We start from the raw sequence: 136,998 nt of genomic DNA, 5'->3' as shown, positions 1-136,998 counted from the left end.
CGTGGGCTTTCTCTAGTTGTGGCGAGTGGGGGCTACTCTTGGTTGCGGTGCACGGGCTTCTCATTGTGGTGGCTTCTCTTATTGTGGAGCACAGCCTCTAGAGCGCAGGCTCAGTAGTTGTGGCGCACAGGCTTAGATGCTCCGCAGCATGTGGGATCTCCCCGGACCAGGGCTCGAACCCGTGTCCCCTGCACTGGCAGGAGGATTCTTAACCACTCCGGCCACCAGGGAAGTCCCCCCACCAAGGGATTCTTATTCAGAACCGAGACCTGGGTCCTCATCAACTCACTGTGTGACTTAAGGCAAGTTCCTTACCCTCTTTAAGCCTTTGTTTTCTTACTTGTAAAGGAGCACCATTACTACCACCTCACAGGTTGTCATGAGGCTATGGGCTTTGAGAGTGCTTTTTATCCTAAAACAAAACAAAACAAAAACAAACAAAACAAACAAAAAAACCTGTACAAATGTATAGCACCCTGCACACAGTAAGAGCTCAATAAATGCTTAGAGCATATAGCATGAATTGTGGGTGCCATTATGCTTGAGTCTCCTCTGCCCCTCCCAGTACCAGACTTCTTTGAACCTTCCTCCTCCCACAGTACCCCTCCAACTTTTCCTTCCTGTCCCTTCCTCCCTGAGTACCATACCCACCTAGCCTCCTCTGGGAAGGCTTTCTAGACTAAACCCGGGCAATGAACAACATCTCTCCAGCCCAACCCCTCATTGACCTCCCCCCACTGTACCATTACTTATAAGGAAACTCTTCTCTTTACCCCCCAGCATCCTCCACCCCCTCATCCTTGGCTGCCTTCTCCCTCCTTCCTCCCAGCCTTTCCTTTCTGCCTGGCACGGGCTTTCCCACAGGATCTCCTGGCTCAGAAACCAGCTGGGACAAAGCCCCTGTCTCTGCCAGTCTGGCCTCCATCCAGCCTCTCCCTTCCTCCACCCCAGCCCCAGGCTGGGGGGTGGGCTAAGGGGTGTGTGTGAGAATAAATGAAAGGGACCATTTCCCTCCTGCCCTTGCCTATCAGAAGCTCTGAGAGCTTGAACTATTCTTCTGAAGATCTCAAAGCTCTTACACTCTCATAATGGAGGGATGGGGGTGGGACATTGAGAAATGGGCCCAGAGAGGGATTGAACCTGAGTCCCCAGTGAAACCAAGTCAGGCACCAGGCCAGTGTGCCCCCAGGAAGGAAGGCTGCAGAGCCAACGTCATCTTTAATGGTTGGCTTAGACTCAAAAGAGCATGGAGAGCCAAGGCTGCCATGGAATAGGCCAATGATACAGCAAGAGAGATGAAGGTTAGACTGCAGGCAAGGCTTCCTAGACATCAGGCTTATTCCTACTGTCTCCTCATTCCCACTTCAGGCCCATTGTTCCACTTCTATCTGCCCCGACCACTCAGGCTCTGCCTTCATACATGTCCGCCCTTTTCTGAGCCTGAGCTGATGGGAAATTTCCCTCTTCTCCCAGATCCTCTGAAGGATCCCAGATCCTCCTAAGGATGCCTCCCCACCACGGTAACATCCATTTCCCCCATTGTGGCTGGGCATCAAGGGCTCTGTGGCTCTGTGGCTCTGACCTTAAGGTCAGAGGTGGGGGAGGAATGGCAGAAGCCAGATGCCCAGGGCCTCTCTTCGACCTTTGAGAGGGAGGAGGTTCTTGATGGGACCCAATCAGAGGGTGTGAGACCAACTCTGGGCATGGGGGCACTTGAGAGGACTGCTTTCTGGGGTTGGAGTGGGGACCATTTGGTATGAACAGCCAGTGCCTGCCGGGTGCTTGGGAGACTGTTTGCCATGCATTTGAACTGTGCCAGGTCCTAAGCCGGACTCCTTTCTGGCGCCTTCCCTCCCCTCACCCTGGGCTGGAGCTGGAGCTACTCACAGCTCTCTGATGGGCGGCCCAGAAACCCATATAGTTGGAGCCACTCTGGGACCAACACCCTAGACCCCGCCTTTCACCTCTGTTATGTAAGTGGGGGAATGAAGGGAGAAAGTCTGAGTCTGATGAGGACCTGGATGCCCTGAATCACAGAGGGTATCCCACCCTCACCTCCAAGATTTGGAGTCACTGACCAGAGGGGCCAAGAGAGTGGCCCTGATTGTGTGGTTCTCAGTCAGAGAGTTCTGCGCACCTCCCAACCCCACACCAGTCACGCCAAGCTTGGGCCTTCCTGGTATAGCTAGGAGTCCTGAGAAAACTTAGGCATCCCCTCCTCTGGTACCAGAGTCAGACTCAAGGATCCAAGGCTTGGTCTCCATAGCACACACCTACCCACCTCCACTACATCTTCTCGTCCTCCAGAGCAGGACACACCACCACTTCATCTCTATCCTCAAGAGCTCAGCAGTCTTCCTGTCCCTTTCCCTGATGCCACACCATCCCTCTGCTACAGCCTCTGGATTTCTCCCCTTGTCTTGAGTTTTCCCAGCTGTTCAGGAAACTTCCCTCTTGTTACATTAACATTCCTGTCTGACCATGGATGTCTATCCCCTCACAGCCTTCAAAAACCCAGTGCACAGAGAATCAAGACCAAGCTGTGTGTGTGTGTGCGTGTGTGTGCGCGCACGCATGCATGTGCGTGCACTTATGCACACATACCCAATGCCCACCATCTCTCTGCTGAATGCCCACCAGCTGGCGGTTCAAGGTCTGCCCCATGGGAACTGAGCTCCAGCACTCAGCAGGGTGAGCAGGGATGCACAAGAGGCCAGAGCTTCAGTCACAGCAGGAGGGAAGCTTTCAGCTACCCCCTTACTGGCTGTGTGAGGGGCAACAGGAACCTACACAATATCAGTGAGGCCTTAGCAGGGCCTGCAGGAGTACTTGCGGTAACCATATAAATAGTCCTATTTATTGGAAGCACAACTAACAATATGACTAGCAACATCATCAGCTGATCTATTGTAACTCCTCCTAGTATAAAATCTGAAATGTGGATGATGCTGTTATCAACAGCAAAGTTAGCATGACAACACAGGCACTGGTAATACTGGGAGTGGGTCTACGGGTTAGGTCATTGTCCCTTGATCTCACTGGTATTATCTGGAATAGAAGTAATGCAGATATGAATAGTGCTAACAAAACTAATGGCAAATCTTGGTCCTGTTAGAACCAAGTGGGCAGAGCTATTCTGATAGGAAGGGGATATGGAAGTACCTGGGGGGAGAGGGGTTCCCGGCCCAACAGCAGTGCTAGGAAGGAAAGCAGGAGTGGTAACTGGAATTCCAGCTGACAGTTCCTGACCGTCTACTTGAGCCAGGCCTCTTACTAAATGCTTCCCATGTATAACCTCAACTTTGAGAAAAATACAGATTAGGCATTACATCGATGAGGAATCCGAGGTTCAGGGAGGAGAACTAACTTGCCCAAGGTCACACAGCAAGTAAGCGGCAGAGTTGGGATTCCAGCTCCAGTCGGCGCCGGCACCACCCACAACAGCGGCTCCTGTTTGCTGTCCTGCGGGCTCCGGGAAGGTACCCTAGGGTGGCCGGCCGCGGCTCTTCCCGCGGTGCTGCCTGCACCGTGGGTACAGAGTCGGGGGCTGACTCGAACCGCTGCCGCCCTGACCAGGACAAGGTCGCAAATCTCGGGCGGTGGTGCTGGGACTGGAGCCCGCAGCAGGGAAGACGCAAGGACCCAGAGGGGCGTTTCCATTAGCCCGCGGACTCAAGGGGGCTGCGGGTCAGGCTGCAAACAGCAATGGGGGTGCCAGCGGCAGAGCTGGGAGGCAGAGCTGGAGATGGCAGGACGGCAGCAGGGGCCGTAGGCGCTCCGGGCTGGCCGACAGCGGACCTCGCCGAGGTGTCAGGGGTCGGCGGGTTGGGTGTGCCGGAGCCACGCGAGGCAAGGCCTGAGGGGTCGGGGACGCGGACCACAGGGCAGCCGGGGGTCGCTCCTTTCTCTCTCCCTCCCAGGTCTGGGCGGCTGGGATGCGGTCGCACTCACCTACCGGCGGGAGGCGGAGGACAGGGGTGGGGGTGCGGCACCGCGAAGTTTGCTGCTTCCTCCGGGGGTCTCCTCCGCGTCCACGGCTCGGTCCCGCAGCTGCAGCCGAGACTGCGGCGGGGACTGCGCGGGCGCGAGCAGAGGCTGGGCCCGCAGGACGCTCGAAAGAGGGCGCCGGGCGGCCGGGCGCCGCACAAAACCCCCTTTCTTTCCCCCCCGCCCCCGCCCCGCCCTTCCTCGAGTCTGCCCCCGCCCTCGGGCTGGGAACGCGGGGGGCTCGGGAAGATCACGGGACCCGCTGCCTTCTCTGCGTCGGTTCCCGGCGGCGGCAGCCGCGAGAGCAAGGACGAGAGAAGTAGGACAGCGTCCTGGGGATAAGAAGCCGACGACTTGGAGTAGGGAGGGAGGGAGGGCAGAAGGGGCGGGCAGGGAGCGCTCGCCGAGCTAGAGGATGATGTTGCAGCCGGAGGGATGGAAGTTAGACAGTCGGAAGGACTTCCCGTTGGTCAAGAGGAGAGGAGGAGGGACTCAGACAGTAGGGAAAAGGATGAAGGGAGAATGGGAGGGAGGCTTTGCTCCTGGAGAGACATCACACGCACGTATAAATGGGGGAGGGAGTCTCTTTTTTGGAGGCAGGATCAGGTGCAAATGACCTTAGCCACCTCCCTGGAGGAAGCTCTGATTGGGTTTTGTCTTCTGTGGTGCTCCCACTCCCTGCACAGAGGAGGAGCTGACTTTGCAGCTGGAGGGATGGAGGTTAGGCAGCAGATTCATGGGTTAAGCAAAGCAAGGAACTCTCTAGACATGGAGGGGGGAATGTGGCACTGTGAACGGTCATTACTGGTCATGCAAACCAATGTGCAAAATGCAGGCGTTGCTGGGAGCCCAGAGGGCCCACTGGCCAGAGCTGTCGCTGATGAATGCACAACCTGGTGCCAGGGGGTGGGCCTTGAGCGCTGCCCAGCCGCTGGGGACTCCTCAGAGCCCAGAATACCAATGACACCCTCCTCCACAGCTCCAGGGCCTCTGCTTGCCTCTTCTTTCCCAGGCTCTCTTTCCCTCTCCCTCCTCCCTCCTGGGATTTCAGGCAAAGGCCATGGCAGACTGTGGGCAGGACAGCCAGACGCCTGGATTCTCTCCCCTGGATACCAGTGATAGCATCAAGGATAGCTTGTCAGGGGCTTTGATCTACACAATCTCTAACAGCACCTCCAAAATATCCCAAGTAAAGTGGGGTGCCTGCAATGCAAATGCAGCCTCAAGGCAGGTCCACGTCCATCCATCTAGACTTACCCAAGTCCGTCTTGTAAGGAAATTCTGGACTACCCTCCAGTGGATGTCCCAACTGCCCCACTCACCACTGCCTAGGCTTCCACCGCCTGGGCTTCCACCGCCTGGGCTTCCACTCACAGTGCTGTGAACTTGGTTCCGAAGGACTGGAGAAGTTCACACACACAAAAAATACAAACCAACCCTCTCCCCCAAACAAAAACCCTCCTCCCCAAATTCTTGAGGACCTAAAGGTAGAATTCTCCACACAGACCCATCTATTGGAGAGACGGGACAAGAAGACCTGGGGGAAGTGGGTGGTAAGGTCCCTCAGTAAGAGACATGCCCCAGGCAGGGATGCAAGACTGAAGGGGACAGGACAAGATGTCTGGGGAGTTTGGGGAGAAAGAGACCTTAGTTTATTCATTTCATTAAACAAATACTAACTGAATGTCCGCTATGGATCAGGCACTATTTTAGGCCTTGGGAATGCTGTCCCACGTTCCTTAGTGGGGGTGAGGGATCTGAGAATGCCTCTGGGGACAGATCTAGGCAACGCCTGGGCAGACCTAGGACCTCCCTTTGCTTTCCTCAGACCTTGCATCCCCAAGCTGAGAGACAGTCTCAGCATCGGTGCCTGAATCCATCCTAACCCCCACTTAGGCTTGTCTCGACATGGGCTCGATGGGGCTTGAGCCCAGCCAGGCAGAGCCATGCAACTGAGCGGCTGAAATTCAGTCCCAGCGGTGGCTCACATGTAACGACAATTCTTGCCTTGGGGAAACCTGGCTGTGACCAGAAAAGACAAGAGAAAGTGACTTTCCTTGCCACCTACCCATGTGACTAGAAATGTGGGCACACATTTTGGTGCCCTGGAGGAATCCATCCTCCAGCAGCACTTGCGTCTGGTCAAGGGCTGGTACCAGACAGTCTGTTCCAAGAGGCAGACCCCCGGTGGGAAACCAGACCTGGTGACAGAACAGTGAGCTGCTGCTGTGAAGATCTTGATGAGAACAGGACTCTGGAGTCATGCGCACTGAGGTCAAACTCCCGTTCTGCCATTTGTAGTGGCAAAACCTTGGGAAGGTCTTTGTTTCTCTGGAACGGTTTCTTCTGTACAACAGGCTGAAGAGTATCTGCTGCACTGGGTAACATGTACCGCACTTGGGCTGGGTAGGGGAGGCACGTGGCCCATGGCTTAGGCTCAGTCAAATCTAATTTTTTTTTTTTTTTTGCGATACACGGGCCTCTCACTGCTGCGGCCTCTCCCGTCGCGGAGCACAGGCTCCGGACGCGCAGGCTCAGTGGCCATGGCTCACGCGCCCAGCCGCTCCGCAGCACGTGGGACTCTCCCAGACCGGGGCACGAACCCGCGTCCCCTGCATCAGCAGGCGGACTCTCAACCACTGCGCCACCAGGGAAGCCCTAATTATTTTTTATTTTCTTTTTTTTAAAAATTGAAGTAAAGTTGATTTACAATATTGTGTTAGTTTCAGGTGTACAGCAACAAAATCTAATTCTTTTCCTTTAGTAGTCGTACACACACACCCTAACCTGCGCCAGATCTCTTGGCCAGGAGGTCAGTGGGCCACTCCCCTGTGAATGGGATAGAGTGCTCATTATTTGAGAGAAGAGTCCTTTCCCAAGGATTTCCCAGGGGAGGAAATGAGCACCTCCCCAAGACTTTCCAGTATTTCCAGCTGTGAAAATTCATACTGAAGTCTAACCTGCACTTGATCTGCCAATTTCTGATCAGGGACTTTCGTTACTTGCATCTTGACCCATGGCCATGTGACAATCTCCCCCACTCCCCATTTCTATCCTCTTTTTGAGAAGAGATGAGATCTAAGGCCTTCCCCTCTAGGATTCAGAAAGAGATCCTCAGGGACTGGCTGAAAGCAAACAGGATCAATGGAAGCAGGAAGAATGAAAGTCAGATTTTAAGTAGAACTTCCTGCCCCAGTAACAGGAGGAGAATGTCTCAGGTAACCTTAGGTATCTTCTGGACGAGGAAACTGAGACCCAAGTGGTGAAGTGACCATCTAGGGTCACCTGGCATGTAACTGACATGACCAAAACCCAGGTCTCCCAACTCCCAGGCCCGGGTTCTTGCCGGGGCCCACAGCTGTCTCTCTCAGGGGAGAGAAAATGGGAGAGGTGGAAAGAAGAGAGAAGGAAGGAGGTGGGTCCAGCTCTCCTCCCCCTTCCATGTGCAACCCAGCTGGCTGTCTCCCAGCCTCCTGGGCCCTGGAGAATTTTCCAGTCTCTCCAGATGAGAACAATCTCCAACCCACTGCCCACCCCCAATATCCTCCAACCAAGACAAAGCTGAGGTCATGACCTAAGTTCAGGAAACAGGATCAACCCTCCAAGTTCTAGCATCCCAACCCACCCTCCCACTGGACTCCCAATCGCAGTGGCCACTGGGAGAGCCTGTCTTTCCAGCTTCTTGAACACCTGTCTCCACTTTCCCAGACTTGGGGGTGGGCGCCCAAGCAGCTTGATTGCTCTCTGAGGCCATGCACATCACACAGGCACCTGGATCCTATGCCACGGGGACGTGAGAGTGGGACTGAAGAGGGGGGATGGACATGGCGCTGAAGGCTGGCCCAGCTGTGTTTGGAGAATAGGGGCTTTGATAGCTTCTGAAAGGGGCCAGGAAGCTTGGGACCCCAGCCCAGGGGAGGGAGGGCCCAGGAATTGCTGGGTGTAGCTCTGAGGGCTCCTGCAGCTGACCATGGGCTGGGGGTGGGAGGGGCGTAGGGTGGTGGAGGGACAGTGGGGGGACCTACAGACTGACCAACATTGTGGGAGAGCCTCTGCTGCATGAGGAGGAGCCAACTGTCCCCCCTGACCTGACAGACCCTCGCTTTGAGGGCTGCAAACTCATGTGTTCAGAGAAGACCACCAGCCTGTTCCACAAAGAACAGCTGAAGGGACTGCTTCTAGTCGCATCAGTACTCAACCCTGAGTACATCCAAGTCTACTTCTTGAGAAAAAGTCTGTCCCATCTGCAGACTCCCTGCAGCCCTTCTCCCGCCCCCTGATGGGGAAAGACCGCTCACTTTTCTGTGATGCTGGGGCAGGTGCTCTCTGAGTCCCAGTTTCTTCACCAGTAAAATGGTAATAACACTTTATTTTATGGTTTTGATGTTGGAATCATATAATTAAAACAAAAAATTAAACTGGAAGGAATTAATTTTAGATGAATTTAAACAGAGGAAAAGTGATGCAATCCCTAAAATTTTAAAACAAAATGAAACTCCTGCACCTAATTATATATAAAGTTGGAGGCAAAGCCACATAGAAGAATTTTCTTTCAAGTGATTATAAAACTCAGCATTTTGACTATAGAACCCTAAGAACAAAGAGAACCATGGAGATATGTTACTGCTGGCATTATTATTTTGGAAAGGGCTATTTATGGTGATAAAGCAAATAAGTAATTATAGTAATGGTGTTAGGAACTAAGATTTTCAGTGTAAGAAAACGAAAGTTAAGCAAAAGCTGCTAATCTTAAATCTGCATTGGAATTAGCAGCGTGAACTCAAGATTTGCATATTTATCTTCTGTCTCCTGAAAAGGCTTAGAAGCAATGACAAACCAATAACAGTGAATACCCCTTGTATCCAGATTGAGGTCTCTAAATAGTACTTTTCACTAAATGGAACTCTTTGGAGAGATTCCAGGTCTGGGGCAGGATAGTTTGTCATACTTGAGAATAAGGAAGTTATGAGACTTAGGTCAGGTTCATGTCAGAAGGACCCAGTAGCCAACTTGAGAAGACTCCCACTGGCCAAAGATGAGACATCAGCATTAAGATGAATAATGACTGGAAGAGATTGAAACACGTCAAATGGATAAAACGTCCATGGTTTCATAATGATACTAAAAAATAAGATCAATGGTCACCTCTGGACGTTGACAGGACATCAACTCACAATTTTGAAAATGAATGGCGTATATAGCAGATCGTGTTGGTGTCCCTGTCCCTTGATAAGGATTCATTTCTGATGTGGAGGTACACTTGGCCTAAGTGCATGGCAAGTCAGAATGCCCCTGGAAACGGCCCTCAATCAGTGGCAGAATGGGACTTGATAGCCTAAAACCCCAGCCCCTCGCCTCTCAGGAGGGAACACTGAGGCAAGCTCCGCTCAGAGGTCCCAGCAGCTTTGAGCTCCAGCTGCCCAGAGCCATCACCTGCCCAATTATTTGGATTATTTACTTAATTACTTATTGGATTCCTTTCCTTCCCTGTTTCCCTTTCCTATCAAGATCCGGGAATTTTCAGACCTGCTAAGTCATGAGCACACGTGGGTGAGCACAGTGGCAATCCACAGTGGTATATTTGTGACTGGGTGTGAACACATACAGAGGCATGAGCAAACCACGTGAGCAGTGGGCCCAGATTCCCGCATTACCTATCTCTGCTGCACCCTTGCCTCTCTCCCAGCTCACCCTGTAGCCTTGTGGGGCTTGTCTGTGATTAGGATTCGGAGGAGGACAAAGCCCACACCTGGTCCATAGATGAATCACCGCGACATGTTGATGTGAGCTAAACATGGGCTGTTACCACACTGCAGCCCCCAAAGGGGTGGCCCTGAAAGTCAGTGGTGAGGGAAGGTCCTCCCAGGAGGATGTTTCAAGCAGTACACAGCTCATCTACTTTGCAGTGAGAGAGGTGACTTGAAGGAAGTATGTACGTGGACTCTTGAGCAGTGACAAGTGGCTTGGTTGGTCAGGCCAGAAAGGGCACAACTGGAAGGCTGGAGATAAGAAGTCTAGGGAAGAGCTATATGGATGGACTTACAGGAGTGGACATTGTGTCTGATGGCAGTACCGTTTGAGAGCATTCACTGCAGAGGAGACATTGAACAGCTAGGGGAACAGAAGGACTCCAGTGGATAACAGCCAGCCTTTGTCCTCCGCGATGCCAGGGCTTGCACAATGTGCCCATGAATGGAGTAGTTGTGGCAGTGAATATGGAGACTATATAAGGGCTCACCAGCATGGGCTCCCTCTCACCAAGGCTGATGGAGCTACTGCCAATGCTGGATGTTCAGCCTGTCAACAGCAGAGACAGATGCTAAAGCCTCAACATGGTACCCTCCCTCAAAGAGATCAACCAGCCACTGGGAAGCCTGTTGATTACAATGTACCTCTTTCAGTTTGGAGGGGGGAGCAGTAACTCCTTACTGGGATTAATGCATATTCTGGATATAGATTTCCCTTTCCTGCCCAAGTGCTTTGGCCATCACCAATATCTATATCCAAGGACATAACGGAAATGGTTTATCCTTATGAGATCCCATATAGTATCACCTCTAACCAAGGAGGTCAACTTTATAGTGAAGGAAATGTGACAGTGGGCACAGGACCACAGGATCCATTGGCCCTACAATGCACCATATCTCCTTGAAACTGCCAACCTGATAGTACGTTAGTATGGCCTCTTTACACCACATCTAAATACCAGCTTGGGGAAAACATCCTCTAGGATTGAGGTACTGGCCTTCAAAACACAGTATATATATATATATTTGAACCAATGGCCATTCCATGGTGCTGTATCCCACGGGTAAAAATCATGGGTACAGGAACCAGGATATGGAAGAAGCAATACCCCTCTCACCAGTGACCCACTTCGGGAATTTGTGCTTCCTGTACCTATAAATTTAGGCTCTGCAGGATTAGAAGCCATAGTTCCTGGAGTGGGAGATGCATCTACCAGGTGTCACAGTAAGGGTATCACTAAACCTAAGGCTATAGCAACTTCTGGGTCATTTGGGCACCTCATGCCAACTGACCAGTAAACAAAGAAGAGAATTATACTGGCCAAGATGTTTGATCTTGATTATCCCATGTCCAGTGGTAATCATGAACAGGCAGATACAGCAATGTTGGCCTGTTAAGGGCATGGTAATGAAAGGCTGAGGCCTTCAGGGATGAAGGTCAGCGTTTTTCCATTGTGAAAGACTCATAGGCCAACAGAGTGAATTGTAGAGGAGGGAGATGTTGAATATTGATTACGGCCTTGGAACCAACTGCAGCAACTGCTTGTTCCACTAACCTTCTTGTTATAAGATGCTTTGTTTTGGCTGCACCATGGAGCTTGTGGGATCTTAGTTCCCTGACCAGGAATTGAACCCGGGCCCTAGGCAGTGAAATCACGGAGTCCTAACCACTGGACAGCCAGGGAATTCCCAAGACTTTCTTTTTGTTTGTTTGTTTGTTTTTGTTTTTGTTTTTTTCAGTACGCGGGCCTCTCACCGCTGTGGCCTCTCCCGTCGTTGTCGCGGAGCACAGGCTCCGGACGTGCAGGCTCAGCGGCCATGGCTCACGGGCCTAGCCGCTCCGCGGCATGGGGGATCTTCCCGGACCGGGGCACTAACCTGTGTCCCCTGCATCGGCAGGCAGACTCTCAACCACTGCGCCACCAGGGAAGCCTCCCAAGACTTTCTTTTTAATGAATTAGAAATTGCGACCAGCCATGACCTTGAAGAATCGGCGAGGGGACAAAGTGATCTTATCATGGAGACACAAATGGATGAGCAGTGCAAAGGGTTTAGCATAGCTGCGACCCCTATCCTTTGCATTCACCTCTGCAAGGGGAAGGCCTCTGGGAGAACATCTGTGACTCTGCCTGGGGACATTTTTTTCTGGCTGTGGGAGCATATTTGTGCTCAGGACTAGCCAGGAATGATGGTAGAGGGTTAATGCTTCCAGATGCAGCCCTCAACTTTCAGACAGGAACTTGACCAATAATACTTTAGTTTCTTTGCCCCTCAGGTGGGATTTCCTGAGACAGGTTCTACATTGCCTTCTAGAATTCCCCAGCAGGATTGAGCCCCAGTTGCTCCACCTCCTCTATCACAACGTTTCATTAGCTTCCTCCCCTTTCCTGTCTCACTTCTCCACTTCTATACCAGTGCTCCTTAGCATGACCTCCCAGATAAACTCCTTGCACTCAAAGTCTCGACTCACATCTGCTTTTAGGGAACCCTGTTGTCTTAGTCAGTTTAGGCTGCTATAACAAATTACCATAGTCAGGGTGACTTAAACAACTTTTATTTCTCACAGTACTGGAGGCCAGCAGATCTGGTGTCTGGTGAGGGCCCACTTCCTGGTTCTCAGATGTCTTCTCGTTGTATTCTCACATGGTGGAGGGCAGAGAGAGAAAGTACGCTCTCTGAAGTCTCTTCTTATAAGGGCACTAATCTCATCATGAGGGCTCCACCCTTGTGACCTCATTACCTCCCAAAGACCCCATCTCCAAATACCAGCACATTAGGGATTAAGGTTTTAACATATGAATTTCGAGGAGTGGGGGGACACAAACATTCACTCCATAGCACCTATCTAAGACAAACGGAAGAGAATCAAACATTAATCCTACCTTCCCGAATGGGTTATATGTCAGGGTAACAAAATAGTGGATAAAGAGAAATTTTTCCTCATAGACAATTCACAGCTAATAAATGAAGGAGAAATGACAAAATTAGAACATCTCCATTTTGCACTTCTAATGAAATAATGGGTCTAGACAGTGATCATCAGTAGCCATTAGATTAAAAAGTTGATGCGTGTAGTGAGTTGAGAGTTGGCCACAGATATATCCACGTCCTAATCCCTAAAATCTGCAAGTGTTAACTTGCTTGGAAAAGGGTCTTTGTGGATGTCATTTATTACATGAATTCATTCCTGGAATTCAGTTAATGATTTTGAGATGAGATCATCCTGGATTAGCCAGGTGAGGCAAACCCAGTGACAAGTGTCCTTATGAGAGACGGAAGAAAAGACACAGGCACATGAAAAGGAGGAGGTGGAGATTGCAGTGATGCAGCCAAAGGAGCCCAAGAACACCACCAGACACCAGAAGTTATAAGAGGCAAGAAACAATTCTCCTCAGAGTCTCCAGAGGGAGTGTGACACTGCCGACACCTTGAGTTTGGACTTCTGGCCTCCAGAGCTGTAAGAGAATAAATTTCTGTTGTCTTAAGCCACCAAGTTTGTGGCAGTTTGTTACAGCAGCCATAGGAAACTAATACAGTGAAGAACTTTATAACGAGTGGATCAGACTTACACTACCTGAATGTACTGTTCAACCTTAGCATCACTACTTTAGCCCAATATTCAGACACCATGTGCCTTCTGATGTGATGAAGGAGGAAGTATGCAGCATCACTTACTAAATACTCCTGGGGGAAAGAGAAGTGAATGTTAATTTAATCAAACTTGTAAATATAATTACAGGGGTTGGAGGAATATATTAAATGATGCTTTGAGGATACACTCAGCCAAATCAAGACTGTGGGAAACCTGACAGGAAAAAGACCGAGTTACATAAACAAACAAGATGGCATAGATAAAATGAAGGAGGAAGTATTATGGCTTAAAAGATACTTAAAGGGGCTTCCCTGGTGGCACAGTGGTTAAGAGTCTGCCTGCCAATGCGGGGGACACGGGTTCGAGCCCTGGTCTGGGAAGATCCCACATGCCGCAGAGCAGCTAAGCCCGTGCACCACGACTACTGAGCGTGGGCTCTAGAGTCCGCAAGCCACAACTACCGAGCCCACGCGCTGCAACTACTGAAGCCCATGCACCTAGAGCCCGTGCTCCACAACAAGAGAAGCCACCACAATGAGACGCCATGCGCCACAATGAAGAGCAGCCCCTGCTCGCCGCAACTCGAAGAAAGCCTGTGCGCAGCAACAAAGACCCAATGCAGCCAAAAAAAAAAAAAAAACTTAGATTAACCCAAAACAACTAATCAAATGCAATGTGTAGACCTTAGCTGGATCCTGATTTGAGCAAATAAACTTATTATAAACTTATATTTTTAGACATTCAGGAGAAATTGATCATGAACTAAATGTTAGATAACATTAATTTTGTTGGAGGAGTGTGATAGTAAATTATGCTTGTTTGTTTAAAAAAAATTTTTTTTTTGCCACACTGGGTGGCTTGTTACCACAAATTCCCCAACTAGGGATTGAACCTGGGCCCTTGGCAGAGAGAGCGTGGAGTCCTAACCACTGAACGGCCAGGGAATTCCCAGAATTATGGTTATTTTTAAGTCACTATATATTAGAAATACATACTGAGTATTTACAGGTGAAATGATAGGCTATTTGAGATTTGTTTTAAAATATTCCAGCAAAAAACAAACACAAATGAGAGGATTCAAGAAACAAGGATAATTTTGAAATCGTCAAGCTGGAGGATGGAGTGATTTGTTATTCTGTTCCCTCTATTTTTTGTGTACCTTTTAAATTCTCTATAATGAAAAAATAATAGTAATAGCAATATGAAGAGTAGTTGTAAGAATTTGTGGTCATATGTTTCTATGGGCAAAGAAACAAAGCTTTGCAGCAAATGAAAAGCTCCTCCCATGACCGTTTCTCATATGGTCTCTTGACAAATGCAGAAGGCATTATACTGAAGACATGCCATCTTCCTACGGGCTGAGCTGCAAGGCCTTAGACCTTGGCTTCCTGGGGTTCTGACTCCATAACAGGAGTTGGGGGACACAAACATTCACTCCATAGCACCTGTCTAAGACAAATGGAAGAGAATCGAACATTAATCAAACATTAAGAGAATCAAACATTAGAAAACCCAGAAGATTGGGGGAGTGGGTGACTACCAATATGTCCAACGTGTCCCAGAATTTAGACTGCCCTCCTTGCTGTTGGTGGTCAACATTTGTGCTGGTGCTGTTCACCAAATAGTTCCAATTCTACTTCTAGGTCAAAGTAAGATTGCTCTTTGCTGCCCCCTTCTGGTTCAGTGGGGTCATGTAATTAGTTTTGGAGAATTGAGTTGTGGACAAGACAGGTGTCCCTGGGGGCTGTAGCTATTAACTGCTTGTATAAGACCCTCCAGAGCTCTTTTTATTTTTTCCTTCTGGCGTGGTGATTGATGGCATATGAGATGGTGGCTGCTCTGTCACCCGGGGTCCCTGAATAACTAAAATGAGAAGAGCCCCATTATTGACCACAATACATGTAGCTAGAGTGAGAAATAAACCTTTATGTTTTAAGCCACTGAGATTTGGGGGGTTTTTGTTATCACAGCATAATTTAGCTTATCCTGACTAATCAGTGCCATACAACAACGGATACTACAGGCTACCTAGTAAGAACCTGAATAGGAATGATTATTTTTGTTCTGTTACTATCATTATTACTCATTAATTATTATAGGTACCGCTTACTGAGTGCCTCTTATGTGTACCAGGCATGTACTATGCAGTCGATGCATTGTCTCAATTACTGTTCACAGCAAACTTGGGAGGCAGATCTTATTATCCCATGACCGAGATGAAAAAAACCAAAGCTTAAGCACTGGAACAAATATTTCATTTGCTATATGAGGATTATTGAAGATGATGTTCATTCAGTCATCCTCTGTCCCTTATATAAAGTCCCATGGGATGAATTCATTTGACAATGATTGCAAGAATCCTCTTGGAAGGCAATTTTACAACATGTATGAAGTGCTATTAGGAAGTTCATACCCTTTGCTCCAGTCATGACTATTCTCTAGCCCAGGCTTTCTGTGGTGTAGTTAGATTGCTTGAACAGTAATAAACAAACAAACATACAAATAAAATGTATAGAATATAATATATATTAAGGAAAATGAATTAATGACATTGGAGTTTGTCTCTTGAGTTACTGGTATGTTTCTTTTAGCCAGTTGTTAAGAATGCCCCTGGCCCAGTTGCCCCTTTTGCCCTGGCAGTCGTGATGGTGGTGAACGCTAAACCCAATGCACATAACCACCCTGCGGTATCAGCCCTGCGAGAACCTTATTGTGTCCGTTAACCTCCTCCTCCTTCTGAGGGCTTAATTTCCCATCAGCTGTTAACAGCGGAATGACTTTCCTTCCTTTAATAGCAATCGTGTAAACCCTTCGGGGAGACTGGCAGGATACAAACACATTTTGAAATATGTTCAGGTCCACCTTGTATTTGTTCTGTGGTGCCCAGGGGCTAGGCCTCGGGGGTTGGAGCGCTCCTGGCAGATTTGAACTAGAGTAATCTTAAGTGAGTGTGTGGCGCCCCCTCGTGGTGCCTGGTACAACACCACCCTGGATTCATTTGCTCCTATCCGTGACCAGGCCGTCCACGGTGAATCCAACTCTCTTTCGGCCTTTTGGTGCCCTCTCCTCGCAATCCCTACTCTCTTGCAGGTTCACCCCTCAGGGGCAGTAGCCTCTGCTCTTACTCTGTCTTCCTAGGCGCGCTGTCAGCACGCTGGGTCCGAGGCCATCCCCCTCATCCCCCCACGCCTCGCCGCCGCGCTTACAGCTTCACCCAACACAAAAAGTCCTCGAGTTATTTTATTGCTGTATATAGAAGTCAGTTAATGCCCCTGGACTCCCCTTCCGTCACCTAGCAGTGGCTGCCTCGTCTGCCGGGGCGCGTGAACCACCGCGGGTCCGAGGGTCGTAGCCGCGCACCGCCACCGGGTGCGCCACCACTTCCCCTCCCCGACGCCGGGACAGCCGGGATCCTCGGCCTGCAGCCCTCGGCCGAGAAGGCGGGTCAGGAGGGACTGCTCCTCGTCTGATGGAAGGGGAGGCTCGCGGGAAAGGGGCGGCGAGAGACCCCTGACACGACTCCCAGGCTTTGTCGCGAGCGCTGGAGGGGGCGCTGTGGGCCCCTATTCGGAGTAGCAGTAGGTCCCGTAGGCCGCCTGCTGGGGTCTGGGGAAGCCGAAGCTGCGCACTCCGGGATCCGGGAGGCCCCCGCAGCGCGGCCGAGGCGTGGTGATGGGGAAGCGCACGCTGCCATCCGCCAGCCAGCCGCCGTCGCATTGGTCCAGCCCGGAGAACTTCCAGGCTGCATAGAGGTGCCCGACCTTGGCCACCACGGCCCCGCGCCGCCGGCACGCCGCGTGGGCTTCAGACAGCGTCAGCCGCCCCGGCACGAAGAACACTTGGCCTGGGGACCGAAGCGGGTCACCGACTGATCCAGAGAAGGGCCAGCCGGGGCGCAGCGGGATTCAGACTCCCAGGGAGCAGAGTCGGGGGGTCAGGTGTGGTCGGGTGGGTCCGAGCTTGGGTAGGAGGAGTGGGAGTAACGAGACTCGGGGTGCGGGTGAGGTTGCGGGAGACAGGCTGGAGCCTGGGTGGGCGGAGTGACGGAGGGGCGAGGCCTTCAAGAGACCACGGAGCTGGCCCGGGATCTCAAGCCACTTGCCTTCTACCTTCCCGGCCCCATCCTTCAGGTCCGGGTCCTGGCCCCGCTCGCCCCGCCCCGCCTCGCCTCCTTCACAGGCTGAATCCTCCTCCTTCGCAGCCGGTCAGGCCACGCCCCCTCCGGTGCTGAGGCTGGCTAGCCCCGCCCCCTTACCTGACAGCTCAGAGGTAAAGCAGAAGGCGTCATAGCGGTCGCGCTTCCGGTCGCGGGGCCCGTAGCTGCGGATCCCGGGCCGACCTGGGCCACCGCACGGAGCGCGCGCCGTGAGCACCGGGTAGCGCACGTAACCCTCGAGCAGCCAGCCCGCGTTACACCAGTCCAGACCCTCGGTCCACGCTGGGGGGAGATGGCGGGGGGTGGGGGTTGTGTAGGCCGATTAGAGGCGTCACAAGCGGAGCATACCCGGAGTTCGCCTCCACTGGGGTCCACGTGACAGCCCGGAGGGTGCCTGGGCGGTGCCGGGGTTCGGCCGCTCACCCTGGTACAGCTGGGCGTAGGTGGCCAGGCGTCCGTCTTGCTCCTCGCACGCCTGCTTCGCCTCGTAGTAATTGAACTGGTACCTACCCCGGCTGGGCTGGTACGGAAACACCACACCTGGGGGGTGGCAGACAGCCTGGGGAGGGCAGGCAGAAGGAGAGGGGGAAGGAAGGGCGGTGCAGCCTAGGAAAAAGGGCTAGGGGGACCCCGGGGGCAGGCGGGGGAGAGGCTGGGGAGGAGCCCTGGGAGGCCTGAGATGAGACAGCCGAGCCACCCCTGGAGAGGAGCGGGGCAGTAACCGAAGGGCCTCACCCTCCAGGCGAAGGGTCAGCGCCACACTCTCGTCCTCGATGCCATTGATGAGCTCACAGCGGTACCGGCCCTCGTCCTCCAGGCGCACGCCCGCGATGACCAGGGAGGCGTCTAGCCGATGCCCCCTTCGCATCCTGGCACGCCCCCCCAGGGGCCCGTAGCCCCGGGCGTGCAGTCCGTTGGTGATGAGAATGGGCGTTTCCTGGAGTTCCCCCGGCTCCACTTTGCTCCAGCGCACCTTGTAGCTGGGAGGCGGGGCGCCCAGGACGCAGGGCAGCGTGGTCGTGGCCCCACGACGAGAGTGAATGACCTCGTGGATGGGGGGCAGGAGGTAGTGGGGGCCAGGGTGGGGCGCTGAGCAGAGGGGGCCACAGTGGCAGGAACCCCCGACCCTCAATGCCCCAAGTGCCTACCCAGATCCCCTTACCCCAGGCTCCCCCAACCCCCTCCTCCATTGCGCACTCAGCAATGACTGTCAGCCCCAGAGTATCCCCAACAGCTGCCCTTTCCACTTTCCCCACCACTGTTCCCCAGATTCTGGGCAGAGCTAAGGTCTTACCTGAGTCCCCCAGGGCTCTGTGGAAGGTGGTGAAGGCCCAAGGGAGAAGGAAGTGGCAGAGAGTGGGGAGACTGATCCTGCCTTGCATGATGGGGAGTCAGCCCAGCACAGTCTGCAGGGCACAAAGGGTGAGCGTTCCTTAGGACTAAGGGCATGGGGTGGAGGGAACAGGGTAGATCTCCCATCAGGGATTCCTGAGAGGGGACTGTCCAGCTGGAAGCCATGAGGGCAGAAAAAGGGGCTGAAGTTGTTCGCAAAAGGAAGGTAATGGGGGAGGGGCAGTAACTAACTCCACTCCCTGCCAGGCCTCCTGAGCCCATCCCTCCTCCTCTCTCACATCCCTGCAGTCAGCAAGTCCTAATTTAGCACCTCCTCTACCTATCCATTCTCAGCACCAGTTGTACTTCCCAAGTCTCGCCTTCTGGATGGCCAGCTGTGGTCTCTGTCCTCTCCCAATACCCATTCTTCATCTGAAGCCAGAGTAAATATGGTCTTGTCACTCTCCTGCTGAAAACAGTGACTCCCCATTGCCGTGAGGATCAAATCCAATGTCCAAACCCAACTTCCAAGGCTCTCTGTGATCCAGCTTCTCCCAGCACCTCCAGCGTTGCCCCCCCACCCCCACCCCTCACTACCTGTGCCCTCTGTGCTGTGCTCCAGACATGTTCTGGCTCCAACACAGTCCAAGTTCACCCTCACCTTCTTCTTACAGACAATCAGTTTGGGCCTCACCTTCTTCTTACAGACAATCAGTTTGGGCCTCACCTCCTCTGGGAAACCTTTCCCCTCCCCTCCACTTCATCACGCTGTAGTGCACTGTGATCTACTCCTCTGGTTCCCCTACTGCCTTGGACTGGGGACTTTTTTTTCTTAGAAGTAGTTCTATTAACAGCTAAATTAGCAGTGTGGATCTGAAACTAATACATATGCATATGTAGACTATGTCAGTGAGCTTTCCAGTAATTATCAAGTATAAAATTATAAGGCTATTAAAAATGATTTCAGGGCTTCCCTGGTGGCACAGTGGTTGAGAGTCCGCCTGCTGATGCAGGGGACACAGGGTCGTGCCCCGGGCCGGGAAGATCCCACATGCCGCGGAGCGGCTGGGCCCGTGAGCCATGGCCGCTGAGCCTGCGCGTCCGGAGCCTGTGCTCCGCAGCGGGAGAGGCCACAACAGTGAGAGGCCCGCGTACCGCAAAAAAAAAAAAAAAAAAGATTTCAAACACAATTGTCTATTTCAGTAGTTGATTTTCCCCCCTTCTTTATTCTATTCTTTATTCTTTATCACCTTGGCCATTTTTTTAAAATTAGACTAAAGACCCCTTAACCTAGTTTTATTCCTTTTTGAGATCTGATTCCTCCACTTCCTAATCGCATGACTTTGACATGCTTAACCTCTCTCTGCCTCAATGTCCTCATCAGTAAAATGTGGTGAATAGTAGCACACCTACCTCACTGAGCAGTTGTGGGGATTAGAAGAATGTATGTAAAATGCTTCAGTAGGTCCTGATATCTAATAAGGGCTATGTATATGTTAGCTGTTATCTGCAGCTCCCGGCATAGTTTCTGGCACACAGTAGGTGCTAGATAAATATGTGTGTTAATGAATGAGCTCACATTAAGGACTTCTGGGAAGGAGAGCAGAGACACGGCAAGAGGAAGGCAAGACTGAGGAGGAGTCGGAAAGCTAAGGAGCTGGACTCCATCTTCTTGCAGATGAAGGCCAGAGCTGAGCATGCAGCAGAAGAGACAGGGTTTAGGTGCAGAAAGGACTTCCCAGTGGTTAAAAAGGAAAGCACCTGGGACAGGGACCTGAGCGAGAGAACACATCTCCTGTACAGGAGAACCTGGTAAGCACAGTGATAGTGGGAACTGAGACCGATTGAGGGACCCATAGTAATGACAGCCAGCACCAACATGTTTAAAGTTTAACGTGCCTGAAACTGCTCTAGGCGCTTTACATGTACACTTTTATATCTACTCCCCTTAGCAATCCTATGAGGTAGGAACAACTATGGATCCCATTTTTATATGCTCAAAGGTGCTCACATATCAGGATACTTGAGTGAGGTCACACAGCTAGTAAGAGGAGGGTTTTGCTGGGACTTGAATCCAGACTTGACATGAGGTTCAAGCTCTTAGTCACTGATCTTTCTGTTTCTCAAAGCAGGCGCACACATATCTTCTTCATACCCTTTACAGAGAATGAGAGCGCAGCTAACAGCTCCAGTGCCTCCCCCCACCTTTTTCTTTTCCACTTATAAAGTTTTATTTAAGCTAAATATTCATAATTTTTATGAGACACTTTTAGGTATAGAATAAAATTATTTCACTGATAATTATTTTATGAACATTCTGATCAACAGTACTGTGTAAGATATTTTGACACTGACCTGTTAGAAGTGGGCCTCTTCACAGAGATGGAGGGAGCAGTGACTGGAAGCTTTTTGTCCTGCTGGAGGAAGAGACTCCAGGTGAAGGAGTTGCCTGGGCCCCTGGGAGGTCCAAGCATCTAAGAGCCCCAGGACTTGGACCCCTGATCATCGTACTCTCTCCTTTCACACCTTTGAGGAAAGGCTTCTGCCCTGAGTTCAGAGAAATCAAGGTACCAAAAACTCCCCCACTCATCACTCCAACTAAGCCAGGCTAAGTGACTAGGGTCCAGCTCTGTGGCCGGGCACTGTGTCTGTGGCACTCACTGTCCTGGGCTCAGGGGAAGACACGGCTTAGGAAGAGGCATGGGAACCCATGAAGAGGGATGGAGTAAAGGAGGCAACCCAGGAATAATTACCTGGAATATTGTGGAGAATGAGATGCCTCATTTCTTCTAGATGCTCTTAGACCAGAGAAAGGATGGATTAATGGGTGGGTATAAGGATGTTGGACTGATGGGCATGGAGTGAACTACAAATGAGGCTCAAAGATCCATAGGTGTCAAGTTCCAGCTGCCTCCGCTTTTCCATACGGGCCTACTCTGCGTAGCACCACTCCACCTCCCCCAACAAAGCCCTCACCTCTGCCCTCCGGTGCCTGGGTGCGCATTGCCTATGGGAAGAGGCTCTCAAGGTGGGAATCAGACTTCCAGGACCTCCAGTTGCTTCAAAAAACCTGACCCCTTCTGTCCAGCTCCCCTGTCTGTCATCTGTCTGTCCTTTCCTTCTCTGTCTCCACCCCATCGGAAGCACAATTTCCCATTGTCTCCTTCTTTTCCCCTATTGTTGAATAACAGGGGCCCTTTCTTTATCCTGTGGGTAATGGCAACGAAATGTCAACAGCTGGGGATGTGGGATGCAGGACCGGCTGGCACATGCCACCGGAAAAAGGGCCTGGGTGGAGGCGGGCTCAGAACAGGAACTGACATCCCCAAGGAGGAGAAACTGGGGAGAGGGAGAGAGAAGTTTTGTGAGAAGGTTGAAATGAGGTCTCCCTCAATATTCAAGCTTCACGGCTCTAAAGAGATTTTGTGTAAGGCCGGGGAAATGGCTGAACTCCACGGGGAGCAGAGTGAGAAGTCAGCATTGCACGGGGAGAGATGGAAATAAGATAGCACAGAGGATTTTGCTGTCTCTGGGAAGGACATGGGAATTTCTGAGGATGGAAGGATTTTGGAAAGTTCTCCGAGAGAAGGCATCATATTTGTTCCCTAGTTCCCCATCGCCTCCTTCAGCAGATGGATAATCTTAAAGTTCTCAAGAGAAAGGAGATCCTTAACCTCCCCGAGTGAAGCTTCACTTCTCTAAAATCCCTCTTATTAGGAAGTTCTTTTGGAAGTCTAAACTCCTAGTGGAGTTTAAGCTCATTTTTTATTTATTTTTTAAAATTTTATTTATTTATAAGAGGTATGTGGGCCTCTCACTGTTGTGGCCTCTCCCGTTGCGGAGCACAGGCTCCGGACGCGCAAGTTCAGCGGCCATGGCTCACAGGCCCAGCCGCCCCGCGGCATGTGGGATCTTTCCGGACTGGGGCACGAACCCGTATCCCCTGCATCGGCAGGCGGACTCCCAACCACTGCGCCACCAGGGAAGTCCTAAGCTCATTCTTTAAACCTTTCTATTGAGGTATAATTTACATACAACAAAGCGCAGATCGTAAGGGTACAGCTCAATAAATTTTGACATGTGTACACACCCTGTAACTACCCAGCCCCAGATTAAGATATAGAGGGTTTCCAACACCCAGAATAAGTGCATTTCTTTTTTGTTTGCTGTCAATGCAAAGGGAGCACTCCCTCCATAAATAGCCATTTAGAAATGTTTTGAGCTTCAAATCGCCTCTTGCCCTTCTTTTCTCTCTGCAACCCAACATCAGTGGCTTCACCTTACTAAATCCTACACTTTCAGGATCCTTAGCTTCCTCATTTACCAGAGGGAAGGGAAAGTGACTTGTCCAAGACCACACAGAATGCAGTTGTTGAGTCAAGCCTAGAACGTTCTGCTTTTCCGGCTAATCCCTCTTCCACTCCTCTCCTCGACCCTCCGAGTCAGCCCCGGAGCTGCAGGGTCTTCACTGGGGCCATATTTGACAGCATGCAGCCCACCCCGACGGTGCTCTTTAAGGATTGGATTGATTTTTTCCTGTCTGCTCCATCCTTTCCTAAACCCTTCCCTCTTCCTCCCAGAGAGAAGGACAAACGAGAACAGACAAATAGCCGCCTGTCTCCTCTGCCAGGACACCCTGATCCCGCGCATCTGATTGGCTTCCGCCCAATACAAACAAACAGCCTTACGCGGAGGGGGAGGTATAAAGCCTCCATGGCCTGACCGGTCGCACCCTGATTCCCAGGCTCACCCCTCGCTGCTCCTTTCTCCCCAGACCACTTCTGAGTTGCGGTTTGGAAGTCTCTGGTGTATAAATCCGTAAAAGGCTGAGTTTGGCAGGGAGGAAGGCCTAGAACTATGCGATAGATGCAAAGAGAACCCCTTGAGGATGGAATGAGAAAGGAACAGACCAAGAATAAATACAGCGTGAATAACCAAACTGTTCAGTCTGCTCAGGTCACGTTCATTCTCAGTTCTTCCCGAAGACACTACGAGACAGGAATGAGGTAAGACTGCTCAAGCTTGAGTTGGCATCTTTTCTGGCACCTTCTGAGGAGAGGCCTTTGCCACTCCTGCTGCCTACCAACCAGGGTGAGGTGGAATCATCTAAGAGGAGCATGGAGTCCTGACACCTCTTTCCCTGACACCCCAGACTCAGCCTCCACCCTCCAGGCACATTCAGCAGACTAATTTTCTGGATCTTTGGTGACGGCAAGCATGGGCCCAGTTCACTACGGGATTGTTGCATGAAGGACTGGAAAAGTCAGCAAAATGGTACTTTAGGGCGCATAGCAGGGAAGGGACAGGTGTGCCGGGGTTGGGGGGGTGGAGGGGGCTTCCCTCTCCTTCCAGTGAAATTTGCGTTCACCCCCACCTGCCTCGGCCGGCCGCCGCAGAGTCTCCAGCAGACGCTGCAGGGCCCTCTCTCGCTCCTCCTCTGCTGGGTCTCACCTTTCTCCTCCTCCCTGGGAGCCCCCAGGTTTCCTCTTGCTTCTAACCCAGGCTCAGGCCTTTTGTGGGGCTGCATCCTGGCTGCACTGCAGGACCACGTGTGGGGTGAGCCTGGGGGAGTCAGCCTTATGGAAAGACATGTTTTCCGCTCAGGAAGCCTCACTACCCTGAACAGCCTTTGTCCTGTAGACAGAGTCAAGGGTGGGAAGGAAGGGGAAGATGTGGCCCATGCCCTTGGGTGGGGGGTGGGCTGCCAGTCTGGAGGGGGCATGAGGCCACATGGGCTAATGGGAAGAACACTGGACCATGAATCAGGAATCCCGTTCCAGCCAGATGCTGACTTCCTATGAGACTATACCAACCTCCTGGAGCTTCAGTCTCTCTAATTATCGAATGGGCACCACACCTGCCCAATGGGACTGGCTGGTGTGAGGGTGATGGAGCAGCCTTCTACCCAGTGAAAAGCACGCTGTGAATGAGGTTCATTGTTATAATGGTTGGTTCCAATTGGAAAACTGCTAAAGAAGGGGAGAATGAGGTGGGAAAGAGCTGAGATCCGTTAGACCCCCTCATCCTTGAACATCCTTGAACTAGCCATACCCTCCAAGAACAGTGGGGGCCCTTCATGGGGCTGGGGTCTCTTTCTAAACAGTGAGGGTGTCCCTCTCTGTGTTTCCATCTCTGTGGAGAACAGGGGGATGTCACCACCCATGCCTAAGATGCCACGTGGAGCCCTGACCATGCCCCATCTCAAGCTGCCCCGCCCAGCCCAGGAGTCCTGACAGAACTCAGTTCCCTGGTCGTCACTCCAGCCCCTTGATCTGGGGCTCTTGAGAAGTGGGACCCACAGTGCCCACTTCAGTACTGATCAGAACCTAGAAATTAGAAGCAAAGACGTCCAGAGGCATCCTCTATGGGCAGCCTCTTCCTGGCTCTGAAAGGTCTTGAAAGACAACAGTGGGGATATCTGGTTGTCCTCATCTCAACCTGGCAAATGTTCAGGTTCCTCAACCACCTCTATCCTGAGGGCATGGTGGCTGAGGGGTGCGGCCAGGGTAGTGCTTTTTCTGAATTCCCCCTTTTCTGAAGGGCCTCAGGGTGTAGAGAACTGTGTGAGCAAACGCAGTAAATGAACTTAGGAAGGTCTTGACCTTATGAAGTGCTCAGGCTAGTGGGATAACACCTGTCCTATCGCAGAGGTAGATGAGGGTAAAATAAAATGTTGGAAAGTGCAGAGAACAGTAAAAGACAAATGTCTAGAAGTTGTTTTCATGGTTACTAAGATTTAACAATTATATCTTACATATTACTAATCATGCCTCTGTTTGTCACAGTCAGTTCATGGCTATATTCAAGTGGGCCATTTAAATTGCACTTTTGGGGTGCAGCTACTGTGGAAAACAGGATGGACGTTCCTCAAAAAACTAAAAATAGAGTTGCCATATGATCCAGCAATCCCACTTCTGGGCACATATCTGGAGGAAACTATAATTCGAAAAGATACCTGCACTCCTATGTTCATAACAGCACCATTCACAATAGCCAAGACAAAGAAGCAACCTAAATGTCCATTTACAGATGAATGGATAAATAACATGTGGTACATGTATACAATGGAATACTACTCAGCCATAAAAAAGAATGAAATAATGCCATTTGCAGCAACATGGATGGACCTAGAGATTATCATACTAAGTGAAGTAAGTCAGACAGAGAAAGACAAATACCATATGATATCACTTATATGTGGAATCTAAAACATGACACAAATGAACTTATCTATGAAACAGAAACAGACTCACAGACATAGAAAACAGACTTGTGATTGCCAAGGTGGAGGACGGTTGGGGAGAGAAGGATTGGGAGTTTAGGATTAGCAGATGCAAACTATTATATATAGGATGGATAAACAGCAAGGTCCTACTGTATAGCACAGGGAACTATATTCAATATCCTGTGATAAACCATATAAAAATATGAAAAAGAATGCATATATATGTATAACTGAATCACTTTGCTGTACAGCAGAAACTAACACAGCACAGCAAATCAACTATACTTCAATAAAATCAATTTTAAAAGATAAAATTGTGTTTTTGTTCATCTACCTCTGCAAATACCTTGAGATTCCCGAGTCCTCATTTTATCAGCCTTTCTCACACTCCCAGGCCTCAAGGCTTGCTCTCTCAAATCCCTGCTTCTGTTCTCGTTCAAGGCAGTCTAAGTTGGATCTGACTTTACTTCGTACAGACTCTCACTCCCAGTGTCACGTTAGTCAAACTTAAGCCCAGAAATAAGAAGATTTGCAAGTATTAATCAACCATTCTCAGGCCAGAATGTGAATAATTTTAAAAAGTGAGCCCTAACTTATAGCTCTACATTCTCTCACATGGGAAACATAAATACTCTCACAGTATTAGCATTCCCATTTTATGGACAAAGAAACTGATGTCTAGAGAAAGTTAATTGTTAGTGAGTAACCCAGGGAGCTCATCTCCGAAGCTAGATGAGTTCTTCCCTTCTGTGGAAGAATAATTCCTCCAAACTTAGAAAAGGTAAAATGAGAATTGCTTTTTTTTGTTGGTTGTTGGGCGTTTTGTTTTGGTGGGGGTTGGTTTGGTTTGGTTTGGTGTCGCTCTAGAGCATTGTCTAAAAGCTTGCTTGACACTCAACTGACTCTCCTGGAGAATGTAACTTTGTTGTTATAGTATATTTGATAAATAATCTACAACCAAAAAAAGATGAAACATTTACAGTCTGTATGGTTAGTGGTTAACTTGGAGAAGTTGATAAAATGATAGGGTTTTATTGCCCAACAGAGAAGTTAACCACAAAGGTGTTTTGGTTTTATTGTCCTGGAAACTTGACCAGTCATATCTAAATTAGCAATCTTATTTCGGCATTCCTTTTTTTACTGACTATATAAATCCCTGTTTCTCAAATGCTCTTCAAAGCAGCTCCTTTGTCTTTCTCCTAGTTCTGCCATTAATGAGTTAAATAAATCTTTGACGTGAGTTAAAAAATAACTTTGAGAATTGTTTTTCCACTTCTCAACTTCCCTATATTGAAAGCAACATCCTAGTGCTTTCTGCTTCCCTGGAATAGCAGATCCACTTGTGGAACTAACACATGAGTGCCCTGAGAGACTGAACCTCCTTGAGGGGAGGATACTTTGTATCTCCAGCCCGCAGAGGACCAGCAATGGCACTAGGAGGAAGTGGCCATTCTCAGCAAGAGTCCTCTACAGTGCCTTCTTGTAGTTAAGGCTACCAAGGCTGCTGCTCCAATGGGCCACCACTGTTACAGCAACTCAATTTCATTAGCTACATCAGAGACTTTAAATTGCATCCATTGTTCTTCCTCAAGGAAGCCTCCCAAGAAACAATTTAACAGTTTTCTCACCTGGCATATACTAGCATTCAGAAAATGTCTACTGAAAAAATAAATAAATAAATTTGACGTTTTCTTTCTTTCTTTAATTTCTGCAAGCTTAACCAAAGGGCAGGGCATAATGGCTAAGTTCCACAGGCTCTGGAATTTGAGCGTCTGGAGATAAATCTCAGGCAACCTACTAACTGGATAACATTAGCCTTCTCTTTACTTCATTGTTTTCCTCTGAAAATGAGGATAATGACATCAGTAATTAGAACTGTGCCTGACTCATAGAATGCACTCAATATATTTTAGCCCTTACTGTTGGTGAGGGGAAGAAGTGTCAAAGGGAACAGAATCAATCAAAACACAGATACTGACTGATTGATCCTAAGGGATCACGTGATTTTTAAAAACGATAAACACATACAAATCAATGTCCCACTTATTTTTATTTATCACAAAACATAACAAAATTAATACATGAACATAATGAAAAAGAATTAAACCACTAATAAAGGGATAAAATGAAAAGTAAAATCCTTCCTTTCTTTCTTCCTTCCTTCTTCTTACTTCCTCCTGGAACAATTAAACCATTGTTAAGCTTCTTCTGTACGTGCCCACAGAGGTTTTAAGAATCTACAAGAATTCACATAAATAGAAACATACATCATGCATATATTCTATTTTTTAATCTAATTAGGATCATATACAAACTGCTCCCTACTTTTTAATTTAACCTAATAATATGTTGTGAACATCAGTCCTATCAGCACATGACATAAAGTTTCTTCATTCTTTTCCATGTCTGCATAGTATTCCAGTGGGTGGCTGTAGCATAATTTATTTAACGAGATGTCTACTGTTGGAGACTGCTAGAGGTTGGACAACCAGTTAGCCATCTTGGGAAAAAAATATGATCCATAATTCATTCCTTAAACTAAATAAATTCCTGGAAGCTCAAACATTTAAATGTAAAAATGAAGCCAGAATGAGTCATAGAATAATAATTTTTAAATTGGAGGGCAACTTTTATTGCTTTCTTAAAAACTGATTCCACAATGATGCATTTAATTGTAGACAGTTTAACAAACATAAAAACATTAAAAAATGAAAATCGCAGGACTTCCCTGGTGGCTCAGTGGTTAAGACTCCACGCTCTCAATGAACGGAGCCCGGGTTTGATCCCTGGTCAGGGAACGAGATCCCACATGCATGCCGCAACTAAGAGTTTACCTGCCGCAACTAAGGAGCCCAAGAGCCGCAGCTAAAGACCCAGCGCAACCAAATAAATAAGCAAGTATTTTTTTAAAATGAAACTTAATCCTGCCACACAGAGAAAATAACTTTTAACATTTTGTTGTCTGTCCTTCCAAACTTTCAAGGCATTTATGTATTTATTATGTGTATGAATTTTTTCATGATTTAATATGCAATACATCTGATAGCCAGCAGGTGGCTCAAGAAGGCGGCGTTACCGGCGCTGACGGGCCCTGCAGAGTGCTGGGCTCCGCATACAGCTCGAGTCCTGGGCACTGCTGGAGGATCACCGCTTGTTTACTGAGGACGATGTTCAGAGATGGGAATGCTATAGCAGAGACCTGAAAGTTTTGGGGGCGTCCTCCAGACTCAGAGCGCCCTTCAGACTCGCTTTGACAAGGCTGAGCTAAGCTTCAGTTCAGAGGGAGAGAGTCCCAATATCTCAAAGCGTTTTCCTTCGTATTTGTGGCAGCAGTGCCAAGAGAAAGAATGAGGTGGGATACCCTGCTGCTTTTCTTTCCAGCAGGGTCCTTTTTCCCACCTCTACTTCCACTCATATTGGTGTCTTTCATACTGCCCCCGTTCAGAAATTTTTCCATGGCATTTTTACTGATGTATCTGGAAATATTTCATTAAAAAAATATTGATTGATCGATTGGCTGCACGAGGTCTTATTTGCGGCACGCGGGATTTTTGTTGTCAGCATACCGACTTCTTTTTTTTTTTTTTTTTTTAATTAAACTTTTAAAAAATGTTTGAGGTAATTTTTGTTTGTTTGTTTTGTTTTTTTTAAACATACCAACTTCTTAGTTGCGGCGTACATGTGGGATCTAGTTCCCTGACCAGGGCTCGAACTCGGGCCCCCTGCATTGGGAGTACGGAGTCTTAGCCATTGGACCACCAGGGAACTCCCCCAAACCCACTATTTTTAAATAGCAAAGCACTCTGCACAAGGGATTGTAATATTTTTGTTGTTATGAACTTAAATAGTTAATGAAGTAGGAAAATTACAAACTGCCCAGGCCTGAGGATTAAGAAATAATATCAGTCTAAGAAAAAACCCTAAGACACATAGGCGCACCTTTTTTTTTTTTTCCCAACAGAAAGAAAAATAACGTTATATTAGGTAAACATTGCCAATATTTGTGATATAAGCTTTCAAAAATCCCAACATTTGGTACTTCCCTGGTGGTCCAGTGGTTAAGATTCCATGCTTCCACTGCAGGGGACATGGGATGGATCCCTGGTCAGGGAACTAAGATCCCGCATGCCACATGGTGTGGCAAAAAAAAAAAAAAAAGTTGCAGCCACAAGCTCTTTTCTCTTCCCTCATTCTCAGATTTCAGTAATAGAATAAATACATGAACAAACAACTGAGAAGAGGTGGAGGAAAATGTTACACAAGTTTATGCACCAGAGGGATTTGTTAGCGTAGTATGATTTTTATGATACTGTGTGTGGACTTAGAGTAGATAGAAAGATAACCCAGTACCTAATTTTTAGGATTTCGTTCTGCTCCAGAAATTTAGAAAGGAATTCAAGAGTTGGTCATCTCGGACTTCCCTGGTGGTGCAGTGGTTAAGAATCCGCCTGCCAATGCAGGGGACATGGGTTTGAGCCTTGGTGTGGGAAGATCCCACATGCTGCAGAGCAAATAAGCCCGTGTGCCACAAGTACAGAGCCTGAGATCTAGAGCCCACAAGCCACAACTACTGAGCCCCTATGCCACAACTACTGAAGCCAGCGCGCCTAGAGCCCGTGCTCCACAACAAGAGAAGCCACCACAATGAGAAGACCGAGCACTGCAACGAACAGTAGCCCCCACTTGCCGCAACTAGAGAAAGCCCGTGCAGAGCAACAAAGACCCAACGCAGCCAAAAATAAATAACAAATAAATGTATTAAAAACAAAGTTAAAAAAAAAAAGAGTTGGTCATCTTAGTGCCACATTCACCTCCTCCTGAAGGTCTCCCTGTTGCCAATCATATTTCTCCTCATTTTTGCACCAAGTTCCTCAGCACTGAGGAACTCTGATTTGTATTCATTTGCTGTTTTAAAGTTATTTTTCCTGACAAAGTATGTTAATTGTAGAAAAAACTAAAATTCAGAGAAAATATATAAAGAAGGGTATGCACTTACTCATAATTCCTTCATCTCGGAATGACTGCCTGTAACATGTTAGTGTTCTCTTGTTCTTTTACTGTGCCTGTGGTTTTTTGTTCTTTTGGTTTTTTTGAGATATAATTCACCTACCATAAAATTCACCCTTTTAAAGTGTACAATTCAGTGGGTATTAGTATGTTCACAAGTTTAATCAACACCACTGATTCCAGAACATGTCATCAACTCAAAAAGAAACCCTCCACCCACCCATTAGTAGCCACTCTCCATTTTCCTTTTCCCAACTGAACTATGTCAATGGATTTGCCTTCTCTGGACATTGCACGTAAATAGAATCATACAGTATGTGGCCTTTTGTGTCTGGTTTCTTTCATTTAACATATTTTCAAAGTTTATCCATGTTGTAGAATGTATCAATACCACATTTCCTCTGATGACCTAATCATATTCCATTGTGGATCTACCATGTTTTGTTTATCCATTCATTAGCTGATGGACACTTGGATTGTTTCCACTTTTTAGCTATTACTATACATAGTGCTTCTATGAAATTTTGTGTACAAGTTTTTGTATAGACATATATTTTCAATTCTCTTGGGTATATACCTAGGAGTGGAATTGTTGGTTCATATAGTAATTCTATGCTTAACTTTCTGAGGAATTTTTCATACTGTTTTCCAAGGCAGCCGCACTATTTTACCTTCCCACCAGCAATGTATGAGGGTTCTCATTTCTCCACATCCTCACCAACACTTGTTATTGCTCATTTTTTAAATCATAGTTATCCTAGAAGGTGTGAAATGATATTGTATTGTGGTTTTCACTTGCATTTCCCTGATGACTAATGACGTTGGGCATCTTTTCACGTGCTTATTAGCCATTTGTATATCTTCTTTGGAGAAATGTCAATCCAAATCTTTTACCCATTTTAAAATTGTGTTGTCTTTTTTTTTTTTTTTTTTTTTGCGGTACGCGGGCCTATCACTGTTGTGGCCTCTCCCGTTGCGGAGCACAGGCTCGGGTCGCGCAGGCTCAGCGGCCATGGCCCACGGGCCCAGCCGCTCCACGGCATGTGGGATCTTCCCGGACCGGGGCACGAACCCGTGTCCCCTGCATCGGCAGGCGGACTCCCAACCACTGCGCCACCAGGGAAGCCCTGTGTTGTCTTTTTATTATTGAGTTGTAAGTGTTCTTTTTTTAAATTTTATTTATTTATTTATATTTGGCTGCATTGGGTCTTTGTTGCTGCGCAAGGGCTTTCTCTAGCTGCGGTGAACGGGGGCTACTCTTCGTTGCGGTGCGTGGGCTTCTCATTGTGGTGGCTTTTGCTGTGGAGCACGGGCTCTAGGTGCGCAGGCTTCAGTAGTTGTGGCACGCGGGTTCAGTAGTTGTGGCTCACGGGCTCTAGAGCGCAGGTTCAGCAGGTGTGGCACATGGGCTTAGTTGCTCGGTGGATTCTTTTTTTTTTTTTTTTTTTGCAGTATGCGGGCCTCTCACTGTTGTGGCCTCTCCCGTTGCTCCGCAGTCATGGCTCATGGGCCCAGCCGCTGCGCGGCATGTGGGATCTTCCCGGACCGGGGCACGAACCCGTGTCCCCTGCATCGGCAGGCGGACTCTCAACCACTGCGCCACCAAGGAAGCCCTGGCAGGCGGATTCTTAACCACTGCACCACCAGGGAAGTCCCTGTAAGAGTTCTTCATGTATTTTTTGGATATTAGAACCTTACCAGAAATATGATTGCAAATATTTTCTTCCATTCTGTAATTGTCTTTTTACTTCTTTTTTTTTTAAAATAAATTTATTTATCTTTGGCTGCGTTGAGTCTTTGTTGCTGCACACAGGCTTTCTCTAGTTGCGGCGAGCGGGGGCTACTCTTCGTTGCGGTGCGCGAGCTTCTCATTGCAGTGGCTTTTCTTTGTTTCGGTGCACGGGCTCTAGGCACGCGGGCTTCAGTAGTTGTGGCGCTTGGGCTCTAGAGCGCAGGCTCAGTAGTTGTGGCGCACAGTCTTAGTTGCTCTGTGTCATGTGGGATCCTCCCAGACCAGGGCTCGAACCCATGTCTTCTGCATTGGCAGGCAGACTCTTAAGCACTGTGCCACCGGAGAAGTCCCTCTTTTTACTTCTTGATGGTGTCCTTTGGAGCACAAACGTTTTAATTTTGATGAAGCCCAATTTATGTTTTTTTCCTTTGGTTGCTTGTACATTTGGACTCATAGCTAATAAACTATTGTTTAATCCAAGGTTATGAAAGTTTACATCTGTTTTCTTTAAAAAGCTTTAGCTCTTACATTTAGGTTTTTGATTCATCTTGAGTTAATTTTTGCATATGATGCGAGGTAGGGGTCCAACTTCATTTTTTTTTTTTTTTTTTTTGGCATGTGGCTATCCAGTTGTCTTAGCATAATGTGTTGAAAAGACTATTCTCTCCTCACTGCATTGTCTTGGCATTCTTGTTGAAAATTAATTGCCCATAAATGTCTGGGTTTATTTCTGGACTCTCATTTCTATTCTATTGATTTTATATCTAGCCTATGCCAGAACCACAGTCTTGATTACTATAGCTTTGTGGTAAGTTTGGAAATTGAGAAGTGTTAGTCGTTCAACTTTGTTCTTTTTCGAGAAAAAGGACTCCTTGCATTACCATTTGAATTTCCAAATCAGCTTGTCAACTTATGCAAAAAAAGCCAGCTAGAATTTTGATAGAGATTGCGTTGAATCTGTAGACCAATTTGGAGATTATTGTGATCTTCTTAAGTCTTCCAACCCATGAACACATGTATCTTTCCATTTATGTAGCTCTTCTTTGGTTTCTTTCAATGACATTTTGTAATTTTCAGTGTACAACTCTTGCTCTTCTTCTGTTATATTGTGTTAAATTCCTAAGAGCTTTATTCCTTTTGAGGAATTCCATTGCCTATGAATTTTTTTTTTTTTTTTTTTTTGCGGTATGCAGGCCTCTCACTGTTGTGGCCTCTCCCGCCGCGGAGCACAGGCCCCGGACGCGCAGGCTCAGCGGCCATGGCTCACGGGCCCAGCCGCTCCACGGCATGTGGGATCTTCCCGGACCGGGGCACGAACCCGTGTCCTCTGCATCGGCAGGTGGACTCTCAACCACTGCGCCACCAGGGAAGCCCTGCCTGTGTATTTTTAACATAGATGGGCTCTTACTATGCAGGAACCAGTTTGTACCTGCTTTTTTCATTTCAATCATATCCTAGACATTTCCCCCAAGTTATTAAGACTCCTTTTAAAGCTACATATTAGTGCATTGTACGGTTACACTATAATTTATTTAGCAATTCTCCTGTTGTGGGATATTTAGGTCCTTTACAATTTTTCCATTTTATAAATATTCCTGTAATAAATATTTCTATTGATCTTGCTATGTCTGCATTTGAGATTATTTCCTTATAAGTAGTCATGGCCCCTTCCCCCACGAGAGAACACAGTAGGAAAGTGCCGGATATGAATCAGGAAGAGGGACCTCACCAGAAGGTGATCGTCCCAGTCCCTTGATCTTGGACTTCCCAGCATGCAGAACTGAGAGCAGCCAAGATGGCGGCGTAGAAAGACCCTCAGCTCACTTTATAATAGCCACGTATTCTTGTTCTTACAATGGATTTTATTTCTCACAACTCTTGTGAGGAGTGTGAGACCCCATGAAACTTGGAACTCCTGGAGGCCCATTTCTTCTTTTGCAGTCCCACATAGCCCCCAGGGACAGGCTTACAGGCTGGGAGAGACTCCTTCAGGAAGCCCTCAGGGACCCTGGCTTCTCCTCTTACCCCTGTGGCACTGTGTCCTGACCTTGCCACAGCTCTCATCACTCACTCATATAAATGCCTGGTAACTTGTTACACTCCCACAAGATGGTGAGGTCCAACAGGACAAGGGCGGGACCCCTAGCCCTTGGCCTACAGAATACCCTTAATAAATGTTTATCAAATGAGTGAGTCAGGCAGAACAGGAGTTCAAGATCCTAGGCCAGAGGAAGAATCTTGAGTCAAGGAATTATGGCCATTAGGTTTTTGGAGTGGCTGGCAAAGTATGCCACACAGAAGTTGTAGGCTGGAAAGGGCCCTTGAGGTTGCCCTATTCAGGAGTTTTCAAACCTCTTTTATGCCCACAGTATAATATATTAGATAGATAGGTAGATAGATAGGGGAGATGGAGTGGGAAAATGGTGGAAACTGAAGACCTATCTATGGAATTTTCTCTCTCTCTCTTTTTTTTTTTTTTTTTTTTTTGTGTGTTACGGGGGCCTCTCACTGCCGTGGCCTCTCCCGTTGCGGAGCACAGGCTCCGGACGCGCAGGTTCAGCGGCCATGGCTCACGGGCCCAGCCGCTCCGTGGCATGTGGGATCTTCCCAGACGGGGGCACGAACCCGCGTCCTCTGCATCGGCAGGCGGACTCCCAACCACTGCGCCACCAGGGAAGCCCTCTCTCTCTTTTTTTTTTTTGCCACACTGCTCTGGCTTGCTGCATCTTAGTTCCCCGATCAGGGATCGAACCGGATCCCTGGCAATGAAAGCGCGGAGTCCTAACCACTGGACCGCCAGGGAATTCCCCCTTTATTTTTCCTTCCCAGGTAGCATATTGTAAAAGTAAAATTAATTTTATGTAAAAAAAGAAATCATATGGGGATGAGGGAGTATGACATACTGAGCAATTATGACAAAACTTTACTATGAAACAGCAGTTTTTCTTTTTGAAGTTCCTTGGGGGTGGGGGTGGGGGTGGGTTGGCCTCTAAGTTACCGTAAATCCTGATACAGGGACGCAAACAAGGGATTTTTTTTTTTTTTCAGGTTTTAGTTCTTGGGTGGCTCAGTGAAGCCTAGGAACAGTTTGTGGGGATGAGAGCACGTGCAACCTCTCTTGTTGATTTGTTTGCAATATGTTCTTTCCCTCCCCTGCTCAATGGACCTAATACTTAAAAGGCAAGTCCAAACTCCTCAACCTGGCATGGATTGTGGGATCCTCCCTCTCTCTCCAGTCCCACTCGAGGTCCCGATTTTCCCTGGGGTAGACTAGGTGCACCCCGAAGTCAGGGCTCTCTCTTATGCATCTTTGTATCACTAGTACCAGAAGGGGCAGGTCTTGGCACAGCGTGATGAGTCAAAAATGTTTGATGGGCTTCCCTGGTGGCGCAGTGGTTGAGAGTCCGCCTGCCGATGCAGGGGACACGGGTTCGTGCCCCGGTCCGGGAGGATCCCACATGCCGCGGAGCGGCTGGGCCCGTGAGCCATGGCCGCTGAGCCTGCGCGTCCGGGGCCTGTTCTCCGCGGCGGGAGAGGCCACAACAGTGAGAGGCCCGCGTACCGCAAAAAAAAGAAAAAAAGAAAAAGTGATGAACCTACTGAAACCTCTCATCTCTAGGATTTTATAAATAACTGTCCCTGCAGGCTGAGTATTCATCCCCGCAAATCACCTCAGAGGTGCTACCTCCTTCTCTGCCTCCACGAATCTCTCAGGCCACTCTCGATGGTTTCCCCTAAAGTTTTCCTTCCTCATATTTGTGCCTGGAACTAGTCAGTGTCGGACCCTAAGCTGTTCTCGGCATCCCAATAGAGCCGGATAGGACTGAAGTCCCACGGCCGTTCAGATCGGCACGGAGGAAGAAAATAGAACACTTTCCGGATCTTCTGAAACGTGCACAACACAGTTCCTCCGGGGACGACCGAGAGTTCGGTTCCGGCGTGCCTCTCTATGGTTTCGACAGCCTAGAACGACCTAAACGGCACTTCCGGGAAGATGGCGGCGCACAGATCATGTCTGGCACATGTTTCTGCGGAGAGGACCTTACACTAACGGTAAGAGCCTACAGTCCCCCGAACGGTGGCTGTCAGAGCCCGGGCTCAGGAGCAAATGTGAGAGCAGGAGAGTAGTTTTACCCAAGTGAAACTGCGGGAGGAGGGCTGGAGTTTAGACCTCAAGAGGAAGGAGGCCTAGGGAAAGGGTTGCCGGTTCTTTGGAATCGCTGTAAGAAAGGTGGCCCAGGGCCCCTTCTCCAGAAAACTCAGGTTGACTGGAAAGAAAACAGTTCCTGAAAGTGTGCTATAAGTTTACAAAGACTGCGGCGCACAGCCTGGGATCTAGTTGCTTCTGTCCAGTTATCCATTCTAGGTCGGTTAAAGCAATTACCATCTATGTCACTCAGTTCAACGAATGACGACTGAACGCATTCTCGATTCTTGGAGTTGCATTAAGTACACCGGGGTTGGGTAATAAAACCAGGGCGTATAGTTTCGAATTACTGCGACAAGGGACAGGCAGTGGTAGGTTTTACAGCGTAAAGTACAAACGTCTATGAGATTGAGCAATGTAGTGATTAAGAACAGCAGTTCTGGAATGCCTGAGATCCTGGATCCGCTACTTGCCAGCTGTTTGATTTGGACAAGTAACTAAACTTTTCAGGGCCATTTGTCAATTACCAAAAAAAAAAAACAAAAAACCCAACAACTCCTAATAGGGTTGTTGGGAGGATTAAATGAGATAATGTGTGTGCAGCAATTAGCAGCAGGCTGGCATTGAGTAAATGCATGTGTTGGTTGTTGTTGTTATAGAAATCTGGGGGCTAGTAGATTAGAAATAACTTGTGAGAAGAAGCAGAGGTTTGAGGTGGCCTCAAAGGCCTCAGTGTTTGAATTTTACTTCTGTTGCATTATCAAGAAGCAAGATAGGGCCATTTCTTCACTCAGTGCTTTTCTGTTGGGACTCTCAAGGTGTCAGTTAGGTTTTCAAATAATCATCCTTCACAGTAGAAATGTGAACAGAAGTGTGATTCATCCTAAATTTGCTACTCTTCATACCTAACCAGACTGGTCATCATTGTTAAACCTAATATGTAATGTTTAGGAGGGGTGACTTGATGTGTCTGACTTTTTTTTTTTTATTAGCATACTCACTAGACATTCTTAAACACAACTGAAAGTTATAGCCTTTGGAGTTGTCACTTGGGGAGGCCAGAGGATCACTCCAGGAGTGCCATTAATCAGCTTTTAAAATGGTCTGCAATGCCTGTAATAAATGATCTTAGTACAAGTTAACTTTAGTGACTCAAGTCAGCAGTGATAGTCTTAGCTTTGAATGTCTTGTGTAATAAGCCATCTTAACCGTTTCAGAGGCAAATTTGGTATATACGTTGGACAGTGCCATTGTGGAGTCCAAAATGAGGAACACCTGAACAACTCTAAACAAATGCAACTACAGCTGTGACAAACAACACAGATTTGAACTGCATGGGTCCACTTCCATGTGGATTTTTTTCAATAAATATTACAGTACTACATAATCAGTGGTTAGTTGAATCCTGGGATGCAGAAGGCTAAGTATGGGACTTGAGCATCCATGGGTTTTGCTATCCACAGCAGGTCCTGGAACAAATCCCCCGCTGATACTGAGGGACGACTGTAGTTGGGAATGTGATAGAAAGTGGGCCACTGTGGAGTCAGGCAACCTGAGCTCATATTCCAGCTCCATCTCTTAACAGCTGTGTAACCCCAGGCAAGAAACCCTTTGTAAAATAAGGATAAGGTGTATCTCACAGGACTGTCAGGATTAAATGAGACAGTATAGCAATATGTGTAACCCCTCTGTTACGCTTTAAATGCTCAATAAGAGCGCCCTTCCTAAGCTGGACAGTTTCAAAAGGGGTGCTCCAACAAGACTGAAAGACAGTGGGGAAGAGGCATTGTAGCCTTCACATTGAGAGGACAGTGTAAATGCTGGGGCACAGGTATAGGATATGGGCTCTGTTAAGTACTGTTGTCTTATAACTCAGGTTAACAAGCACCTCCTTGCTTTGTTTTTACGTGGTAATAAATCGTGGGAGATGTTATCAGGTAGTGGTAAAGAGTGGGGACTCTGCAGACAAGCTGCCTGGGTTTGAGTTCAACATGTATCAGCTGTGTGACCTTGAGCAAGTCACCTAACCTCTTTAGGCTTTAGTTTCCTCATTTGTAAAACAGGGATATAATACTTTCCTGAATGTAAAGTTCAGGAAATCTTCCCGGGCTGGGAAGAGTACGCAAAATGATCCATGTAAAATCTTAGCACAGCCTGGCATGTAGGGAGTTCTCCATACATTTGTTATTATTAATACCAGGTTTCCTTGGCCTTCAACATGTTGACATTGACCTCTCAGTGGTCGGACAGGGAGCTCCCCAAGCACCAGGCCTCTTTCCTCTGTCTCTGCTCCAGCTTCAGGAAAGAATTCTTACAAGAGCAGTCAGGATGGATTTGATGGATGATTTGGGCACTTCCTTTTTTTTCCTCTTAAAGGGAAGATAGTGACCCCTTCTCTTCTCTGGTGAGGGCCTGAGGACAGTGACTCTTCTCACCATGAGCATCACCCCAGAGGTCAAGAGTCGTGGGATGAAGTTTGCTGAGGAGCAGCTGCTAAAGCATGGATGGACTCGAGGTGATTCCCATGGGGCCCTTTTCACATCCCCCCAACTCCCTCACTACCCTCTGCCCAGGGAAGAGGCATCATCCTGGATTAACCTCTATGTAGTCCATTCAACTGAAGGAGGAAAGTTAGTTTAAAGGGAAATTTGCAGAAGAAAATTGCTGACATTTCCAGAAAAGGGAAGAAATATGATGGTGGATAGTGAGAAAGAAGTGGTTCGGAGGACTGGGAGGGGGAGGAAGAGACACGACTTCTGTCCTGAGAGAATTATGAAGGAAAGATAGTTTGGGCTCAAAGATGGGAGGACTGCATGGAGAGGTGCTAGAAAGAGTGCAACTGGGAGGGCTTCCAAGATGGACGGAGCATGCCCAAAGTTAGGTATGTGGAATGGCAAGGAGTGGCATGTGCTGGGTGTGCCTTGTGAGGGCTTGGGGCAGGAGTGGAATAAGCCAAATCATTCACTGTGTTTGCAGGCAAAGGCCTGGGCCGGAAGGAGAATGGCATCACCCAGGCCCTCAGGGTAACGCTGAAGCAGGACACTCATGGGGTAAGACTGGGCAGGCTGAGGGAGGTCAGTGTGGATGGGAAAGGGGGGCCTTGAGGATAGGGGGAGGAAGGGGAATGATGGGTCCCGAGTTCACACTTCTTCCTCTGGCAGGTGGGACACGACCCTGCCAAAGAGTTCACAAACTACTGGTGGAATGATCTCTTCAACAAGACTGCGGCCAGCTTGGTAGTGAAAACTGGGCAGGTATAAGCTCTAATAGTAGGCACATGAACCATGAGGGCCTGGGACATGTGGGGGTGAGGGAGACATGGCATGTCACCCACTCACGGATACTCCCCCACAGGATGGCGTACAGATAAGGTGCCTGTCTAAGGAGACCACCCGTCATGATCCTCCCAAGCCCAACTTGCTGTATCAGAAGTTTGTGAAGGTATTAGAGGCTGGGGGTGAGAGGGCCCATCCTTTTTTCCTTCCCTGGTCTCCCCTGGGGCCTGAACGATTGCCTTGTATGCCCTACCTATTCTCAGGACTGTCCTAACAGTGGGATCCTGTGACCAACCTCGCTGTTGCTTACCTAGACTGCCCAGACCCTCAGCAAGAATTGAAATCTTCAGGTTGAATGGATTCCTGCCATCTGCTGAGGGGGCAGCAAGGGGGAGTGGGGGGTGGGACACAGTCAGGAGCTGTCAGAGCAGGGCAGGGAGGGGATGTCTAATTCAGAGGACTTAAAAGTCAGAGGAGACCTGCGGGATCATCTGACCCATTATCCTTATTTTGCAGATGTGGCCAAAAGGGGGGAAAGTGGCTCGCTGAAGAGCCCACAGTTGGCTAGTAACGGCAGACAGGACTAGAACCCAGGTGTTCAGACTCCCCTTTTCTAGCCCGCCAATAGAAGGGAGCTAACATTTAACGATCCTCTATTATGTCCTTAAGGGCTCTATGTATTATCTAACAAATCCTTCCCATTCATCTCTGTGGCCATCTTCTGCCCCAGTTCAGACCGTCATCCTCTCCTGCCTCATTTCTTTCACAGCCTCATAACTAGACTCCTCACTCTAGTCTCAATCCCCACCACGATTAGTTCATCCTCCACAAAGGATCCAGTGTTCTCTGAAAAACACAGATTTCATTCTGTCACTGGCTCCTCCTTGACCTCGGATGACACAGTCCAGATGTGTCAGACTGGCTCACATGGCCCTTCATGCCTTGTCCCTGCCTTCTTTCTTAGCCTGTCTCTCACCACCTCTCAGGACCTCTACACTTTAGCCAGATGGAATCTGAATCTTTTCAAGGTACCATGTTTTTTCACTTTCAAGTTTGTGCACATGCTATTCCCTCTGCCTGGGACATTCTGCTTCCTTTGCCCCTTTACCTGCAGACCTTTTTCTTGTCTTCCAGGGCTCAGCTCCTTGTAGAAACTATTCCCCAAACCCTGAAGCCTGAGTAGGGTACCCTTCCTCTAGCACAGACAACACTTTCATCATCATTTTCTATGTTCTGCCATACTCCTTTACCCCTCAACCATGTAGATTCCATCTGGGCTGGAACCATCTCGTCCTTATTCCACTCTATCCCCAACCTCTTAGCCCAAAGTAGGTTCTTAACCTGGTTAAAATACTGTGCATAGGTATAGGGGGAGGGGGCATGAAAAGTAGCATCTTTATTGTACATTACTGGCACCATGGGATGACCGCCAGGGAGCACTTGTCCCACTGTGAAGACCTGATGACCCAGAGCACTTCTTCCTCCCTTCCTGTTCTGCCCACTAGTTGGCTGTGAGCCAGGGAGGCCAGGACTGCCCCCACCCCACCCGCCCCCAACTGCAGCCCACCTCCTGCCCAAGTTGATGTATGCAGTTTGGCACATCTCGTGTGGGGCTGCAAGGAGCGATGTTGGGGGCTGACAGATTTGTGCCAGTGGCTGTTCAGGGTGGCAGTGGCACCACTGCTCTTCCCTTTCCAGGAGGGAAGAGCAATGGTGGTGGTGCTGAGTGGGCCTTATCCACCCCCATGATTCCTCCTTCTAGACGGCCACACTGACTTCAAGTGGGGAGAAGCCAGACAAGGACTTGGAAAGCTGCAGTGATGACAACAGCCAGGGGTCCAAGCCTCCAAAGATGTGAGACTTCTTTTTAGTGCCAGGGGCATGTGGGAGGAGATGCCTTCCAATCTCAGAAGAAAGGACCAAGTGTAATGCTTGACTGTGGGCTTCATCAGGGTGGAAATGTGTTGTACTCATCTTTGTATCCCCTACACCTAGAAAAGTGCCAGGTCCTGAATAGGAACTCAGTGCTGAAGGAATGTTTTAGAGGGGAGGAGAGGTCAAGCCTTTCCACCAGATCTGTTTGTAACTCCTGATTCCTGCCCTTCCCCAACAGTCTGACTGATGAGATGATGCTCCAAGCCTGTGAGGGGCGAACAGCACATAAGTAAGTAGCGGTTAGCTTCTTGGGCTCCCTTCTTTTCTCCCCATCACAAGCCCACCCCTGTGCCACTCTTTTCACCCCAGAGAAAGTGATTCCTATTCTCTGCCCATTTCTGAAGCTGCCTGAAGACAAGCAGCTCCTCCCTTATGAACTTTCCCTGCAGTCTCAGAGATTAGGCCTATTTTCCCCAATACCCTCCCTCTGACTTGGGCCCCATCTATTTCAGGGCTGCCCGTCTTGGGATCACGATGAAGGCTAAGCTTGCTCGGTTAGAGGCCCAGGAGCAGGCCTTCCTGGCTTGTCTCAAAGGCCAGGACCCTGGGGTCCCTCAACTGCAGTCTGAGAGCAAGCCCCCACAAAAAAAGAAAAAGAAAAGGAAGCGGAAAGAGGAGGAAGAGGCCACGGCAACTGAAAGGAATGCAGAAGAGTACCCAGAACACACTGACCAGAGTGTCAGGAAAAGCAAGAAGAAGAAAAGGCGGCATCAAGAAGAAAGTGTCACAGATGAGAGAGAGGGAACAGCTGTAAGGCATGAGGAAGAAGAGACCACAGGAACAAGTGGGCTTGGGGAATTGAAAAACAGAGAACAAACTGATCAGTCCCTCAGGAAAAGGAAGAAGAAGAGGAGGCAGCGTGAGGAAGAAGACTTGAACATGGAGGAGGCTGTTGTAGATGGTGGGACCAGAGAAGCAGAAAGCAGATCATGCAGTGATCGGAAAAGTAGGAGAAGCAAGAAGAAAAGACAGCGGCATCAGGAGGAGGAGGACGTCTTGCATGTAGGGGATGAAGGAGAGGAGGAAGGTGGCAGGGCTAGGATAGCAGAGAGCAAGGCATACACGGGCTCAAGTGGCAAAGGTAAGAAGAGGCAGAAGCAACCAGAGGAGGAAAGACCTGGAGTCCACACTGACCAGAGAGCAAAAAAGAAGAAACAGAAGAAGAGAAACTGAAGGCCAGGTCAAGATGCAGCCCGATCGATTCCTCTTCAGGAGTTGAAGCCTCAGGGACCTGAGTTGGTGCAGGTCTTGTGTACCCTCTCAGTGAGGAGTCCCTCCCAAGGAGGAAACAGCTCTGGAACAGTAGTCCGCTGAGAGGAGAGCGGTAGTGCCGTGTCTGACTTGAGGGAGCAGGCACATTCCCCCTTACAGCATCTAACCCAGAGATGCTGAACCTGCACCTGCAAGGCCCGGGCAGCTAAGGGACAAGGATGCTGGGGGCTGTGGGAACGGGAATGCAGACAGCCTCTGAAGGGCCATCTTGGCTAAAAGAAGTTGAAAGTGTAGACTTATGGGAAATGTACTGGTTTTTTAATTTTGTGAAGGCGAAGAAAGACATGCAAATTCAGCCCATAGGTTGCCAGTTTCTAACTATACCAAATTGAATAAACATCAGCTTGGTCTCCAAGCCTATATATAAGTCCTGACCATCATCTCCATTCTCAGCCTGAGAAGGTCCTGAATACAAGTTAGTTTCCTTGGAGGCCTCTGAAGAAATTCCTTCTGTTAACTTCCTGTAGTCTTGCTGTGCTGTTAAGTGGAAGGAGAAAGTTCAGAGAACCTCACCCAGCTCCCTGTCTGCATCCCCGATAAGAATTGTGTGTGTGTAAAGGACAGCACACCTCACTTGGGAGCCTTTTTTAGCATCTGAAAGTGAATTGTCATTGCCCCCAAATGTCATAGCAACCCCTCTTGCATACTGTTCCCCCAGAGAGAGGGCACCACATCTCCAGTGTTGCTCTCTGGCTCCTGCCATCTCTTAACCTTTATTGCCAGAAGAGCTCCCAGGACTCCACAGTTCTGGGAGAGAGGAACTAAATCTATTGGGAAGAATGCCCGCCCGCCTTCCCTCACTGCAGACGATAGACACACTCGGTGTCAGGGTAGGGTGGTAGGTTCAGCTGGTACTTCTTTTCCAGAGCAGGAGGCACGAAACGACCCCCCAGGTAGTGGTAGCGACCAGTAAACTGGCTTGCAGACTTTTTGGGTGCCGTCAGGGAGATAAGCAAGTCTGGCTGGATCCCTCCAGAGTTTCCCTTCTCCACATCCCATCCTGAAAAGAAGGTGGTATTCAGAAAGAGCGGAAAAGACCAGATGTCCAGTCCCCTTCCACACCTTGCTCTACTCTAGTCCTAAAAGAGTGGGAAGCCCCCTGGGTCCCCACCTGAGGAAATCGTGTCCATGTACTCCTGGGCTGTGGCCTCTGACAGTCACTGTAAAGGGCATTCCTGAACTTTGCTCCCCAGCCCTACTCTGGCTGTGGTATGCGCCTCTACACTTGGTCTGAACCTTGAGTCAAGAACCAGGACTCCTAGTACCTACCTCAAGGCAGGGCAGGGCCCCAATCCCCCCCAACCTCCTTGGACCCAGCACCTGAGGGAATGTCGATGCTGGCAATGGGCACAGTGAGTCCATTCAGGACACTCAGGATGCTGCGGAATGGCTCCCGAACATCACCCTTGAAGCTGAAGCCAAAGATGGCATCCACCACCAGCTCGTATAGTTCATCAATCAGCGTGGGCTGTGGTAGAGCAGAAAAAGGAAAGGATGTCAGAGCCAGCAGCTGCACAAAGAACCCTTAACAGGAGAGGGCTGTCCTTTGTACCCACAGACCATTCACATAGGCACAAATATAATTTTATCTCGTTCAGATGGCATTCTGAAGCCTAGAGTTAAGTGCAAGTGGGTCACTGATTGAGGCCAAGCTGAGTCCAGTCACATTTTCTGTTCTGAGTGCCTGCCAACCATTGGGGAGGCTACAGTGTAGGACAGCCTGAGACTTGGAGTATGGAGGGACAGGTTCTGGTCTTGGCTCTGCCATGATCTGGTTCTGTGACTTTGCACAAATCACTTCCCTTCTCTTGCATCTCGGTCTCTTCATCTGTAAAATGTGTTAAGGAATTTTAAAAAGTTCTCAAGTCTTCCACTCCTAAATCCAAGATCTGAAGCGTCTGAAGAAAGGGTTTAGGATGAGGCAGTCACCTCAGCTCCCAAGAGACGCAGATGATGTGTTTACTGCAAGCTAGGCGAAGAGGAACTGGCTGCAGAGTTAAAGGAGTGGGGCTTCCCTGGTGGCGCAGTGGTTAAGAATCCGCTTGCCAATGCAGGGGACACGGGTTCGAGCCCTGGTCCGGGAAGATCCCACATGCCGTGGAGCATCTAAGCCCGTGCCCCACAACTACTGAGCCTGCGCTCTAGAGTCCACGAGCCACAACTACTGAAGCCCGCGCGCCTAGAACCCGTGCTCTGCAACGAGAAGCCCGCGCACTGCAACACAGAGTAGCCCCCGCTCGCCGCAACTAGAGAAAGCCTGCGCACAGCAACGAAGACCCAACGCAGCCAAAAATAAATGAATGAATTAATTAATTTAAAAAAAAAGGTGACAAGGGGAAATTAAGGGGAAATGAAGCTGAAGAGAAGGTAGTGTTGGGAACTCATGGAGCACGCCTTATGGAGAAGGCTCTTACACCACTTCCATTCAGATAGCATGCTTTAGGCGTCTTCTGTGTCAGGCACTATCCCTGCCCTCTAAGAGTTAATCCTCTAGAGAGGAAGATAAGCAAATGAGCTCAGTCTGGAAAGGTGAGGGAAGAGCAGAACACAGGCAGCAGTACTGAGGAGGGCAGTGAACCGGAACCACCTACCTCTGGGGGCATTTCACCAAGGAAAGGGATGTCCATTTTCTGGCACTGGGTCACCAGTGCAGTGAAGAGTGGCTTGTTAGGCCTTTTAGGATAATAGATGGTTGGCTGGTAGCCCTATGAGGAAAGGAAAGGGGTGATTCAAGCCCAGGTCCTGGAAACCTCATACTCTCCCCGACAGCCCTTCCCCACATACTCACAAAGAGTTTGAGGTGTCGAGCACAGACCAGGCCATCTCCTCCATTATTCCCGGGGCCACAGATGACCAGGACAGTAGGGGGGCTCCTGGACAAGGACGTGGGAGGATATGCCTGAAGGCAGAGTCAAAGGGGATTCAGAAGGGCTTCGGGCAGTGACAGCCCAGTCTCGGCCTGGCCGTCCCTCCCACTTCATCGTGCCTAGGCCAGGTGGCTTGCGCAGTGACTGCCCCTTAGGTGGAGAGTTGTGCCACTGACCTTGGCAATGGCTGTGGCACAGCTCAGCCCGGCCAGCTCCATAAGTTGGTCCACGCTGAACTGGTACTCGTTAAACAGCTCCTGGTCCACGGCCTGGGCCTCCTCCTGGCTGAGGAAACCCACAGCCTGAGTCCCCTTCCCTCAGGTGTTCCGTCGCGCAGGCGGCGCGGCCCAGGTCCCGCCCCTGGGTGGGGGGGGTGGGCTTCCACCCAAGTCCCGCTCCCAGCGTGCCCGCCCAGAGAGCACGTGCCCGTCCAACCTCAGGTACTTCACCGCTGAGCTCGCCATGACCTCTGAGTCCCCGCGGCCACCCGAGATCAGCCGCTGCGGCCCCCACCAGGTGGCTCCCGCGCGACAGGCGCCTGCCTGGACTCTGAGGAGCGATAGGCGCGGGCCCGCAACCAGCAGCCCGAGCCCCAGGAGCGCCCGCAGCCCGGACATTCAGCTCTCAGAGCGCGCGGCCCCGGTCCGCCGCGCCCGGCGCATGCGCGGCCCCTCGTCCCGCCCCCGAGAGGCCGGGGCCGCGCGCGCCCCTGAAGGAGGTGGTCCTGGGGCTGGCGGGACCGGTAGTGGGACTCCACCGCTCCTCCGTGTGTTGGTATGCGCGACAGCGCCCTCCCGCCCCGGCCCCACCTCGTCCGGGCGCCTTGTCTAGATGCCAGCCCTTCGCGGGAGCATTTTCATATTGCCTCACAGATGACCCGAAGTGCTTTGCTTCCAACCGCCCTTTGATAATAATTCTTGTTTTTCGTAGCTCTTTCAGGAAGCTGTATAGCATAGCAGTTAGCCCGGGTTCCTCCCCGACCACTTAGTGCCTGAGTGAACTTGGCTCTCCAGGTTTCAGTCTCCTATCTATAAAATGGGGATACGAGTACATACTTCATCTGGTGGTAATCCAGGCAAAGTCGTCGACAGCGCCTGGTACTTAGGGCTGAATAAATTAATGTTCTTATTCACACTGCTAAGCATTTCATATAACTTAGTACCCCTCTCCCCACCAAATTAGCTTCCCCTATCTCTGTTTACCAGGAGAGCACGCTGTACTTCCCTGATCATACATAATACTTATCCCTCTTCATCGGGTAATAGCTGTGGAAATAGAAAATTATAAACCTTAAATAGGTTGAGTATGCCAAGATTGAAAATGTAGTTGAAACCCTAGACTCCAGGTCACGGTAATATTTCAAGAAAAACCTGGAGAGGAAGACTAAACTTGTAACCCAAGAGCTTTTAAGAATGCAGGCACACTCCTGCCGGGTTAAGAGAGAAGTATGGGAAATAACAGACCAGTTACATTAAGGCATTAAGATAAAGATAATTATCCAGGTGGAATGAAGGTCTTGGGTTTTTGTGTTTGTTTGTTTTTTCCGTTTTCCTTTATGGTTTATTACAGGATTGAAGGTCTTGTTTTTATGCTAGTATATTCTTTTCCTGTATCGTGAATTCCATTCCCGGCTAGTTCACTGAGAAAACAAGAACCCCTCCTGCTTTTAACTACTCCTCTGATAGTCTCCTTTTTAATTATAAGAGGTTTAACATCTCCTATGGGTTGTACCCTTGGCCTTCATCTATGTTTGTTTTACATGTTTGTTGTGGGAAATTGAATGTATCAGACTGTGATTGCGGTGGAAAATTGTTTTTGTCAGACTTTGTTTGTGGTTTACTCATAGAGTTTACTCATCTAAATTGAAATGTAGGGTTTACATTACAATTGGATAATCTTATTCAAGACCTCATTAACTTTGTTTTATAACTTCACTGGTATATAAGTAGTTTCACTTTTATATACTAGTCAAGACTCCCTACAGGCCTACTTGAGAAAATTAATTTGGTAATTCTGAAGATTCGTTTCTAAAACACAATGTGAAGCATGCTTCTTTGACATAGATAACATTTTGAGTTTATGTGCCCAGTGCTGACATGAATCATCTCATTTCATCCTCACAACTCTGTTATTATCCCGATTTTACAGATGAGAAAACTGAGGCTCAAAGATGTTGAATGACATGTCCAATGATACAGTGATAGCTGTCAGTGGAGCTAGGATCCAAGCAGCTTGACCTAGAGTATGTCGTCTTTTTTTTTTAAAGGGCTGCTGTGTATGCAGTGCTTTTCAGTGTTTTTATTTTTATTTATTTTTTAAGTTAATGAACTTATTTATTTTTGGCTGTGTTGGGTCTTCGTTGCTGTGCATGGGCTTTCTCTAGTTGCGGCGCGCGGGGACTACTCTTCGTTGCGGTGCACGGGCTTCTCATTGCATTGGCTTCTCTTGTTGCAGAGCATGGGCTCTAGGTGCACAGGCTTCAGTAGTTGTGGCGCCTGGGCTCAGTAGTTGTGGCTCGTGGGCTCTAGAGCACAGGCTCAGTAGTTGTGACGTACAGGCTTAGTTGTTCCGCGGCAGGCATGTGGGATCTTCCCGGACCAGGGCTCGAACCCGTGTCCCCTGCATTGGCAGGCGGATTCTTAACCACTGCACCACCAGGGAAGCCCCTAGGGTATGTAGTCTTAAGCATTATTCTATGCTGAAATGCCTCTCCAAATGCAGAACTATGTAACTAAAGGGTTGTCAATTGCTGACTTCATTCTGATGAGACATAACTATAAAATTATGACACACACACTCACAATTTATGAAACAGCCAAATGAGAGCTATCCTCAGGAAGGCAGTGCCCAAGTTCCCTAGTCCACCTTGCTGCCTTTCAGATTCTGGAGTTTGCTTTGGGAAATACCTTCAAAACCAGTTCAAGAAGGGCATGTGGATTGAGCACCTACTGAGTTCCAGATGCTTTACACATATTATCTAATTTAATCCTGTCCATCCTATGATGTATTTTTATCCTCATGTTAGAGATGAGAAATTGAGTAGCAGAGAGGAGTCAAGTAATTTTCCTAAGATAATATAGCTATGAAATGGTAGAACCAATGATGGTTGATATTGGGTTGGCCTGACCCAGTAGCAATACTCTCGTGTGACAGATGCTGCTACTTGTCCCTCAAAATCCATTCTTCTCTATTTAAAGGCAATGTTATATTGGTTTTTGTTACAGTCAGTGAATCTGCATCCCAGTCAAGACATCTTGAATGCCTGACAAGATAATAAGCTCCATTTAGATAAGGAAGATTAACAGCTGTGTCCCCTGCACCTAGTTCTGTGCCTGGAACATAGTAGGTCCTCTACAAATATTTTAATGCATCCTCAAAATTTCATTGTGAAGTAATTCACAGTACAGTACATGCTCTTATCTGACATGACTGGGAGTAGATGATCTTATTTCAACTTAAAACAAAAAATACAGGGAATTCACCAGCGGTCCAGTGGTTAGGACTCCACGCTTTCCCTGCCGAAGGCCAGGGTTCAATCCCTGGTGGGGGAACTAAGATCCCACAAGCCGCATGGCACGGCCAAAAAAACCCATTCATTTGCCATCTGTCAAAGTGTGACCAGGGTCTTGTCTCTGAGGATAGGGCCAAAGATTGTAGTTCTCCATCTTCTTTATCTCATAAACTTCACCACTTACATATCACCTGCAATTTGCAGTCTGTGTCCTTAAGGTGGAAAAAAATTTATTGTATATTTGAAGCAAACTGAGTGCAAAATTCATCTAGATTTTTATGATTTTTATGATTTTCCCCCAATTTGTAATAGTCTCTCTGCTTATATCTAATTCAACAGCAGTTTTTAAGGTGAGTCACCTGAATCACGTCTTCTAAGGATTCAATTTAGTTTTCATAGAAACTGCTTGTTTTCACACTCTTAGTTTATCAATTTAATTAAATTACATATTACAATAACACAACTGGAATAAACACATTTGGTATCAAACACAACCAACTCGGTAAGCAATGGCTTAACTGGGGGAGTAGAACTGACTGCACAGCATTCTAGAAGCTTCTCACTGCCTAGGTTTGAATCGCAGCTTCACTTACTAGTTGTGTGACCTGGGTGGCAAACCAGTTAACTTTTGTGCCTTGTTTTCCTCATCTGTGACAGGGGATTCATCTGCTGTGAGGATTAAAGGAGAAGACACCTGTGAAGCACTTAGAACAGTGTGTGGCATGTGCTAAGTGATCAGTGTTACATAATACTGTTGTTGCAGCTGCTGGTAGCAGTTTTGCTACAGGCCTGAGGGGCCTGTATCCAGGATCTGCTATGTTTCTTGGAGGAAGAGGAATGCATCCATTGGTTGGTTAAGGCGTATCTTCTGTAGCATTAGATCGCCATTTCTCATGTGAGAAAATGGAGTCAGTGACTCCAAGGCCTCTTAACCAAGATGTCATGGTTTTAAGAACTGGCAGGGGCCTTAGCAGTTGTGAGGTTTGAATCCAGAAGGAAAGGGGGGAAATTCACCAACCGTTTTCCATTTTTCTTTTGCTTATTGAGTCCAAAACTCCCAACGAGGAGCACACAGACTGCCTCAGTGCTGAGACTGCAAAGCCTTTGTCCAGCCTGCTCCGGATCCCACTTTCTGACATTGTATTCTGTGTCCATACAGTGCTCACTGGGAATGACTGGGAAGGGGCTCAGCCCCAGAAGCCCCTGAAGTGTGTATGTTGAGGAGATACTGCAGGGGCCATGCTGTGGCCAGCAGGGGAGGGTCACATGATCATGCAGAAGCCAGACTCAGTGGATCTCCTCTGAGGGTTCCTGCTGGGGGGTTCCCTGGGCTGTTTGGATGACCTGAAGGAGGCAGAGAGGGGCTTGCCAATGGGAGTGACTAGGGAGCAAACAGAAGGCAGCTTGCCCTGGCTCCCGTTTCTGTTACGCTCTCTGACCCTTACCTCTGCTCGCAGGCTCCAGGGCAGGAGGGAGTAGGCTTAAGCCGCCTGTCCCCCAGTTCAGCAGAACTCTCCCTTTCGCTGAGGGCTACACTCAGGCTGTGCAGGAGGCAGGGGACACCCTGGGCCTCCAGAGCCGGGTGAGGGTTCTTCAGATTGCTAAAGGGCAAAGACAAAGAGGCTCAAAGCACCATATCCCTAAGCACCAGACCACATCTTCCCCCAACTTCATGTTCCATTAAAGTCATCCAAAGCCACACCCTCTCCTACTTCTTTTATCCATTCTCCAGGCCTCTTCCCTTCCCGCAGGGACCCACCTCTTGCTGTGGGGGCCGTTGGTGACCGGAAGGCCAGGATTCTCCATTCTGAGGGGGCCTTGGCCTCCAAGTGAGAGATTGGCCCTGGGTCTTGGACCTGAATGGAGAGGACCAAACACATTCATCACAGGCCTCTCTGTACCAAGAACCATCATGGTGGGAACGAGACATCTTTGGGAGAAGAACAAGGAGGGTGGGTATCAGGGGATGTACTGGTCACTGTACACAGAGGAGACACCTGTACAGGGCAGGTGCTTGGCAAACCTGGGCCGACTAAAGTTGGGGATGATTCACCAGTGTCACTGATGCCTGGAAGAAAACACGCTGAAAAGAAGACATCAGTGAATTCAAGTCACCAAGTAGCAAGGAACTCTGTCCTCAGAGTGCCAAGCCCTTGGGGAAGAGATTAGTAAACAGCAAGTTAAGGTAAGAAAAGCATCCAGTGCCTGACATGTAGTAGGTGTGAAAGCCTTGGTGCCCTAAGATACAAAGTTCTAGATGTTAGGAAAGCCTCGGAAGCAGGGAGGAAGAGGCGATTCAGGAGAGGGTTTAGGGGAAATGGGCCAGTGCCTTGAGAGACAAGCAGAAAGTGGGGAGGGCTGGTCCTGGGGTTGGGAATATAATGTGTGTGGGGTGCAGCCTCAGTATCAGACCTGAGGCAGGGAAGTGACAGAGTGGGGCGTGGGGATAAAGGAAATGAGAGTCTCCCATTTGGGGGAAGGCGATGCACAGCTGGAAACAGCCTACTTAGACTCACGCTCCAGTCTTGGTGTCCAAGACGTCGTGAGAACATTCGCCGACTCTTCCTCTTTCCCCTCGCGGCCCTCCTCTAACTCATCTTCCCACCTATCGGAAGATCTGTAGGGGCAGGGAACAGGGGGCAGAGTGGCACTCCGGCCAGATCCCCCCCTCCCCAGATCCCACCGGCCACTGCCAGGCTATGACACCTCCCAACACCCTCCAGAGGCCATACCCACACCTGAAGCTCTGTTCCTGCCTGCCCTACTCACTCACCTGTACCGCACTCCTGCTGTACCTTTTCCCACCCTGGCTGGGGTCCCCACCACGGGGCAGGCCCCACCTGGAGCCTGGGGCCCCCCTGGAGCTGAGGTCTGGGAATGAAGGGGAGTAAAGGGAATCAGTTTGAGAAAAATGGCCACCCCAGCAGTGGTTGTGGTGTGCATGTATGTTCTCTCCACACACAATGGCCCCAGAGGGACAGAGAAGTGCTAGAGACAGCTGGGCTGTGCCTTGTGTCTGAGGATGAAATTACAGAGCAAGGCCCTTTGTTGTGTTAAGGTCCCTGCTAGTAACTCTCAAGTTAGAACTCGGGGCTCATGGACTGTCAGAACTGGCCAGAGCTTAATGACCACCTCATCCTGCCTGGGGCCTCCGGGACAAAGTCACACAAAGTCGGTGGCCAACTTCAGATGGAACCCAGGTCTTCTGACCCCCAATCCAGTCCTCTGCTTATACCAGGCTCATTTAATTTTACTTGCAAATTATAAATATGGTGTCCTAGTCTTTCAAATAAGACAGAACATAAAACCTAGTAAATAAATATAACAAATAGTAAAGTATAATTTCAATTCCTGGCGTAGGAGGTTGCCTGAGAAATCTCAGAGTGTGAGGGAGGAGGCAGCTGGAGAGACGCTGACCTGTTGAGAGAGGCTGGGAGGTAGCGAGAGGGGGAGGAGGGGTCAGAGAAGGAGGGGCACGGCTAGAAACCCACAGAGAAATGCCCCCCAGCGAAGGAGGGAGGGGAGAGAGGAACGTCCTTGGAGCACTACTGCCATCCTGTGGCCCTTTGGGGAACTGCAGCCAAGGACAAACCTTTCCACCTGCTCACAGATTTTTTGCTCAGTATCTTTGAAGACACCCCTTGGCTTTCACCCGCTGAGCTACTTACCACTCAGCCAAGGCCCTGGCACAGCGCTAGTGTTGGAGACGTGCCACAATCCCCCACCCACCTCCCCATCCCCAGGTGGCCTCTGGAAAGTGATATATGTCCCATATGCAGGCCCCAGGGCCGATGAACACAGGTGAGCAGTCAAGGGCAGCAGCAGCCCTGAGGACATCAGCTCTGCTCACCACCACCCCTTTCTCTGGGTAACCTCTCCCCACCCCCCGCTCCTTGTCTCAGGTGTCATCTCACCAGGGTGTGGGTTGGGAGCAGCCCACCCCGGGCCAAGTGGGTCCTTATGGCATCTGTCAGCTTGGCCACCAGCCGCTCTCGCACAGAATCTGGCTCCTTCTGGGGAGAGAGTGGATAATGGAGTAATGGAGGAAGCCTGGGCTTTGTGGTCCTCTGGGGATTGGGGAAGAAAGAAACAGGGAAGGGGGAGGAAAGGGGGAGGGAAGGGGACTTTGTCTCCCCTCTTTTCTAGCCCATCCCCATGCCTTTGCCAGGGTCCTGCCACCACCTGCCCAGAATTGTGGACAGAGATGGACTCTTCCTCTCAAGAGTGTCCCAGGACCTAGCACACAATGTGCTCAATGCACGTTGGACGAGGGAATGAATATCAGCCAGAGAAAGGATAGCAGGAGAGCAGCTGGAGGGATACTGGGGAAGAGTTAGATTCTGGGATGGAGGGTCTCACCTGACACCGGGCCAGCGCTTCCTTATAGTACTTCAAAGCCTGGTCATGCTGCCCCAGTCTGGCTGCAGCAGCCCCCAGACCCTCACAGGCCTGCCATTGCCCCTTCACGTCCCCTGGGGAAGACAGCCTGAGAGGTCCTCCCACAGCTCCCTACCCCTCCAGAGGTACTCCCCACCCCCAGTCCCCCTATCTGCCTCCCCACCAGCCCCAAGGATTCTCAGCCTTTGTCCCACCCCAAGCCACCTGCAAACCCCCCTCACCCTCACCAGTGTCCCGGGCAGCCTGCAGAGCATGTAGATAGTTGTCTCTGGCAGCCTTGTGGTCTCCCAGCTGGCTCAGTGCAAATGCCAGGCTTCCAAAGCTCCGGCCCTGCTCCCACCGCTGCCCCACAGAGCCTGGTGATAGAGCCCGCCCCATATTAAGAGAGGACTTTGGCTGCTGGGGCATCAGGACCCTACCCCCAAAGACAAAGGGAGGGTTGCCAGGAGTCCTTGTTCTCAACCCTGGCACACCTCCAGATGCACCACAAAGGCCTGAACGCTTGAAACCCAGCCTTTCCTCAGTCCTGAGCTTTGGCCTGAATGCCTCCCCTATGCTAGTTTGAGCCACGTATAAATCCAGGGCGTCAGGCAAGGCACGTATTAATAGCTCCATTTTTATACATGTAGAAGCTGAAGCTCAGAAAGCAAAAATGACTCGCTAAATGTCACACAATCATTTAGAGCAAGCACTGGCTCCACTTCAGGCCTCCTCTACCAGCCAGGGCTCTTCCCTCTGCCCATTGTTGCCTTCCCAACCCCAGGCCTCAGCCTCTGGGCCCATAACCCTCTGTCCTGTCTGGCTATCCCATCTCCTGCATCCCCTGCACCCCCTCACTCCCCTGTCCTGGACTTCCCAGTCCCATAATTAGTTCTAAACGTCCATCTACTCTTCAGCCTCCGGGCCCCAGCTGGAACCCCTTCTTAGTCCCTTGGCCCCAATCCCATTCCCCAGCCCCTGGTACCCACCGTGTGTGTCGGCAGCCTTCTGGTGAAACTCCCGGGCTTCCTGATAGTTGCCGAGGGCATTGTGGGCCATCCCAAGGTTTCTTAGCACCGTGGCCTCCTCTCCTGGCCCCCGGCACAGGGGCAGGGCTTGCTGGAAGGCCTCTGCTGCTAGCGGGAACAGCTGGAGCTGGGAATAGCCCACGCCTAGGTCGTTATAGAGTTGCCCTAGAGGGCATGGCCAAGGTCAGTGGTAGCCAGGTCAGATGCAGCTGAAGCTGTACTGCTGCAGCCTCTGCCCCACTCTCCCAGGGTTCCCCCAGTCCTCAGAATTGCCTCTGCTTCCACCCCACTTCTCAGAGTATCACCAAGCCTTAATCTCCCCAGATCCCGCACCTTCTCTGCCCAAAGGCCTCACCCAGCAGTCCTCGCTCAGTGCTCCTCTCAGCAAGCCTCCGGCTCTCCTCCAGCACCTGCACCACATCACCCACCCCATGCTGCCCACTCTTCAGCATACAGCCCGCTGCAGCCCCCAGGGTCAGGGCTGCAGCCCTGGGTTGCCCTGCTTGGGCGTAGGCCCGGCTCGCTTCCTGCAGGCAGTGGGCTGCTAGCTCAGGCTGTCCCAGAGCCTGGTAGCAGGCTCCCATTTTTGCCTGGGCTTGCCCCTGGTCACCTAGTGGCTGGTAGTGGCCCAGGGCCTTGTGATACCAGGCCAAAGCCTGAGGCAGGTCGCCCAGGGCGTGGTAAGCCAAAGCCACGTTGAAACACTGGTCGCCATGACACCCGCCCTGGGCTGTCTCTTGAGGTTGAGCTCGTAGGAGCAGCTCAAGCCCTCTGGCTGGGTCCCCAGTCTCCACGTAGGCAGCCCCCAGATTGAAGGCACAGGCCCGGAGAACAGGGGTGTCCCTGGTTTGTGGTGACTTGGAAGCCAGGAGGAAGGCCCTCTGGAAGCTGGTCAAGGCCTCATAATTCTGACCAGCCAATAGGGCCCTGTGGCCAGCCCCGGTGAGGGCTTGGATTCTGGCCTCTTGCCGTGGCCACTTTCTTTTCTTCTTTTTCTTCTTGGAGCTTGAAGGCGAGGGCGAGGACTCTTGCACGGTATCCTCAGTGTTGAGGGAAGACATAGTGCTGACGATAGGGAGCAGAGGGGTCAGTATGTCATCCTTGGCTTCCTCTGAAACACTATCCCTCTAGGCAATTCAGCTCTGCCTCTGCCCTGGTGTGACCCTCAGGGTGTCAAGGATTTCTCTCTGACATCTCACTTTGCTTCATCTAACCCGTTGAATACCATATTAACTCTCACTCTAATGTCCAGACTAGTTTTTCGTCCTCCAAGACTCACTTCAAGCTTCCTTCAGAAAGCCCCTCCCCTCAACCAGCTGGGTCCCTCTTCTGTACCCCCATAGCACCTTATGTCCTTTACGGCATTTATCACACCGGGTTTAGGGTTATTGACTTTCTTGTCTATCTCCCCTACTAGATTTGGAGCAACTTGAAGGGTCTGGCACATAGATTCTCAATATATGCTTATTGAATGAGATGAAAAAGTTTTATAGATCATTACATTATTATTACATATATAGATTTTACCACAATAAAAAAGGTTTATTGAATGAATAAATGAATGGATGAACAAACAGAGCACATACATGGCCTCTTTTCCACCATCTCCTTCACCCTGTGCCTCCAAAGACACCCACTCATATCTAGGTTCTCCTGCTGTCTAATCTCAAGGTATAGTTCAAGTCAGCTCACCAAACAGTGAGCTCCTGCTGCGTGCTGGGAGGGAGCCACACAAGGCCCTGGTGGCACAAAGCTGCATAGGCCATGGGATTGGCAAGGAGCCAACTTCCAGGGGCAGGGCTACTGTCTCTCCATTTACTGCTTACTCCCTATCTCCAGGGGAACCTCTTTCTCCCCTACCTCCTTGGCTTTCTGTCTGCTTGCTAGTTTCAGTCCCCCAACATCCTGCTCTGGTCTCCAGGGCACTCTTAAACCCAAATACATTTCTCTCATCAGCATGTGTTTCCCATTAGTATCTCTCCCCCAGAAAGGCAAAGCCTTTTCATGAACTCTCCTCCCAAGAGACAGGAAAAGGAGTGGAAAAGATCCAGTAGCTGAGCTCTCAGCCCCTCCCATTTGCTTCTTCTTCTCCCCTTTTTTTTTCTTTAGGAGAAGCAGGCAGAGGTGATACATTTTCCTTTTAAAGAAACTCCCCCTGCTCCTAAGAACAGCCAGGAATCCTGTCTCTTTGAGACCCGCATTCCCGAGGCATTCCCGGCTGCCCCCACAAGGTCTTGGGGCCCCAGACACAAAACGCCTTACCTCCCTCGATCTCCTCTGTAGCTGGCTTTCTGGAATGGTCCCTCAGGCTAGGGTTACCTCCCTTATCTCTTAGCTCAGAGCCCCTGGGGTTCCTAGACAACCAGGTACCTCCCTCCACTCCTAGGGAATTCTTTGATTGACAGCTCAAATGCCCTATCTTAGTGCTGAACCCTGCTGGTGCTTGGGCACAGATACCTGGATTCCATTGCCCTTCCTGCCCCACCTCTCCCCACCCTTGCAGACACACGCATCAATCCTTCACTTCAGGCAAGAATCAAAGCATCAAGGGCTTGTTACTAGTCACAGCTTCAAAGATCGTCTATCCCATTCCCTCATTTCACAGAGGAAGGGACCTCAGAAGAGCAGATGTAACTTGCCTGAGGTCACAGAGCACTCATGCAGCTAGGATTAGAGCCCAGGTTTTCTGATTCTGGGCTAATTAGCCTAAGGTCCCTTCCACTACCGTAATTGCGAGCTTTAATGAGGCTTGGGTTGTCCCAGAAGTGAACCCTTTCACACATACACACATGAACACACACACTTATACACTGTGCTTCTGTGTGGTAGTTTCACATTTGGAAACAGGGTGAAAGGTTGATGGTCAGGAAGGGCCTGGAGATCAGAAGAGCCTCTCTGGCCCCGGAACTCCTTTTTCCAGCTCCACTGATCTGCAACCTCCAGGTTCTGCTTAATGAGAGGACAGCAGGCCCCAGGACAACAGGCACCTACTGCCCTAACTCACCAAGGGTGGCCTGCATCAGAAAGCAAATGTCCTCATTTATCTGGGAGAAAGGCCTCTTTTAAGTAGAGGCCATGGCCAGAAACAAAATTATAAGGAAGTACTTGGGCTCACCTGCATTTGCCAGGTAGCCTCTGCTGAGTGCCTGCTGCGTGCAGGCCTGGTGCTGTGTGCCACAGATGGTGCCCATGCCCGAGGCTGGCTCTCCTAGCAGCCTGCGGCTTCTGCCCATGGGCTGGGCCTTCAGGATGCTACCACAGCATAGCCAGAGCCAAATATGCAGCTCAGTCTGTTGTTCACTGAGTAGCCTCTCTTAAGGGGAGAGGAGGATTTGGGGAGAGAGCAGGGACTGAAACCGTTCTCACCAAGGTTCCAATGACCTCTCAATGATCTAGTGATCATTTCTGAATCATTTTTCTTGTTTGATTCCCTGCTGTATCTGATATATCCTTGCAACTCTCTCCTCACTTGGTTCCACGACCCACTGTGTCCTGGCTGTCCTCCTGTGCTGACAACTCCTTCTCCATCTCCTTTGCTTGCCCTCTGTCCACCTCTTAAATGCTAGTGTTCCCCAACACTCTGCCCCTTTGCTCATTTCTTATTTTACATGCTCTTCCTCAAAAATTTCATCCAGTCTTTTGAATTTTTTTTAATTGAGTATCGTTGATTTACAATATTGTGTTAGTTTCAGGTGTACAGCATAGTGATGCAGTGCTTTTGCAGATTATATCCTATTACAGGTTATTACAAGATATTGGATATAATTCCCTGTGCTATACAGTAAATCCTCATTGCTTCTCTATTTTATGTAGTTTGTTCATCTCATACCCCTAATTTGTCCCTCTCTGCCTCCCTCTCCCCTTTGGTAACCACAAGTTTGTTTTCTATGTCTGTGAGTCTTTTTCTGTTTTGTATATACATTCAGTTGTATTATTTTTTAGATTCCATGTATAAGTGATACCATGTAGTATTTGCCTTTCTCTGTCTGGTTTCACTAAGCATAATATTCTCTAGGTCCATCCACATTGCTACAAATGGCAATATTTTATTCCTTTTTATGGCTAATATTCCATTTTATATATATATATATATATATATATATATATATATATATATATATATACATATATATATATATAGTAGGCCCTCAAGTTAAAGGGACCAAAGAACACTATAGGAAGTGTGTGTGGGGGGGTTAATGGGAATACCAGGGAAAAATGATAGAGGCAGGGGTGGGCGCAGGGGCTACTTCAAATAAGACGGTTTAACAGCGAAGGAGCCCTGGAGAAACAGCGACCCAAAATACCACAGGAACGGGAGCTCCCCTCCGGGAGCGCCCCTCCCCGTCTTGGACAGTACCCTTCGTCCCATCTGGCGGCGCACCTCCCAAGCCTGGAACTACAAATCCCAGAGGCCCCTGCGGCACAGACAGGAAGTGTCCTGTCTGCCTGTGGCTACGATGAGGGGCGGTGGCCGGGCGGCGGGAGATTCAAACCTGGAAGAAGGAGAAACATGGAGGGGAGAGGAACGGGCCCGTCCCGGGCGACCTGTGAGTGTCAGAAGGGGCCGAGAAGGGTCCGGCAGTGATGCCACTGGTCGGGGACTCGGCGGTCCTGGGAGAGGTTGGGGCTGGGGTTGGGCGCAGGGCCAACCAAGCAAGGGGCGGCCGAACTGTGCTCAGTGGGGAGGGAGCACTCAGTCCGGACTCCTGCGGGCGGGAGTAAACCTGTGAGCTGCGAAACGCTCCGACTTCTGTGTCGCGCTTCAAAGCTTACAAACAGTTTTCTCACTTATTCCCAAATTCTGGGCTGGGAGAATGTAGGTGGTCTGGATGGCCCCTTAAAAATGCGGCAGTTACTCTTGGCTACCATACTTGCCAAGCGCTACCAGGGGACGGGACGCCTAAAAAGGCCTGCGGGGGCTTCCTTGACTTTTTGATGCTTCTTTGAGACAATGCCTCTCAAACTTTACGGTGTCGGAATTACCCGGGGAGCTAATTTAAAATGCAGATTCCTGAATCCTATCCCAGAGCTTTAGCAACTATAGGTCTCGACTTGGGCCCATAATCTGCATTTACAACAAGCACCGCTGTGCTTCTTCCGTCACCCCACATAATTGTGATGCGGGTAGTCCAAGTACCACACTTTCAAAAACACTGCTTTACAAAGAGAGACTGGGGTCCGAAAAATGGGACCGCGGAAAGGTTTCCATCTGACCTTCTGAAAGAAAAGCAAAATCTACTCCTTTCCCTTGCTCTCCATTAGGATTCAAAAAGCGAAGTCCACGTCCACCTATCTGTTGAAGGAAAGCTAGTTCCAGATCTGAAAAGGACAGGAAAACTGATTTTTTTTTTTTAAGACTCTGTGTGTATGTACAAAGTCCCGCCCATCTCTCACAGTCCTCAATTCATAACTCTGAAGTGATGTCACTCACTTACTGGTTTATTTTCCATGCTTAGCAACCAAAACTTGTTTCTTGTACAACCCCCTCAGAAGAACTGATGGATTTCCTGCGATTGGCCAGTGCTTTCCAATTTGAACATGGAGGGGTGTGTGTGTGTTTGTGTGTGTGTTTTAACTTGCTTAACTGACAATTCAAAGAAGCCCTGCCCCTGCCCCAATCATATTGCAGGATATGCAACATAATGAAAAGAGAGAAGGAGTTGGAACATTAAGTGCTGAGTCAAAGACATTTGCTAAGCTCTGTCTCTGTTTTCAAGCTCTCTGACTTTATTTTCTTGGTGTATGTGTGTAGCTTTCTCTCATTTTGTCAGCTTTTGTATTGTCTTCCCTAAGGAGACTAGAGAGATAGGGGAGAAGAGGGGGGAAAAGGATTAAAGGAGGCTGTGGCTAAGGCAGAATATGAATGCTGTCTCATTTCAGGGATTTCCTGTTCTTGAGTTTGGGAGTCAGAGATTGTCTGCATTTTATTTAGCTTGGAGACTGTTTTACTCCTCAGGTGACCTATACCAAAAGGGAGAGTAAATACACCTTTGTGATCTTTTAAAATTCTCTGTCCTTCCACTTAAACCCAAGTGAGTGGCTTTTTTTCACATGGTTCCCTCTGTTGAACTGCCTTTTCTCCCTTTCTGCCTGTTCATTCTTTTTTTTTTTTTTTTTTTTTTGGTGTTTTGTTTTTGTTTTTGCTTTTTTTGGCCTCGCTGTGCAGCATGTGGGAACTTAGTTCCCCGACCAGGGATTGAACCCATGTGCCCTGCAGTGGAAGCGCAGAATCTTAACCACTGGACCACCAGGGAATTCCCTGTTCATTCTTTAAGATTCTACTCACAGGTAGAATCCTTTGCTTCCTCTGCTGCTTCCATAGACTATTTTTATTTATTTATTGGAGTATAATTGCTTTACAGTGTTGTGTTAGTTTCTGCTGTACGATGAAATGAATCAGCTATATGTATACCTATATCCCCTCCCTCTTGGACCTCCCCCCACCCCCCGCCCCCCCCCCCCCCCCCCCCGCCGACATCCCACCCATCTAGGTCATCACAGAGCACCGAGCTGAGCTTCCTGTGCTTTATACCTTGTCCCCACTAGCTATCTATTTTACACATGGTAGTGTATATATGTCCATCGTACTCTCCCAGTTTGTCCCACCTTCCCCTTCCCGCCCTGTGTCCACATGTCCGTTCTCTTTATCTATGTCCATAGACTATTCATGAACTATGATCGCACTTCTCACATCAGGTTGAAGTTTTTTACTTACATGTTTTTCTCTTCTAATAGTAATCTTTGTACTTCTTGAGAGTAGGGGTCCACTAGTCCAGTGCCTGACATATAGGAGGTATTGAATGAATGAATGGCTGCTGAATGATGAGTTCTAGTTAGTCCTGTTAACCTAGCCTCTGGGAGAGTATCTGAGGAGGATGACACAAGTACAGTTCTTGGAGAACTCAGAATCTAATTAGGGATAAAATGAGGAGCTAAGTTCCCAGCCAAGGAGGGATCTGGACATTCCTACTAGGAGGTACTGAGGGAAGCGCAGTGAAGTAGGTTTTGGAAGGGGGAGGTCAGGAAGATGGCTAGAGGGGAAAGGGAAGGAATGCCTCCAATACAGGAAGGATCCCCTCTTAAAGGGTGGGGAGGCCTCCCTTTAACAGGATGCTGACTAGGAAAGCTTTACTGGATGGGAGAGAAGATTGGAGCCAGTGTCCTGGGACTAGGGGGACAGACATGTGGGAGATGCCTCCGGTTTCCGAGCAGAGTTGACTTGGAAAGTCTGTTAAGAAGAAGCTTGCTACAGCCCTCTGTCTAATGCTCCCCTCCTTGGTTCCTCAGATGAACGCCTCACAGCTGAGGAAATGGATGAGCAGAGGCGGCAGAACGTCGCCTATGAGTACCTGTGCCGGCTGGAGGAAGCCAAGCGGTGAGCAGAGCGACCGCCTCTTTCTGGTCTCCCTTTCCCACCCTTCCCACCCCAGCCACCTGCCCCCAAAGCAAATACAAAAAGACAAGAGTCCATTCTATGGGAAAGGGAAAGTTGAAATAGCATCTTTTTTTTTTTTTTCTTTCAGACTATTTTTTAGAGCAGTTTTAGGTTCGCAGCAAAATTAAGAGAAAGATACAGGGATTTTCCGCATGCTTCCTCCCCACAAGCATACATAGCCTCCCCCATTATTAACAGCCCCCACAAGAGTGGTATGTTTGTTACAATTGGTGAACCTACTTGGACACATAATCCTCCAAAATCCATAGTTTGCCTTAGAGTTCACGCTTCACGTTGTACACTGTAGTCTATGAGTTTGGACAAATGTATAATGACATAGCCATCCATCATTATAGTATCATAGAGTAGTTTCACTACCCTAAAAAGTCTCTGTTTCATTTATTCATTCCCTCTGCCACACCCCCACCCCCACCCCCAACTCCTGGCAACCACTCATCTTTTTACTGTCTCCATAGTTTTGCCTTTTCCAGAATTTCACATACCTGGAATAATACAATATGTAGGCTTTTCAGATGGGCTTCTTTTACTTAGTAATATGCATTTAAATTTTCTCCATGTCTTTTCATTGCTTCCTAGCTCATTTTTTACTAGTGCTGAATAATATTCCATTGTCTATATGTACCACAGTTTATTAATCCATTCACCTATTGAGGATCATCTTGGTTGCTTCCAAGTTTGGGCAGTTATGAATAGAGCTGCTATAAACATCCTTGTGCAGGTTTTTATGTAGATGTACGTTTTCGACTCCTTTGGCTAAATACCAAAGAGCACAACTGCTGGATCATATGGTAAGAGTATGTTCAGTTTTGTAAGAAACCACCAAACGGCTTTCCAAAGTGGCTGTACAATTTTGTATTCCCACCAGCAACGAATGAGAATTCCTGTTGCTCCACATCCTCAGCAGCATTTGGTGTTATTGGTGTTCCAGATTTTGACAATTCTAATAGGTGTATATTGGTATCTCACCATTGTTTTAATTCACATTTCCCTGATGACATATGATGTGAAACATCTCTTCAGATGCTTATTTGCCATCTGTATATCTTCTTTGTATATCTTTCTTTGGTGAGGTGTCTGTTAAGGTCTTTGTCCCATTTTTTAATCAGACTCTTTGTTTTCTTACTGTTGAGTTTTAAGAGTTCTTTGGATATCTTGGGTAACAATCTTTTATCAGATGTGTCTTTTTTTTTTTTTTTGCGGTACGCGGGCCTCTCACTCTTGTGGCCTCTCCCGTTGTGGAGCACAGGCTCTGGACGCGCAGGCTCAGCGGCCATGGCTCACGGGCCCAGCCGCTCCGCGGCATGTGGGATCTTCCCGGACCAGGGCACGAACCCGTGTCCCCTGCGTCGGCAGGCGGACTCTCGACCACTGCGCCACCAGGGAAGCCCAGATGTGTCTTTTTTTAAATAATTATTTTATTTTATTTTATTTATTTATTTTTGGCCGTGCCATGTGGCTTGCAGGATCTTAGTTCTCTGACCAGGGATTGAACCTGGTCCCTGGCAGTGAAAGTGCCGAGTCCTAACCACTGGACCACCAGGGAATTCCCTCAGATGTGTCTTTTGCAAATATTTTCGCCCAGTCTGTGGCTTGTCTTATTATTTTCTTGACATTGCCTTTTGTAGAACAGAAGTTTTAATTTTAGTGAAATCTAGCTTATTAATTATTTCTTTCAAGGAATGTGCCTTTGGTGTTGTATCTAAAAAGTCATTGCCATACCCAAGGTCATCTTGGTTTCCCCGTTGCCTTCTAGGAGTTTTACAGTTTTGCATTTTACTTGGAAGTTGATGCTCCATTTTGAGTTGATTTTTATGAAGGGTGTAAGGTCTAGGTCTAGGTTCATTTTTTGCATGTGGATGTCTACTTATCCCAGCACCGTTTGTTGAGGAGACTATCTTTGCTCCATTGTACTGCCTTTGCTCCTTTGTCAAAGATCAATTGACTATATTTATATGGGTCTCTGTTCTGTTCCACTGATCTATTTGCCTATTCTTTCACCAGTACCACACTGTCTTGATTACTGTGGCTAAGTCAGGTAGTGTTAGTGTACCAGCTTTGCTCTTCTCCTTCAATATCATGTTGGCTATTCTGGGTATTTTGTCTCTCCATGTAAATTTTAAGAGTCTCATGCTCCACCGACTGAGTTAGCTGGGTGTGCCTCCATGTAAACTTTATTTTTATTATTATTTTTTTAAATTTATTTTTGGCTGAGTTGGGTTTTCGTTGCTCTGCGCAGGCTGTCATTAGTTGCCGCGAGCGGGAGCCACTCTTCACCGTGGTGCGCGGGCTTCTCATTGCGGTGGCCTCCCGTGTTGCAGAGCACAGGCTCCAGGTGCAAGGTCTTCAGTAGTTGTGGATCGCGGACTCCAGAGCGCAGGCTCAGCAGCTGTGGCGCACAGGCCTAGCTGCTCCGCGGCATGTGGGATCCTCCCGGACCAGAGCCCGAATCTGTGTCTTCTGCATTGGCAGGCAGATTCCCAACCACTGCGCCACCAGGGAAGCCCTCATGTAAACTTTAGAATCAGTGTGTGGAGATCCACAAAACAACTTGCTGGGGTTTTGATTAGGACTGCATTGAATCTATAGCTCAGGTTGGGAAGAACTAACATCTTGACAATATTGAGTCTTCCTATCCATGAGTATGGACTATCTCTCCATTTATTTAATTCTTTGATTTCATTCATCAGAGTTTTGTAGCTTTCCTCATGTAGATCTTGTACATATTTTGTTAGATTTATACCTAAGTATTTCATTTTGGGGAGTGCTAATGTAAATGGTATTGTGTTTTTAATTCAAATTCCACTTGTTTGTTGCTGGTGAATTGGAAAGCAGCTGACTTTTATTTTATTTGTTTATTTATTTATTAAACATCTTTATTGGAGTATAATTGCTTTACAATGGTATGTTAGTTTCTGCTATATAATATTTTATTTTATTATTTTTATATTTATTTTATTTATTTATTTGGTGGCATCAGGTCTTAGTTGCAGCAGGTGGGCTCCTTAGTTGCAGCTTGCAGGCTTCCTAGCTGCAGCTTGCCGTCTTCTTAGTTGTAGCACATGTGCTCCTTAGTCGTGGCTGGCGGGCTCCTTAGTTGTAGCTGGTGGGCTTCGTAGTTGTGGCTCGTGGGCTCCTTAGTTGTGGCATGCATGTGGGATCTAGTTCCCTGACCAGGGATCAAACCCAGGCCCCCTGCATTGGGAGCACAGAGTCTTAACCACTGTACCACCAGGGAAGTCCCACAATTGACTTTTATATATTAACCTTGTCTTTTGCAACCTTGCTATAATCACTTATTAACGCCACAAGTTTTCTGGTATCATGCTTTCAGATTTTCTACAAAGACAGTCATGCCATCTGTGAACAAAGACAACATCACGTCCTTTTATCCCCTTACATACTTTAATACATATCTCTATATATGGACACTTGGTTACATAACCACAATACCATTATAATACCCACCTAAGTTATTCATTAATCCTTGGATCAACACCCAGGCCATCTTCAAATTTTCCTGATTGTCTGAAAAAATCATCTATTTTTACAGTTGGCTTATTCAGTTAAGGATCTGAAAGAGTTCACATTTGACATTTGGTTGTTATGTACTACTAAGTCTTCTTTCATCTGGAACTGACATAAACAGTTCTTTATGTCATTGACTTGTCGAGGAAACCGGGTCATTTGTCCTGTAGAACATCCTACATTCTGGCTTTGTCTATTCACTTCCTGTGTCCCTCAACTTGTTCTTCTGTACCCCATATTTCCTGTGAATGGATGTTGGCTCTAAAGACAGGATAAATGCTTAATTCTTTCCTTTTAATCAATAGCATATTTTTAATGTTCTCCAAAGAAAGTAGGTAGGATGGGGTAGGGAAGGCATGAAGGGAGGTGTGACTGGCTCTCTCTTTGAAAACAGATCTTTCCTATAGGCCCCAATATGCGGAGAAGCCCTTATTCTCTCCCTCGTACAATCATCAGCCATAATAATACTTTACATTTATATTCAAAGTGTTTTCACATTCATTAAGACATTTAATCCTGGCAGCTGCCCACTGAAGCAGGAGGTACAGGTGGTATCTTCATTTTGCAGATTATACAGCTGAGGCCCAGAGAGGTGAAGTGAGGGAAATGGCGTGGAAAGCAGGTCTTCTGATTCGAAGGGCTGTGACCTTTCTGTCCCTTTGTGCTGCTCTCCTCGCTTCAACCCTGGGGCCTCCCTGCTCCCCTCATCATCATCAAAGCTGGGTTATGTGCTGTGTAGACATGACTTTTGTATACCTGGGTTCTCAGAACTTGCAGAATAAGAGAAGTGAGCAGGTACAATTTGGTTCAACAGTCAAATGCATAACCAGACTGAGTGAGAGGTTATATCATGTAACAGGTAAGAGCCTGTTTAAGCCTCACTGAAGATGGGCAGCTTCAGTATCTGTCAGGGAAGATGTATAGGGTGGGTGGGAGCTGAGGATAGGCCACTCCAGGTGTTTGCGGCAGCTTGGGAGAAGGTGGGAACAGCCAGGCAATGGGCAGAGAGGGGAGTTGGGAGTAGGGCAGGAACAGGAGGCAGGAGAGAGTGAGAGGCTGCCTAGGGGGAGAGAGGGAGGGAGGGAAGGTCTTGTGGTTGGAATGAAGTGCTGTGGCTTGCCAGAGGGGGTGAGAAGCTTCTCTCATGCTCTCAGCTGGATGGAGGCCTGCCTGAAGGAGGAGCTTCCTTCCCCGGTGGAGCTGGAGGAGAGCCTCCGGAACGGAGTGCTGCTGGCCAAGCTGGGCCACTGTTTTGCACCCTCTGTGGTTCCCTTGAAGAAGATCTATGACGTGGAGCAGCTACGGTACCAGGTGGGGAGCAGAGGTCTCTACTTTCTACCTTCTTCCTCTCAAACTATCTGTTCTCAAAGTTGTGAGAGTGGGGTGACCATATAATTTATTGTCCAAACCTGGGTACTATTGAGGATAAAATGGGTGCTAGTAATCATTGCACTGGAACAACGGGTTTCAATTGGTGTCTTGCAGCTAGGCGGTGTGTACTATGCTTAGCAGCAAGGGGCATTTGCTAGGTGGGCTTTGAGATGCCTCTGATATGAGAACTTCCAAGCAGATTTTTCTACCCACAGTCTACACTCAGAGGCTTGTGAGCTTTGCCACCTTGAAGTTACTTCCAGGACATGCTGCCCCTTCCCTGTGCTCTAGTCAACCCAACCCGCCTCTCCTTCCCATCCCAGCTCCGGACTTCCCTTTTCCAGGAAGCCTTACTAGCTTGCTAATCCCATCCCTGTGCCATCCTTCCCAAATGACCCACTGGGTCATCCATCCCTGGTGGTTTCTCTCTGTTTTTGTGTCTCTGTCCTGGGGGGATGGGAAATCCATAGCACAGGGTCCTCTGCCCCCACCCCTTGAATCTTCAAGCTGTGGTCTGGGCTCTACCCAGAGGGAACCCTGAGAACTGTGGAAATAGATTCTCTTCTCTTTCCTTCCCTTTTAGGCAACTGGCTTGCATTTCCGTCACACAGACAACATCAACTTTTGGCTGTCTGCAGTAGCCCACATCGGTCTGCCTTCGGTAACACTGGGTCTCAGGATTGGGGTTCATCTTTGCTCTCCACCAGTACTCGCACCTCCACCACACACATGCTTTATCTCCCTGGCACTCTTTAGTGCTCATCTCCATGTGTCTTCTAAATGAATTTAATCTAAGAGTTTAAGTTCCCTGAGGCTGTATGTCTTTGAACCATGTTACTTGGTCTCTGTCTTCACTTCCTTGTGGGTAAGGGAAGTGAAGGGAGGTGAAGGCAACCTGGCCCAGGATGCATTGTTGCCATTGTTCCCATTAGTCAGTGAGGCCCCTATATAACGCAGGAGGTGGACCTCATGTTGGCCAGCCATCTTTCCACCAGAATTTCATAGTGTGAAGCAAGGATAAACCACATCCCAAGGCGTTAGACTTGGAAGCCTAGGCCAGGACCCCAACTGGACACATGCTGCATGTCCTCTCACTCTTTGACTCTCAGTTTGTTTCTCATCTGTAAAGTGGGGATAGTAATCCCTCCCCTGTCTTCCTTATAAGGTTGTCAGGAAGATCACATGATCTGTGTGAATTCCTTTTACGAATTACAAAGAACTATACAAATTAAGGCATAAGATTCTGTAGCGTTTTTCTTCACTGTAGAAGGCAATTATAAGACAAGGAAATAACAGTTAAGACAGATGCTTTGGTGAGAGGCAGATCAATAGAGGCCATGTGTTCTCAGTGAGGCTAGAACACTTTTAAGTCTCTAGATTTGGTCTTTTCTTATGTATCTAAGGTAACCAAGAGGTACTGAAGTTAAACCTCATTACAGTCGCCAGGTGGCATGAGAAATCATGCCTGGGGTTACTCAGTTCTTAGAGGGGCCCCCACTGATCAGAGACCTTTGGCTTGAAGACAGGGGTGGCATGCCCTGACCCTTTGCAGTCCTTGGCAGCGTGTGTTTCATTAGGCCCCTTGTGGAGTCATGGCCAGCTCCCAGCATGCCACCTTTCTGGCAAGAGTCCAAGGTGAGGGGCACAGGCTGGCTGTGTCTGTAGGATGAAAAGGGGGCCTGTTTCTCCTGGAGCATGTGGCCTGCGTCCTATAGCCTTGATAGCCTTGTCTGGTGTTTGGTTAATCTGGGGCTGTGTGTCCGTGGCCGGGTCTTGGCTTAGTATGGGTCCCCAATGCCTTTCTTTTACACTGAGTGTGTGGATGCAGTGCTGACTGTAAAGAGTTGGGGAGATTGACCCAGAAGCCCCAGGTCAGAGAAGAAACCCATTCCTCAGCCCCTCTCTCCATATCTGGTGCTGCTTCAAAGTCTTCAATGGCAGTAATTGGCTGGTTTCCCCTCTAGACCTTCTTGCCAGAGACCACGGACATTTATGACAAGAAGAACATGCCCCGGGTGGTCTACTGCATCCATGCACTCAGGTGAGAGACTGAGACTTTTGTCATCCAGGTTCCTCTAGGTGGATGCAACCAACAGTCAACAGCAACAAACATTGCAGCAGGGAGGATGGAAGATAGACCACAGGGAACACTTCTCAGAGGGACATTTTTGATCTACATAGTTTTGTTTAGACTTATGTGCATGCTGGAGGGCACATTTATGTGTGATCTGTGTGGATGAAGGGAAAGAGCAGGCGGGGAAGAGTGTTCAGCTTGTGCCCGGGGTGCAAGGAAGTCAGATTAGGATGCATCTGGAGTGTCACATGCCGTCAGCGTGAATGGAGAAGGCTATTTAGTCCTACTCGCAGCCAGCCATCAGCAACCAGTTGGCTAAAGCATAGAAAGTAATTGACCAGTTCCTATGTCCATCATGTCATCTCTTCCTGAATTCATTTCCCACATCCTTTGAGGACTCTGTGCCTTAGCTTGGCGGGTCTCTGCTTGCTATGCCCTTTCCATCCTCCATCTCCATCCAGTGACCTGCCACTGAAATGTGTCCTTCTCTGTGAAGCCTTCGCAATCCCCCCAGAGCTCCTACAGCATCTTATTTTTCTGCTATGGCATTGCCTTGTGCTGACTTACAATAACATCTCTCCCTGTGAATGGGGGATGACTTGTGGGCAGGTGCTGTATGGTCTTCATCTCCAAGTCCCCATAGTATCTCCTGCAAACCTATTACAGTCAGCATGTGAAAATGAATAGGCCCCAATGCCTTCTATTCTTTCCTAGTCTCTTCCTCTTCCGGCTGGGATTGGCCCCTCAGATACATGATCTATATGGGAAAGTGAAATTCACAGGTAAGCCCAGCTCCTTCCCCAACCACCACAGTCTGGGCAGGTCTTGGGGGTTCTGGGCCTGATGAAGGGCATCTGTGCTATCATTGCAGCTGAGGAACTCAGCAACATGGCCTCTGAACTAGCTAAATATGGCCTCCAGCTGCCTGCCTTCAGCAAGATCGGGGGCATCCTGGCCAATGAACTCTCGGTGGATGAGGCTGCAGGTAGAGACCAGGCTCCCCTGCTGGGGTAGCTCAGTGAGTATGGGAGGACCCTGAACCTTATAGCCCCTGCATAAATCCTGGATACTTCTCATCATAGGCAGGGCCAACAGCCTACCTGGCTTGCCTGGCCCCTGTGGATGGAAAAAGGGGATGGATGATGTCAGAGTGGGGTCTGCAGCTGGTTACGCTGTAGCTGGACTGGGGTTTGCTCTGGCATCCTGACCTTGTCTTTATGTCCCCTCCTAGTCCATGCAGCTGTTCTTGCCATCAATGAGGCAGTGGAGCGAGGAGTGGTCAAGGACACCCTGGCTGCCTTGCAGAATCCCAGTGCTCTGCTGGGGAATCTTCGAGAGCCTCTGGCAGCCATCTACCAGGAGCTGCTGGCCCAGGCCAAGATGGAGAAGGCTGCCAATGCCAGGAACCGCGTAAGGAGCCTTGGATGGCAGGGGCCGAAAAGCTGGGTGGCCTGGAAAATCTCGAGTGAAACCAGGACTCCTATTTGTCCTGTCTCCGGAATCCAAAGTTGCCTAGAGAAACTAACTTGTCGGTTATTTTTGAGAAACAGGAGAGGAACTCAGGAGAATAATGGGAATTCAAAAGAGAAGATAGGGGAAAATGTTCTGGGGCAGGGCTGAGAGACTGGAATGTAGAACTGGATGAGATTAGACTGGAGATTCCAAAGGGTAGTTCAACTTAACTGTGTCAGTGCCAGGGGGTTAGATCCCACGATTTCCCCAGATTCCTTCCAACCAAACTGACCTTTGGCCTTGGGAAGACCCCCAGAAGAAGAAATAGTTATAGACAGGGAGGGAGGGGTAAGAAAGATTGAATTGGTTTTCCCAGGTTCCCCTCTCAATGTAGTTTTTGCAGAATGATGGAGAAAGCCAGGACATCTATGACTGCTACCTAACTCAGGCTGAAATCCAGGGCAACATCAACCATGTCAATGGTAAGAGAGAAAGGCCAGGAGGGGTTTGAAGGGTAAGCCCCCGCCTAGGGAGTTATGGGGTTGGCTTCTCTCAGGCCAGAAGACCCATGACCTCACTTGGGCCAACACTTATTTCAAGGGAAGATCAAAGTCAAGGCTGTGTGTGCTCTGTTTTACGTCTGTTAACGTCTGGAGAAGTGGTCGCTGTCAAGGGGGCTTCTGTTTGAATGGACATCCATAGAGTGGACAGAGGCAAAGGGACAGGCTTTTCAGCTCTTGGTTCCGGGGGCGGTTGGTCTGGGGTCCTTCAAGAAGAGAGTTTGGAGAATGGATGGGGGTAGGAGATCAGGGCAGGAGAGGCGGCTTGAAAGCCCAGGATGGAGCGTGCCTCTACCTTTTTAGGTCAGGATATCCTCAGGGTATGGGGTAGTGAGATGGGTAGGCTGTGAAGATCAAGCTGAAGAATTTGGGCTGGGCCCTAGGAGCCCAGGGGGCAGGGGTGAGGGTAACCCTGGGCAGGCAGGAAGGGGGCTGAACTGGGGATGTTAAGGGGTGGGCTTTCTCACACCATCCATTATGGAGTCTTGGTCTTTTCAGTCCATGGGGCTCTAGAAGTTGTTGATGATGCCCTGGAAAGACAGAGCCCTGAGGCCTTGCTTGAGGCCCTTCAAGACCCTGTCCTGGCCCTGCAAGGAGTGAGGAGAGACCTTGCAGACTGGTACCTGGAACAGCTGAGCTCAGACAGAGAGCAGAAAGCACAGGTCAGGCTCTGTCTATGACCTGCTACCTCCTCTATCTGACTATAGGATGGGGGAGGGCCTCACCACTGTCAATTCTTTGTATTCAGTAAGTACTGACTACATGTTTAAATGGTTAAATTACCCCAAAGCCTAATGGACCACGCTGATCAGCTTCTGCCTTCTGAGAATCTCTCATACTGACCGGGGAGGGGGGGACCCAGGGGCAGTCCAGTAGGCAGTGATATGCTCCCCCATTGCTGAATTGAGGCCTCAGGTTAGCAATCTTATTTTCAATGCTGTTGACTTTCTCCCTGACACTATATTTGTGTTGCCCGTGTTGTTATTTCAGGTGCTTGCTGGGTAAGAAAGAGCCAGAGGTTAGAGATGAGTTCTGAGGGATGGGTGGGCCAGGCTAGTCTGCCTAAAGGGGAGAGGTGGGGTTGAGGGTGGGTGACTGGGTGGACCTGGGGCTCATGCTGGCAGCTCCTGAAGTATGTTCATGGTCCCAGGAGGACTCTCTTCTACTGCATCTCTTCCCTCTTCCAGGAGCTGGGCCTGGTGGAGCTTCTGGAAAAGGAGGAGGTCCAAGCTGGTGTGGCTGCAGCCAACATAAAGTGTGATCAGGAACAAGCCAGTAAGTCATCTCCAGACTGAGACCTGGTCTGGGTGTATCACTGGCTCTTGGGAGAGCATGTAACTCCTTTGCCAGCTTCTGTGTAGAGCAAGGTAGACTGCTGCCCGATTTTCCAGCTCCCCACCTAGTGTGCCCTATTCCTGGCCGCCTGGGGAGATGCTACAGGTAAGTTCATCAAGGCCCTGGAGATAATAACAGTCAGTACTGCACCAGGCTGGACTTCTAGGACAGGCAGTTTCCTTCTAGGCACCTCCCCTGTATTTTGACCGTTTCAACTTGGTTGAGTTCCTTTGGCTTCTGAAATATAGTGATGGCCCAGATGAGAGAGAAACTCATGATCCAGCTCAGTTTCCCTTAAAAACATGATATACAAATATAATTCTTTATTAAAAGAATGTGGGTTAGCGATTGTCCCCCTCCAAGGGGATCAATCTGGATAGCAGGCGTGAAGAGAGATAGAGTGCCGAGGCGCCACGCAGCAGCCTGTGGACAACCACACCTGGCACGAATGCTTGCCTCCGGCTGGACTTGCTCAGTCACCCTTCACCTTTGTCTGGCAGGGCTCTCTGTGGCTACCTCATGGAGCCCCCAGGCCGCTCCTGGCTAACTGCCTGCTTATCGCTCAGTTCCTTGCTGTTGCCAGAATAATCGCTCAAGCACAGATCTGATCTTAGCTTCTTTGTTGAACATCTTCAGACCGTCGTGGCTTCTTCCATATTTCTCCTAGACTTTAGTCCCATCTCCTCAGCATGGTAGGTGAGACCTTCCAAATGTCTCCCCCAACCCTTCTCTTCACATCCCACCAGCCCAGTTGAGTCAGATGACCTGTTCTTCCTTGACTGCCCACAGCTTTGCCCACTGCCAGGCCTCTGGTCCTCTGGATTACAGTTCTCCCACGTTTTCACCAGTGGAAAGCAGATGAAAATATCCTGCAGAGCTGCCTCAAATGCCTCCTCCTCTGTGAAATCTTCCTACTCTCTCCCCCTAGAATCCCTCCTCCCCCACGCTGCCAGTGGATTTGCAGGGAGGGGAAGTACCTCTCACATAGCGGTGGCAGCAATGCAATGTAGGTAATTTTGTATCCTTATTTTTCCCCAGTGGATTTTGTGCTCCTTGATGTCAATGCCCATATCTGCTTGGCATTTTATAAGCACCAGCATTTGAAAACTAAAACTACGTAGATACACCAGGGCCCCTTTTTAGCTTACTCTTGCCCTTTGCAGCCCAAATGGCTCCACCTTGGAGCTAGTTCCCTATTCTTCTGCGCTGTCATCAAGATTTGGTCCCTGGAGCCCCTTGACTAACTTCATCTTAGTTGTGCTACATAGCCTCCTGTCAATCTTATGCTCACCACCCTAGGAATTCACCTCTGCTATGACAGCCACCTGCTGAGCTACTCAACTTCTAGGCCTGACAAATTGCTTCTTCCGGAGCCTCTTCTTAAAGCGACCCAACCCCCTTTCCCTCCTGAACATTTAGAAACGCATTTTGAACCTAGCAGAGGTTCAAAGCCATTTCCCCTCAGAGATCGCCCGCAGAACCTAGTTAGCCAGGAGAGTGGAAATGGCACTGGATGCCCAGCCTGTACAGCCTCTCCTTCCTCCCCTGCAGTGCTCCAGGCCGTGCAGAGGATCAACAAAGCCATCCGGAGGGGAGTGGCAGCTGACACCGTGAAGGAGCTGATGTGCCCAGAAGCCCAGCTGCCTCCAGTGTACCCCTTTGCATCAGCTGTGTACCAGCAGGAGCTGGCAGTGCTCCAGCGGCAGCAGCGGGGGGTAAGCCCTAGAAATGAGGATCCAGCTCTTGGGTTCCCAAGGAGCTGGAGGGATCAGAGCAGTCAGTCCAGAGCACCCATGAGGGCACCCTTAGATTCTGGCAAGAGATTAGGGGTGGGAGGTGGGCTACCATCCTTGCCCTCCTGAGTGTATTATAATAGCAAATACCTTTGAGAAAACACTGCTTTAAACACTCATTTAATCCTAAAAGAACCCTATGAGATAAGTATTATTATTTCCATTTTAGAGATGAGGAAACAGATACAGAAGTTAAGTAACTTGCCCAAAACAGCTGTGGCTGGCAGTGCTGGGAGTGCATGCAAAGCTGAATATACTTGAAGCCTATGTTTTTAACCACTCTGCTGTCCCACCTCCCCCTGTCCATACAGCTTCTCTGACGGTGAGGTGATAGGGCCCTCCTGTAGGGACTTCCCAGCCTGTTGGAGGAGTTAGAACACACCCGAGGGCCCAGGCAGGGACACAGGGAGGAGTAGATGATGTAAATGGGAGATGGCTTCACACTAGGGAAATGGAAGGGGCAGAGCTCAGGCTAAGTCTGGGAAGCCTTCTTGGAAGAGAGGAGACTCAATAAAGAATCCTAACCATAGCAGGCATTTATAGAGCATCGACTCCAGGCATGACACTCAGGAAGCTCATGGTCTCAGTGTATGAGACTATAGTACAAGGAAGCATAAAATAAGTCCTAAGAGGTAAAGCATAGCGACTTTAGAGCCAGAATCCTTGAGTTAAATTTCAGCTCTACTGCTTCCTAGCTACGTGACCTTGGGCAAACTATTTGCCTCCTCTGCCCCTCAATTCATATATAAAATGGGAACAATAATATATTTATTTCATAGGATTGTTGTAAGGATTAAATGAGTTAACATATGTGCTTAGAAGTGAGCCTGGCGTGAAATTTTTAGCCGCCATCATCATTATTATTATTATTTGCAGCATTCTATTAGTAGAGGACAGGAAGGGTGCTCCAGACAGGGAACAGCACAAGCAGATATTTGAGAAGGATGAGAAGACTGGGCAGGGAAGGGGCCCTTGGGTGTGTAGCACAGCACTGAGGAGCCCACTTTATCTTGTTCTCAGTGTGCCCAGGGCCTAGTGCAGTTCTTGGTGTGTGGTAGGGACCAGAAAGGAGCAGGTAGAACTCACTGGTTGAATGTGGGCTCTGGTATCCGGCAGTTAGCTTTAACTTATATTACTTGACTATGGGTTCATCTGTGAAATAGGGATACTTACCTATTACCTCTTTGGCTTGTTATGAAAATTAACTGATAATGTGCACAAAGTACTTATACATTGAGCACATAGTAAGCACTCTCAAGTATTAAGTATGATTAATTATTAGTGAATGGATTAGGCCATAGGTGTTTTGAGACAGAGACTCTGGGATGTGGGAGAGTCTTGGGGGCAGGATGGCAGGCAGACCCCCGAGGCCCTTCACCAGCCCACTAGGGAATCAGCCCTCACTCTGTTGTAGGAGCTTGGCCAGGAGGAGCTCTTCGTGGCCGTGGAGATGCTCTCAGCCGTGGTCCTGATCAACCGAGCTCTGGAGGCCAGGGATGCCAGCAGCTTCTGGAGCAGTCTGGTGAACCCCGCCACAGGGCTGGCCGAGGTGGAAGGAGAGAATGCTCAACGGTGAGAAAGGTTAAGGTTTAGCTGCATGTTGAGAGAGGGGATGGGTGGGTGATGGAGGGAATGTAGTCAAGAGTCCAAGTTCTTGTGCTCGGAGACTAGCCTTCTGCATGATGCCCTGTTCTCTGGCACAGGCCAACCCTCTGGGTCTGTTTGCAGTTCCCTGGCCTGTGTTTCTCCTGGGAGTTGGTGGGTTCACAGTCATTCCCCTTTCCTCCATTTATTTAATCTTTTATCACAAAGGTTTGAGTACCCACTCATGTGCCAGATACTTTTTTTTTTTTCAATTATTTATTTAGTTGCACCGGGTCTTAGTTGTGGTTCGCAGGCTCCTTAGTTGCAGCACATATGCTCCTTAGTTGCGGCCAGCAGGCTCCTTAGTTGTGGCATGCAAACTCTTAGTTGCAGCATGCATATGGGATCTAGTTCCCTGACCAGGGATTGAACCCAGTCCCCCTGCATTGGGAGCCTGGAGTCTTAACCACTGCTCCACCAGGTAAGTCCTGCCAGGTACTATTCTAGGTGCTGGGAAACAACAGTGAACAAAACACAGTTCCCTGCTCTCTAACTTATATGCTAGTACAGGGAGACAGACAAAAAACAAACATGTCAAATGATTAGAAGAGCTACGGTGATTAAAAATACAGGGCAAAGCAGATAAAGGGTGGGGACATGGTAAGGGCAGTTTGTCTCTGCTACATAGAATGGTTATGGAAGCCTTCTTTGGTAGGGGGGTCATTTGGAGTGAGACCTAAAAGGCATAAGTGATGGCCATGAGCTATCTGGGGCACAGACCCTGAAAAAGAAGTGTCTTTGATGTGTTCAAAGAACACCAGGAAGCCATGAGGCGGAGTGGAGGGAGGGAGGGAAAATAATGGGAGAAGAAGTTGCAGAGGCTGGACCATGTAGGCCTCTGGCTTTTACTCTGAGTGAGGAAGGAAGCCACAGTGGGGGGGTTTAAGTGAGGAGGGAGATGATCTGACCTACTTTTAACAGGATCACTCTGGCTGCTGTGCCGAGAATCGACTACCGGGTTAGAAGGGAAGAAGCAGGGAAACCTGTTAGATGTCTGTTGGAGTAACCTGGGCGAGAGTTGATGGAGGCTTGGCCTAGGGTGGTAGCAGTGGAGGTGGTGAAAAGGAGCCAGATTTTGGGTATATTCTGATAGCTGAACTGACAGGATTTGGTTATGTGGTGGATATGGGGTGTGAGAGAGACTGGAGACGGGTATGACTCCCAAGATTTTTGGCCTGAGAAGTTGGAGTAAACAATTACCAAGATGGGAAAGACTGTGGGAAACGCAGGTTGAAAAGTGGGGGGGGGATCGGGAGTTTAGATGTTTAGATGTTTGCTGCTGGGCTTGCGGTGAATTTTGGCGTTCACGTGGAGATGCCGAGCAGGCAGCTGGCATTTGTGAATGGGCTGTTGGTGTACTTTTTGGAGTCATTAGAATGTGGTGTTTCAAGCCATGAGATTAGGTGAGATCACTTAGGGTGTGAGCACGGAGAGAGAAGAGGCCTGAAGACTGAGTCTTGGGATGCTCCGACATTTAGAAGTGAGGGAGGAACCACCAGAGGAGATTTAGAAGGACAAGCTGTAAGGCGAGACGAGAACCAGGAGAATGTGACGTCCTGGAGGTCAAGTGAGGAAAGTAGTCCAGAAGTTTCTCCTGACCTCTGGCTAATGGTGCGCATACTACCCCCCTCATTCTCACTCACCTGGCTACCAGGTACTTTGATACTCTGGTGAAGCTGCAACAGGTGCATGGAATGGATGGGGCCTTCCTGAGCTGGAATGATCTCCAGGCCACTGTGAGTCAGGTCAACGCCCAGGTCCAGGAAGAGACCAATCGTGAGTGGAGTCCAGGACTGGGGGAAGATGGCCCAATGCGGACAGCCCCATCCCTTAGCCATAAGTCTGGGCCCTCTGCCCACCTATATCTCTCTTTCCCAGAGGTCCTTGCGGTCAGCCTCATCAATGAGGCTCTGGAACAGAACAACCCTGAAAAGACCCTCTCCTCCCTTCTGCTTCCTGCGACTGGCCTGGACGATGTCAGCCTTCCTGTCGCCCCACGGTACCATCTCCTCCTCGTGGCGGCCAAAAAGCAGAAGGCCCAGGTGAGGCTTGGGCTGGCTGGGTTGGTCACCAGAGCAGGAAGAATATCCCCTATGGGTAGAGCTGTGCCCAGTATGCACCCTGGGAAAGCCAGTCTGATGGACACTGTCCCTTCTGGGAATGCGAGGCAGCGGGGGTTCTGATCTGGCCATGGGGAAGAAGGGCAGAGTTCTAGTCGCCAGCACAGAGCAAATGGTGGGGGCCTTGTGTGTGGGAAGAGCACAGGTCTGGGAGCCAGAAAACCCAGACTGGATTCCCTGCTCTGACACTCAGTGACCATGTGACTTATAGCAATTCCCTAACATCCCTGAGCTCTCCTTATACATCTGTAAAATACCACATGCCCTGGTCCCTACTGGAATGCAGGTAAAAACCAAGTGAGTTGAAGAATGTGGCAGGGTGTAAAACCTGTAACATCCAGAGCAGGCGGCAGCGTAGAGAGTGGCTGAGGACAAGGACTCCTGCATCCTTGTCCGGGTTGCATCCAACTCCAGGTTGCAACCTGGCACCTGACCCTGCACGTGTTACTTACCCTCTCTGGGCCTCAGTTCCCTCACCTACAAGCTTGTGATAATAGTGAACTTGCCTCAGAGTTATAGGGTTTAAGTGAGGTAATATGACAGGAGTACTACCTAAGGTCGATGGAGTTCTAACTCTGTTCCCGAGCATTGTCTTATGTGCTTTGCAAGTTTCAGTTCATAAGAAAGTGCTTTAGAACACTGCCTGGAACACAGTGCTCAATAAAATGTTAGTTTAGAACATTCACTCTATTAATGAGGAGAGCTGGGAGGGAGTAGAGTCTGGGATTGGGGTTGGATAAAGCAAGGGAGGGAACAAGCCTTACAGCGTGGCAGGCACAGGCTCACTTGACCCGTGGTCACATGCAATCTTCCCACTGCCTTGTGCGGCAGAGGACCGTGGAGAGGCATGGGAAGGAGAGGGTGGAGGTCAGGGTCAGATGGGCCCAAGAAGTTGTGAGTTGAGGCGTAGGGGAATGGGGAGGAGGGGCAGGTAAGTGGGGCCTCCGGCGTGGGCTCTCCCTGGACATGGCTGAGGCACAAGGGCAGGGAAGTGAGCTGTTGAGAGGATGGCGGATGCTGAGGGTTTAAGAGGGTTCTGGGGGTGCTGTGGCCAAGCTGAGCTGATGCTTGGCCTGAAAGCAGGGTAGGAAAGAACCTTGTGAACCTGGCAGCAGTCCAAGGGAGCCATAAGGCCATGCCCACGCAGGGTAGGCAGAGGGGAGTGGAGATTGCTACCCTGTGGCTCCCAATGTGGGCCTGCAGTTTGGCTCCCCTGGGCAGCTGGGCTTGGGGAGACCAGCCTGGGCTCTCATCTTGTCCCATCTCTCTCAATTTACCAGGTGACAGGGGATCCTGGAGCTGCGCTATGGCTGGAAGAGATCCGCCAGGAAGTGGTTAGAGCCAACCAGGACACAAACACAGCTCAGAGGAGTAAATGGGCGGGAGTGGGGACAGGAGTAGAGGGGAGAGGGGTTGGGGGAGGCGAGGAGATGTGGGCTCAGCGGGAGCCTCCCCAGTCACCTCCTTCTCCATTTCAACCTCTTTGGGGAGGCAGGCCAGAATGAGAACAGGGCTGCTGCTTCGACCGTAGGATGGATTTCCTAGCAGTCAGCTGGGCAGGAAATCCTCAGGAGTCGAGAGCCCATAGTCCACCCACTGCCTCCTTCTGTGCCTTCCTATGTACACTTTCCTCCTACAATGTGAGCATGTGAAACCACATGGGGGTCAAAAACCCATCCCGTTTTCTACTGGTAGCTTGAGTCTGGGTTCCAACAATCATCTCTGGTTAGAGAATGTTTAGTCTTGAAGTTGGCGAAGAGGGGTTGGCTTTGAGGAAAACTAGGCAAGGTCAGTACAAATAGACACTGGTGTTATTTCTGGTGTGGGGTGCTGATGGTGTTAGTTTTCAGTGTCTGGAGTCCATCTGTCCATCTGTCTGTCTATGAGTGACTGGAAGGCAGGGGCTGCATCAACTCCCCCTACTTCTTGGACTTTATTCTTCTCCTAAAAGACTGTCTTGAGGCTCTCTGACCATATCCTGCCCTGGATCTTCTGTACAAGCTGACTTTCCTTTTACCAAGCCCCAGCCCAGCCCTACACAGCCTTCCTCCAGGAAGCCTTCCTTGATTGCTAGCTTTTCCTCCAAGCACAGCTGCATGCTGCTTCTTTTCATCTGTGGCCATCCTGGGGTGTCCTTGTCCCTTCCATCAGGCAGAGTGGTTTTGTATCCTTCTTCTCTGGATCCCTTCCCAACAGACAGGACAGGGTCTCTGGGAGGGGCTCGGAAAGATTGACCACTTCCTCCCGATGCCCCTATTAGTGGCTCTTGGTGTGGCCGCCATCAATCAGGCCATCAAGGAGGGCAAGGCAGCCCAGACAGAACGGGTGTTAAGAAACCCCTCCGTGGGCCTCCGAGGGGTGGTTCCTGACTGTGCTGACGGCTACCAGCAAGTCCTGGAAGATGCCATGGCAAAGAAGCGGCGCCCAGGTAGTGGCCTTACCATGCCCCTCCCTTCTCTGCATGCCTCAGCCACCTCTAGCCTCCTCTGAGCCTTCTCTGCTTACTTGGTTTCTGCTTAGGGGATACAGCGCTCTGGGTTCAACATGACATGAAGGATGGTACCGCCTACTACTTCCATCTGCAGACCTTCCAGGGGACCTGGGAGCGACCCTCCGGCTGCCGCCTCAACACCTCCCACCTGACTCGGGAGGAGATCCAGGTTGGCGGGCCCCTGCAATGAAGGGGGCTCATGGATGGGAAGTTTCCTGCGGGAGAGGCTCCCACCCACCAGGACACCAAAGGCTCTCTCTCCTACTTCCGCAGTTGGCCGTCACCAAGATCACCGCTGCCCACGACCGCCAACAGCTCTGGAAGGCCAATGTGGGCTTCATTATCCGGCTCCAGGCCCGCCTCCGCGGCTTCCTTGTTCGGCAGAAGTTTGCTGAACGTTCCCACTTTCTGAGGACCTGGCTCCCAGCAGTCATCAAAATCCAGGTAGCAGGCTCTGGCCATCTGAGGCTTCAGGGCCTGGACAGACCTGAGCTTCAGGGTTTTCTCCCTACTTACTTCTTGCTGAGTGGAGTTGGGATGATCTTTTGGCCTCTGAACCGGAGTGATTAAGAGCGTGGATTCTGGAGCCCAGACTGCTTGGGTTTGAATCCCCGTTCCACCAGGTTAGCTGCATGACCTCAACAAGTTATTTACTCTCTCCCAGTTTCCCCATCTGAAAACGAGGAATCTGGAAATTGTAGCACCCACCTTATAGGGTTGTTCTGAGGTAATATCTAAAGTACATCTAAACAGTACCTGGCAGATAGGCAAGAACATGGTATAAATGCTAGTTACTGTCATCATCATCACCCTCCAGAGGGTATGAGAGCTGCTTTTTAGCTTCTCCAGGGGGAGAGTAGGAGATCTAGTGAGACATCAGGGTATAGACACCAGGAGGACTTCCTGCCTAGAAAAGGAGTAGTGAAGAGGTGGTGGTGGTTAAACAGAAAAGGAGTGGAATCCCTTATGGAAAGAACTCTACCTTTTCTCTCCAGCCAGCCTTTCCATTTTTATTCTCCCAACCTGTGGATGGTCCAGTGTGGCCTCTGAGACCAACCCCCAAGTAACTGGGGCACGAGGCCAACTGGGAAGATGGGCCTCGGGCCCAGGCACTTTACAAGCCAGGAACAGTGGGAGCTGAGCAAACAGAGACCTCCTCAGGCAGATGTGACCTGGAGGGCCTCGTGGCAATGTTGGCAGTGTAAAAGAGATTTTATTTAATGAACACCTCCAAATGCCCAGTATCTGAGAGGGATGCCACTTGGCACTGGGCAAGGGTGAGAGATGGGTGTGAGAGACACAGGTGAGTGATCACATCTCTCCCATCGCAGGAACTGGAATACAGTGGATGTGAGATATTGTGATAGTAGGGACGCAGAGATAATACCAGAGAACCCCAAGGGAGACAGAAGCACAGACTGAGACTGGCCAATGGCCCTTGATTATGATCTGGGACATGTGGTGGTCATTGAGAACTCAGGCTTTGGAGTCAGAGACTACAGTTTGCCTCTTGGTCCTACTACTTCTGGGCACCTTACTTAAGCCTCTCCAGCATTCAGTTTCCTCATCCATAATGGTGGTACTCGCCTCATGTTGATTGTGAGGGTAAAGTAGGAAAATTACATGTAGCACTTAGTGCAGTACGTACTCTATTGGTGGGAGCCATTACGAGATGTAAATTTCGGGGCATTGGTCCCAGAATTCAAAACAGAACCTTAATAATCAGCATTTAGTGGTCTAAATCATAGGAATTCCTCCCTCCTGAGCACAGCCTGGCATCTCACAGCAACTCTAAGGAGCAGAAGAGCCACACCAGCAGTGGGAGAGGGCACAACGTCCGAAGGCGAGTTTGCTACTGAGCCTGGATGTGTGCCAGCTCTGGCCTGGGTCCTGGGAGACAGAGAAAGGGAGAGGGGGCCCAGAGCCCCAGGCTACCTGCTCTCCAGCTAGTGGGTGTGAGACTCATAAACGAAGCATCTTAGGTGTGCTGAGGCTTTAATCTCTCCTGAGAGGTCTGACCCTGGCCAGGACCCCAGTCAGGGTCCTGAATTCTGACCAATCCAGATTTGGAGGCCTTCTCTTTAAGGAGCAGCCACGTGGGGGTGGGTAGGTGGTAAGAGCAGAGAGGAGACCCCCTCAGCCTTTCCCCACAGCAACTGACAATATGTCAGGCAGTACCTGGAGTAGGAGGGAAAAGAGTGCTGAGGAAACGCACAGACTTGGGGCTTCCTGGCCTCTAGGCTCCAAGATGGACAGCTGGTATCATGGGGCCAAGCTGTCTCTTTTATATCCTTTCCCAACAGAAGGACAGTGTAAGTCTTAGGGGAAAGCCTGGCCAAGAGAGCTGGCTTTAGAAGGGGCTGGGAGGGCCAGTTGTCTGAAAGAGGATGCCCTTAATGCACCAAGCCATGGCAATGTCAGCGGCAGAGTTCTCCAGGGCCTGAGCTCTCAGGAGATGTTTAACGTGTTCCCTAAAAGACAGGATTTCAGTGGGTAGAGACAGGGCTGGGGTGAGGGTGGGCATAGACAAAGGTTCAGGGGCAGAAGATCATAAGGCATGTTTAGGAGAAAGTGAAATGTCTGAGGTGGTTAAAATCCTTAAGGAAGTAGGGATCGGTAGACAGATAGGAGTGTGGGGTCAGATGGTTGAGAACTTCTGGAAACTATGGGGCTGGAAGAAACATGGTCTAAGTGGTACTTTAGGAAAATTAATCTCACACAAGCTTGGGGTGAAAGGGAAGAGGCTCCTAGGAAGGAGACCAAAACAGAAGGGAGCCATGAGATTTGTGTCTTAGGGACCGAAGGGGATGTGATTTACGGAGGAGATGGTCATTTAGACCCTTTGCAGCAGACTAGCAGTGGGGAGGGGCATCAGCCTGACAGCTGAATTACTGGGGGCCTTAGAGGGAAGATTTGCTGAGAGCTGGGATTCAGAGCTGAATGGTAGAGTTGTAAAGAGAAGAGTGAGTTATGAGAGCATGAATGACCTGCTGCCCAGATGGCCATTGGCAGAGATGGTGGGCACACAGCTCTGTGCCTGCATACACTTTCCACCTGTGCCACCATGTGCCTCTCCAGACCATGGAGTGTGTGACAGAGTGTGGTAGTCTTTATGTGGGTGGATGAGTATGTTGGGGGGGGTTATGGTACATGTTGTGGTGAAGCTGGTGAGTAGAGGTGTGCTTTATTAAGATCTTTTACGCTTGTATCTTAACAGTTGCTTCTATGAGGAGGTGTTGCTTAGCATGAGTGTGTATGTTTGATTGCATGGTGCAAGCGTGAGTGTGGGGGGGGGGGGACCAGGGAGTGTGGCAGAGGGTATGATTGGCTACATGCAGACATTTGGTCTTCCCCATGAAGTTGGAAGTTCTTTGAGAACAGGGCCAGTTTCCCCTTCCTTCCCCCTCTACTTTCCTGCCTCCCCCCACCCCCTGCCCCTTCCCTGGAGATCCCAGGACGAGGCTTTTCCCACAGGCTTCTCAGGCCAACAGGGACCAGCTGTGGTTACCGCTTTTTCCCTTCTCATCTCAGGCTCATTGGCGGGGTTACAGACAGCGGAAGATTTACCTGGAACGGTTGCAGTATTTAAAAGCAAAAACGAATGCTATAATCAAGGTAGCTATCATGATTTGGGTGGGTTCCTGTCTTTCTTGAAGGACTCTCTGAGAACAGTTTTTAGTCCCCTCACCTATGACCTCTAGAGATGGCTGGATTGGCCTGGAGAGCAGGCCCTGACCCTGGAGCTCTGAGGCAGTGTGTCTCTGCCCCCAGATCCAGGCTTGGGCCCGGATGTGGGCAGCTCGGAGGCGATACCGGAGGCGTCTGGGCTACTTCCAGAAGAATGTGAGTGTCATCCCACTCCCCCTGTCCCCATATCCAACCTTTATCCATGAGACCAGAGCACAGGCAGCCGGCAACCCTTTTCCCATCTGTGTTCCTGGCAGGTTAACTCCATCGTGAAGATCCAGGCATTTTTCCGAGCCAGGAAAGCCCGGGATGACTACAGGATGTTAGGTAAACTGCCTGGGTTCCCTCCTCTGTCTGTGCAAGTGTCTGTCTTTGCGAGTTTCCTGGCTTTCAGCAGTTAGCAAGGTAGAAAGTCACACGACCCCACAGCTCACAAACTGGGACCTTAGAAAAGTTGTCTGGCCTTCTTAAGCCTTTTTCTCTCACCAACAGCTGATGTTCCCAACCTTGAGCATGCCTCAGGACCCAGGGTGGGTGGAGGAATGAGGAGATGTGCTCCTGCCTTTGCAGATACCCCGGTTTGATGGGAGGGATAGGAAGGGAGGTCCAGATATCCCTCCTGGGGTCACATAGCGGGTAAGGGGAAGGTACAAGTTGTCTGTGCAGGAATGTGGAACAGAGGTGGTAACAAAAGCCCCCTGCCCCACCCCAGTAAGAGATAGCCTCATCACAGGAAAAGCCCCTCTAACAAGGTTCTGTCTGTACCTCTGTACCAGTCTTAGATTATCTTCCTGTTGCTACCACACAAGCAAAAAAAAAAAGAAAGAAAGAAAGAAAGAAAAGGACCTTTCTCCTCTCCCTAGAGTTCCAGCCTTCCCCAACTTTGCCCTCTTCCCTGACCCATGATTCCTCCACTTCCCGCCCTCTGTGGCCCAACACACAGGAAGCCAGGCGAGGTACCTGGGGTCCTCTCTGCAGTGCTAGGAAACTTGAGGAGGAGCTCTTGAGGGAGCTCCATCTTCGTGCCCCATGGTTCCCAGTAGTTGGGCATACATCTAAAGCCTTAAAGAGGTCCTTCTAGGCTGCTCTTGGCTCCTGTTCTTAAAGCCCAGAAACCCAGCCTTGGAGGTCCCCCTCCTTTCGGTGAAGTGGACTAGCGGTCTATCTCCAGGTTTGCCTCCAGCCCGTGGGTTTCCGAAGAGGTAGGCCCCTTTTGTTCCTGGGCCTGAGGCCACACCTGTGGGCTTCAAGGTTGAGTACACTGTTCAGGAATCATCTCCTTTACCTTCTTAGTCCATCTTCCCACCCTGTCCTGCCGGCAGGGGTAGCATCTGCCCCTATCTAGCCACAGACACTCGGTCCATCTGCTTCCGGGCAGCTAGCTGCTTTTCCCTCCTTACCTCTCCCCAGCCTGGCCCTTTCTGTTTTTTCTCTTGCTGTTGCATTAATACCACTACCCTGACCATCCTTGATCTCTTTTTCTTCTCTTTAGTTTATAGTTTTTCTGGAAGAACTTGTTTTTCCCAGGTCTGTCTCCCAATTTCATTAGCCCCAGCTCCACTCAGGGCACTGCCACTTACTAGCTGTGTGGCCCTAGGCAAGTTACTAAACTTCTTTATTGCCTCCATTTTCTCATTTATAAAATGGAGATAATGATCAGGTATGGTTGTTGTGAGGATTAAATGAGTTAAGGTGCTATATCGTTGAATCCAAGATGCCATCAGCTGTCTTCCATTGGTTTATCCATTCTTCACTCCTCAAAGATCTGTCTTCCACACAGTAGCCAGCGTGATCCATTAAACCTCGTGATCTTGTCACTCTCCTTGAAACCTGTCAGGGACACCCCATTGCCCTGGGGATAAAGTCCAGTCTCCTAAGCACAGCTTCCCAAGCTCTCTGATCCAACCTCTCCCTGCACCTCTGACCTCACTGACCTCCAGCCCCGTCCCTCAGCACCTGCACCCTCCACACTGTGTTACAGGCATGATGGACTTCTAGCACTTCCTAAAACAGCCAAGTGCACTCCCTCTCACCTCCTTTTCACAGACATCAGGTTGGGTCTCACCTCCTCCCGGAAGCCTTTCTTCACTCCGCAGGTAGCCTTTGGTGGCCAGCTTTCACTTTCCCAGAGGTCCCCATGCTTGCCCCTCTCAGAGCACTAACCACACTGTAGTGAATTGTGGTTTATTTGTCTGCTTCCCTTATTGGACTGCCTTTAAGGACCAGGCCTGGTTTTGTTTATCCTCCAAATCTGACTCCTTCATTTCTTACTAGCTGTGTAACCTAGGGCAGGTTACTTACCCTTTCTGTGCCGGAGTGATTTCCTCAGTAAGTTACAGTGTGCTGACCTCACAGGGTTGTTTTAAGTATGTTAAAGCACTTAGAACAGTTTCTGTTCCATAGTGAACATTATATGTCTTAGTTGATATTTTGTTGTTATTCCCTGTAGCTTAGCTCACAGGCTTCTCTTTGCTCAAATATCATTCCAAAAGAGATTCAAGGAGAATCCATCTAACTCTGACCTCCCTATATTATAAAACCCATTGAACGTTCCTTCTATCTGTGCTCCCCCGACGCAGACACTCCTGACAGAGGAGGGTTGTGTTAGGGTCAGGCAGGGCTGAGTGGAGGCTGATAGGTGGAAGTGAACTTGGAATGAAGGATGAGTAGGTTGGCCCAGCAGGAGTGGGGAGTAAATCAGAATAGGGGAGCCTAAACGGATCATCAGAGGATGCTAGGGCTCTGACTTTGGTGTTGGAGGTCACCGAGATAGGCCCAGGTTGGGGGTGAATCCAGGCAGGGGAAGGACAGCTCTTGTGTCATCCCTAGTTATAAGATAAGGAGCTCAGGGACAGGACTGGCTGGGAGGCTGCCCACTGCCCTCCAACTGCAGACAGAACTAATTAGAAAAGGGCTGGGGTTGGGGACCTGCTAGCCTCAAGCAGAATGGACACTGAGGGAGGGATTACTGGGGAAGGGGGCTGGAGAGGAAGCCTCTAGTGAAGGCATGTCTAATCCTGGTGCCTCTTCCCTTCCTGCCAGTCCACGTGCCCCATCCCCCTCTGAGCGTGGTACGCAGATTTGCCCACCTCTTGAATCAAAGCCACCAGGACTTCTTGGCTGAGGCAGAGCTGCTGAAGCTCCAGGAAGAGGTGGTCAGGAAGATCCGGTCCAATCAGCAGCTGGAGCAGGACCTCAATCTCATGGACATCAAGATTGGCCTGCTGGTGAAGAATCGGATCACCCTGCAGGTGAGGGACCCACTGGCCCACCCTTCTCCCAAATCTAGCTGCCTCTGGAGAGGTGATGCTGGCCATTCTCTGGTTGCTAATCAAATATTTTTTAAATGTCTGGATTTTGTCACATGGCTCAGGTCCTTGTGCAGTGGTCCTCTGCCCTTCTAGTAATTTGTTGGGGCACATGATATAGCAGGAAGAACACCGGACATAAAATTGGAATGGCTGGCTCTGCTGATTCCTAGCGATGGGACTGCGGGCTGGTCTTTTAACCTCTAGGTCTGTTTCCTCATTAGTAAAGTGGGAATAATGAGAGTGCCTACCTCACCAGGCCAAATGTAAAAATAGATATGAAAGCTCCTTAAACTGTAAATTACCATACAAATGTACAGTGACGGGGTGGAAGTGATATAGTGATATCTCCACCTCAAATCTGTACAACAGTCTAATAAGAAATAATAGCAGAAACGAATAGACATGGTGCCTCAGTCTGGTAACCCACTTCTCTCTGGGGACTCACCCTGTGACAGCAGAGGTGCCAGATGGAGTCTTGGGGCAGTAGGAGGCCCTTTCTCACCCTAGAACTGTTTATCTCCCTTGGCTCATTCCTTGAATACCTTGAACAGCAGAAAGCCCTGGCTCTTCAAGGCACTGATTCTAGACCATATGTTCTGTGCTCTGTGCTGGCCTGGGTCGGTTGTATCACCCGCTCCCCCGCCCCTGCAGGAAGTGGTCTCCCACTGCAAGAAGCTGACCAAGAAGAATAAGGAACAGCTGTCAGATATGATGGTTCTGGACAAGCAGAAGGGATTAAAGTCGCTGAGCAAAGAGAAACGGCAGAAACTAGAAGCTTACCAACACCTCTTCTACCTGCTCCAGGTGAGCAGAGGACTTTGGAAGGAGATATCTCCACTATCTCCTGAGGGTCTGGGGCCTTGAGGCCTTCATGTCTGTGCCTTTACCTGCAAGTAAGGTGTTCTTTCCCACAGTCCTAATGCCTTGTACCCAGGGAAGGAAACTACCTCTGTTCATTTGTCTGGAATGTTCCCAGCACCCCCCAGAAAGTGTGACAGTGTTCTCTATTCCAAGTTCCAATCAGCAAAACCTTTCTTTATCTGATCACTAGTCCTCAAGCTGCGTTATCAGCTATTCTTATCTCCCCCATTGCTACAGACTCAACCCATCTACCTGGCCAAGCTGATCTTTCAGATGCCGCAGAACAAAACCACCAAGTTCATGGAATCAGTGATTTTCAGTCTATACAACTATGCCTCCAACCGCCGAGAGGCCTATCTCCTGCTCCAGCTGTTCAAGACAGCACTCCAGGAGGAAATCAAGTAGGTTTTCCAGATGCAAAGGAATGGGAAGAGAATGGGTGAAGAGATGCCACTATTGGCTCCTTCACAAGGTGACAATTTATTGAGGTTTGAAGGTAGAAATGGAATCAGAAGACCTCTTTTCTCTGCCCTCTATGGAGACAAGCCATCTCCTGGGAGAGGGCGTGCGCTGACATGTTAGCACAAAGGCCGAGACAGAACGTTAGCACAAAGGCCGAGACAGAGATAACAAGACATTCCTTAACAGGAGGGATACCAGAGCAGGCTTTAAAGAGCCAAAAATCTCAAAAGGAAAAGCAGCTATTTTACACAGAGGCAGGAGACCAGCTTCAATTGCCTCTTGACCCATAGGTCGAAGGTGGAGCAGCCCCAGGACATGGTGACAGGCAACCCAACGGTGGTGAGGCTGGTGGTGAGATTCTATCGTAACGGGCGGGGGCAAAGTGCCCTGCGGGAGATCCTGGGCAAGGTGATCCAGGATGTGCTGGAGGACAAGACGCTCAGCATCCACACAGACCCTGTCCACCTCTACAAGAGCTGGATCAACCAGACCGAGGCCCAGACAGGGCAGCGCAGGTGAGCCGACGGGCAGAAGGAGGGCTCTCTTTGATCAGCTCAGTCTTGGGCCTCACTGGGGAAGCTTCAGCGTGCTTTGAAGGTGGCATATAAATGAGCATGCTGATTTATGCAAATATGACACCAGCCCTATAGGATGAAATACGGTAGCCTTTAGACCCCCTCTGGTAATTAACATGGAACTGCTGTAAATGACACCAGACCTGGTGTGCTTAACATAGAATGAGCACAGATGAATATGCACATGTGTTTAATTGCCATGTCAGTGCTTGCAAATGATATGTCAGATTTACTGGGAGTTGGGATATGGACTCCTTATTGATAGGGGTATAGCTGAATATTCAAATTTATAGATGAATAGGCAAATGAGATAGGGGGAGAAATAAGTTGGCCTTATAGATTGGAGGCATTAACTCAGGTGCATAGGTACTAGGGAAATGGAGCCGCTGAGGAGAGTAGGCAGTGCTGGTGGCTTCTCTGGGTGGCACGCGGGCGTATAGTTTGGGGGTGGCCCAGCCTTCCCCACCACCACAACTACCAAAGATATGCAGGGTGGCCCTGGTCTCCTCTGGTTCCCCTTAGGATCTTTCCACAGACTCCAGGTCCTCCATTTCCTCCTACACTCTTCCACCTCCCCCTGGGTGCTCCATCTCTTTCTTCTTCCACCCACATCAGTCTAGTCCTCTCCGAGTCCTTTCTCTTATTCTGGCCTAATCCCCTTAAGCATATGCTGGGCTGCCCTCAGCGTGTATGTATGAGATCTTGTTGTTAGATGAATTTAGGGGGTAGAGCCTTAGGGAGGGGAGGCCATGGGAGGGGCTTCTGGCTGATAACTTGTCTCTCTCTGCCCATAGCCACCTCCCCTATGACATCACCCCAGAGCAGGCCTTGAGCCACCCCGAGGTCCAGAGACGACTGGACATCTCCCTCCGCAACCTCCTTGCCATGACCGATAAATTCCTTGCAGCCATCATCTCATCTGCGGACCAAATTCCGTATGTGCAACAGCCGCACACCAGCCTAGGCACAGGATCTCAAGAGGGCCAGGCCACGATGGGGAGAGCAGAGCAATACTGAAGGATGGAAGCAGGAAGGGAAACTGGTCTCGAGGTGCTCAAGGGCTTCAGGAGATGGGTGGAGAATGCCCAAAGCCCCGGCTAGAGACTTGTGCTGGAATACAGCACGCAGGTCTGTGTGGGCAGTCAGGACATTACTGGGCCGGAGAAGGGAACCTCAAGTGATTATGGGGACATATTATTGTCTGAGTGTAAGTGATGGACAATATAAAACTCTTCAGTTGGGGCTTCCCTGGTGGTGCAGTGGTTGAGAGTCCGCCTGCCGATGCAGGGGACATGGGTTCGTGCCCCGGTCTGGGAAGATCCCACATTCCGCGGAGCAGCTGGGCCCGTGAGCCATGGCCACTAGGCCTGCGCGTCCGGAGCCTGTGCTCCGCAACGGGAGAGGCCACAACAGTGAGAGGCCCGCGTACAGAAAAAAAAAAAAAAAAAAACTCTTCAGTCCACAAAGTCAAAAATAAGAAAACTTAAAACCAGTAAACACTTGATAAAAGTCCTTTCCTTTCTTAAAATTTAGTCAATAATTATTTTTTGGAAAACAGATGATTGAAAACGGTGAGAAGGTGGGCCTCATCTAGATCATCACTCAGCCAACCAGCCTTTCTGGTGCTCAGTAGTGCACGGGGCAAGGTGGGGATGCTGCAGAGGGGAGCCCACAGAGTTCAGTACCCTGCTCTCCAAACCTGGAGGACTGGATTAAGGATTTAAAATTAGGATTCAGAAAAGGTTGTCCTAGGACTAATAAAGGAAAGTACACAGTGAGCTGTAAACTTCTGTCCCTGACACCCTAGGAGGTGGAAATAGCTTTTAAAGGTATTTAATTAAATTTGTAGGTGGCACACCCATAATAGGAATAATAATTAAGTCTAGCATGTTCGAATAGCACTACCGTTACTTTCACAGATGTAATTTCACTTGATCCTCATAAAAACCCTATGAGATAGAGAGGGCAAGAATGAACATTCCCATTTTCCAGATGAGGGAACAAACTTATAAGTGGAGCAAAACAGCCTAAGCTGACATCTCTGGTTAGTGGTGGAATCAGGACTGGATGCTTCTACTCCAGTTCATTGTGCTCCTCGGCCCCTGCCTCTAGCCCAGACCAGGCCCTTCACAGATGCTCTGTGATAACAGCCTCAGAGCCTCCCAGGCTCTCCTGGGATGGGATTCTGGCTGTGGGTGTCAGACACCTAAGGTACAGGCTGAAGGTGCCTCTGTGGGGAGTGCGGGATGAATACTGGGATCTGGGGTGTTTCCCAGGGGAGACTAAAGGGGACCAAAGAAGAGGCTCTCAGGCCAGGTTGGAGGCTACGTGAGAGCTTAGTGGCTGACTGGGCCCTGGTCCTCGGTGCTGACATAAGGGCAGGAGGGAGGGACAAGGCCCAGAGATGTTTGGAGGAAGGCAGCAGGGAGCTGGCTGTGGATAGGGGAGGGCCAGTGCTTGAGCTCAGCTCTCGGGTGGCTGAGCCCGGGGAAGGAGAAGCAGGCACTCAGGCCCACACTCTGGGGTGGGTGGGTAGGGCCATAGCACACCTATTGCTTTGCCCCCAGGTATGGGATGCGATACGTGGCCAAGGTCCTGAAGACAACTCTGGCAGAGAAGTTCCCCGACGCCACAGAGAATGAGGTCTATAAGGCAAGTGTTGTCTCCCATCCCCCACCTCTTGCGCTCTCCTTTGCCCCGATGGTGCCTGTGAACCCCCAGACTGATGCAAAAGGACAGAAAACCCTATGCTGTAAAAATCCAAGAAGGAAAATATTCTCCACCCTGTCAATCGAGCCTGGCTCACCAGCAGGGCTCAGGTAGCAGAAGGAAAGACACCCAGGACGTGAGTTAACAGTGGCCAACCCTGGACTTGTCAGATCTGGGTTCCAGTCCCAGCTATTGCTCAAGTTTGCTGTGTGACCTTGAGCAAGTTCCCGGCCTGCTCTGGGTCTGTTTACTCTTCTGTACCATAACGGGGTTGACGCAGGTGGTCCTTCCAGCCAGGTGAGCTGGGAGAGCGGGGCTGGGGCTGTGGAGGCGGACCCCAGGTGCTTCTATGATCCTGTGCCCGCAGGTCGTAGGGAACCTCCTGTACTACCGCTTCCTGAACCCGGCTGTAGTGGCCCCCGACGCCTTCGACATTGTGGCCATGGCAGCAGGCGGCGCCCTGGCCACCCCCCAGCGCCACGCCCTGGGGGCTGTGGCTCAAGTCCTGCAGCATGCTGCAGCCGGCAAGGCCTTCTCCAGGGAGAGCCAGCACCTGCGGGTCTTGAACGACTATCTGGAGGAGACACACCTCAAGTTCAGGTCTTGGGCCCTGGCATCCTATTCCTCCTGTCCCCTCCTCCTTTTCCCACCTTCTTTCACGCACCACTTCCCCTCTCAACTCCATGAGGAGGAGAGGCATAGAGGGGAAGAGTATAGTTAGTGGGTTGGAGGATAGATTGTTGGAGGGACTCCGCAGTGGAGAGAAAAGAGGACTGTTGAAGGAAGTTGGCTTGCGGGGACCACCGGGAGAGAAGGTAGAGCAGCACAGAAGGGCCGGAGTCGAGACTGGAGAGTCACAGTTGGCTTGAGCGGTCACTGGAGAGGGCCGGCGGAAGGCTGATGGGAACAGAAATGTGGCGGGTGCCAGCCCGCCCCACCCTCTCACATGATCTTCCTCTGGAGGTAGGAGGTTCATCTGCCGAGCCTGCCACGTGCCAGAGCCAGAAGAGCGCTTTGCGATGGATGAGTACTCAGACATGGTGGCTGTGGCCAAACCTGTGGTGTACATCACCGTGGGGGAGCTGGTCAACACGCACAGGGTGAGAGGCGGCAACCTGGGGGCGCTGGGTAGGTGGGCTGGCCCTGGAAGGCCTGGTTCAAACTCTGCATCTCTTTTTCTCCCTCCATCCTATAGCTGTTGCTAGAACACCAGGACTGGATCGCCCCTGATCACCGCGACCCCCTGCATGAGCTCCTGGAGGACCTTGGGGAGCTGCCCACCGTCCCTGACCTCATCGGTACGTGCCATCCTTGACAGCTGGGGCGGGCGGCGGGGGTGGGCAGTCAGGTGAGCAGGGCGTGGGAACGTGCCCCCTCGAGTTTTTGTTCAGTCGGGGACGTGTGCCAGGAAGCTGGTTACACGCTCTCCCTCTCTCCCTCTGGTCCTGGGATGGACAGACTGATATGGAGAAGGTGGACAGACAGTAGGGGACCCCGTACCGTCATGTAAATGGCCAGTTCAATCATGCGAGAGAGCCGTGGAGGGATAGGGCCTGTCTTGGGTCTTAAAACGTGTCTCTGATGAGGGGGGATTTCAGGAGCTGTGGAATGAAAGGAAGCTGGCTTACAGGCGTGGAAGGGCAGGGTGGAGGTGGTGACAGATGGGAGACAGCCAGGAGCTCCAGGCTTGGGGAGGCACAGCCCCAGTAATGCAAGGGTGAGCTCTGTGGGTAACAGCCCTTCCGCTGGTGCTCAGGGCTGAGGGTACATGGTGGTGCCGCAGGGCAGTGTGGGAAAGCTTCCTGGAAGAGGGGCTCATGGAGCAGTGTATTTATTTACCATGGCCCCATCTGTGCGTAAGTGTGCTAGTCTGTCTCCTTCCTCACCTGCCTCAGGGGAGAACGTAGCTGCGGATGGGAACGTGGATCTGAGCAAGCTAGAAGTGTCCCTGACACTGACCAACAAGTTTGAAGGGCTGGAGTCAGATGCTGACGACACCAACGCCCAGAGCCTGCTTCTGAGGTGGGCGAGCAGCCTCGGCCCCCTGAGCCTCCCCAGGCCAGTAAGATGGCTACTGTGGAGTGGCCATCCCAGCTTCTTCCTGGGCTCTCTCATCCTTCACAGAGTTCTCCCTGAAGCCGATTGGCCTTCCCCTTGCTGCGGTCTCAGCTGTTTCCCTTCTGGCGGCCTCAGCTTTTTGCGCTGTCTTGTGGCTGAAGGCAAAGGATAGTTAGGACACTGGCAGCACGCTTGTTTGCCTAGTGTTGTGCTGTTTACCAACGCTTTCTTCCACGTCATTTAGCCTAAGGGACAAATGGTGAGGTAGACCATGGTTTCCCCGCCTTCCAGTGGAGGAAAGAGACTTGGGTTAAGTGACTTGCCTAAAGTCCAACAGCCGGTCGGTGGGGGGACTCGTGTTCTAATTCCCTGTCCTTACGAGTGATGGTCAGGAGATGGGCATGGAGCTTGTCAACCCCAGTTCTGCAAAAGCGAGGGAGGACCCCCAGTAGGGCTGGGCTGGTCATCCAGGCAGAAGAGGAGCCAGGTCGCCACTTTGATCCCCCTGCCAGCAAGGCAGTCCCTCTGCTCACCCATTCACCTGGTAAACCAGTGAGCAGGGTGTTCAGCTCTGTCTTGCCATCAAAGCCCTTACAGTGGTGCGAGGCTAGGGGTGAGTACACATCAGAGAGCCGCCAAGAGGGAGGTGGGTGTCAGGTGCGTGAGAGCTCAGAGGGACACCTAGGTAGAAAAGGTCTCACAGAGGAGGAAGTGTGTCCTTCAGCCAAAGGACTCAAAGGAAGACCATTTGTGGGAGGCATTGTAGGCAGAGGACACAGAGGTGTAAGAGAGCACAGTGTGTTCGGAACCATGGTAGTTCTGTTTCACAGACCCATCACCCCACCTCCTAGGCCTTCGTCCTGGTTATGTTCTCCTCACAACACCTACCCCCATCGCACCCTCTCTCCTTACCACCCAAGCATCCCTGGCAGCCATGATGCGGGGCAAGGTCCACTTACTCTCAGCTCCCTAGCCAGCCCCATGTCCAGACCCTCCCCCTGTCCCTCACCTCTCCCCCCTCGCTCCCCTCCTGCAGCACCAAGCAGATGCTGGCTGACATCATGCAGTTCCACTCTGGGGATTCCCTCAAGGAGATCCTGTCCCTCTCGGCCTCCAGAGAGCAGGTGAGCGGCAGGCTGGCCCACAGGTACTGTCTCGTTCGCCCCCCACCAGCATGGCTGATGCCTTTCCCGGGCAGACAGCTGTGCTCACCAGTAATGTGAGCTCTGGGGGGCTGAGGCCTCTGCCCTTGACCCCCAGAGACCCTCAGGCTGCAGAGTGCCAAGACTCCACCTCCCTCCCTACTCCCCATTGAAATAAGAGTGAGCCCTGCAGGGACCCCAGCCCCTGCTGTCAGTGCTAGGAGTTGCTGGGGGTGCAGAGAGGCAGTCTGGGCAGGCTCCCTTGAAGAGCACCGAAGGGCTGGTGCTCAGCGTGGGGAGTGGGCTGCTTGAGGGCCTGGAGGCAGGAGAAGGTGCTGAGTGGTGGGTGGCCAGGGGCAAGTTGGGCCAGCTGGAGTACAGACTCAGTCAGGGGCTTCCCAGAGAACAGGTGGGGACAACCAGTAGAGGCCTGTCCCAAAACACAGGACAGAAGGAGGGAGAGAACCCCAGATACCCTGGAGCCATCACAAAGCTCCATCGTTGGGAAGTCGCAGCCAGTGTCTACCGGAATCCTTTATGCTGTACTCCTAGTGGGTCCCCCTTGGCCACTCTTCCTCTCAGGTGACCCACGAGGCCCTTCAGCATCTGCGAGGTTGTACACTTTGATGTTCTTCACAAGCCACCTCACCCCGCCCCTCCCCCTCTGGACCATGGCCTGGGGGCAGAATGGTAGGGCCTGCTAGACCCCTCAGCATCTCTGCCCCCCAGGAAGCAGCCCACAAGCGGCTGATGTGCCGACGCCAGGCCTGTGAAGCCCAGACCCCAGTGTCGCTGCGACGACACCGCTCGCTGACAGCTCACTCCCTCCTGCCGCTGGCAGAGAAGCAACAGCGTGTCCTGCGGAACCTGCGCCGACTCGAGGGCCTGGCTTTGGTCAGCGCCAGCGACGGCTACCAGGGGCTGGTAGACGAACTGGCCAAGGTAACGGCCTGGGCCTGGAGGGAGCGGAAGGGCGAGAAAGAGAGAGAGAGAGAGGGAGTGAGAGTGTGTGTGTGTGTGTGTGTGTGTGTGCGCGCGCACGCATGTCCATAGTGCTGGCACCTCAAGGGCAGGCCTCTCCCTGGTCAGTGCCTGCCCAAAATTGTCACCAGCCAGGGGAAGGCCAAGCGATCTCCGAGGGTCCTTTTTGAAGGAAAGGTCTCAAAATTCGTCAGGGAAGGGAGTATTCTTGAAACTCTCTTTCACTAAAAAACAAGGAGCCGTGGAACAGTTACTCCTCAATGCGGGAGAGGCCCTGGAAACGTCCTTCAAGGGTTTGGGATAGGGTCCTTGAGATTGCCCTCCTCCTAGGGAAAACAACCTTGAAATCTTCCTCTTCCTGCTCTTCCTAAAGATCCTTACAGTGAGTTGTTCTCGGGCCTGAATCAGACCCTGAGCTCTCCTGCCAGGAAGGGTCAACTCACCCCTCCCCTGGTGCCCCCAACCCCAGGACATCCGCAACCAGCGCAGGCACCGGCAGCGGCGGAAGGCAGAGCTGGTGAAGCTCCAGGCCACGTTCCAGGCCCTGAGCACTAAGGCCACCTTTTATGAGGAGCAGGGCGACTACTACAGCCAGTACATCCGGGCCTGCCTGGACCACCTGGCCCCCAGCTCCAAGTAGGTGCTCCCTTCCTACACTTTGAAGCTTACCTGTGACCACTCCTCCTGCCCATGTCGACCTTTGCCCCACTCTTCCCCAGCTTTGATAGGGACATCTCACCCCAGAACAGCATGGTCCCTTCCTGACTCTGGTCTTTGAGTTTCACTCACAAAGTCTTGGGTTCAAGTGCAGCCCCCTCCTCTGTCTTCCACCAGTGAGAAGTCTTCCTCGGGGTCTAATTTCCTTCCTACCGGCCACAGAGAGAACTAGTGTCTTTGGTGTTGAAGGGTTTGTTAGATGAATTCTCTGGGGCCTTTTCTTCCTCAGGAGTTCTGGGAAAGGGAAGAAGCAGCCATCTCTCCATTACACTGCTGCCCAGCTCCTGGAGAAGGGTGTCTTGGTGGAAATTGAAGATCTTCCCACCTCTCAGTATGTGTCTTTGGAGGGCAGAATGTCAGACCTCCCCCATGTCCTAACCTGGGGTGGGGCTCTGGGCTGGGCACCAGGTGGGAGGGAAGGAGATGCATGGTCCCTGCCCTGAAGGAGCTGCTAGAACAATGGGAAGACATGACATTTCCAGACAGAGTTAAGGGCAGTGGGTGTGGTCTGGCACAGTTCTAGACACCCCAGGGCAGAAGATGCTGGGAAAGTGTCCTGGAGGAGAGAACAGTTGATTAGGGCTGGGCAGAGAGAAGAGCTGAGGTATAAGCAGAGGTAAAAGTGGGAGGAGAAAGAGTGATAGAGGGGAAGCCTGGCTCTGGGTGACTCACAGCACTGCCTGGGATGAGCAGCAGTGGGTGGAAGAGTGCGGCTGTGGCCCTGGAAAGAGGCAGTGGGTCCCTGTTTTGAATGCTGTTCTTGATAGCTTCAGAAATGTGATCTTTGACATCACCCCTGGAGATGAGGCAGGAAAGTTCGAAGTAAATGCCAAGTTCCTGGGTGTGGACATGGAGCGATTTCAGCTTCACTATCAGGTATGGGGACACTCCCATGAGCCCTCAAGACACCCGATGGTCTTTCGGTGCTAGCCTAAAGATGGCAGCCTCGCCTGGCTTCCCTGGGCCGCGGATGACATCAGCTCTGTTCCCCACCCAATCCATATCGTCTATTCCTGAAGAGAAGGGTGATGGTCTGTGTAGCCCAAGCCTCTCTGTCCCCGTGCCCTGACACAGACCCCACTGCCAAGCATCAGGAGAGTGGAGTGGGCTGGTGATGTCAGAGCAGGATTAATATTTGAAGCCCTATCACATGTCAGGGACTTTACACATTACCTCATTTAATCCTCTCCGAAACTCTCAAGCATTATCCCTATTTTATAGGCTCTGAGACTAAAAGGTTAAGAAGCCGGCCTAAGTCATAAGCCAGTGTTCAGGGAAGCAGTGATTTTAAATCCAAATCTTTTTGCTCTGCTGTTTTGTCTTTTAAATGATTTCAAGCCCTGGCTCTGCTTGAATTGACATTTGGTCAAGTCACTGTACTTGTCTCTTGGCCTCGGTTTCCTCATCCGTGAAGGGGTTTTCAATGCCCACTTCAGCGGCCAGTGCCACTGGATGACTGTGTAAGACTCCAAGATGTTAGTGTTTTATAGACTAGCTGTATGGTCCACCGTGAGAAACCCTCAAACTTGCTTCCCTGCCCCTTCCCTCCCTCCTAGGACCTCCTGCAGCTCCAATACGAGGGTGTGGCTGTCATGAAACTCTTCAACAAGGCCAAGGTCAACGTCAACCTTCTCATCTTCCTCCTCAACAAGAAATTCTTGCGGAAGTGACAGAGGCAGTGGGTGCTACCCAAGCCTGTCTTACCTCGCTGGATGCTTTTCTTAACACTAATGCACTATTCCACTTCCCTGCAGACACCCAGAGCTCAGGACTGGGCAGGGCTCGAGGAGTCTCACCCTTTGCCCAGCTGGGAGGAGTTTGTCTACCTGGGCACAGGCAGGGACTCTAATTGGCTCAAGCGAACCCTGTCTCTGAGTCTGGCTGTGTGGCTTTGAAGTCCCAGAACCCGACGGTTTTCCAGCCGGACGGTAGGGAATGAACCTAGGGCCTGCCCTTTGACCTGAGAAAGCTATTGCTCTTGGTCTGCTGCTGCCCTCCCAATACCGTGAGCACTGCCCCAGCGGCCTGATTTCCTGCTGCCTCCCTTCCCTTTGCAGACCCCAAAGCCAGGGGGTCCCTGTCCCCACTCCCACTTCATCAGCAGTGTGTGTTCCTGCCCTGCTGAAGCCCAGGCCACTCTGTGACGCCTCACACCCTCCAGCCCGTCACCCTCACACCGGGTGGACAGCGCTCGTGAATGCCCATGTGGCATTGTGACACGGTTGCCGTCCGAGGCGGCCTAGGCAAGATGACCCTCCGTTAACCTCAAATCTCATTCCCTTGTTTACAGTCTGTTTTACATGCGGGTCACTAGGGTATTTATTCTCTCCTACCCCTATACCTTAATCATGGCTTTCTTTCTTTTTGAGCTCAGAGAAAGGGTTCCCATTTCCCTGTTCAAACTAATATTCATGCCAATCTTTTATACCTTGTATATAAAGTCACCTTGGATCACTCGTGCTTAAGATCTCATTACTTCAGCTTCATACGGTACAAAGAGCAGTCTTCCCCTTTTCTCTCTCACCCTCAGGATTCTTGCACCTTAGAGCTGACTCTTCCAGGCAGTTTCCATAGATCTGCCGTCTTGTCTCAGCCACTGTCTCTCTCTTGTCCCCACATCTACCCAGCTTCCTGTCCCTGTGGCCCTTCTGATTTCATTTTAATAAAAGCAGCTGTTACCCCCACATCTGTTGTTAACCCCTTATTTCACTTCCTGCGCAGGCCTCCAAGTTCTGGGACAGATGTCCCCTGGTGAGCTGGGGAGTCCTTCCCGCAGCTTCCCCCAGCCTCCTGCCTGCCTCGGCTGTGGGCCCACTCTGCCTGCCTGAGCTCATCAATGCTTAATGAGATGTGGCGTTTATTCCTCTCTTCCCTCCCCCAGGGGACAGAGAGGAGGAAGAAATGCTTAGGTTTTGATTCTGCTTTTATCAGCCACTCTGAAGACTAAAGCCAAGAGGAGGAGAAACCAGTCCAGCTTCTACTTCATCCGTTTTGCACACATTTGCTGCAAAGTCTTTTCCTGAGCCTTGGGTGATGACACCAAAGGTGCCTGAGCCACAGCTCCTTAGTATCGTGGGTTCTACACTATGATCAAAATCCCATGTCCATGAGGAAAGCCGCCCTCCTTTCCTCCCAGGTTTCAGGAAGCACGGAGGGGAGTCTGGAGGAGGGGACGGTCTATACAGACACCCGTCCTGACATCAGAACTCCCAAGCAGCTCCTACTGGGCGGGTGCACACAAGTTTGCCCAGTGCAGCCCATCTCCCTGCACTGCGTTCCATTCTGTCACTCAGGATCTGTCTTGCTGTCACATTCAATCTCAGTCACGTCCTCTCCCCCCCTTAACATGTCACAGCAAAACCTTCAAGTACCGCCTCGCTCTGGGTGACAGTGACACGTACCAGTGGATCCAAGTTTCTACACATGATCAGTCCTCATTAAAAGTCTCACACTCACCAAATGGCTCCAACACTATCCCCCTGTGATGCCCCCCCACAATCACACGATCTCAGCCGCAGGCACCACATGTAGCAAAGTCACAACAGCTGCCGTTATTGCTGGGATATTTACATACACTTGTTCCTCGCAACTCTACAAAGGTAAGCAGTCACCATTTTTGTTTAACAGATGATGAAACTGTGATTCAGAGGATTAGATAACTACCCAATGCTACACAGCTGGTAAGGGGCAAAAAGTCTTTAAACTCGGGCCCATCTGCTCAGATTATATTCCCTTGCATTTTTCTCTTCTCTGAAGCATTTCCACTTCCTTCACCCCACACTCTCATGCCACTCTCTTCTTCCAGGCTCACCCGACTCGACCCTAGTGATGGTCCCTGATGAGCTTCAGTTCCTCAAGTCTTCTCCTAACTGTTGATGCCCAATCTGAGATACAGACGCTTAGCTCCAATGGTTGGGGCTATACACCAGTGCAACCTCCTCGGAGGACAATTTGGCAACATCAGAAATATAAGTGCAGGGTGCCAGGACAATGCAATGGGGGGAAGAGTAGTCTTTTCAACAAATGGTGCTGGGACAACTGGATATCCACATACAAAAGAATGAGGTTGGACCCCTACCTCACACCATAAACAAAAATGAAAACATCATAAACCTAGACATAAGAGCTAAAACTATAAAACTCTTAGAAGAAACACATATAAATTTTCATGACTTTGGATTAAGCAATGGTTTCTTTAGACACTGAAAGCACAAGCCACAAAAGAAAAAGTATTGATCGATAAATTGAACTTCATCAAAATTCAAAACTTGTGCTTCAAAGGACACTTTCAAGAAAATAAAAAGACAACCCACAAAAATGGGAGAAGATATTTTCAAACCATATATCTGACAAGGGATTTATATCTACAATGTATAAAGAACTCTTATGGGGCTTCCCTGGTGGCACAGTGGTTAAGAATCCTCCTGCCAGTGCAGGGGACGCGAGTTCGAGCCCTGGTCCGGGAAGATCCCACATGCCGCGGAGCAACTAAGCCCGCGAGCCACAACTACTGAAGCCCGCACGCCTAGAGCCCACGTTCCGCAATGAGAGAAGCCACCACAATGAGAAGCCTGCGCACCGCAACAAAGAGTAGCCCGCTGCTCGCTGCAACTAGAGAAAGCCCATGCACGGCAACAAAAACCCAACACAGAACGGGAGAGAAAGAGGGAGGGAGGAAGAAATTAAAAAAAAAAAAAAAAAACGAAACTCTTACAACTCAAAAATAAAAAGCCCAACTAAATGGGCAAAGAATTTGAAAAGCCATTTCTCCAAAGAAGATATACAGATGGCTAATAAGCACATGAAATGATGCTCAACATCATTAGTCATTAACAAAATGCAAGTCAAAATCATGAGATACCACTTCACCCCCACTAGGATGGCTAAAGTAAAGTAGGTAATAACAAGTGGTGAGGATGTGGAGAAATTACAAGTCATATATTGCTAGGGAGCTTGTAAAGTAGTGGAGCCACTTTGGAAAACAATTTGGCAGTTCCTCAGAATTTTAAACATAGAGTTACCATATGAGCCAGCAATTTCACTCCTAGGTATATACCCAAGAAAAATGAAAGCATACGTCCACACAAAAATCTGTACATAAATGTTCATAGCATCATGATTCATAGTAGCCAAAAAGTGGAAATAATCCAAATGTTCATCAACTGATGAATAGATAAACAAAAGGTGATATATCCATACAATGGAATATTATTCAGCCATCAAAAGGAAGTACTGATATATGCTACAACATGGAAGAACCTTGAAAACATTATGCTAAGTGAAAGCCAAATACAAAAGGTCATATATTGTATGATTTCATTTATATGAAATGTCCGGAACAGAAAGTAGATTAGTGGTTGCCAGGGCCTGGGGAAAGGGGAGAATGGAAAGTGGCTTCTCGTGGATATGGGGTTTCTTTGGGGGATGTTGAAAATATTAATTAAATAGTGGTGATGGCTGCACAGCTCTGTGAATATAGTAAAAAAACCACCTGATTGTACACCTTAAAAGGGTGAATTTTATGGTATGTGAATTATATGTATTTTTTTTAATGTAAGCATACATACCCAGTAAGGAATTTTTCCTGTGGAGACACCTGGATAAGGGAGCAAAGAGCTCCGGAGTGTTTGTTGCAGTATTATTTGTAATGGTGATGATCTTAGAAAGGCAGCCACACAATGCAGCCAATAGAAACAATGAGCTAGATCTGAGTGCAATGATGTGAAAAGCTGTCAATGGTACATGTTGTTTGGAAAGATTCACAAGAAACGTGGCAGTGGTCACCTTTGGGGAGGAGGAAGTATCTTTCTGTGCTGTTCTTACAGTGAGCTTATACTAGTCTTATGAAAAGGAAAGCCAACGCACGCTATGGCTCTAGAACTGAGGTGTGAACATCACGGAGGAGTGGCGTGTCCCTTGTTCTACAGCAGTGCTGCTGGGATTAGGCACCACAAGCTGTTCCTGGTCCGCTACTGGGACACATGCCGAAATTGAGAACAAGCATTTAGAAACTCACAGCCAGCAGTTTTACCCATGAATCTAATAAAAGATTGAGTTTATATTTTATGTCTTTTCATTTCATTTTTCTAATAACTAGTTTTTATTGTATTTCACGAAAATATCAGTCCATAACAGATGGGAAATTTTAAGATGTCACCCTTCATTACAGACAGCTTGAGAAGAACTGTTCTACAGGGAATACTTTTAGTCATGTGACATAAGAATGCATCAGCAGGGACTTCCCTGGTGGCACAGTGGTTAAGAATCTGCCTGCCAATGCAGGGGACACGGGTTCGAGCCCTGGTCCGGGAAGAGCCCACATGCTGCGGAGCAACTAAGCCTGTGCGCCATAACTACTGAGCCTGCGCTCTAGAGCCCATGAGCCACAACTACTGAGCCCGCGCACCACAACTACTGAAGCCCGCACGCCTAGAGGCTGTGCTCCACAACAAGAGAAGCCACCATAATGAGAAGACCACACACCGCAACAGAGTAGCTCTCGCTTGCCGCAACTAGAGAAAGCCCGCACACAGTAAGGGAGACCCAACGCAGCCAAAAATAAATAAATGAATTTATTTTTTTTTAAAAAAAAGAATGCATTAGCACTGGGGTTTCTGGGTTGTTTTTTTTTTTTTTAATATTTATTTATTTATTTATTTGGTTGCTCCTGGTCTTAGCTGTGGCAGTCAGCCTCCTCAGTTGCGGCTTGTGGGCTCCTTAGTTGTGGCATGCGAACTCTTAGTTGCAGCATGCATGTGGGATCTAATACCCTGAGCAGGGATCAAACCCAGTCCCCCTGCATTGGGAGCCCAAAGTCTTAACCACTGAGTCACCAGGGAAGTCCCACGTTGGTACTGTTGAATTAAACCAGAGGGACTGAATGGAGTAGCTGAGATCACACTATATATGCAATTTTAGAGTCCGCTTTATTCATTTAGCTGTGAAAAACATTCTCTATGTCTTAAAATTTTCTTCAGGGCTTTCCTGGTGGTGCAGTGGTTAAGAATCCGCCTGCCAAAGCAGGGGACACAGTTTCGAGCCCTGGGCCGGGAAGATCCCACATGCCGCGGAGCAACTAAGCCCGTGCGCCACAACTACTGAGCCTGTGCTCTAGAGCCCACGAGCCACAACTACTGAGCCTGCGTACCACAACTACTGAAGCCTGCGCGCCTAGAGCCCATGCTCCGCAACAGGAGAGGCCACCGCAATGAGAGGCCCACACACCGCAACAAAGAGTAGCCCCCGCTCACTGCAACTAGAGAAAGCCCGCGCACAGCAACGAAGACCCAACACAGCCAAAAATAAAATTAATTAATTAATTAAAAACAAAAAAAAATTCTTCAAAAACGTTATTAATGTCTATAACATAACCCATATAGTTCATATATTTAGCATTCCCATAATATTGGACAGTTTTCCATTTTCATTAATTTATATAATTCTGCAATGGATATCCTTGGGTATACGATCTTTATTTACATTTCTAATTATCTCCTTAGAATGCTAGGACAGAAATTACTAGATCAAAGAGCATGAAATTTTTAAAAATTAGGTTTTTCCAGATTATAACACATATTCATTGTAGAAAATTTAGAAAATATTTAAAAAGCAAAAAAAGGTTAAGATAATTCATGATACCATCACCAAATCATAGCTACTTGTAATATTTTGATGTATTTTCTTCTAATCATATTTGTAATTAGAATCACACTATGCGTCTTATTTTGTAACCTGCTTTTTCCATTTAACACTGTAAAAAATTCACCATATTAAATGGGATATACCATAATTTACTTAATCCATCCACTATAAAATGACCATATATACTTAATCCATCCACTATAAAATAACCGTCTAGAGGGTTAAGTTTTGATATATAGAAGAATGTTTTGTTGCAAATCCCTTGTAGGGGGCTCTGTTGGCATTGTTCTCTCTGGGTCTTTTTTTTTTTTTTTTTGGCCATGCCATGCGGCACACGGGATCTTAGTTCCCTGACCAGGGAGCGAACCTGTGCCCCCTGCAGAGGAAGCCAGAGTCTTAACCACTGGACTGCCAGGGAAGTCCTGAGTCTTTTCCTTTAGGGTACTGATTCTCTCTTCCTCCAAATGACTGGTGGGATTAATGGTTAGCAGAATCTGCCTCCCCCTGACCAGGACACTGGGCTCAAGGCTATAGAATAGACACAGACTCCCTTCCCTTCTGCAATCAGAATTTGAATTCTGAGGGCGGCATCCAGGAAGGAAAGCCAGTTGAAGCTGAGTCACCAGCTGGCAGCACCCTGGAGAGACAGCCAGCAGTTTCTGACACTGAGATCCCTAGAGGGGTCAGCGTGTCATCTTTCCCAGGTCAAGTCATCTCACTCCTTACAACACTGAGTGCGATCAGCGTCTCCTGACAGATCCCTGCTTGCTGAAATTCCTCAGCGCCATGTTTTATTATTTACAAAGATTCCTTCCTGATTCATCTTTCTACCTAAATCTTTGTGCCTGGGTTTATTTCCTTGGATTATACTCCTAGAAGGGAAGTTGCTGTGTCAAAGGGTAGGTACCTTTTAAAGGCACTTTTTGCATGTGACCTAATGTCCTCCAGAAAATCTGTCTCAATTAACAAAGAAAGAGGGCACAGAAGGTGAGAGAGAACCGGTACACCCTATGGGGCCAGTACTCCTTGATCCAGAATGAAGCCCAGCCTGACTCTTGCAAATCAACACAAATCTGCCCTCGTGGAGCTTGCGAAACCTCTCAGTTGCCTTCCTACCATTCCCAGTGTAGCATAAGAAGGCCCCTTCCTCGGCAAGGAACACACATTTTAAAAATACGGATTGCCAAATGCTATGTGGTACCCTGGACTGAATCTTGGGACAGAAAAAAGGACACCAATGGGAAAACTGGTGAAAATGAATAAAGTCTAGAGTTTAGTTAATGATAATATGCTAATATTGGTTTCTTAGTTTTGTACCAATATTAGCATATTATTAGCAAATGTACCACAACAATGTAAGATGTTAACCTTAGGGATATACAGGAACTCTCTGTACTGTTTTTGCAACTTTTCTGTAAATTTAAAACTATTCCAAAATTAAAAGTTTATTTAAAACTCTATTACACCAATTTATAGTCCCACTAAGAGGGCATAGAAGTGTTAGTCTTACCACGACCTTGCCGACAGCAAGTATTTTTAAAAATTCAGTCCTTCAGCAAATATTTATTAAGTGCCGTTTCTGTGCCAGGCACTATCCTAGGTACTTGGGATCCATCGTTAAACAAAGCAGACATAGATTGATGCCTTCATGGTGTTGACATTGCAAAGAAAGACAGATACTTTAGTACGTTAGAAGTAACAAGCGCTTTGAACAACAAGGATTTACTGTATAGCACAAGGAACTATATTCAATAGCTTTTAATAAACTATAATGGAGGGGGCTTCCCTGGTGGCGCAGTGGTTGAGAGTCCGTCTGCCGATGCAGGGGACACGGGTTCGTGCCCTGGTCTGGGAAGATCCCACATGCCGCGGAGCGGCTAGGCCCGTGAGCCATGGCCGCTGAGCCTGCGTGTCCAGAGCCTGTGCTCCGCAACGGGAGAGACCACAACAGTGAGAGGCCTGCGTAACGCAAAAAAAAAAAAAAAACTATAATGGAAAAGAATTGAAAAAAGGATATAGATCTATATATATATAACCGAGTCACTTTGCTGTACACCTGAAACTAACACAATATTGTAAATCAACTATACTTCAATTGAAAAGAAAAGAAGTAGGAACTTCCATGGTGGTGCAGTGGTTAAGAATTCACCTGCCAATGCAGGGGACACAGGTTCGAGCCCTGGTCTGGGAAGATCTCACACGTCACAGAGCAACTAAGTCTGTGCGCCACAAATACTGAGCCCGTGTGCCATAACTGCTGAACCCCGCACACCTAGAGCCTGTGCTCTGCAACAAGAGAAGCCACCGCAATGAGAAGCCCACACACTGCAACTAAAAGTAGCCCCTGCTCGCCACAACTAGAGAAAGCCTGTGAGCAGCAAGGAAGACCCAACGCAGCCAAAAATAAAGAAATTTAAAGAAAAAAAAAAAGAAGTAATAAGTACTTTGGAAAAATCAGAATAAGGGACAGCATGGGTGAAGGAGAGGAATAAAGCGTGGGTTACGATTTTCAGTAGGGTGATCAGGAGAGGCTTCATTGAGGAAGAGGCATCTCAGCAATGACTTGAAGGAGGTGAAGAGGTAAGCCATGTGGATATCTGGAGAAAAGGTTTGAGAGATAAGGTGGAAGGACAGATCGTGTATGGCCTTGTTGGGGTCACACAAGATGTGGCAGAGACCACTAAATGCTCACCCCAAACCCCAATTACTCTGCTACATTCCCCAGCCCCTTGCAGCTAGACAGGTCTATATGAACAGTTTGGACCAATGAAATGTGAGAGGAGGTGTAGTGTGTCACTTCCAGGCTCACAGGCGACAAAAATCCCACATGTGATTTTCTGGTCTTTCTTTCCCTCATCGGTATCTGTGGTCCAGAGAGTGCAGCTACAAGATGGTAGAGCCTCCATCAGCCTGGGTCACTACTGAGTGGCTACATGGAGCAGAACTTCCCCCTACTATCCTATGTGTGACAAGTGTCATGAGCTGAGTCACCAGCTGGTGGCACCCTGGAAAGACAGCCAGGCACTGTCTGGCACTGAGACTTACTATCTTCAGCTACTGAGATTTGGGGGGTGGTCATCACCGCAGCACAACTTAGCCCATCTGGCCTGATACAGAAGGACTTGGCTTTGACTCTGTGTTAACCGAATCCATTGTTCGTTTGAAAACTACAAGCGTCGTTGTTTAGGTTTCATTTTTTGATAATTACTGAAATAGCAGATTATATTTTCTAAGATGGCCATAACAAACTCTCCAAGCCCCCATGCTCTCCTTATCATGGCATCGGCACTCCTCCCATTGAGAGTTGGCATCTATGTTCCCTTCCCTTGAATCTGGGCAGGCCTAGAACTACACTGAAAGTGAGGCTCTGGGACCTCTAAAGGTAGTCACAAATGATATGGCTTCTGCCCAGTCCTGTTGGAACATTTGTTCTTGGTAGCCTACTGCCATGCTGTGAGGAAGCTAAGGTGACACAGTGGAGTCAAGTGTAGGTTCCAGTTGACGTTCCCAGCTGAGGTCCTAGCTGACAACTAAACATGTGAGGAAGCCTTTGGGAAGACTCCAGCCATTGTCTGTCTGCAACCCCATGAGTGACCCTAAGACAGAACTGCTTGGCTGAGCTCAGGCAAGCCCAGAACCATAATGATAATGATGATGGTGATGAAGGTGATGATGGTGATGATGGTGATGATGGTGATGACGATGATGTTTTAAGCCACTACGTTTTTTGTTGTTTTTTTATAAATTTATTTATTTTTGGCTGCGTTGGGTCTTTTTTGTCTGGACTTTCTCTAGTTGCAGCGAGCGGGGGCTACTCTTCGTTGCGGTGCGCTGGCTTCTCATTGCAGTGGCTTCTCTTGTTGCGGAGCACGGGCTCTAGGCACATGGGCTTCAGCAGTTGTGGCATGCAGGCTCAGTAGTTGTGGCGCACGGGCTTAGTTGCTCTGTGGCATGTGGGATCTTCCCGGACCAGGGCGCAAACCCATGTCCCCTGCATTGGCAGGCGGATTCTTAACCACTGCACCACCAGGAAGTCCCCTAAGCCACTAAGTTGTAGGGTGGTTTGTTACATAGCAATAGATAACTGGAAGAGTGAGGCTGAATATTTTCACTATTCTTACCTAATATGTTGAAATCTTTTTACACCAACATGCCACTCCTTACCAAGCCTGGCTTTTCTCTTTCCAGATAAATATGTGAAAAAGGGTGAGACAATGGATGGAACTACCAGAGATGTCCCTCAAAATGGACTCAGAACAAAAATGTTCTGGGAATAGCTGTTCAGTTAACACACGTAGGTATTCAATAAATAGTTGTTAAGTGAATGAATGATCCTATCCATGGGGGGTGGGGAGATGGGAGATGTTGGTCAAAGGGTACAGACCTCTAGTTATAAGAGGAATAAATTCTGGGATCTAATGTACAGCGTAGTGACTACAGTTAACAATACTGTATTCTGTACTTGAAAGTTGCTAGGAGAGTAGATCTTAAATGTTCTCACCACACACACACACACACACACACACACACACACACACACACACGAGATAATTATGTGAGGTTTATGGAGGTGTTAACTAACCCTGTTGTGGTAATCATTTTGCAATACATACATGTATCAAATCATCACATTGTACACCTTAAATTTATACAATGTTATATGTCAATTATATCTTAATAAAGACAGAAAAATAATAATAATGCTGTCCAAACTAACACATTGTAAAACTATACCCCAATAAAAATAAATAAATAAAATAAAATATTAATGCTGTCCACATTTCTGCATCTTGTTTAAATATATTATAATCAACCTAATTAAATGCTTTCATGAAATTCAGATGCATTATACAACATTCCCCAGAAATACCAATCTATTAAATAATTTTATTATAAAAGGCTTACAGCAAAGTTTTACTTTTTTCTTCTCTTCAGTTTCCTTTTCATTAAACAAATAAAATAATGTATATTGTATCTCAATGTAAAAGACTCAAGTAATAAGATATGAAGGTAAGCTAAAACATATCTGCTACCTATTTTCCCCAGAGGAAAGGTTTATTGATAGTTTGGTATGGATCCCTCCAGACCTTCTTTATATATATTATTTGCATTTATGTATATGAACTTTTTGTGGCAGAATGTATTTTCCAAAAATGGCCATGACACCATTTCCCATCCCACATGCTCTTCCAAAACGTTACCACACTCCCTCAGGTGGGGGCTCTGTCCTCTACCCCACAGCCTGGGCAGGCCTCTGGGCCTGTCTCACTAAGGTGTGACAAAAGTGGTGCTAGGTGACACCCAAGTCTTGTCATAAGAAGCAATATTGATTCCCCTTGGCTGTCTGTGTTAGGACACATACTTCTAGAGCCATAAGCCACATTGTAAGAAGTCTGGCTACTCTGAAGCCCCCATGCTGGAGAGACCACAAAGATAGACTACAGAGGGAATAGATCATAGCTTTTCCGGACCCCTGCTTGAGTGTTCCCACCCTGCTTGAGTGTTCCCACCCCATGTGCCAGACACGTGAGGAAGCTTTCACCTTAACCCCTATCAGAGTGTGACAGTGTGAGACCCTGAATGAAAAAGCCACTAACCATTAGATAATTGATTAATATACATATACCTATGTATATTATGCTTACTTGCATAAATGACCTACTATTATATAGATTGCTCTGAGACTTGCTTTTTTCACTGAGCAATTTCTGAGACTGATGTGTGTCAGTGGGCTCAGATCCACTCCATGTTTTGTAAGGCTGTGCAGCATTCCATAGCATAGATATTCCGTAACAGGGCACAGAAGATTTTCAAACATCTTTTAGCTGGGGCCTGCCTCTTCAAAAGAAAAGTATTCTTGGAAGCCTACTGTTTAAAACAAGTGAAACAAGCCGCTGGGGCCCAGACAGAGCCTCTCCTCACTACACTCCATGGAGGGGGGGACCCGTCCTTGAAAGAACTCCTAGCTTTTGATGACACATTTAAAAATCACTCACCTTGGGACTTCCCTGGCAGTCCAGGGGTTAAGACTCCACCCTTCCACTGCAGGGGGCACTGGTTCGATCCCTGGTGGGGGAATTAAGATCCCACAAGCTGCCCTTGCATGGCCAAAAAAAAAAAAAATTCACTCACCTCATAGAGGGTCCAACAGTAGGTCACAGCAGTGCTTATTGTCTGTTTTTTATTCTCTTTCTCTTTTTTTAAGGTATAATTGGCATATAACATTATATTAGGTTCAGTTGTACAACATAATGATGATTCTATATTTGTATATATTGTGAAATGAGTAGCACAATCCATCACCACATATAGTTCCAATTTTTTTTTTTCTTGTGATAAGCACATCTCAGTCTTGAATGTACATTCGAATCACCTCTGAATCTTGTTAAATGCAAGTTGTGGGACTTCCCTGGTGGTCCGGTGGTTAAGACCCCATGCTCCCAATGGAGGGGGCATGGGTTCGATCCCTGGTTGGATAACTAAGACCCCGCATGCCGCACAGCGGGGCCAACAAAAAAAAAAAGGTAAAAAAAAAAAAAAGCAAGTTGTGATGAGTAGGTCTGGAGTGGGTGGAGATTCTCAGCAGTTCTTACCGTCTCCCAGGTGATGCCTGTGCCCACTTGAGTGGTCAGGGATTAGCAAACCTCAGCTAGCTCCTGATGACCCCTGCTTTCCTCTCTCACCTACCAAAATGGTGGTGGGGGTTATCTTTCCCTCCTCCTTATTATTATTAATTTATTTATTTATTTTGGCTGTGAGGCATGCGGGGTCTTAGTTCCCCGACCAGGGATCGAACCTGCGCCCCCTGCAGTGGGAGCGCGGAGTCTTAACCACTGGACCACCAAGGAAGTCCTTCCCTAAAGATTAGAAGCTCCTATTTTCACCTCCGGTCTTCGGCTCCCCTTCTATTCTCCAGAACTGCAGAATTCCTCACAGATCGGGGGCCATGCCACCACAACCATCTGTGCAAATTCCCTCTGCGCTACTGAACTTCACGGGGTGGAAACAGGAAGTTGCTGAACGAATGGGCTGTAGACTTGATTCTCACCTTTCCAGAACTTCAGTTCTCTCATTTCCACTTTAAATATCTGTTTTAGGAGAGAAACGGGTAGAAAACTGGAGTTGGGAATTGTGTTCCCTCTGTCATCTGTCACCATTCCTCAGCCTGCTCCAGCAGAGGACCCTTGTTTGGCCCTTTCTCAACACTTTTGCTCCAGACATGACCTTCCCCCACCCCCTGCCATGAGAGAAAGAGAGAAACCTCTAAGATGGTCCACAAACCTCCACCAGGCTTTGAGCATCCTGGTACTATACCAACAGATTTGCACCACTCTGGAATCTGGCCTTGGCTACACGTGACCCTCTCCTTCTGTAGGGGATGGAAGGAGAAGGCCTTGTAGCAAGGCACCATACATATGTTATTTACATTAACTACTGTAATCTCTGCAGTACTTTATGAGTATCACCCTCACGTTATCACTGAGGAAATTGAGGCTCAGAAAGGGTCAGTGACTCACCTAAGGTCACACCACTAGAAATGACTGAGCTGGGATTGGATCTCAGACCTGCCTGACTCAGCATTCTCCCCAGGCTTTCTCTAAACCTGAGCAATTCTGAGGTCCCTGTGTGACCATGCTGGGTCTCTGAGTGCCCTTTTCTCCCTCATTGGCACTTTCAGTCCTGAATTCATGAGGATACAGTCCCAACTACGCCCTGGCGTCTCCCCTCCGTGTGGAGTCCTGGGCCCCTCCAGCGTTCCTGTAACCACGTAGTCGGGGTTTTCTTATTTGGCAACAGTGAAACCATTTTGTCCCTGACCTGACTGGGCACACACAGGCCTGGGATGGAATCCCACAGCCACCTGTTGTATGAATACAAACACGTTCCTCAACCTCTCTGAGCTTCAGTTTCGTCATGTGTAACATGAGGATGATAACTCTATGTCAGATGGGCTATTGGAGGATGAGATAGTGCCTCTAATGCCTTTCAGAGCGCTTGGCATCAAGCAGGAATGAAAACAAAACAAGCTTGTACCTTTTTTATCCTCAATTTTTAAACTTTCTCATGGATCAGGACTAAGGTGGCCTCTCATTGGCCCCTGCGTCTTCGCAGCAACACAGCCCTCCAGGGGCAAGTCAGGAGTGTGTGAGATGGAGCAATTTCCTAGCTCTTACTGAGAGCAGGAGGGGGCTGAAGCACACCCCGTTCCCTGTGGAATTTGGGGACCATGCCAGGACAGACCGCAAGCAGTTATTAACCAGTATGTGCAACATGTGTGAGTGGAGAGCGATGGGAGAACCAGAATTTGGCGAGACACCAGCTGGCAGGCTGGCACTCCACACGGGGAGCTGGGTATGGACCACCACAGTGCCCACCCCTCGTCACTTCCCCAGCTCCCTATCACAGGTGCTCAGTAAAACTTGTTGAACGAAGATGCTCTTTGGGGATAGGGGCTGAGCCAATGGGGGAAGCGACAGAAGAATGGTGATGGCCCTGTGTCGACACTGCATGAAGGCCTGGCCTGAGCTGCTTCCTGATAGACCTGTTAGAGGTGTGGTTGGGTGGGTGACAGGGCTCAAAGGAGAAACAATAGAGTCGTTCCTTTTGATGGTTACCACTGTCAAACTCCAGCCAACTTGAAAATAAATTTAAAGTAATAGAATAAAAATAATGAAATACTGTGGGGAACTTCAGCTTTGAGAACACTGAGACTTCCAGGATGAGAGAGGGATCCTGCTGCCAGGCTGCCTCTCCTCTGCAGAGCCTCTGTCTGACTGGGAGGCCAGTGCAGGTTCCAGCCAGCCTCTCCTCCCATTCCAACTCCTGCCAAGCTTCTACCCTCCGGCCTTTGCAGTTCTGCAGAAGCTCCTACCTTTTAGTGGATGGGGCAAATCCTTGACCCCTTCTATCACCCGATGAAAAATGCTTGACCTGGTCTTTTGTCCCCTACCTCCCGTCCCCACCCCCAACAGTCCTCAACAGATAGTCTGGAGCTTCCCTGGTGGCGCAGTGGTTAAGAATCCACCTACCAATGCAGGGGACACGGGTTCGAGCCCTGGTCCGGGAAGATCCTACATGCCGTGGAGCAACTAAGCCCGCACGCCACAACTACTGAGCCTGCGCTCTAGAGCCTGGGAGCCACAACTACTGAAGCCCGCGCACCTAGAGCCTGTGCTCTGCGACAGGAGAAGCCCCTGCAATGAGAAGCCCGCGCAACGCAACGAAGAGTAGCCTCCGCTCGTCGCAGCTAGAGAAAGCCCGTGTGCAGCAACGAAGACCCAACACAGCCAAAAATAAATAAATTAATTAATTAATTTAAAAAAGGAGATAGTCTGATGAGTACTTCACAGGCAAGCCCACACACACAATCATAGCATCCTGGAGAAGGACCATACACACACTCATTAACACGTGGAGTGACAAGTACACCTCTCCTCTGTAACCATCATGAGGAGGATGGGAGAGGGAGCCTTGAGCTTTGTTCACTCTGTTCCTTTACTGTCTCCTTGCCTCCCCTGCCCCCTACAAACGGTGCCAGGGCCCCCTCCTATGCCACCACACAGGTACAGCCTCTGGTTGCTTAGCAGCGGCGTGCCTCTTCCCCCTACCTCAGCAACCTCCCCTTGTAGCTCTAGTAGCAGCCACAGCAGGGAGAGCCAGGCTGGACCTGCCAGGAGTTGCTGCTGCTGCTGAAAGGGAATGTGTGGGAACAAGCCCCCAAATAGGCCCAGGTGTGAAACCCAAGGTTCTTTTTTAACACACAGGTCCCACACTGACTCTCGGAAAGTCCTGCCACCCTCCCCTGTCCCTAGCTTCTGCCAGGCTGCTGGTTCCCCCTCCCACACTGGACATCTCACCCCACTGCTGTGCTTTCTCTGCCCTGGGTCTCTGGATCTTCCCCATGTGGTCTGTTCCCCTCTTGAGGCTCAAGGCCCCTTGTCCTTTGTCATCCTATAACTCCACATCCACATGTGTTTGTCTCTGGGATCTCAGTGGCTGTCTTAGGCTCTCTTTCAGCCCCTCCTGCTCAGACTAACTAACTGCCTGTCTCCCCTTCACTAACACCAATCCCCTCACTCCCCACCTCCAAAGACTGGTCACTGGGATGACCCCATGTTGCCCCAGCAACCATGACCACATCCCTTGTTACCACCTTTCCAGGAAAGGTCTGTGGTGGGAGGGGCTTCACCGAAATGGCCCCCAGGGGAATCCTGCTTTCTGCTCTCAGCCTGCTCTGGGCTTCAGTTTCAATGGAAACTGACACTGGACTTCTGGCCAACTAGAAGATCAGGTCCAGAAAAGAAAGAAAGTCCTCCCTGCTGCCTTCCCTCCATCCGATCAGCTACAATGTCAGAGTCCCCAAGAGAAGCTCCTGAAGAGACTCAGCGCCTGCAGTGGGCAGGAACCTGCCCCACCCAGAACAGTGCTGCCCAGCCCCCAGCTGATAGAGTGCCCTCCCAGGGCATGGTGTCCATCCCCCTGTCTGTTTCCACCTGACCTGGCCTCTTTACCTACACTCCCTGCCACCCCACCTCCCTCAATCCCTTAGGCTTGGGTTTGACAATATTACCTGTGGGTTAAGAACCAGGACTAGGGAGCAGTCAGCAAAGAGATGGCTGAGAGGAAATACTTTGAGTAAAGGGAGACCGGGTGGAGCCCAGGCACAGCAGGGTTGGAGGGATGCTGAAATGAGAGCATGAGGGAGATTTAGGGAGGGAGACCTGGATTCTCCTCTTCTAGCAGAGGAAGCCAGCAAACAGCAGATGGAACTTTCAGGCAGGAGGCTGGACTGAGTGACCTCACCCAAACCCTGTGGTCTGCTGCTTTTGCAACCTGGCGAGTCTCCCAGCTCTCCTGGGTCCCCAAGTAGGAGAGCTTTTTATAGTTCACTCCCCAACTTGGGTTTGAATAATTAAACAAGATGGACAGAAATAGTAGCCGGACAGCTAAGGCGGGTTATTTTGGGGTTTTCTGGAACACAGAGTGTTCCTGGGCGGCACCCTACCCCCGCAGGGGGTGGAGCCAGCATGAAGGCCGATGGGAGATTCCTGTGGGGGAAACCCACCCGCACCCCCCAGGGTTCCTTGGGTTGACAGGTTTGCTCTCAGCCAGAGGAGGGTCTCACCACATCTTCCTGGTCTTCAAGGAAGGAGAGGGCTCTCACTGCCTTCTGCTCATAGCTCCTCCCCTGGCAGGAAGTCCCTTCTGTTGTCTGTCAGCCCTTCTACTTCAGAGATGGTGACAGATATTGAAAATCAGATCGATAAGCAGCTTCAAGACAGGCTGAACCAGGACGAGGTGGCCACTGCTCCTCTGGCCAAGGAGCTGGAATCAGGTGATAGGAGGTCTTGTGTCCCCCTCGCCCTCCACTATAACTGTTGGAAAGCTGTGGAGGGAATGAGGGTTGGAATGGGGGATGGGAGGCAGAGCTGGGGAGACGAATTGATGGGGGGACAGACTAGGCTACAGGGAAGAAAAGGCCAAAGATGGATTAGTGTTGGGGCTGAGAAACTCTGAAAGGGGCAAGAAGCTCTCTTCTAGCTCCCTAGTGTCCTGTGTTCCTGGCAGATGCCCAGCCTGGGTTTGCTGGGACAGGGTTCTAGCAGCTGGGGATGGGGAGAGGTGGGGAGGGCCCCTTCAGGTCTCCATTGCAGACCAATCATTTGAGGCTTGTTTGCATAATACTTTTGGTTCAACCACAGAGATTAGGGCCTCACCCCAACTCTACCTTGAGGCTCTACCACAGAGCTTAAAACCTGGGGCCAGAGGGGGCACTTGTAATGTTTTCTCTCTTTGGTAACAACTTCAGGGGTGGGTTTGGAGGTCAGATTTCAGGAAACACTGAAATATTCATTCATGTTTATTCATTCAACAAACATTTTAAAAGCACCAACTATAAGCCTTGCATTGTGTTGGTGCTGGGAATAAATTAGTATGGCAAGCTCCTTGCTCTCAAGAGACTTGAAGTTTAGTGGGGGAGATGGCCATCTTAAAACCTGCTCTCCACCATTATTGAGTGCTTACTATGCATTAGATACCATATAGGAACTTCACAAAAATTGTCCCCTTTAATCCTCATAACAAATCTGTGGTCTAAGTAGCATTAGCCCCATTTGACAGTTATTAGAACCAAGATGAAGATATTTGTCCAAAGTCACTCAGCTTGTAAACTATATAAATGGAACTGGAACCTACGTTTATGTGATTCCAAGTTCGTGCTCTTAACCACTGCCCTTGTGGTCGCTAATGCCTGGAAGGAAGATGGAAATTCATTAAACGCAGTGGGTGTTCAAAAGAGAGTGAGATTGCCTTTAGCTTCGGGTATGTGCTACGCGTGGCTGGGTGGGGCAATCAGGGAAAGCCTCCTAAAAGAGGTGGCTTTGCATCGTACTCAATTCATTCTACAAATACTTAAATTGAGTATCTACTACGCCCTTGTTGTTGGTGCTGAGGATCCCGAAGTGACCGAAGTCCTTGCGCTGTGGACATGCTGGGCAGGGATAGAGGAAAGGCCGAAATTATAATTGCGCGAGTCGTAAATGCCAAGTTTCCTTTACCCTCAGAGCTGTTCTGCTCCTCCTGGGTTTCTCTCCCAGGAGCAAATACCCAAACTTCTGGGGAATCTAAAGGAAAGGCCTGTCCGTCCTACTCTGGGACGTCCTTCCTAACGTCTATCCTGCATTTCTTTCTGTTCCAACAGAGTTCCCCACCTCCCATTTCATTCCTCTTTTTAAGGCCAAATCTCACAGCACTAACCCGGCAGTCCGAGAGCGTCTGGCCCTTTAAGGCCACCTTCTTCCCCCCACGTGCCGTCTGGTTGGGCTGGCTACGCTGACGCACGCGTGACGTCAATGGCAGCTGGCGGAGTCTGGGCACGAGGAGCGAAGATGGGGTGGGGGTGGGGGGGGCCAAAGCGAGAGGGCGGTTCATTTGCATTTAAAGGGTCCACTCCAGGGTTTGCAATCAAGGCTTTAAAGAAATGTGTATTTGGAAAACTTTCCGTCTTGCGCTATGGGGCAAGAAAAAGGCGTGGTATAGCTAAAGTCGGTGGTGACTCAAGTTTGCAATGTCAATTATGTCCTTCCGCGGGAAGGGGGAAATAGTCCGTCGGTGCCCGGGCTGGAACCACGTGACATGGAGGGGGCGGTGGGGGGTGGGGAGAGGGAAGAAGGGAGGAGCTGGGGAGACGACTGTCAGGCTTCGTTTCAGCTGCCCCCACCCCCACATCCTGCCCACCCTCCTGCAGCTGCCACCACATCCTGCCCAGCCGGGGGCAGGGAACTTGTGGGGGGGGGGGCACTCACCCAGGACTCAGGTTAGGCGCCCCTTCCCTACCTCCTTCAGTTCCAGGGTGGGGCGTCTGCCCTTTGCCCTGGGCCTGGCCCCAGGCACCCTGGCACTGAGCTTGGGGCACAGCTCTGCCAACACAGTCTTGGACACCTCTCTGCCCAACTCCGCCCCGCACCCTGCCCCCGCCCAAAGCGGGACTTGTTCGGTCCCAGATCAGAGCCCCATCCCTGGACTAGCACAGTTATCAATAGACAATTAGAAGTGTTCAATAACGTTTTTATAGTCTTAACTCAGATACACAGCTACAAACACATATACAGATTGATGAAACAGACTTTTGCTGAGCACATTCCATGCCAGGCCCTGAAAAGCCCTGAAGACTCAAAGTTGAGTTAAACTGCTGCCCTCAAGGAGTTCAAAATCTAGTGAAATTAGAAACCAAAAATGTCAGTACAATGCAGTGTGTACTGATGAGGTAGATACACAGAGTGGAGAACACTATACAGCATCAGAGGTACAGGAAGACACACAAGTCGAAGGATCACCAGTATATTACCCATGCTGATGGCCCTTCCCCTCACAAGTGAGGTGGAAGATGGGAAAGATTGGGGGCCTTTGCTGGGATTACTGGAAAACTGGGAGGAAGAATGATCAGCCCAATGGAAACTATGACATGGATGGAGGTGAGGATGGAGATTGTCCAAATGACTGTGGAGAAGGCAAGAGGGTTAACCAAGCAGCCAGTGAGAGGCTGAAACAGTGGTAATGGCTTCCCTTATTTATGAAACAACAGTCAGGAGAGAAGCAGCCCTTGTGGATGAGGAAGACCTTTCCAAATTAAGTTGGATAGGGATGCTTGGGGAGGTGTGACTAATGGGAGCTATTGATGTCCCTTTGCCATATAAATTGATGAAGATGATACTGTACTGAGTTGTTTACACACAGTTTTTAGGACTTTGGTGGGCATCTGTCCGACTCACAGGGGATTTTATAGCAACGTTAGTTGACTTTTCTCTAAGAAAGATTGAGTTGGTAGTCAGAGGGAGAGATGGAAAAATGAGACTTAGCCATCTGAGCCTGCCTAGGCATTTTCCACCTAGCACATCCTGGGATGGGTAGTCCAGGGGCTAGAAGAAAAAGATGTAGTGAGTCATTTTCAGGAAGTCTTTATTATAATCTAACTTCCAGCAACACTCCCTAGATCCTTTCTTAGTTCTCCATGGAAATCAAGACCTCATGTTTGTTACTTTTCCTTTCCTATGAAGTTCTCTCTATAAATACATGTATATGTAAATTCTATTCTACTTGTAATGTCAGCCTCTCCTGCTCTTTCCTACTCTGTTTTCTAGTGGATTATCATTTCAGCATCTCAGGGTCCAGGACACTCCATCTCCCCCACTGAGCTTTTCCCTGCCCTCCTTTCTCCCCCCTGCTCTTCCTGGCCCTTTAACACCCTCCTAGGTGACTCACCTACCTTCCTTCCTCATTCCTTTATTTAGGACCCAACATTCCAAGGCAGGGAGGACCAGGTGGCCAATCACAGCCCTGGCAAACCTACCTCGGGCTTGAGATTGGCTGGAGCTGTGGTTGGCGGGAGGCTCACCACTCAGATCTGTAGGATGTTGGGGAGGGGGTTTCTGGGAATCAGCCCTGGGAAATAATTTGTTCTGGGGCTGCTAATGGTTTTGAAGAGAATCCTTCCAATAGAGCTGGGGCCAGAGGGTCTCTAGCTTGAGAGCCTCAAAACTGGAGGCAGGCTGAGAACCCAGCTTTCTCAGTGTCCTGGGGGCTTGGCTGCCCCCCCTGCCCACTTTTTTTTCCTGTGATCTGGGACCCAGTGGTCTGAAGGCTGAGTTCCCAGGCCTGTTCCTAAGAAGTCTTTTCCAGCAGCCCTGGATCTCTCCAGTCTCAACATTCTGCTTTCCCGACGTCGGAAACAGCCGGAAAATAAACACCCTGATGACTAAACGGTTTCTCCAGCTAGAGCCTGGGGAAGCACTAAAAATAGAGGCCACAAGTGAGGGGAGGTTCCCCACTTGAGGGAGGGGGGGGCACTTTCCCATCCTGCTATTGCCACAGCCCCAGGCCTGGCACAAGGCTCTGTTCTTCTCAGAGTCCTTGGGGACAGGGCAGATGGGCTCCCCCTGCCTACACTGAGGTCCTTCAGGCAAGCCAGCCCTGCCTGGTAGGGAAGACTGACATCTTCTGGTGCTGGGGCCCCATCTCTCAAATCTAATGGGGAACTAAGAAGCTATGTTTGGGGACAAAGTGGAACACTTTAAATCAGGTTTCCTGAAGGAAGGGCCAAGTGGAAGAGTTGGAAACTGAGGCCAAGGAAATAGGAGCTTGCTGGCTTCCTGTCTTAAAGCATACAAGATAAGCCTCCAACCTATTTGCAAAGCAATTGCACTGAACTTGCCTCCGCTAATGCTTGTATGAGATAATGGGCCTAAACGGGGTCTTGACAGTCCAGCCCTTGAATTATTATACTGCAGCATGAGGTACTGTTCAAAGCAATCTACTTGTATGAACTAATTTAATCTTCACACCAGTTTATGAGTTAGGTACTATTATCAAAATCTCTATTTTACCCATGAGGATCATGAGGTCCAGGGAGGTTAAGTAACGTGCCTCTGTTCCCAGTTAATAAATGGTGGAATAAGGATTTGAACCAAGGTAGCTTGACTACTCCAAAGTTGATGCCTCTTATCACCATAACATGCTGCCTCTTTCGGGATATATTCGTCTCTTCAGCCCTTAACCTAGAATTGAGTCTTTGTCCAGTAAATCAGACCCAGCCAGATAGAAATCAGGGTGTGTGAAGAACTGAGTGCCCTTCTGTTCTCCAATGTTCTTTGAGATCTAAGCCAGATTCCATCATTTCCTCAAGCTCAAGGTAGGAAGCAGACGTTGGAGTGACAGGGATGCTGGGAGAGGAAGTCTGATGGGTCAGTTGTCCAGTAGGCATGGCACCCACACTCCTGTTGCAGGGCACGAGAAGATTTCACCACACCCTGGAGCAAACAGGAATTAAAAACTTTTTAAAACAGCTACTACTGCTTCTTTAATAAGATGCTTTGGGGCGTTTCCTGTGCTGGGGGAAATTAGGGTCACACCCCTTTAAATTGCCCCCCTCGGCTGTAAGTGTTCTGGGGCCGCAGGCACTGGGGATTAGGTCACCCACGAACTATGAGCTGTCGCTTTAAATTGATGGGCGTCTGCCGAGCCGGCTCCGGGAGGGGAGGGGGCCTGTCTCAGGTAGAGGGAGCAAGCGAGCTCTCCAGGTAACCCCCCAGAAATGAACGTGTCCCTTTAAGTGGAGCTTCGGCACACCCTAAGTGAGAAAGATGGAATCTTTTCAACACTTAGCGTCTACCCTTAATTTATCTACTTAGACTCCCACCTCCCAAATCTCCTGGGGCTTGGGGGATGGGGGGAGCTGTCGAGGTAGAGTGTGTGTGTATGCGAGAGTGTGCACGCAGTCCGAGGAAGCTCCCGGGAAAGGACCTTCTCGAGCGCACGGTGGCAGCAGTGCTAGGCGGCCGTCCGGCCAGCTCGAAGCGGGGGCACCACGGGCGCGGGCCGATCCCTTTAGGGGCCTCTGGGTCTCGCGTGCCTACTTAGCCTCGGTCCGTCGCTGTCTCCCTCCCTCCCGGCTGGCGGAGGGATCTGCCGCTCCCGGCGCCGCAGCCTAGCTTGGAAGGGCGGTGGGGTGGGGGCCGACCCGACCCGGCTCGGCCGGCCCGAGGAAAGCGAGGGGCGGGGCCGCGTCCCTGGGACGGCCTTTACTCCGGCCCCGCCCCCACGCCCCCACGGGTTCCTCCTATTGGCCCCCCGCCTGTCCATCACCCCTGTTCCCCCCACCCCCTCAAGCTAGGCTGAGCTGTGCCTACGTCGGCCTTGACTCTTGGGAGCTGGAGGAGTTACCTTTGGAGCCCGAAAGGAGGAAGGAAGCAAAATATCAACAACAGCCGAGGCGACTCGGACGCTCGGCCCGGGTCCCCCGCCTGCCTGCCCGCCCCCGCGCCCAGGACGGGGGCCTAGGCCCCCCGGCGCCGCCCAGGGCCCGCGCGGACGCCGGCCTCATTTATTATTCCCCCCGCCCGGAGCTGCGGCTTCCAGGTGCTGAAGATCCCCCGGACTAGGGGCGAGGGCTACCCACTCCCAGCTGTGACACCCCCCTTCCCCCAGTGGGGCCGGTGAGTATAGAAAAATAATGAGCCTGCCGCTTTAAGAGGCCCCCTCCCCCACCCCGTCCTGGGGTTGGGGTGGAGGGTGGTCTAGACCGTCCCCCTGAGGGGTGGGATGGGGTGGCCTTCTGGACTGGGAGGAACTCGCGGAGCGGGCTGTTTTCGTGTGGCGTTCGTGGGAGATTATATGGGGGACTGTTTGGGTGAGGGAGTCGGCTGTGGGGACAAGTGGAGTGGGCTGTAATTCCCTTGGGTGTTGGGGTCGGGGTGGGGACCGGGGGCTTGGGGGCGCGCCGGTCTGTTGGTGTCCGGGGGTTTAGGGCGATCCCCGAGTGGTCTGGGAAGGGGCGCCATCCTCAGAGGGGGTCTCTGGTGACAGCCGGGAGCGACTGACATTTTAACAGCCGGCCCTCCCTCCCTCTCCCTCCTCGCGCCGCCTGTTCCCTCCTCCTTGGCCCGAAATGGTGCAGAAGGGGGCCTGGGAGGGCGGCGGGAGGGTGGGGGCGGGGGGAGCCGCAGCTGTTTGGGAAGCGGGGGAGGGAGGGGGGATGTTGTTCAGATGACACCAGGGTGGTGGGTTGAGGTGTGTGAGTGTGTGTGTGTCCGGGGCCCGGGTTTGCCCGGCGCCTGTGGAGCTGGGACGCGGAGTCACCACGGAGGTGGGCACGCAGGACCCTTCCTTGGGACCTCCTAGCCCGCTCCCGAGACCCCTGATCTGGTTTGTCAGCAGCCCCAGCTGGAGAACCCCCGGCCAGAAGTTTGCAGCTGTTCAGCATCTGGGCAAGAGTTCTCCAGTCCCTCTCTCCACCTACGGCTGGCTGAACTGGGCTGGGAGTGGGGGTCTAGTGAATGTTGGGGGGCTTTTGGGGAGGGAGGGCCAAAGAGGCTAAGATGCATCTAGTCTCTCACCCCAGTGCTAGACCCTTTCCTATCAGGTTTGGTCTTACAGGGCCTCCCTTCCCCTAGTGATTGAAGCTCATCTCTCTGGCCTCCTGAGGTCTCTCCCCAATGAAAGGAGGGCTCCTGAGTGTGGGCACCTTTGGAACCACTGACTCGGTTATCCCAGGTTTGTCCTTTGAGTGGGGGACTCTCTCTGCCTTCGCTTAAGCAGCCCATTGTTGATGGGTTGGGGGAGGGTACAGTGGGTGGATCCTGTGTCCCCCTTCTCAGTGCTCAGCCCCCTTTTGAGGTCTCTTTGTAGGCCTGGTTTCTTTGGTTTGGGGGAGTGGCCCTCTGCTGCCCCTTCCCCCATCCCCTCAGTGGGTATCCTAGGCAATTCAGGGGCCAGCCTGGACTATGGGAAGTTTACCGTCTGGGGCGGTGACCTTGGGCTGCTCTGGCCTCGAGATAGCAGGGGAGCCCTGGCCAGCAGAACATTGGGTATTTTGAAGTTAGGGAGCTGTCCACCTCCCGCTCCCCTCCAAACCCCCAACAGAGAAGTCTTAGTAGTCAAGGAGAGCATTGAAAAAGGCACATGTCAGTGTTCACAGATGTCTACCCGTCTGTGGCCGCCGGGTCACACCCGCCCCAGGACTTAGCCTGGCTGTCCCAGCTCCCACGGCCTGCCTGGGAATGAATTTCCTTCCTGTGGTTTCCCAGTGTGTTGGGCAGGAGATGGGGGTGGGGTGGGATCAGTGTGAGGGTGGCTGAAGACGCGTTTATATGGAGTGATTGGGGGTTCACAAGAGCTTATGTGTAGCTCTTTCTCCACTTTCCCCAGCAGACATTTGGACGCTTGGGTCTCAGTGGTCATATTCTCTTTGTTGTAACTTCCCTGCCACCCCTCCCCCAACACAGCCTGTGTGTGTTAGTGTATTTGTGTGTATATGTATGTATATGCGTGTGCATTTGTAAAGGGCAGGGTCTCTGGTTTCTCTGGGAGAAGGGGGAGCTTTCTCTTACATACCTTTAGAGGCCAGAGAGGTTGTTTTTTTTAATCTGAGGTCACACAGCAAATCTGTGTCAGAGCTTTAGTCCAACCACCACTCTTTCAGGCATGGCTTCATAGCAGGGAGAGACCATAGGAAAGAAGACACAGTCCTTCCCCTTGGAGGCCCTGGTCCAAGTGGAGAAGCAGGACCCTTGTGTTGGGGGATGGGCATGAGAGGTTGGGCTGGATTCTGTCTGCTGTGCCCAGTGCGTGGAATAGAGTAGTGGAGGACATGAGAGGGTGGCGGGGACTGCCCGTTGTCTACACCACTCTGTACCTGCTGTCCCTGGACTGGAGGAGCCTGGGCTTCCCAGCTCTGCCCCTCTTGGCTCCTGGTTCTTCTCATAGGCTCGGAGATATGATAGTCTTTCTGGCTGCTGTTACATAATCTCGCCAGAAGATTTTTTTTTTTTTTTTTTTTAATCTTTTCTGGGTCTTTCCTGGGAGGTGTGATGAGGGGAGAAGGCAGAGGGTAGACTCCCCAGGTTGGGGCTGGAGGACCAGTAGCAAGGAAGCTGGGAGAGGCCTCCTGGCTTCTGAGGGGGACAGGAAAGAGGACACCTTGGGTTTAGGCCCTCATTGATTGTGACCTAGCCTCTCCCACCCTCCTCCCCGACCCTGTCCTGGAAGGTCTCTCTGCTGTGGGTATCCCTGGGCCTTGTGCCCCCAGAGAAGCCTGCCCCTCTGCTCATCCTGTCAACCTTCTTCTTCTGGCCAGCTGGGCCCCTTGCCCTCCCCAGTTGGCTTTGGTCCAGAATCTCAATGCTTACCCTGGCCTGGTATGGGAGGCCCCTGTGTTGGACACTTTGCCTCCCACTTCTGTACCTCTGTGGGGGCAAGAGGAGTCAAATGGAACAAATGGGTGGGTCCAGCATTTCCCTAGTTGTATTTAAAGCCAGGCTCCCTGCTTCTCTGCCCCTCTAGTCCAGAGGGTGGTGGCCTTACTGGAGAAGGGGAGTCAGTGGGGGATGTGTAATAGAGGCCTCAACCTCTTGGGAACAAGTCATAGTTGGTGTTCGGCTGGGTCCTGGAAGTGGGTAAGAGGATCAGACATGGGCCTAGAATCCATCCTCAAGGGTCAGCCTATGGGTCTTGTGGCACTGTGGTGGTGGGTTCTCCCCACCCCTTGCGATCATAGCTGGGACTCTCCAGGCTCTCTGAGGCCAACTGGTTTGAGGCAATTCTCTCCCTTTAAGAGGGAAGGAGGAGATGGTGGCAGGGCCAGCATAGCCTCAGCATCACTGTAATCTCTGGTGACTTTTATGAGCCAGTCATGGGTCCGGAGTCCGGCCAACCGTCTGTCCTTCTGTCCCAGTTTGGTGACTTACTCATGGGGTGAGGGGGAGGTGTTAGGTGCTAGTAGTTCTGTTCTGGAAGCTGAAAACCTTTCTGTGGTTGATGTCCCCCTGTCCGTCCACAACTGCAGCAGGCAGAATGGAGCTTAGACTTCAGGAAGAACTTATCAGTGGAGATAGATGGGAGAGAGAGAGAGAGCTCTAACTTGGCTTGAGAAGGATGGGATCTCAAAATACTTTCTTCGCCAGTGGCTCTTGGTGGCTCTGCTGAAAGGCCTTGAACTTTGGCCTAGTGGGGATGGTGCTGTTTGGCTCCTGTAATATTTATTTTCTCTTCTTCCCCCACGCCTGGGACTGAAAGTATCCTGAGGAGAGTTTGTCCTGAGAGCTGTGGGATGGCTAGCCTTTGGGCTCCTTTCCCCTGAAGGGGGCGGGGTGGGGGTCTTGTGCAGACTGGCATGCCCAGATGCACCGGGCAGGTCCACAGCGGTTAGTGGCACACGTGCATGGAGGTGTGCAGCACATACACACGACTGTCTAGACACCATGAAGCAGCTGCTCCCTGTGGCGGGTGGGGGTAGCGAAAGGCAAAGATAATTGAAAGATTGGAGACTGGGGACAGGGTGAGGGGACTGGAGGCAAGAAGGCAGAGGCATGCACAACTCTGAAGAGAGGAGTGTCGACTCGAGCAAGAGGGATTGAGTTTAGACCTAGAGCATGGCATGTGAGTTGGGGAGCCCTGGCTGACTTCCCCCACTGCCCCTTGCAGCACTCCACCCCCACCACCATTTTTCCCTCTCTGTGCCCCTGGCTCAACCTGCCTCAGCCCCTCACTCGAACTGTATGTCCTTGGGTAAGTCTGCTTTCCAGATGTACAGGAGTTTCACTTAGCCTTGTGGTGAGCAGAGCACCTGGGTGTTTTGGTGGTTTGTCACTGGTCTCTTTTGCCCTCCCCACTCACCCAGATAAGCAAGGCCATTCTGAGGTATCAAGGTTACATCTGAGCCCTCAAGCATTTTGGGGCCAACTCCTGGCCTGGGTGATCCCCAAGACCCTTGGCATCTGATTTTTCCTTTTCTTGAGGCTGTAGCCACAACCTCTCCTTCCTGGGAGCCTAGCCATGCTTCTCTGGCTGGTCCTGCCTGGTGTGGAGACAGGGGGATGCATTCACTGACTCTGCACAGGACCCTGATAGCCTGGGGTTGAGGGGTGGCAGCTGTGTCTATTGTCTGATCTCTCTCCCCTCTGTTGTAGGCTGGGAAGGGAAGGACTTGGATGGAGCTCTGGCCTGTTGCTGGCCTCAGCCAGGTGGGACCATATTTACTCATTTAAACTCACCCTCCCAGGAGGCTCCAGGCTCTAGACCTGCTCACTGACCTTGGCTTGGTGCCTCTGGCTGGGTGCTCTGGCCACTCCCCCTAGGAGTTGGAGAGACCAGGGAAGCATATAGAGAAGGAACATTTTTTGCCCCCTGGTCATGAGCACTTTTACCCAAGGGCACTACCCCACTCACCCTATTTTCCAATATACTTTGGAGACCAAAAACTAAAACTTTGGAGATCCCTGGGGATTGGAGAAAGGAAACTTCCATTTGTTGTGTCCCTGTGTGCCAAGCTCTGTGCTGGAAACATAGGAAGACTCATTTATTTTTCTCCACATTGTTTTTTGTAATTGAGGAGACTGAGTCAGAGATTTAAGTGACTTGCTCAAGCTTTCCCAGTTAGGAGGTGTTCAGGGCTTTTGTCTAAGGTTAAGGGAAGGATCCTGCCCTGCGGGAGGGGCAGTGGAAAAGGAGGCCCAGGGAGACCTGGGAAGAGGAGGAGGATACATTGGAGGGAAGAACGAACCCAGTAGGATTCCCTGGCAGGAGTGCAGAGGATTAGGGTCTGGTGGCAAGATGGGGGGGGCGGGCGGGGGGACATGCTTTGGTTCCCTGAGGAGGTATTGTCTTCTGATTGAGTGCCATGGGAGGAAGCCCCCAAAGCAGGGGTATATAGGCAGGACAAGTGACACTCAGAGACCCTTCCTGGGTACCAGTTAGTACCCCCTAAAGCTGCCATATGAGATGGATGAGGAGAGAGACTAGATCAGCAAAGACTTGAGCCACAAGAGTCCTGGGCTTGTGCAAAGGCAAGAGGCATGGCTGACTTGAGCCTCCCAGGCCCAGATATTAGGGAATCTGCCCTGGAAGGAATGTGCTGTTACTCCTGGGAGGGAGAACCTGCCTGCTCTCTGTCCAAGTTGTGCGGGGGAAGCGCTGTGCTCAGCAGTCAGCCCTCCTCTGCCACTAATTCCTGGTGACCTTGGGCATGTGTCTGCACATTCTGAGTTGGTTTCCATTTCTGTGAAACAGAGATGCCTCCCCTGGAAAAGGAAGGAGGTTCCATGGGAAAACGTGTGGTACTCAACACAGAGTGGGTGCTTGGAAAGTGGCTGCATCCTTTCTTCCAGACATCAGCTCCAACCTGGCCCTGGACTTGCCTGCTAAGGCCGCGGTCCAGAAGGTGGGGTGGAGGCATGCAGTGTCCTGGGTAGGGACTTGATGTGAGGGGGACTTAGGAGGCCCTGAGAGGACCCTGGGACGGGCTTGGGAAGCTGAGCCCAGCTCTGCCCTCCACAACCAGCTGCCTCCTTGTCTCAGAACCTGCCCACTCCACATTTCACCTCAGAGTCTTACCAGATCCCTCTGGCTGAGTGCTTACTTATCTCTCATGATCTCCCTGCCCCCACCCCTGCCAGCAAATACTTGGGATTGAGGGTTGGGAGAACAAGGAATAAGAGAGAGCTCATCCTCAAATCTCAAGGGAAGACATACGGGGCGTGGGGGGTGGGGGGAGTGGGTGTGGATGGGGAGAGGAGGGTTGGTCTCTTTGTGGAGTCTTCCCACTCCAGTTGGATCGAGTAACACGGAGGCAAGGGGATGGAGCAGGTGACCTCAAACCTTTAAAGCATGCGTGTGTTAATGGTTGGGGGTAGACCAGGAGGAAGGGCTGATCTTGAAAGGGTTGCCTCAGGCCTCCCCAGGCACATCTCTCTTTGACCTCTGAGCCCCTTTTCTCCATCCCCCACAGCTGCCTGCCTCTCTGCTGACTCCCCTATGCATACCCCATGGCAGGCCTGTGGGGCCCAGGCTGACTGGGTGGGGACAGGTGTCCTGGCCCAGCTGTTCCCTTTTGTCTCCCCCACCTGTCAGCCCAGAGGGTGGGGAGCTGACAGGGAGCAGAGATGAGGAACCCCTTGGCCTCCTCACCTGCTCTCTGGGGTGGGGCCCTGGTTATAAAATGTAGCAGAGGGATTGAGAGTAGACAATAGGCAGGACTTCCCACTCAGAGGAAGGATAAATCCTCACCATATGAATGGCAGAGAATGCTGAGTACATAGGGATCCTAGCTGTCAGAAATCAGAGGGGTCTTTGCACAATATCTTCTTGAAAGGGTGAGAGACTGGATATTGGTGAGGGGCATGGATCAAGTCTGGGGGCAAGTATTTGCCTAGGTGTGTGTAGGTACTCCCACCCCCCACCCCCCACCCCCGTGCTGCCTGCTAGTGTGGCGGGGTCGGAGCAGCTCCATCTGGCTGGGCATCTTAGCCTCACCTGGCACCTTTCCTGAAAGCAGCAAGCTAATCCTATAAGAGCTGCCTGGCTGTCCGCCTCAGCAGGCCCACGTAGCCGCACTGCACTGCCGGCCCTCCCTTGCCAGGGGCTTAGAGGACTGTCCTTCGAGTCAGAAGGAGATCCAGCTGCCACCCTGAGCGGCCCCTTTAAATCCCCGGTGGCTTCCCCAGGTCACGATGTCTCTAGGAGGATTTGCTTTCCGTGATTGGATTGGCCTCTTTGTGGGGGGCAGTGCTGTCTGCAATTGTAGGTGAACACTTCACATTCTCATCCTCCACCTTCCCTTCCATCGGAATTGGTGCTGTCCAGTCTGAGGGCCCAGGCCTCAGGCCTCCTCCCTTCTCTGCTTGCTCTCACGTTCCAGCAATCAGGACCTGGACCCCCTTCATCTGCTTCAGCTAAAGCAGCCTTGCCCCTGTTCTCTGGATGGGAAAGAAGGATCTTGCTGCTTTAAACAAGGGGACAGACCACTGCCCTGGAATACAGTGCCCTTCTGAGACTGTCTACTGCCTGTTTTTCTCCACTTTTTCCTCTTCACCTTGTTCTTCCTTCGGCCAGGGACCCATGCTCCATAGTTTTCCCAAGCCCTCATTTCCATGGGCAGTCCCTCTCCTGATCTAACCACCAGCCCGCCTGCTGCAGTGGCAGGCAGCCCAGACCCAGCACTGGTGGCATTATGCTCACCCCAACGGCTCTCAAGCTGACCCGCCCCCAAGGCCCCAGCTGCCACTTTCACTTCTGTCTCCTGAGACCCCAGAGGGAAGTTGGGTGGGGAGGTGGAAGGTGACCCACTAACCGTCCCAACCGCCCCACCTCTCCTCAGCCGAGGCTTCGGATGGCCAGGGGCCCCTGTCCGCCACTCTCATCTAGATGAGTGGAATGGGCTTAGGTTGCAGGGGAAGGGTTGGCTGCAGTGGGAGGAATGGTGGTTAGATAGCAGGAAGGACTTCCCGGGATAGGAGGCCACTGCCTGCTTGGCTTCATTGTTTCAGAGGGTACAGCTAGAAGCATAGGTATTATAACTGGACAAACAGGTCATTTGACCTCTTCAAGGTAGGCAGGGCATTGGCTGTCTTCTAGCTCCCATTAGTTGGACTACAATGCTGGGGCCGCAGTGCCCTCCCAAGTGTTACCAGCTGTCCATGCTTAGTCAGGTAACTTCTAACAAAGCAGATTTTAGCCCCAGAGACTACTTTGAGTTCAAAGACTCAGCCTGGGAAGTCCTCTCTGTACTCTTACATCTATGTCGCCTGCTGTACTAGGCTATTTCCTCTCGTTTGGGGAGTGGAATTTAGAAGTGGGGATAGAGGTGATAGAGGGTCAGTCCGCTCATGTCCTAGTGCTGCCCCAGCCTTGGCGCTAAAGAGGGGAATAGGGTTTTTCTCCTGAGGAACCCCCAGGCAGTTTTGGAGCCATCACACTTTACCCCATGAATCTTATCAAATTTCTCTAGCTGCAGTGCTTACTTGTTCCTCATAATTACACCTCCTCCCCTCAGATCCCTTCCTGGACAGGGGACCTGGACAAGAGTGGAGGACCCAGTTGGATTGAGAGCTCTATACAGTACCACTAGATCAATTCAGAAATGTTTTCTGCAGAACAAGGATGAGACTGGAGACCTGAGGTGCCAAGAACTCCACGTGGGGTCCCTGACTGCCTAGGGATGCTGGGTGGGGGTGGCCCAGGTCCTAGAATGGGAAGTAGAACTTGATGGAATGAGGTCAGAGACACTATGCAAATCCCCATGCAAATGAGCAGTAGTGAGTCATTACTGATTGGCCTGCTGGGTGGAGCATGAGGCAAAGCTCAGGCTCAGGTTCCAGAGCTGGCCCCACTAATGACCGTGACAGCGACCTTGGGCCAGTCACTACTCTAACCAGAAGCAGGATCCCAGGCCCTGGGTCTGACAGGCACTCCAGGTGTGTGAGGGGAGCGGCTTGGCAGAACCCCTGCTGCCAGGGCCTGTGCGCCCTGCCTGGCGCCTGCCCTGGCTGACCATGAGCCTCTGTCAACCCTTGGCCATCTGTTGTGGAGGTTATCGTTCCGAAAGCACCTCCGTCTTCATCAGGCCTGTTCCTCCACTCTTCTGGCCTCCACATTGCCCTCCTCTCCTAAGCTGGAGGACAGGGTACCTAACTGGACCGACTCTTCTGTTATCTCTCCATGGAATCACACAGTCCTGACCTCCCTTCCTTTTGAGCCTCTATAAAGAGCATAGGAACAGAATGTCTAGGCTGGAAGGGCACTTGGGTACCTAGTCCACTCCACCTACCCATTGTACTGGCCAGTGGGGTGAACTCTGGCGGGGGCAATGCCTTATTCAAGTTCACACAGTGAGTTAGGGCCAGGGCAGGGACTAGAACCCAGGCACCCAGAATCCCTACCCATAGTCCCCGTATTTCCCTGGACTGTTCATTACCCTACCTCACCTACCCCTTTTCTACTAGGACTCAGTCTCCTGTTGCCCCCAGATTCTTCCTGAGGTCAGCAGGGTGGCTCTGGGAACTTGTGGGCGCAGGGTGGTTCCTAGGAGCCAGCCTAGAGGCCACCAGGGCAAGGCCAGAGCTGGGGTGGGAAGTGCTGGAGGTCGGGGGTGGGGTGGGGTGGCTGCTGCCTCTGTAGGGGGCCATACAGCCTCAGTGATGCTACAGGAAGGATGAGAGCTAGACTACAGGAAGGACAAGCTGGGGTGGGGAAGCAGTGGAGGCGGCTCAGGAGACAGACCCTCACTGGAGAGCCATCTCCTGGGCAGAGAACAGGCTGGCCCCATCCCAGGAGATTTGCCAAGGAGAAGAGGGCGGAAAGCCTAGGGTGGGGCGCGTGAGAGTTGTCCAGCGGAAACTGGAGGGAGGGCTCCTAGCCCTGCTCCCCACACTGGGTGCTCCTCTTGGCAAGTCGATTCCTGTCCCTTAAGCCCCTTAAGCGAAGGCTTCAGTGCCGACCTCCGCTTGTGTTCTTAGGGTGCCTGGGACCTGAGACCACCCCCGCCCCAGGTCCAGCTTTCTTGGACTGGCCCTCTCTCCCTCCCCACAGCCCAACAGTCCGCCCCCAGGTCCCTTGTCGGTGAGTTAAAATTAGCTCAGTGCCCAGACTAAAAATAGCCCCTGCCCAACCCTGAGGCTGTTGGGCTGGGGGAGGGGAGTCCCCGAGGGAGGGGAGGATGGTGGGAACCAGGGGTTTGGGGAGTGAGCCTGCCAAACAGAACTTTGAAGGGAGGAGGAGGATGGGGATGGGGACCTGCCTGTGCCTTTGAGAGCAGACCCTAGAAGAACTTCAGGGCGAATGAAAGGAGGCTGCCTTATGGGAGGGGGAGCAGAGAGGGGGCAGAGAGAGTGGAGAACAGGGAGGAGCCAGGGAGCAGTGGGTGGGGAGCAGGCCGGGGTGTGAGAATTGGACTATGGGCGGTGGGGGAGAGGGGCAGTTTGAGACCCCAGCACTGCCTTTGCCCAGACTTCGAGGGGAGGGTGATGCCCCCCACTTCGGGGCTAGTACAGTGTTTGTGAAGGAAGGGCTGTCTGTGTAGATTCCAGAGGCTGCGAACCCCAGGGCTCTTTTGCCTGGGCCCCATCTCTTGGTGGTCACTGAGTTTACCTTCCCACCCATCTTCCAGAGCTCCTCAGCATGTGTCTCTGCGTAGAGGGCTGCGGTTCAGAGAGAGTGGCTTGGAAGGTTTGTGAGCCTTGGGGTGAGGCAGGAATGGAGGCAGTACCCCGGGCGTTTAGAGGGCCGCTGGGCCGTGTGCCCACCTCTGCCCACTCTAAGGGCCTGCTTGCCCTGGAGCCTGGACCTAGCCAGAGCCTCAAGAGCCAAGATCTCCATCCCCGGCCAGGTCTGGGCTCAGTCCTGGCCCCTGAGGGCCTCCTTGCCTCTCCCTGCCCTGCCCTAGGTGGGCCCTGCCCTTCCCTTGTCTGTCTCTTGGCAGGACTGCAGGATTTCAGAGGACAGGGTTGGAGTCCTGTCGAGTTTCGCCCACGTGCTCGGCCTAGCATCAGCGTCATGCAAGCAGTTTCTTATTCTCTACCTGCTTCTCTCTCAGTCTCTGTCTCTGTCTAGTCTCCTGCCTCTCCCTCTCTCCTCTGGCCCTCTCCTTGTCCGCCTCTGCCCCTCACTCTGCCTTCCTCTTGGACTCTCTGCCACTTTTTCTCTGTCTCTTTTCCTGTGTCTGTGTGTCTGTCCCCCTCTGCCACCCCCCTCTGTGTCTGCCTCACCCACGTCTCCTCCCTCGTTAGTGAGCAGGCTGTTTGAGGCCGCCTGACTGTGGGGGTGACAGGTGGATTGGATTGTCACCCCCTCCCCCAGCGCCTGCTGCTTATTTCATGCCCTGCAGCCCAGCTACAGGGAAGGGGCGGGAGGAGGGATGACAGCTGTCTCCAGCACCTCCTGCCTTCCCCTCCAGTCCACAGCCCTGAGCAGCCTGGGAGGAAGGGATGAAGGGCCTGCTTAATGAGAGTTTCTCACTGTGTGGAAGAGCAGGGTTTGAAGCCCGATGCTCTGTGACGGGGGCTGCTCACTCAGCCTCTCTGGGCAGCTGCTCCATTTTGACTTGCGCTGGTATGGCAGCGCTGAAAGCAGATGCTCTGCAGTTCCTCTGAACCTCTGGGCCGCTGGGACAGAGGATGGATATGGGTGGAAGGGTGCAGGGCAGAAGGGGAGGTAGGTAGTCCCCTGACAACAGCAGGAGAGGGGAGGTGGAGGCTAGCCCCTGGAAGGCACTTCTCCTGCAGCTCCCCCAGGAAGGGCAGCCCTGCTGCAACTGCAGCTTCGGGAGGCTGCCCTGACCGCTCGCCCCAACTCCTCCCGCTGGCCCCAGGCCACCCTCACACAGGAACTGAGATAGCATCATTCTGAAACCCGAGAATGGTTTGAATATTGCTCAGGTACCAAGTGGTGTTACATTGGGGGAGGCAGGAGCCTGTTACTTCTCCCATGCCCCCTCCAAACGAGATCCCCTTTAGGGTACATTTTATATGTTATTTGCACCTTATTTGCATGTCAGCACAACCCACGTGTTCCTATTGGGTCTGTAGCCCAGCTGAGGAAACCGGTTGTCCGTGGGGTCCTTCTGGGACCCCCACCGTTTCTGGTCCCCTCACTCAGCCTCTACTCCTTGTCAAGAGTGTTGTCAGATGAGCCTCCTGCCCTGTGTCCTGTCTCATTTGCAAAGGCTTCTCTGCAGCCACCCTTCTCCACAGACGGTGGGTCTGCGCCTGCCTCCCTGGGACTCAGCCCAGCTGCCATCCTCCTCTCTCTTTGCTCCTTCTGTCTCTGTTGGGGGAGGCCCTATCTCTGTCTGCTCCCACTTACTCCCCAGGAGGTCCACCCTGCCCAATCCTGTCCTGCCAGCACTACTCCGAGTAGGTGAATCAGAAGCAGAAGCGCTGGAGTCTTCGAGAGGGTACCTTTGGTGACAGAGATGCTGCCAGCCCGAGGAGTCACAGCTGTGGCCTGAGGTCAGGATTGGGTGGGCCCTGGGGCCGTCAGAGCAGGAAGGCCATCCTGGATAACCCCGTCTCCGTGGCAGCCCTAAGCCCTCCCAAGCCTTTGGCCTCCAGGAGAAGCAGCCAAAAGCCAGGTCATCTGGGAGGGCCTCCTAGAGGAGGAGCGGGCTGGAAAGGGGAAGAGGAATGGGGCCGGCCCAGGCGAAGAAGAAAAGGCTCACATCTGGATAACAGATGCCCAGGCCTCTGGCTCCTGGCAGTTGGTTAGGTAATTAGGAAGAGAGCTAATTAAGGAGGTCCAGGTGTTCATTAAAATCTCCCTAATTGGATAGGAGGGAAGCTTGGTCCAGATAGGCCTCCATACCTTGGATAGGGTCAGTTTAGGGTTCATTGTGCCCACCCAGGCCCCAGCCACCCCTTGTTCCAAAGTAAGGGCTGAGTTGTTGCCCTTACTGTTCTCGCCCCCAAGCTTTCCAAGACTGCAACAGTGTAGAGTGGATAGCAGAAGGGGAAAGAGATGAGTACAGACTGAGCCTGCTTTGTAGGAAGGTTCCTGGTTAGATAGGAGGAAGGACTGCCCGAGGTAGGGGCATCTCCTCCTCTGGCAGTGTTGGCACAGAGGTAGGAGTGGCAATGGGGAGGGCGCCATGGGAACATGGAATCATAAAAAGTGCTTTGGGCTACTGGGTATCGATGAGGCCTGGTCTTTTTAACCCTGACTTTGCTCTGTCAGAGGATGCTCAGTGGGTCTCTGTGGCTTCCCTGTCTTCTCAGCCCTGATCCCTCTAGCATCCCAGCTCCCCCAGCATGAGGCGGGGGTGGGGGTGGTGGTGTAGGAGATCAGCCAGGGAGCTGGTTGCCAGGTGACAGTTGCCTAAGCAACCCAGTCCTCTCCATCTCCATGTACTCAGGGCTGCTCCTTAGAAGACTTTAGAGTCTCACCCTCTGTACCAACCAACCTGAGGGTAGGGAGGGTTGAGGACTGGAGTAGCAGGGGTAGTTGGAGGGTAGGTGGCGTCCAAACCGACAAGCTGCCGGCGCAGCTGGGAGGGGAAGAGTTCTGTCTCCTCAGAGGATAGAGTGGGAGGAGCTGGTCCTGCAACAGAAGTTAGCCCAGAAGAAGGACTTCTCACAGGGTCACAGCGATGAAACAATCCTTTCTTCCTTTCAACAGACATTTCCCAAGCTCCTCCTTACACGGGATAGAGTGGTGAAGGATACAGATGTGGTTCCTGCCCTCATGAAGCTTCAGTCTCATAGGGGAGCCAGGCATTAAATAGAAGCACAGAATTGTAATTATTTACAATCACGATAAGTGCTAGAAAGAAAAGAACAAAATACTCTGAGAGTCAATAATCTTGGGGAGAACCAAAGGAATGAAGTTAGATTGTAGGAATGACTTCTCTGAGGATCGTGAGAGCAAAGAGAGGGATCTCTCCCAACTTCAGGGAAGAGACAGCATTGGCCAGAAACTGGTAGAGGTTACCTCTCAGCAAAAATTCGCTGATGAGCCAAAGGTGGCGAGAAGGAGATAGTAAAATGGGAGAAGGATGAAAGGTGGGTACTGGGAACCAGAGGAGGGTGATGGTGGCTGCATTGACCAGTCTAGATTGGGGTTTTCAAGGCCAGGCCAGAGAATCCCATTTAAAAAGCCTTCTTCTTGAAAAATTTTTAAAAGCCCTCTTCTTAGCCCTCCCTTGCCCTCAGTGTGCCCTCCCCACCCCGTTCTCTGCCAAACCCGTACCACTGCAACTCTGGAAAATACAGCCTTTGGATTGCACTGGGAGGCGGGGCAGCCGAACTCCTCGGGCTGGAGCCTTTGCAGTGGTGTGTTTGGCAGAGATCGGGGTCACAGGCGAGGGATGGGGTGGCTGGAGCTAGTTCTGGGTCCAGATATCTGTTCAGCCAACTCAGGGTTGGCTGGGCTGGTGATGGTGATGTCCTAGGGCATGTGTGAGGGTGGACAGTAGGCGGCCCAAGGCCCATGGAGCACCTTGAGGATAAGGAGGAAGGGAAGAGGGTTTGAAGATTTCTCCCTGGGGAGAGAGAGGGAGGTGTGGAGGGTCCTTCTAGGGGTGGGG

General features: G+C 50.3%; 5 protein-coding genes across 6 annotated transcripts; 2 read left to right on the top strand and 3 right to left on the bottom strand.

The window, feature by feature from the left end:
* Window positions 1-16,548: 16,548 nt before the first annotated feature.
* Window positions 16,549-21,938, bottom strand: HAPLN2 (hyaluronan and proteoglycan link protein 2). 2 transcript variants are annotated; one of them, XM_065883575.1, is made up of 8 exons: window positions 21,791-21,938; window positions 21,568-21,612; window positions 21,170-21,228; window positions 18,777-18,888; window positions 18,218-18,571; window positions 17,906-18,022; window positions 17,582-17,764; window positions 16,549-17,170 (listed from the first exon to the last, which is right to left on the bottom strand). In XM_065883575.1, the coding sequence occupies exons 4-8, from the start codon at window positions 18,862-18,864 to the stop codon at window positions 16,890-16,892; spliced, it is 1,023 nt and encodes a 340-aa protein (XP_065739647.1). In that variant the 5' UTR covers window positions 18,865-18,888; window positions 21,170-21,228; window positions 21,568-21,612; window positions 21,791-21,938; the 3' UTR covers window positions 16,549-16,889. The 2 variants fall into 2 exon arrangements, with proteins under 2 accessions (XP_065739647.1, XP_065739653.1); XM_065883581.1 differs by lacking the exon at window positions 21,568-21,612 and having other exon boundaries at window positions 21,170-21,231; window positions 21,791-21,884.
* Window positions 21,939-36,758: 14,820 nt separating this feature from the next.
* Window positions 36,759-43,308, top strand: LOC136130236 (G patch domain-containing protein 4). Its single transcript, XM_065886521.1, has 8 exons — window positions 36,759-36,831; window positions 39,302-39,440; window positions 39,902-39,975; window positions 40,087-40,179; window positions 40,280-40,366; window positions 41,963-42,054; window positions 42,314-42,364; window positions 42,588-43,308. The coding sequence occupies exons 2-8, from the start codon at window positions 39,362-39,364 to the stop codon at window positions 43,306-43,308; spliced, it is 1,197 nt and encodes a 398-aa protein (XP_065742593.1). The 5' UTR covers window positions 36,759-36,831; window positions 39,302-39,361.
* A 335-nt stretch (window positions 43,309-43,643) lies between these two features.
* Window positions 43,644-46,936, bottom strand: NAXE (NAD(P)HX epimerase). Its single transcript, XM_065886813.1, has 7 exons — window positions 46,710-46,936; window positions 46,451-46,559; window positions 46,196-46,306; window positions 45,999-46,112; window positions 44,728-44,875; window positions 44,199-44,407; window positions 43,644-43,884 (listed from the first exon to the last, which is right to left on the bottom strand). The coding sequence occupies exons 1-6, from the start codon at window positions 46,889-46,891 to the stop codon at window positions 44,205-44,207; spliced, it is 867 nt and encodes a 288-aa protein (XP_065742885.1). The 5' UTR covers window positions 46,892-46,936; the 3' UTR covers window positions 43,644-43,884; window positions 44,199-44,204.
* Window positions 46,937-51,047: 4,111 nt separating this feature from the next.
* TTC24 (tetratricopeptide repeat domain 24) lies at window positions 51,048-56,251 on the bottom strand. The gene is made up of 10 exons (XM_065897017.1): window positions 55,546-56,251; window positions 55,152-55,355; window positions 54,411-54,539; window positions 54,145-54,257; window positions 53,700-53,798; window positions 52,559-52,656; window positions 52,302-52,402; window positions 51,545-51,641; window positions 51,231-51,386; window positions 51,048-51,129 (listed from the first exon to the last, which is right to left on the bottom strand). The coding sequence occupies exons 1-10, from the start codon at window positions 56,249-56,251 to the stop codon at window positions 51,048-51,050; spliced, it is 1,785 nt and encodes a 594-aa protein (XP_065753089.1).
* A 6,234-nt stretch (window positions 56,252-62,485) lies between these two features.
* Window positions 62,486-99,187, top strand: IQGAP3 (IQ motif containing GTPase activating protein 3). Its single transcript, XM_065896424.1, has 37 exons — window positions 62,486-62,568; window positions 67,329-67,485; window positions 68,129-68,206; window positions 69,510-69,586; window positions 70,334-70,401; window positions 70,491-70,604; window positions 70,851-71,029; window positions 71,475-71,553; window positions 72,130-72,293; window positions 72,819-72,906; window positions 74,518-74,681; window positions 76,174-76,331; window positions 78,058-78,179; window positions 78,282-78,445; window positions 79,804-79,894; window positions 80,784-80,951; window positions 81,044-81,183; window positions 81,288-81,458; window positions 84,546-84,629; window positions 84,786-84,857; window positions 84,959-85,028; window positions 87,744-87,952; window positions 88,664-88,816; window positions 89,111-89,274; window positions 89,626-89,850; window positions 90,705-90,845; window positions 92,478-92,562; window positions 92,987-93,219; window positions 93,587-93,719; window positions 93,815-93,917; window positions 94,515-94,641; window positions 95,714-95,801; window positions 96,549-96,761; window positions 97,270-97,436; window positions 97,747-97,848; window positions 98,285-98,393; window positions 99,074-99,187. The coding sequence occupies exons 1-37, from the start codon at window positions 62,504-62,506 to the stop codon at window positions 99,185-99,187; spliced, it is 4,839 nt and encodes a 1,612-aa protein (XP_065752496.1). The 5' UTR covers window positions 62,486-62,503.
* The last annotated feature ends 37,811 nt before the right edge of the window (window positions 99,188-136,998 follow it).

The sequence above is a fragment of the Phocoena phocoena genome, chromosome 1 (genome assembly GCF_963924675.1).
Source record: "Phocoena phocoena chromosome 1, mPhoPho1.1, whole genome shotgun sequence".
Classification (NCBI taxonomy): domain Eukaryota; kingdom Metazoa; phylum Chordata; class Mammalia; order Artiodactyla; family Phocoenidae; genus Phocoena; species Phocoena phocoena.
The sequence above is the reverse complement of the archived record's forward strand: the minus strand, read 5'-3'. Positions and strand labels throughout refer to the sequence as shown.

What these genes read in the sequence shown, in the direction of transcription:
- LOC136130236 (XM_065886521.1), top strand. Translation starts at nt 39,362, where the DNA reads ATGAGCATCACCCCAGAGGTCAAGAGTCGTGGGATGAAGTTTGCTGAG. An exon ending in TGGTAGTGAAAACTGGGCAG is followed by an intron (nt 40,180 to 40,279) that starts GTATAAGCTCTA and finishes ACTCCCCCACAG; the next exon opens with GATGGCGTACAGATAAGGTG. An exon ending in GGGTCCAAGCCTCCAAAGAT is followed by an intron (nt 42,055 to 42,313) that starts GTGAGACTTCTT and finishes CTTCCCCAACAG; the next exon opens with TCTGACTGATGAGATGATGC.
- NAXE (XM_065886813.1), bottom strand. Translation starts at nt 46,891, where the DNA reads ATGTCCGGGCTGCGGGCGCTCCTGGGGCTCGGGCTGCTGGTTGCGGGC. An exon ending in TTGGTGAAATGCCCCCAGAG is followed by an intron (nt 44,876 to 45,998) that starts GTAGGTGGTTCC and finishes GCTCTACCACAG; the next exon opens with CCCACGCTGATTGATGAACT. An exon ending in CAGCATCGACATTCCCTCAG is followed by an intron (nt 44,408 to 44,727) that starts GTGCTGGGTCCA and finishes CCTTCTTTTCAG; the next exon opens with GATGGGATGTGGAGAAGGGA.
- IQGAP3 (XM_065896424.1), top strand. Translation starts at nt 62,504, where the DNA reads ATGGATGAGCAGAGGCGGCAGAACGTCGCCTATGAGTACCTGTGCCGG. An exon ending in TGGGCTACTTCCAGAAGAAT is followed by an intron (nt 84,858 to 84,958) that starts GTGAGTGTCATC and finishes TGTTCCTGGCAG; the next exon opens with GTTAACTCCATCGTGAAGAT. An exon ending in GCCCAGACAGGGCAGCGCAG is followed by an intron (nt 89,851 to 90,704) that starts GTGAGCCGACGG and finishes CTCTGCCCATAG; the next exon opens with CCACCTCCCCTATGACATCA.
- TTC24 (XM_065897017.1), bottom strand. Translation starts at nt 56,251, where the DNA reads ATGTCTTCCCTCAACACTGAGGATACCGTGCAAGAGTCCTCGCCCTCG. An exon ending in CACTGAGCGAGGACTGCTGG is followed by an intron (nt 55,356 to 55,545) that starts GTGAGGCCTTTG and finishes CATGCCCTCTAG; the next exon opens with GGCAACTCTATAACGACCTA. An exon ending in GAAGGCTGCCGACACACACG is followed by an intron (nt 54,540 to 55,151) that starts GTGGGTACCAGG and finishes CTCTATCACCAG; the next exon opens with GCTCTGTGGGGCAGCGGTGG.
- HAPLN2 (XM_065883575.1), bottom strand. Translation starts at nt 18,864, where the DNA reads ATGCAAGGCAGGATCAGTCTCCCCACTCTCTGCCACTTCCTTCTCCCT. An exon ending in CAGAGCCCTGGGGGACTCAG is followed by an intron (nt 18,572 to 18,776) that starts GTAAGACCTTAG and finishes CCCTCTGCTCAG; the next exon opens with CGCCCCACCCTGGCCCCCAC. An exon ending in GCTGACCCTTCGCCTGGAGG is followed by an intron (nt 18,023 to 18,217) that starts GTGAGGCCCTTC and finishes GCCACCCCCCAG; the next exon opens with GTGTGGTGTTTCCGTACCAG.